Here is a 109,351-nt window from a genome sequence, read left to right on the forward strand (position 1 = left end):
CCTGATGCTAAACTCAGAAAAAACTGAAGTCATCCTGATAGGCCCAGAGCGCCTTCGAATCCAGCTGTCACATGATACAGTTTTTATGGATGGAATTGCTCTGGTACCCAGCAGCACCGTCAGCAACTCGCACATAAAGAAGACTTCAAGGACTGCCTATTTTCATCTACATAACATATCACAAATCAGGAACTTCCTGTCTCAAAGTGATGCAGAAAAATTAGTTCATTCGTTGTCACTTCCAGATTGGACTACTGTAATTCTTTGTTATCAGGCTGCTCTTGTAAATCTCTTAAGCCTCTCTAGTTGATTCAGAATGCTGCAGCACGTGTATTAACAAGAACTAAGAAAAGGGATCATATCACTCCTGTATTAACTTCTCTGCACTGGCTCCCTATTAAATCAAGAATAGATTTTAAGGTACTTCTCCTCACCTACAAAGCACTTGCTGGTGAGGCACCGTTGTATCTTCAAGAGCTTGTAACAGCTTATTGCCCTACAAGGCAGCTGCGCTCCATAGATGCTGGGTTACTTGTTGTTCCTATGGTTTTAAAAAGTAGGCTGGGGGCCAGAGCCTTCAGTTATCAAGCTCCTCTTTTGTGGAACCAGGTTCCACTTTCAGTCCGGGGGGCAGATTCGGTCAGCTCTTTTAAAGTAAAACTTAAAACTTTCCTCTTTGATTGTGCCTATAGTTAGGGCTGGCTCAGGTTAGCCCGGACCAGCCCTTAGTTAAGCTGCTATAGGCTTAGAATGCCGGGGGCATTCTTAGGACACACCGAGCTCCTCTCTCACGCTCTCGTTCTACCATAATTCAAGTTTTATTAATGCACATGACTAATTCAGCTTCTTTCCGGAAGTTTTTTTTTGTGCTTTCTCCCCTATCAGGTCTCCGTAGATCGTGGTTCCTTCGGGACCCTGGTCCTGATTCCTACCGTGGCCATGCTGACGCCTGCTGCTGCCATCATCATCATTATTATTTTAGATATTCATCATATTACTGTACTTGTAAACCAACATTACCCTCTCCTAAAGTCTCTGTGCTCTCCCTCCCCACAGGCTTCTGTGGAAGGTGGTTCTATCTGATGGTGGTTGCTCCTGCAGTGGTCCTGCTGTGCGCCTGGCTTACTACTCACAATTACTTGAATCATTTCTGTCATAGGAATTACATGTATTATACGTTGTTCATTCTGTACACATGGCATCCATTGTACTCTGTCCATCCCGGGAGTGGGATCCCTCCTCTGACGTTCTCCCTAATGTTTCTTCCCTTTTTTCCCTCTTGGAAGGGTTTTTTCATTTTTTGGGGAGTTTTTCCTGTGCCGATGGTGGGTTTCGGGACAGAGGATGTTGTATGTGTACAGACTGTAAAGCCCTCTGAGGCAAATTTGTAATTTGCGATTATGGGCTATACAAAATAAAATTAATTGAATTGAATTGAATTGCCTTTGAGTAAAGAGAAGCCTATTGCAGTTGGATTAACAAAGGGTTTCTCAACTATGAGGCACGACCCTCTAGTGGGTCACAGTGGTTTTGCAGGTGGGGCCTATGGGGAAATTCAGAATTATTTTATTTCAAGAACTTTATGGAGAACTTCCTATTTTATAAAATTACAAATTACAGGGACTGCTGTAGAAAATGTTTATATTGACAACACCATGTTGTATAATAAACAAAACTGCCCCAAAACCCCTTACATCGGCAAAGGAAGAACCAAACCTTAGGGAGAATGTGTATAGAATAAACAACATAAAATTCAATTCAATTCAATTCAAATCAATTAATTTTATTTTATTTTGTATAGCCCAAAATCACATATCAGAAATTTGCCTCGGGGGACTTTACAGTCTGTACACATGTGACATCCTCTGTCACGAAACCCTCACATTGGCAGGGGAATACTCCCCAAAAGATGAAAAACCCTTCCATGGGGAAAAAAGGGGCTCAGGGGGGAAAAAGGGGCTCAGGTCAGCCTGAACCAGAACCTGAACCAGCTGCAGCCTAGAAATTTCTTAGGACACACTGAGCTCCTCTCTTTCCTTTCTCTCTCCTATTAAAAGAATTCACAACCAATTAATGACCATCACTAAATCAGTTTTTTGTGCTTTCTTGCAGCATAGGTTTCCATGGATCGTGGTTCTCTCTGGATCGACCCTGTTTCTTAGCCCTGCTAACAACTGCTGCTGCTGCTATCACTATTAACAGTGGCGGCTGGTCCGTATTATATTCTGAATATTGTTTTATATATACATATTCAGTAATATACTGAATTGTTTGAATAAGATGTCCATATTATGTTAACTGTCATACTCATATGTCATACTGGGATGATTATAAATATTAATCACAATACTATTACTGTCATCATAAACCAACATAACCAACTTACTACTCTCAATATTTGAATCGTTTCTGTTGTAGGAATTAAAAGTATTGTACATCTTCGTCTTCCCTGGAGTTTGTTGTACTTTCTCACCTCGCAGGTCTCCATAGATCGTAGTTCCGACTGGACATTGGTCCTGACTCCTGCCTGGCCCGCGGACACCTACCGCTTCTGACACCAGTGGCTCTATCCACACCCAATGTATTGTACAGATTTAAATAGTTCATTCCGTACAAATTACATCCATTGTAGTCTGTCCATCCCGGGAGAAGGATCCCTCCTCTGACGTTCTCCCTAAGGTTTCTTCCCTTTTTTCCCCATGGAAGGTTTTTTCATTTTTTGAGAAAAGAGAGGAGGTCAGTATTTCCTAAGAAATTCCTAGGCCTGTAGCAGCTTATCTAAGGGCTGGTCCTGGCGGACCTGAGCCCCTTTTTTTCCCATGGAGGAGTTTTCCTGTGCCGATGTGAGGGTTTCGTGACAGAGGATGTCACATGTGTACAGACTGTAAAGTCTCCGGCAAATTGTTAATTTGTGATTTTAGGCTATACAAAATAAAATAAAATGAACTGATTTGAATTGAATTGAATTGAATTTGATGTTTATTCTAAACACATTCTCCCTAAGGTTTCTATTTTGTTGGTTCTTCCTTTGCAGGTGTAAGGGGTTTTGGGGCAGTTTTGTTTATCATGCAACATGGTTGTCAATACAAAACAAATCAAAAATTGTGTTTCATGCATGTTTTAATTATCGTTATAATACGGGTAGATTAAATGCAGCGTTCTGATTGGTCGAGAGTGAGTCACGGGGTGTATAATGTTTAGGTGCTGTTCACATTGACCCGAGCGCTCCGTATCACTGCGCACTCACAGGTCCGCTGCGCGTCGGCGCTAACATCGCCCTAACAACTGTTACATTATTGGACCATAAAGTACAGCCCCTCGTACCTTACTGCTTAATTGAAATATCCCAAAAGACGAGGAGGCTCATTTAAAGCAAGTTTAAAAAAACAAACACGTTTTTATCCATATGCAGTTGTGAGATGTTTTTTAATGGGGGTTTTGATCAAAAGTGGTGTGGAGGGGAGAAAAAAAGAAAGCAGGAGAGCTTCAATGTTGCCACGTTCCAGAAGCCCGGGGGGCGGGGCGAAGATAAGGCTATCCGCGGAGTTGAATCAGCGAGACGCCCCTCCGAGCCAATTGGTCTGACGGTGCGCCTGTCCCGCCTATTATTCTGTGGCGAGTATGTTATTGGTTTAGAGAACTGTCGATTCCAACGTGGTCCAGGCGGCTCTGGGTTTTATGAAGCAGGAGAAGTAAACTTGATTTCTTTTTAGTGCCAAAAGCACAGGCTGCAGTTTCGCTTCCGCTCTTCTCTCAGACGTCCACCGGCGCCGCGGCCCGATATTTGCCATGGCTTCAAAGAAAAACGCCAAAGTGCACGTGAAACCCAGAGGTGCGTCGCTGCTTTTGTTTCTGTGCCGTTCTATCGAGGCTGTCTGTGGTGGGGTGATGCGTTGCAGCCTCTAGCTTACACTGGCAGGCCTTTCCGAGTTAATCTGGTGTAAAGCTGCTCCTTCATCCGGGCTCGGCCCGACGTGCTAGCGTGCTTTAGCATCAGAGATGCCGTTGACGTTAGTGGCTTCGTGCGAGTGGGTTTGCACGGTGTAACCGTGAGCGACTTAAGCGGGGTTACCACTGCTACTTTTAGCCTTTCCTTCTTAGTGTTTTACCACGTCATCATTGTAACGTCGCACATGTTACATCAGTTGCTTTAAAGCGGCGTGCAGTGAGTTCCAGTGGTTATGATGCATTTGGCTCGCTATACGTATCTGTATTCGAAGGACGCTGCAGAAGCGTTGCTGTTTGGCTCATGTGGAAGGCCGGCTCGCGCTCTGCTGAAGCGTGCTCTCGTGAGGGTTTTGTGTCATAACTCGGTCCATAATGGAGGCCTGTCTGGTAGGTACAACGGCTTGTACCAGCAGAGCCAGGTCATGTGTGCACCCCGGGGCGTAGAGCACCCCGCCCCCACACTGGTCGAGTCACTCCTCCAAATGCGCACGTGTCAATGATCAGCCGTGGGTGGAGATAGACGTGGCTGTGGGCGTCTCCATTGGTACCGGGACCCCATACGGGATGGGCTAGAGCTCTGGCTGAGTTGGCATAAGAGTCCACCCGTTGTCCGTCTGTCTCCACGCGTCCTCTTCCTAGACGTACACAACGAGGTCTGGTGAGAAGAGCTTGGTTTAGGCCAACAGGACAAACTGCCGCCATGCCCAAATCTTCCAATGGCTCCCTGGTGTACTGAGAGCGGGTCGGTGAGAAGCAGGCTGTGGAGCCAAATCCAGGCCAGAAGTTATGATCATTTTGAAAAACAAACGTGAACCTGAAAAAGAATGTTTTGTCATGAATATTTGTTGTATATTTATTTTAAAAATAAAAATAAGTGGAGGAAAAGTATTTTGGGATAGTTTTGGATTTTTGCAGTATTGGCAGAAAAAATGCCAACAAACTGCCATATTCACAAGGCTGTATATTGACAGTTAGTTGCCTCATTGAGAGACTGATACATGATTCAGCAGCTTTGAAATGCCGACAGGATGTGAGCGTGCTAGGAAGGCACCTGTCAGTTTGTATTCGTTTGCGATGCCGCATATTCTCAAACAATGTGTGGCTTATCAACTATTGCTTTTGGCACTGCTAGTCAAGCTTGATATATAAACATTAAATTGCATTCCAGGTGTTGTTAACCTTGTTGTTACAGCTTAGCGGCGCCCAGTCTGAACAACCTCAACATGATCTTCTAGTTGAATGAATCATGGATCTGTGACAATACATACGGCAGGGTAGAATTCATCAACGGTGGACTTTTGCTGATAAATTTGCAGTCAACTCCAGTCCAATCTTTGTCCATGTACGTTTCTCTTTTGTCATGCATTGTTTTTGCTTTTTAAACATTTTTTTTTTACATGTATCATTTCAATCCCTCAGCCCTGTGGACTCCTCCAAATGGCTGGGAGGTGCTGAAGTATGCGCAGCTGTAAGGGTGAAAAGCCTTGACTAACATGTCATGCTGTGTTGTGTTCTTTGCATGTGCAGAGCATGTTCTTATCTAAATCATTTAGATCAGGGGTCTCAAACTCGCGGCCCGCGGGCCTATTGCGGCCCTCGGGATGATATTTTGTGGCCCCCGCCTTCATATGAAAGTGTAATGTTAGTGCGGCCCGCGAGTTCTATATTGTAGCAACCTCGCTGTTAGCAGCCACTTACAACCTCCACCCCAGCGCCGACCGTTCCGTTCGCCGGTCGGACCGTCAGTGTCATCCCCCCCGTCGGCCATAATGGTCTGGCCCGCGTTCGGTCGAGGTGGGCTGCATCTGGCCCGTACCTGACTTGAGTTTGAGACCCCTGATTTAGATAGAAAACTCTCCACACCTTTTAGCTCCGTGCGGCATTGTTCTGTCTGCCTTTTGATTGATCCAAACCAATCAGCAACAGGGAGCTTTCTGATGAGCTCTAGGTTGGCTGATATAGTTTTCGTATTTACCCGTATTTAAACCGTGTTGTATGATTTAGATAAGATGATAGAAAAACTGAGATGGACTCCTAGACAAAAATCGCACATAGTCACTGTGGGAAATGAATCATCCATAAATAATGGAATATTTGTGCTCTATTAATGAGGGCTGTCAACGAATATTCTACATTCGGATATATATTCGAATAGTTGTTAAAAACAACAATTCGGATATATATTCGAATAGTTGTTAAAAACAACAATTCGGATGTAAAAAAAAAAAAAAAAACACAACAGCGGCACGACTGTCTGCCTTGCGGGTGGGCGAGCGCCTGGCTGTATATTGCATGAATAAAATAGACTAGAACGGCTACAACAGCTTCATGCACTGGTTTGATTATTTTCCGTTTCATGCCAAGGAAAGGTTCCATGTTTACCACAGCACAGCTCGCTCGGAGCGTTCAATGTCGGTACGGTAAAACTTCAATTAATGTTAATAATATGTGTTTCAACCACTGAATGAAGCCTGCCATATTTGGGTCAAGAATCGTGACCTAAAATTGCTTGCGCAAAACTCTTGCTCAGCACTCAGCATTTGTTTATTGTTGCTATGCGCGCGCGCGCTCGTGTGTGTGCGTGTGTGTGTGTGTGTGAGAGAGATATCTGCGGTCTTGGCCATTAGTTATTTTTTGTGTAGGTAGTATGTTGTTAAATATGTTTAAACTTAAATAAATTACCTATACAAGTAGTTATGTCCCGTCGTATTAATTTGTGTGACGCATTGGGCGTGACAGTCACTAATTTCGGTCTCTAGTCACGCACTCCTGCCACACATCCAATTTCAAGCCGTGGTAGTTACTCTCCCCCCTCCACCCCCGACAAAATGTCACTCCAAGGGTTCTTAAAGTTGAGAGCCCTGTGTTATTGACGTGCCTAATGCACAACCAGAAATTCTAATATATTTGAATGTTTTTTTGACAGCCCTAGTAACTATGGCACCGTGGGGTGCCATGGGATTCTGATCCATGACCATGCACACTTGTTGAGAGCCGAATAGAAGTTTAGTTTAAAGCTGTGCACAGCAGCTCTTGCATAAGACTCTGGGGAAACTGCTCTGACAGGTTGTTCCTTTATTCCCATGAAAACGTATTACTGGAATTTTGGAACTCTAATTAGCATGAGTAATTCATCAATTCATGTCATTTTCACAAACAAATGTCAAAACATTGTATTTGCATTAGGGATGTTTTTTCACACTCTCCAAAAGGACCTGAACAGATATTCACCACTGTTTGCTGTTGTGGCTGCCAGTGTTGCCACCAGAGGAAATACCAGCAGCCTGATCAACATTGCAATAAATCGTTTTCTGATTTAACTTTTTGTCTGATTTTTGAAATCCCAAAACCTTCAGACACAGCTCCTCCCTTTACCACAAGTTCTGTTGCTGCATCTCTGGTCTCTCGATGTGTCACTCTTTTCTGTGTTTTCACGTAGTGACGCAGTTTCTTCTTGTTGTGATAGCGGGCAAGCTATAACCAGCATGCAGTTCGACAGGGTCATTTTATAAATGTCAAATTATTAGTGTTACAAATTGTTTGTGTCACAAACCGCTGTGTCGTGCTGCGCATTGGACAACCCCTCCCCGAACAGTTACATTATTGGACGATTAAGTACTGCCTCAAGTACCTTTTATTGCGTTTATAATACGGTTACCAGCGAAATTATGAATAGCAAGTAGCTACTACAATAGCTGCCTTTCAGCACAAAATAGTATTTGCCACCAAACATTGTATCGCATTTCAGTAGCCTAGAGAAAAATAGTCCACATACGTGCATGTAAACTGCATTGGGTCTCATTCACATCGCTCATGACGTCCACCTTAATGGCCCGGTTGCAAAAGCTTGCGTTGCCCGAAAGCGATCATGTTGATTTCCGGTCTTTTCTCGGCGATCGCCACTGAGCAAAAAGCTGAAATGTCAACTAATTTGTGGCGCAAAATCTAACCTGTGAGTGTGCAGTGATATGGAACGCTCGGGTCAACATGAACAGATACTGTACATTATTGCTCAATAAGCCACACCCAGTGGCTCACTCAACGAATCAGAATGCTGGATTTCATCTACCGTACTATAATACCCTGTTAGTAGTGTTATAACCATGACTCAATCTCTACACGTAAGACAACATGCTCTGACTCGGTGTAAAAATAATTTCTGCTGCTTGCAGAAAAGCCGTTGAACCAGTATACCGGCCAGCCTTAATTTGCATTTCCATTTCCAAATTGGTTAAAGGGGAACATCGTAAACGTCCTGGGCCGTTGTTCTCACCTGCTGCTCAGGCTAGCCCCCTTCCCTTGTGCAACCTTCTTGGGAATGTGGTTGCACCGGGTGCGGCTGTGCGCACATGAGCACCCCGTCAAACGAATACAGGATTAATAGCATTTTTGATGCCTAGATTAGCTATAGCATGAGTGTAGTGGATTTTGTTCCTAAAACCAATCTATATTCTGGATGTATAATCTTTATTTCAAAGCACCACCTATGCTCAGAAAATGTGTATTTGGCTTCTAGTGAGATTTCATTAAGATGCTGTTCTTACACTTGTCCATTCCGGATAGGCTTTTGTCTCTTAACTTGACAATAAATCATATCAGTCGTAAAAGGGAAGCAAATTTGTGCATTATAAAACTGAATGGAAGGGTTAATGACAAACAAATGCAGACGGAACCCTGTTTTAGTTTTTTGTTGATTGTCTCAGCGTTTTTTCTTCTATCATGATGCAATGAATGTGCTGTTAGAATCTACAAGATAAGGGAGGGGATCGGTGCAGTGCTTTACAGCTGGCAGTGGCCCTTTAGCCTCTCCCTCCTCCGCTCTGGGCGTCAGGGCCAACTGGTCTAACAGCACTAGAAATAGCTTTGTTTGACCTCCTAGAGATATATTGGGCTCGGAGAAAAAAGTGACAGAGCAAGGATCGACTGACGGATGAGTTAAGAGAAAGAAAGCCAGTTCGCAGAGAGAAGGGAGGGACCGAGGAGTTAAGATCAGCGATACCATTTTCCCAGGAAGCTGGTGGAAGGATGTGTGATCCAGCAACCGCAGTCGAGTCCGCCCCAACTTTTGTTTCTGCTGTCCCTATGGTGGTAGCTGAAGAAATGCAAGGTGAGAACCGCTTCAAAAGACACTGACGAGACAGCTGAGAAGGACAAAGGGGTGTGGAGGTCATTGGGAGGCCTGGTTGGCTGTTTGGTTACAAAGTTAAGGATTGAGTGAGGGGACTGATAAGACTGGTTGATTTCAATGCATTCCGAGTCTCTAAATGAAGACAATGTCAGTCTTTTTATCCATCTTCAGAATCCCTGCTGGTTCATGGTACCTAAAAGGACATGGTACCTTAACAGTCAGTAATCTGTTACTTAAACTTCGTCAATACATGGTACTCTGGTATTAATAAAGTTTCTAATGATTCTGAGGGAACACTGTGTGCTCATTAGTAAACGTATATTTTGATGCCATGCTATTTTTGATCCTTGCTCTGAGTATGTGTCTGAGTTTGACCTAGCACCGTGTAACAGACTTCAACACCTGTTCATTCTCTCTGCGACCATCTTTTCCCACCATGCATTGTGAGATGACGGCATTCATGGAATTCCCAACACGCCCGCTCCGTTTCTCCAGAAGAAATGTGGGTTTAGTGAGGAGGCCACAGATTCAAATTATTAAAATATAACCTTTTTGGAGTACTTTGTAGTCCATGTCCGATCTGTCCTGCCGGCACATCATTATTATTATTATTATCTTTTATTGCTGGGGGCTTTTTTTTAGCCAAGGATGAATCTTGAGAATTGGGGAGAGAAAAAGCAAAGCAAACGGTAAACCAAGCCCAGTTAATGAGACTTCTCTTTATTTAAACCAATTTTGTCCATCACACTCGCTTAATCAAAACTAGAGACTAGGGCTGCACGACTTACCGGTTTAAGATTTACGGACGGTATGAATATCTCACGTACCGTTCATACCGGTTGAGGTGGCAGAATTTATTTTTACACGTCATCGAGGTGCGCCCAGCAGTCGAAGCTACTCGTCTTAGGCGTGTTGAGATTGAGTCATGGTTCTAACTTTATACGGACAATGAATAACCCACAACAAACACTCCACCACGGCACAACCGTTAGATCAGAAACGATTTATTGCAAAGTCTGTCGAACCTCTGGTGGCAACACTAGCAGCCACGACAAGCTAACACGCTAATGAGCTAACAAGCTAGCTCGCCGGCCAGTAGGAGAGCGAGTTGGCCAGCGACTGGCGGACAGCTGTTCCCGTTCGGGGTCAATGAATTAATGTGTTTACTTGAAATAGCAATACCGTCACATACTGCGATACCGTCAGAATCTTTCTTAATACCGTGATGTTGATTTTTGGCCGTACCGCGCAGCCCTAGTAGGGACCATTCTCTGGTACCTACACTTTCCCAACCTCAACGCTACTTGCTCTGCCATACTGACAATGTCTACATTGGGTGGCTAACCCAGCTAGCATGGTTTGGCTAAATGACAACGGCTCCATAAAATATGTCTGGTGGGACCGTTGAGGCCCTTTTAGGACACAAACATGTGTTATGTAATGTGATGCCAACTGAACTGTTTCCCAGGATGTACCTCTGACGGAATACTGGGGCCTTATAGGCTACTCTTAGATCAAGGTCACAACTACTTTATTCGAAAGGTAGTGTTAAGATCCTCTAGCTGGAGCACTTTTGTGGTTTAAAGTCTGCCATCTTTTAGTCAAGTCAATGAGTCGACAAATGGTCAACAATGATTTATTTGGCCCGCTTTTTATTTATTCAGATTTTATTTAATTTTTCTTCCAAAACTAATGAGCACATATGTGGTAAACACAGCCAAGATGTGGCTTTGGTGTAAAAAAAGATGGTTCCCTACAAAAAGCATGTAAAGTGCGAACTTGTGAGTCTGATGTCATGCACTTTCTTATGTTGCAGATGGTACTAAAACCCAATCGGCAAATAAGAATGGGAAGAAGTCAGACTCTGGGTCCGGCGGCAGCTTCTTCACCTGGTTCATTGTGCTCGCCCTGTTGGGTGTCTGGACCTCTGTAGCCGTGGTCTACTTTGACCTGGTGGACTACCAGGGAGTTCTTGGTGAGTACTCGATTCATCACAAATACATTTTGATTAGAGAGTACCTGAATGTTTTTCCTTTTCGTGGTCTTCTCCACCTCATGTTCCTTGCTATAAATGTGCGGTACTATAAAGGTACTTTAGCATTATACGCTTGTATGTCATCTTTCCACAATCACATGCACCCGTCATCTGTCCCTGGAAAAGGAGCCATGATATTAACAATTGTCAGAGTACGAACATCGCAATAGCATTAATTACATTACCCATCTGACACAAATTTAGTTCAATCTGCCGGCAAATACTTATGAAAATGAAATGCAAATCAGCCTCTACAATGGAACCAGATGAGTCAGTCAAATGAAGTCGAGACAAAAACACCACAAGAACATCACTTCATTTTTAACAGATTGACAATATGTTGCTGGAAATATTTGCGACATATTCATGTCAGTGTGGAACTGCCCTGCATGGGGGGGAAAAATAAAATTTAAACTTGAGAAAACATTTTTTTAATTGCACACTTTTTCAAGGGGGGAGTAATTTCAGCCCCATTTTTATAATGGTAGGGGAAACAGTCCTCGGGCAAGACTCAGGCACGTTCCACTGTGCCAATTAGTGCTGAATCCTAGACAGGCATGAATCGTAGAAATGAAATATCTGATCCAGTGGGAAAATAAGGCAATGTTTTTCCTGGAAACGGAAGAAAATCAGTAGACAAAGAGCAGCACCTCCACTTATTTGTTCTTTTTTGGTATAGTAAACATTTCCATGGTAAAAGTGAACTCCAAAAATATTTTTGGTTGAAAACAAGGACCATATCATATGTTCTTGTGTCTACAAGACTAAATACAGTGAAGACACGACGGCTAAAAGTCCAAATTGCCAAATGAGCTGTTGCGCTTCGTTAAGTGGTTCCATTTGTTCCAATACCATTTTATCATCAACATGTATTTGACTCACTAAATACGATCATGGTTTTCATTTGTCGGTAGCATGTGGTCTGCAACAATATGTAATCTTTAATGATCCGTGCTCTTGGATGCATGCAGTCTTTTGCAGCTGATCATATTTTCTGCCACTAATCTGCACCCTCGATGATTCATGTGAAACCTTCTTCCTTGTATAGTACTCAATTATTTGTAAATTATGAATCTGTTCCCTTATTTTTTAAGTTTGTTCCAACATGTATGTTTTTTTTCTTTGCATGCAGACAAAGCTAAGGGCTTACAAATTAACCTGTCTGAAGCCTTGCAAGGTAAAACAAGTCCTATGGCCTTTTTCTGTCTCACCCTGTATTAATTTCCGTATTGTTCTCAAAATATTTTCCCCTCTCCCGTGCACGATCTTCTCGGAGCCCTAAATCTAAAAAAAATGGCAGTCATATCTCCAAATGTATGTAAAAAGCCATGAAAAAGAAAATATTCACACATTGAAAATAGAAGTGTGTGTGTGTGCTGTAATCTAGTTAATGTTTTCTTGAAGAGGACGTTTTTCTGTCCTTGTCCAACATGACATGTTCCTTGTTACCATGATGAAAGTTTTGTTGGTTGTTCAGCTGGAATATGTGAATAATTTCGTGCCTTGATTTTTTGTGGTGACTCCGCTGCTGTGTGGGTCAGTTATTCTGTAGCTGGCAGATACTAACCCAGACTCTTTCGTATCCTTGATCCTAAACCTCCAACACTTCCTTACAAACATTTTATGGTGTCCGTCCATGTCCCTGAACCAAATGTCTCTTATTTCGTAAAATATTGTTTTTACCCACTTCATCTCACTCTATCCCGAATTCTCTCACATTTAAAGGGATTCACCAAGCATAAAGTTGATTGTGCTCATTAAAAAAGTTGTTAACTAATGCTAACATTTAGACTGATCAGAGACTGAAGATCGCAAAAGGCCAGTCTGCTACAAGCTTGGTGCATGTCTTTAGGTGTCCATCTGTGTTGAATGATGCATGTGAATGTCCACTTCCCAACAGGTGTTGTATTGTAGCTCCTGTGAGAACAAAGTAAGAGGAGTCTCCATGTGTGTTTGTTAACGCTGTAGGAAAACTGCAGTCATACGATACAGATGGCGATGGTGATTTTGATGTCGAGGACGCAAAAGTTCTGCTAGGCAAGTTGATTTGTTTCTAATTTACTAATTTGAGTGTTTACTATCAGTGTCCACCATGAATGAAAACAAAAAGCTTCTATATCTACATGTCTCCATCTTTTTGGGGACATGGTGCATGATCCAGTCACAACTGATCTAAGATTAGATTTTGAACATTTCTGCGGGACACAGAGTTTGCTTTGTCTTTGTCAATTACATTAAATGGCAATTGGGTTTATTTTGCATGACTGATAATTATCACACTGACTGTTACCATAGTGACAATTGTATCAGTAAAAAACGGATGCTTGGATATTGTTACACGACACCAGTGTCCCATGTGGCAAAGGTATAGATTTTACAACATTTCTCCTCCTGTGTAAAGCTCAAAGCCTCCCAGACAGCAGGGACGTCTTTTAAGAACACATAGTTCCAGCTGGCATCAGTGCTGTCTGCTGCATGTTGCAGTTTACTCATTTTAGTATTTAGTACTTTAGTACAATCTTTTTGGTTAACTTTCCAAGTAGACTGATAAGTGTATAGTACTTCTGACATTTTGGACCATAACCATAACAGAAGGAGTCAACATTTGGATCCCTGGCACGAGAAGATGCCCTGGATATGATCTTAAAGAACCAACACTTCGTATTGTGTACACAATAAAACAGTTTCCTGTCTCTGGCTATGAGATGATATTGATTGAGACAACAACTGATTCTCATAAGTTGCAGTTTGTCTTGGTTCACATGGCGGCATCAAAATACTCACTATTCTGCTCGAATGGAAGCATTTAGCATGCTATCATCACACAGCAATCTATGCTTACATGTTGTAGTTCTGAAGAACTCTTACACCCCAGTTGTCGCTCAATGCCATCCGCTCTTTTGCGGATGAAACTCAAGGCAATCTGATCAGTCACCAACATGAGCGCTTCAGACAGGATCAATTCAAACTTCCACCACCTGCCTTACTGAAATGAGCTTGTACGCTGCTCACCATGTGGAGACAGCCTGACCACAGCTGCTATTGATGAAGCCTGAGTCGATCCCCTGCTGCCTAACATGCGCTTAAAACTTCTTACCTTCTCCTCTTGTTTCTTTCCTTTCTCTTTCACCCCCTTCCATTACATCTCCTCTCCCCGTGTGACACCACCTTTTGCCTCTTTCTGCTTTTTCATTAGTTTTTTCTTCCCCACACTGTTTCATATCCCTTTGTTGTGCTCAAAATCTTTACCCACCCGCTACCCCACCACCTCCACCACCCCTCTCGTTTGCGCAGGCCTGACCAGTGGGGGCGATGGTCAGGAGGTTCTGGATTGGTTAGACGAAGTGGAGGAAGGCAGATCTGATTGGTTAAACGGTTTCTTCACTTTCCTCTACGGTCTGATAAACCCCCTGGAGTCCCTGGAAGAGGAGCAGCACAGTGCCTCAGAAGGATTCAGGGAGGCACGAGAGGACGAGGATGAGGATGATGAAGGGTTTAGAAAAAGAGAAGAGAATTATGATGGAAGTCAGGGGCAGAAGATCGTCATAGTCGGCCTCCATAACCAATAGCCTCAGGTTACCTGTTGAAGGCCAATTGTTTCCCTCTGCACTGATTTTCCACCAAAAGACCTGAACACCCTGCAGCCCAAGCACCACTGTTGGGGAAACGGTTCCTACAGTCTTCTCTGGTAACACTCTGTAGGTTATGGATTTATCTGGTGTAATATTGTGTCCAGGGTTTCATACTGGAGTCCCCAAATAATGTCAGCCAAGTTTCAACCTTTTATAAGCAGGAACCTTGAGGTGAAATGCTTTTTTTTATTTTTATTTTTTTATATATATATAAAGCGTTTTCTATGAATTTGATACCTGTGCTGTCATATGGACCTGCTTCTCAGGAGAACTTTTAGAAGTCCTCTTTTAAAGAATCCATCCGCATTCTTTTTTCTTTCACAAACCAGTTGGCATCAGCCAACAACCGGAAATGCAAAGCGCCTTTTCACTCTGGACAGCTGCTCAGTGGTCTCTGCTTCATGCCATACACATTGATCCTCAGCGTTATCTCTGGACTCTGGGATTATGAGCCTAAATACAGTCTCCTTTTTGTCTTGGCCCGCCTTTCTTCCTGCTCTCAGTTGGATTCTGTATTGCGATCAGATAGGCAGGTATTAATGCACCTGGACTCCAATGGGAAATGTTGGACCACATCTGGAGCCACATCTCTTCACGTGTCCCTGCAATGGTTTACAGTCTGCTTACGGGTTTGTCAATTTTTTGACCACAGATAAACAAAAGCCCAATGCAAAGCACTCTGATCAGGTCAATATCCAAGTTGTGTGTCTAGATGCAGATGGCATGAGTATACTACTTGGAAATAAAACTTTAAATGTCATTAAAATGTTAGGAATTAATCATTGTATATATTAAGCAATGGCGATGGATCCCATGTTTCAGGTTCCTATGTAAACTACATATTGTTGTCCCATTTCACCCCTCTGCTCAGCAACGGCATACAGAAATCTTTATATTGCAGCTAAAGGTAGGTCCAGCTAACGCATGTGCGGCTTCACTGGAACATCTGACTGGCACACTAAATGGAACCACGCCATTGTTAATGTTATCCATTTTGAATTTATATGTTTGCCCAGTTCCATTCTTTTGTAAAGCACATTATAATAGCCTGCACCTCCCTGTATTGTGTTTAATACACTGCAGTATAGATGTGTGTTCAGCTCTTCGGTGGGCTGGTTAGAATAATGAAGAGGCATGTTTGATTCGGTTTATCGTGGCTCCAGCTTTAGACTACGGATAGCAACTGCAGGTCTGTGGTTGCGTGCGCGTGACACCGGGTGTGTCTCCGTGACACCATGGAGTTCAAGGCAGACCTGTTGACACCTGGTTCAGAAACGGGCTGTTCATGTTTTAGGGTGGAGTGATTGTCAGTGGAGAGTGACTCGATACAATTCTATTGATATACAAACGGTGGAAAATGACTGACGTGCATTGCTCCATACCTGCTTGCACTCATTTCTTGGGAGAGGCCTCTTTGCCCCACGGGCAATAAATCTGATCACTCTGCCAAAATACTTTGTATTGGCAGCAGTGGCGGCTGTTCCATAGGCAGTGGGGCGTATGAGGGGCCGTTTAGGACTTGACAACTGAGACACTCTTACGTGTACTAATGAACCACTTGTGCGCATCTCACTCATGCGCCTAAGAGCATCTCACTAGTGTGTATGAATGAAAACTCACTCTCATACGGAAGGCATCTCAGTTACATCAGAAGACGGAAGCAAAGAGGGCAGATTTCGAATGGCGTAAAGCACCAATCTTACACCCTTCCTTAATATGCTTTTAAGTCCGGACTTGCCCGTCCTTGTGTGGTTTATATAAATACTACCATATTCAAGTGACTGCGCAGAGAGCAACCTGTTCTCGGCCAGACTTTCTCTGCTTGTATGAGGGTGACCAGACGTCCGGATTTTCAGTGCCCTGACGCGTATTTATCCTCTTTGAGGTTACGTTGGGTCTAAAGAGTTGCGTCCCCCCTCCCCCCTCTCTGGACGTAACTTGTCCGTAGCGTAGACCACACAAAGATCTTACGAATATTCAACAATTCATATTTGAAATCCCTTACAGCCATCAAAGTCCTAATTGTTTTAAATTATCCTTTTGAAGTCGCTTTGAAGCTGATGTCCTGCTGCCGGTTTCAATGACGCTCTCCCCACAAGTCCTTTAATTAAAACACTTAAGTTTTAATGCACAATGATAAGACCGTACAAGAAGCCTGCACATTATGGACAAACTAGGTTCAGAGGTGCATCTCAAAATATCCGTGTGTGTATATACACGTTGTAATATATTACAGTATAAATATATTCATATAAAATCCATGTATGTTAATATATATTTTATATTCGATATTTATAACTATATTATATACTATACTATATACCCCCCCTCCCCACCCCCCTCCAAAAAAAGCCACCAGCCGCCACTGCACGTAACTATCTAGCTAAACATCAGGGTGTAGAAGTCTCTACAGAGACTGTTTGCTGTTTATTTTAAGCCAAATAAAATGAACGCAGAGGTCATGGAACTCCACTGTTTTGTCAGCTGGAATTATACCATTAGGGTGCCTTTGCTGGTCATGGTGTGTTCAAGCATTGGAAACTATTTGAGGCTCCCGAGTGGTCTTCATTGGCATAGTACATGAACATACACATTCGTTGCTGTGAGGAGGGAAAGCACAATGACTTCAGAACAGAAATGACTTCTGATGTTACTAGAAAATTGAATTAAACAAATGAACTTTTCTACATTTCTTTGGTAGGGGCAAGTCCGATTTGCCGAAACCCGTTTCGCCACTACATTCACAAGTGTACCATTTTGCAACTTGGCACAGTAGATGAGTGTTCTGCAGGGGGGGACACGGCCACCAGCGGACAGAGACCGTGCGTCAAACACTGTTTGTGTCCGACCTTCCAAGCCAATGCTCCGCTGTGCTGACAAATCCCATAACCAGCAATCTAGAGCTGTACTTACCTGCCACGAGTGAACCGCCAATCACCGAGCGGTTGGCTACCGTCAATGGACCATTAAGTAACTCTCCCACACCGCACTATATCACTGCAATTACTCATTTGGTGTCAATGTGGCAAAAAACAGGCTTGGGTCAGATTCCCCACAGCTGGTTTTGAGTTTTGTCTCTTTGCTGACCAGTGCCCTTCTGTTCCAGAGCAGCTTACTTAAGCTGGCGGCTGCGATGGGCTTCATGCAGCCCTCCCAGGGCGCTTTACAAATGTGTGCAATGACTAAGGAGTTTCCCACCGTAGTGACTGTGTTTTTGTTTGTATGCAACGTCAGATGAAACTCCTGAAGATGCATCCAGCAGAGGAACTGAGCGAGGTATCGCCATGCTGCCTTTTGCATGAAGCAGTGCTGCGTTACACCGTGGGCTGGACTAATGTGCTGACGTTTAAACTACACACAACTCATTGACATCTTAAATCCAACATTTTCATTTGACTGGATTAATTACTCATTGGATTTGAAGTGATTAAAAGTGGTTTGGCCTAATACGTACTACATTCTGTTGAACATGGCTGGGATTCAGGTATCCTCATTTTGGTCATTTCAAATACCAGTGTGAATGCTGTTGTGCCAGTTTAAACTGAAATTTGAAGGATAAAATAAGTAAATGTGGCATGAAACCATTTCTAATTTAGTCGGGCATGTACACGCCTATGTGGTGAGGTCCATTAACAGAGTGAATCTTCGCACGTTGTTTTTGTCGTATAAAGGAGAATTTGTGGTAAAACGTCAAACCGTGTTGTTGCTCATTCATCCCAGAAAGCTCTCAAACCAAGGAGGTTGCCTGGAAGCTGCGGGAGGCTCTAAAGCAGCAGCTGGCCATCATCCACGAACGTGTGGAGGCCAAGAAGCTCGCCAAGCTGGCCCTGGCTGAGGTCAGGCTGCTGCTGGCCAAAGAGGAGGCGGACAAGGAGCTGGAGCTAGGAAGGAAGGAAATAATGGCTAGAGTGAAGGAAAGCGTGGCCACTAGGCTGCTAGAGGAAGAGGAGAAGATGGAAAAAGAAGAGTGGGATAAGGCTCTGGAAAAACTGAGGATGGAGAAAGCGAAACCACTCAATGTGAAAAGGGAAGAGGAGAGCAAGGAGAAGGAAGGGAAGAAGACTGAGAAAAAGGTAGAGGGGGAAGGAAACAAGGCCCAGGAGGAAGTCGAGGGGAGAGTGAACGAAAGAAAAAAGGGCCGGAAAACTGATAAATGTGACCGAAAAGGCAAGAGGTGTGATGAGGTGTGACTGTTGTAGATGAATCTTTTGTAAGCACGGGAGGCCATTTCAACATCGGAGCGGGGTATCAAATTATTTAAATATATTTGGTACCGACCAGAATGTGTGTGCTGCTCCACGTTTCAAAGGGTTATGCTGAATGCTGCCATCAAATTTCATTTTTGTAGACTTGAGTATCTAGTAGTCTAGTAGTATAACTCAATGGGCAAAATGGAAAATGATTTTTGGCAAATGGAATTTGTAGAATGTCTGTTATTCTTAAAGTTTTTTAGTATTTGCACCAACACTCAGTGCATAGTCCTGGTGTACATGTTGGCAATTAATGCCATGATGAAATAAATAAAATACTGCACACTGGCTTTTAACCCAAACGCATAGAAGTTATTTTAGCTAGATATGTTATTAAATCTAATGCGAAAAGAGAAGTTTTGATGGAAAGGCTTATGTTTTAGTTTTATTCTGTGTCCATAATACTTTTTGCTTTGAGGGTTCACGGATTTCTGGGTCCATGTTGAGGGACAAACCGCTAATTTGCTCACTTTTGGGTTGTTCACTAAGCAATTGAAATCCTGGTAGAGGGGTTGGAGTTCCCTGCTTCTGCTGAGATACGGGGAAGGATGGAAGTAATGGGAAACTATTTTTTACAGGGGTCAAAAAGTGTACTGTTTGATACTTGGTGTTTATCAAGTGTGTTGTCGTCTTCATGAATTCTGACAAAATGAGTTTTTAAAAATTGTCTTGTCAATAAAGTTTCTGGATCCCAGTAAGCTCCTTTCTTCTGTCTTCGGAGCCACCTCAGTGCGTGACCAGAAGATGTACACTTTTAAAAGGAGGCTTTTCAAGGGAGAACTCAAATTAATTTTCTGCACCCAACATAACCATTTGAAAACAAAATGTATTCTACTTTAATCCACGTTGATTATCTGAGGATATTGTGAATATGAGATATCTAATCAGTCTGCAAAATAAACTCCATGCTTTGATCAGGTGTTTAATAGGAAACTATCAGTGATTGCCTTTATTATATGCACCAAGTATGTGTGCAATAATCTATGAACTAGCTATGTAGTAGGTCTTCATGTTTCTTCTTCAACATCTCAGTCATTAAATGTGGGCTGATATTTCTATATGATCGGGGAGCGTACACGTGTACATCTGCTATCCCTATAATGTCCACATGCGTGTCTCTTGCCAGCAACATGTGCATTCATCTCACGTAGGACTCAAAGAGAAGGCTGTGGTTGTCACGACCCGTCGTGAAGAAGCTGCTGCTCCATCTGTGACTCCAGAAGCTGAACCGACACCCGAAGGTACCAAACATGTTAATTTGTAAACTCCCACTTCACCACAGGGAAATGTTGATATGAGGTAATGAGGGCCAACGCAGTGAAAGATTCCCGCACAATGGACTCATCACAGTACATGTTGTAGGTCCATGTCGCTACATCTTATCTGTAATAGTAAATGTTCTCTAATTCAGTGACAAATATGGCTACATTTGTAATAATTGTGAAATCGGCAGGAAGTACTTAAATGTATAATTGTACGTATGATAAAAACTACTGTGCTTAACTTGTTTATAGTTCTACTTTGCTGTTTGCATTTACCCGTCTGTGTGGGAATAAATACTCTGACCACTGCAAATATTCAATATTCAATGAATTAGTTGAGTTTAAATCTAAAGATAAGAATCAAATGCACAAAGCCAAAGCTACCGTGTTCCAGCTGCAATGACTGAATGTATGATATTCCCCTTTTATAGAAGTGCATTAGAGTAGATGTGTTTGGCAGTGGATCATGTACATACAGACAAAGTCGGCCTGCTTAATTGAATAACCGGCGTGCTTTTTGAACTTCACCGAAGTACAACATGGTAACCTGTATCCCCTTGCTGCTCAGCTGTGTTTGAGCCTGAGCCTGAGCCTGTGGAAGATGTGATTGAAGCTGCTGTAGCAGAGGACACTTCTGCACCAGCACCAGGTGCGTGCGTGTGTGTCTTTGTATGTATGTTTGTGTGTGTGTGTTTCAGACACGCCTAACAATCTGCCTCTTCCTCTAGAGCTTGAGATCGATCCTGAGCCGGAGGTAGAATCTGAGGCTGAGGTAGATCCTGAGCCTGTGGAGACCCCTGAGGTTGGTTCAGCTGAAGCTGACTATTCTAAAACTTCAGTAAAACTGTATTTTTTCTGGAAACATTTTCTGCTCAAAGTGTAACTTAATTCACAGGAAGATTAATGAGATAATCTGTGATCACATTATATTGCATCTTTTATAGAGTTTAAAGTACTTTTGTACTTTAAAGTACAAAGCGCGAACCTGTTGATGAAATGCAGTATTGATTTTCAGGTGTTTGAGGAGGATCCGGAGGTGCTGGAGGCGGAGCAGGTTTGTTTTATGAATATCATCCATACGACACTGCTCGAAGAAATTTAAGGAACACTTTGAAAACACATCAGGTCTTAATGTGAAAGAAACGATGGTGGATATCTATACCAATATGGACAGTTAAAGGCCTTTAGGAACAATTGAAATTTTCAGCCTACAGGCTTAACCTTTTCTTGCCCAACATTTTCTGGCCTCTGCTCCAAAAACGGCACACCCATGATAAAAAAGTGTAATATTTATTTTCTGTAGGATAAAGGGAATCCCCTGTGAGTGTTCTGGTGTGTAAGAATCAGTTTATATGTTACTGGTGAAGACATATATCAATATAACTCACAAAAGAACCTTCACATTTTTTTTGACTGAAATAAAATTCCCAACAGCCATCAAAGTCCTATAAAAACATGGAGATACCAGGATAAAAGCACATCTACATGATAGCCCAGTGTGTGGACAATACACATGTACACTTTCACATTAATGGAATGAGCATTACTAATCTAGAGGAGGCTCACTTCCTAGAAATCTCAATTGTTTTCCTTGTCTTGGTTGACCGATTTTCATTGTTCAACCACATATTTTGTGGGCACCCATGCTCTGGGTATGTAATACTGTGTTATCGGTTCACAACTAGAACTGTCTATAGGGGGGCATCTCTAGTTAAATTATATATTTTAATATACTAGTAGTAAGCACGATAGTGTTACGGAGTTTAAAAACATTTCTATTAAAGTTCCTCTAATGCACCTTTTTTTTTAAAAATCACATAATGAAAGCGCAGCATGGTTCACGTACCAGGCTGTACACCAGCACAGTAGTTACACACATAACAAGGCATCTGAAGCCAGTCTGCTGCTTACAATGTCATGTTTTTACAGGCTGTTGAGGAGGTTGAAGAAACAATCGAAGAGCAGCCTGTGGAGACGGAGGCAGCATTCAAGGAGGAGACTGCAACAGGGCCGGCCGTGGAGGAGGTGGAGGCCGTGGAGGAGGAGGAGGCTGCTGTGGAGGCCGTGGAGGAGGAGGAGGCTGCTGTGGAGGAGGTGGAGGCCGTGGAGGAGGAGGAGGAAGCTGTAGAGGAGGAGGAAGCGGCGGAGGAGGAGGAGGAAGCGGCTGTGGAGGAGGAGGAAGTGGCGGAGGAGGAGGCCGTAGAGGAGCAGGAAGTGGCGGAGGAGCAGGAGGCTGTATATGAGGCTGTAGAGGAACTTGCAGCAGAGATGGAGGCTGCAGTCGAGGAGACCTTGGAAGAGGCTGCACATGAGCCTGTGCACGAAGCCACTACAGAAGAGGAAGCTGCTGAGACGATAGAAGAATCTATTGAGGATCCTGCTGAAGAGGAAGAAGCTGCTGCGGAAGAAGAAGCAAGTCATCTAGAGGAGGCAGCTCCAACAGAAGAAGCTGTTGAGGATATAGCCGAAGAAGAGGAGGCCACACCTTTTGAAGAAGCTGAGGAGGAGGAGGAGGCAGCTCCAACAGAAGAAGCTGTGGAGGATGTAGCTGAGGAGGAGGAGGAGGAGGAGGCCACACCTTTTGAAGAAGCTGAGGAGGAGGAGGCAGCTCCAACAGAAGAAGCTGTGGAGGATGTAGCTGAGGAGGAGGAGGAGGAGGCCACACCTTTTGAAGAAGCTGAGGAGGAGGAGGAGGCTGCTCCAACAGAAGAAGCTGTAGAGGAGGCCGCAGACATAGCAGAGGAGGAGGAGGAGCAAACAGTCTCAGGTAAGAATGGAAGAACAAAGGCCAGCTATACCAGATTTATCTGGTGCTATTGCTCTCAACATTTGTCCTAAATGAATAGTCCCAGCATCTTGCTCAGAGCAGTCAATATTCAAGAGGAACTTCACATACGATAAAGTCAGATTAATTGCCTCAACGAATGTAATGTGGGGTTGAGTTCAGTGGACCTCTTAAGCTCACTCCTCATCTTAGCTAGTGGCCACTAGCATGACAAGGAAGTATATCGCATGGACGGGAAGCACAGGAGCTCTAACTCCGCTGTGTGGGTCTTAGTCCTGTTTTTCCCACTACAAGTGCAATACAAAATGAGTAGAGTACTTCAGCCAGCAACTAGGACTGGCTGCAAACTATTACTAAAGAGGGATGTCTTACTTCCTGGATTACTACATTATTTGTTGTATGTCAATGGAGGGGTACTTGAGTTGCTAGGTTTTGTAACCATTTTAGCCAGGCTGTCAGTTTCCTGTATTTGTGCTTACTTTAACCGCTATAAGTGCTACAAATACTCTTCAGGAAAACCACTTACTGTGTTAATATCTGAAAGGGTAAACCCAAAGACATTGTAAACCCTGGTGTGTGCAGGCAGTTTGCTGTGATGACTCAGAAAATGATGATGTCGGTCTCTGGGTACCAGTTTAGTTTAGGACTGATGTGAAAATCTTATCTGACCGTCCCTGTCTACTGCAACCATTCAGTGGTCCACATGGCGCGTAGGCTCCTGCCCGATGCAGAGGTTGTCATCAACCAACTCGTACTGACAACCGAACCATCAGGACACACATGGCCCATTTATCAGGGCTATAGGTGGCCTATTAAGTGAACGCGCTTCCTATGTTCTTTGAGGACACAGATTGGGTTGACTGTTCCAAATGTTTCTTGTTCCACAGCCCCAGAGACCGATGAAGTAGAACACGAAGACGTGGTGGCAGCAGAAGAAGGTGAATACACACTCAGACGTGTAAAGTCTTGTACCAGCGATATGTAATGAGGGCGAAAGCTTTTTGAGATGATGTTATGATCATCATGATGACCATCATCTTCTGGTTATTTCTCTTTGCAGCAGCAGAGTTTGTGGAGACCAATGAACAGAATGAGGATCACCCCACAGGTAAACCTTGTTTTAATTCATCTTATCCTGTCAATGAAGAATCCTAACATTTGGAATTGGTGTTTTTATGTGGACCTTAAAGGTTCTATTTTATCCTGGTTTAGCAATGAGGGCTGTAATAAAAGGTAACTGCATGACCACAACAGCAGTCTCCAAGAAACACTGTCTGTTCTTGTTGAGACCTCACGTACGCACGTGCACACACACACACTAACACACACACACTGCATCTTGACACTGTTGCTCAGTAGTAAACCCCATGGTAACCTCCTTACTCTATGAAGTATGGATGGTACAAGGGCTTTCCACTCCCCATGGACCCAGTCACAGCCGAGCCGCTCATCGGGGTGTGCAACCTATAAAAATGGCAAACGTTATCCTAAAATATGATCCATCCCGCGTGAAGACTAAACATCCTGTATGTGCTTTCCACAGAAACGTAAAGGCTGCCCCTGTTGTCATGGTGACTGAGCAGGGACCCGCAGACCTTGCACCAGCACCATTTGGGCGTGCTTAGAGAGCAATGATGCACCTCTCCACCTCCATGGAAAAATGAATTGAGTGTTGATGACAATACTCTCACCCCCTGTCTCCCCCTTCACATGTTCTGTTTGGTGTCAATGTGAGATAGTGGATGAATTATTTTCTTCTACGGTACTCCTGTTTTACCCTTCTTGTTATCCCTTGGTTCCCATTCGTTGTTTTTTTTTTTCTTCTTTTAAGTAGGACACCCATTCCCATTATGTTCGGGTGATGTAGTTCTTTGTGACTGTGGCCAGAAGGTGAGCATGAACTATGTGCTCTACTTTCAGCTAGTTTACCTTATCTGAAAGAGTTGTAACATTAAACCCGATGTGAACTTCATTTTGAAGTCTTTTGAAGGCTTCCTGGAACCCATTTGTGTTGCTTAGCAAACTCTCGGCCAACGTGCGTGGCTGAGCCAGGAGGTGACTTGGTTGGGTCAGAAGCTTCACAGATGCTGAACTTAGCTGGGTGGCTACACTGCAGTGTGTCTCCCTCCTGCTGAAAAGAAATCGGCTTGATGGATCTGATAATAAAATGTCTGACTTAGCAGAAAATTCATTTTTAGTTTGATTACTACTCAATTGCAGTGCATGTACATCTCCTTCAGCTGTGTTTAGTTGTGGCCACAGTGTTGTAGATTCTATGCAAAGCTGTTGTGATCTCTCACCCAGCCAGTTCCTTTACCACTCCGTATGAGCCGTATGCTTGCATGTGAAACCAGAGTGTGTGTGAGCGTGTGTGTTCCCCATGATGCCCATGTTCTGGTGTGTTCTACTAATGAACCCTCTCAGCGAGCCCTAAATTCATGATGTACTTTTTGAGATTGTTGAACTTTTTCCTTCATGTTTGTTCTCCAGCTACCGTTTACCTCTGTGTGTTTGTGTTCAATTCTGGGCTCTTCAATCTTTCCTATCAAGTCCTCTTTTAAAATAGAGTTGTAACTTTAATTAAGCTCTGAGTTTAAACTGTGATGTAAATTAGGACATCATGAATGGTGCAAAGCTGTCACACTGTGGTATAAAGATTGTTATTTCTTTTGAAATACACCAGCTACACACGGATGTGGCCTAACAGCCGGACTCAGACAGGATAGTAACCCTCAAGCATTTAGACCCGGTGTGATCCAGATTCCACCTCCTTTCCTAAATGGATCAGGTGTCTTCTTGTGAGTTTCCTGTAGCTGACAAAGAGTTAAATGATCTGACATATTTGGTTTTATCATGAGTGAGTTGTTAAAGGGAAGTTGTTGTTGTTGACACATTTCCTTAGTAACATAATCAGAATTAGGCTTTGTGTGTATTTCAATCAGTGATGCTTGGTAGCGGGGCCCCAGGCCCCTGAGGGCCCCTTTATCAGAGACCAGATCATTCCATTCCTAAAATTATGAAAATAAGAACTAAATGAGACTGTTGTGCATCTTATTTTGAAGGGAATGCTCACATTCCTGTTGGGACACTAAACAACCTGTAGATGTTTTAGGATTAATCCCAACACTACTACTAGGAAGAAAGGAGCCCACGTAACACATACCTCTTTTGTATTCTTTTATTTGGTGTCATAGACCCTTTGTGTGGTTCTAGTGCTGACATTTATTAACTACCACGTGGTTTTCACGGTGTGCAGTGAAGGTTTTTGTAGGGTGTCTCATGCATTAGCCGCTCTTTTCTACTTCTGTGCACTTTGTGAGTCAATGTGGACTGTAAAACCTTTTTAACATTAAAGAGAACAGTCTTTCCCAAGAGAGCTTCTAGATTTTTAAAAGTCACATTTTAAAAAAAAAAGTACGTTGAAATCTTTCTCAAAGCCATAAACTGTCTGACAGACCTCTTCAGGAGACTTTTTAATCCTCCAATAAAAGAAGAGCAATAAAATAAAGCCGCAGAGCGACCGGACTGCAGCAGCACGATGAAACCGAGTTGGATCTTTTTCATTTGTGACCGTGACGTGGACACAAAGAGGGACACTTGTTGACGTAGTGTCTGCTGTGCTGTGGAAGAGCTGCAGGGAATAAAGCTCCATAGTTGTGTGAGGAAACCCAGCTGTTGGTTAACCACTGCCTCAGTGTTGTGTGCAGGTCGAATACTGATGGCGTTTAAATTATTGTGAAGTACTGATGCATTGTGGGGAGTTGAAATGTCAGTTTTCTGTAAATTATCTTTTGCTGCAATAAAAGGTTTGGGACAACACGGCAAAGACTCCATCCTTGTTTGATAAGTACATTTTTGTGTTCTTGTTTCAATGCCTCTCTTGAAATAGAAGGTGGATGCTTTTACAGTTACCGTCATGATTCACTTCCCACATGATAGAAAGCTCTGATTCTAAAAACGGAAGATGCTATCAGCGAATTTGCAGTGGAAGAAGTACTTTTTTCACAAGTTGATATTGCAATGTAACAGAAATGGCTCCACCCACTTTCAGTCAGCTGGGAGATGTTGAGATCAAGAGTGTAGGTTTGGTTAAAACTTGCTGTTTTCCCACCACTAGATAACAATTAAAACATATCACCCCCCTCCAAAAAAATAAATAATCAAAAACAGTAATTTCATTTGAATGTAGAAGTGCTATGGGAGAACACTCTTGATTTATATAAAGGAGGGAGTCCAGGTAGCTTGCTATTTCATATAAACATACACAAGGTGAAAAGAAAACATTAATTCAGCTCCATCCATTACGTCTTTTATTCAAGAGAAGAAATAAGACTGCACTTCTGGACTTTTGTATGAGCATGAAGTTTCCGAACTGGGGAGAAGAATAAGATTCTTCTGTCATTCTAAACGTGGTCACAAGGTGTCTCCACCTGCACATGCTTTATTAAAGAATACTCATCCTTCTTTTACAGAATAATTGAAGGTTGAATTGCAAACATCTGGAACATTAGGTTTAGTCTGAAGCCTCCAACAGGAAATTACAATATACAGTAATTAGCTATAGCAAATGCCCCCGTGTTGCTAATACATGTGGACATGCTGCCGACAGAAAAATGGTTTCACTTTACATCTGTGTATGTTTCTTAAAACTGTTTTGAGATGCAGAGCAGATGAGGCCCTCCAGAAGATCCACCTGAAAGACAAGAGGGACGCTGTGGGTTCTTTGTCATGTCCACTGAGGAGAGTGACAGACACATCAGTGTGTCAATGACAGCCCAGGTTTATACTCAATAGTGATTTTTATTGTTCTCTGAAATGAAATGAAAACGTACCCGCAGTGTTACACGAGAGATTACAGCAAACTTGACATTGGATTTGTTTCATTGTTGAAGTGCAAATATTAGTTCAAATCTGTAGAACCTGTGATATTTGCTCTACGCTGTTTATATTGTGAAGTGCTTTGCTTAACTTCAATTCCAGCTTTTTCCAGCCTACTTGTATTGTGAAACTGTTCAGATTTAACTCTAAACTTCCAGTTTCTTTGACCAATGACTACTTCTCTTATTTGCCTGATGTGACGAAGATTTTTGTCTCTTTCACTTGTCAGTCTGGTTAAACCATCAAATACCATCTATTAGTGAGGAAGCATCAGAGAGCATTCAGATGTACACAGTAGTACACTGAGACATCTGACATTGTGGCGGGAGATTACAAACTCTGTTACTTGAGTAAATGAATCATGGATTGTATTAACATTATAAATGTATCAGTTACAATAATGTCTAATCTTCTCCTTTTTAGATAATATGAGCTGAGAGGAAAATATATACTTCCCCTGGAAGGACTACAACAGTAGAGTTAATAAAATACAGCACAGGTCATTTCATTATTAATATATCCGACAGTAGTCTAGATTTCATGTCTATTGGCCAAATCTGCTTTCAAGGGAAATGCTGTTTTAGAAGACAATTATATCTGTAAATCAGTAATGTGAAGAGAAAGAAAACATATTTCACTCATAACTGTAGATGTAAATAACTACAACAGGCCATCTGGTGCTGTGGACACACATCTAATCATAATCCACTGATTACATTTTTGAATTATTCTTTTTTCTATGAATCTTTCGACTCAACACTCTTGTCATTCAGCTTCACCTGGCTGCTCCCTCCCGCGCGGAGGTTCTTCAGCTGGTAGACGGTCACTTGTCCATCGCTGTCTCCTACCAGGACACAGTCTGTCTGTGTGGCAAACAGCAGGGACTTCATCTGCACGCCAGCAGCGGCAGGCTGCACAAGGACCGGGTCTAAGCTGGAGAGGGTATGAAGGACCAGAAGGATTAGCTTGGCACACGTTTCACATCAGAGAAAGAAAATCCCAAACACTCACATGCTTGAACTCAGATCCCAGATCTCCAGCTGTCCCTCGTGAACGGCTCCGAACACTGTGGGCCACTTGGGGGACCAATCGACGGCACACACTGCTGTCTGGGTGGAGCTGAAGCCCATCACGGGATTCTGGTGGTCCTGCTGCCACAGCTGGATGGTCCAGTCGGAGGAGCAGCTCAGAAACACACCAGGACTGAGCGGACTCCATTTGATGCTGTTCACAGGACACTGAGGGGCGACATCTTGATCATTATTGTTTAACCCAGAGGAGATTCCTTCTATATAAGTTAAAGAGATGCTTATATGGAATTATTATTTTTACTGTTGATGTAACCTATTATAAGCACTTTGATATGAATGCAACATCATCCAAATATGTTTTTGATGAAAATCTCAGGATCTCAGTAATTTGTAACAAAACACATTTTTGTGTGCATCACAAATATATTTGAAAATTTGACTTTTTTATCTGGGGATTTTGTTTGCAATGTGTTTCATAATTACTTTTGTAAAATTGTAAATCATAAATAAGTATTTTTATTGAGACCTGACTCCATATTTGTTTACCGATACACCAATGATTTGCCATTGAAGGCCAATTGCATGTTTCCAGATGAGGTAACAATCAATCATGAGCTTTGATAAATAAACTAACTAATGTCTATTCCTTGCCATTGTCCCACCCAAGCTTGTGGAACGCATGTCCGCTGTGAACATGTGAATAAATCTTCAACAACGCGGCTAACTCCTAATTGACACACCTGCAAACGAATAGGAACCAAAAGTAGCAATATCCATTACAAGTACAACATCCTACTGCATTTTAGGGTAAACCGACAAGTATCAGGGATCTTTTGTGTTCTACTTGCTCAACAGAAGGACTGCTGATGTGTATCCTAAAGGACTTACAAAGTGCTTCCTGTAAGTCTCCAGAAACTGCTCATTGTTGGAACAGGAGCACTTGTGAATGAGCCCTTCCCACGTTCCAACCAAGTAGACACTGGAATCCTGGAGAAACAAACAGATCAAAAGATCAAACCTCACTTAAATTGTTTACTGGGGGTCAACAGTAAATTAGCACAAAATATATCTGTGAAGATGTTAATGTTCTACAGAAACAGGTTGAAGCTGTAGAATGCTCCTGTTGCCATCGCCCCTTCTGAGACAAAGGCCAGACCTTAATAACTAACAGAAGCAATACAACTACAAAGTGAAATACCGTATGAATAGTATAATATTTTGCGAAATAGAAGAAGTCCCCTGGTCCAAGTCTAAAGCGACCTATCCACATGGCTCCAGCAGCATTCTAACAGTCCTTCTCATGTCTTCAAAAACTTCTAGGGTGTGTTGTGATTGTGTGATTGGCTATAAATTGGCCTCTGCAACATTCCTTTCTGCTCCAAGGTATTTATGATTCTCTACCCTGGCTACGTCTGACGGTCAGATCGAATCTGTTTTTATATCGTCCAAAATCAAAATATTTGCCTCGCAGGGCTGTCATACATCCTTTGCTCATACACAACAAGGAGAAAAACCCTTAGGGGAGAAAAGGTGGAAGAAATCCATCAGGGGAGGCTTAAGACTCTTCCCCCAGGTTTTAAAGTTACCTTGTGGCAGTATGTACAGTAAATACATTACTTACATTATTATAAATTGTGTTTGATTCATATTTCCATTAACTAGTATCTAATAACACACAAACTACAATTCTAATACTAATCATCATTGCATGTATTATCATTTCTACCACTAGGTGTGCTCTTCTGCTTAAATCCCAAACAAAGCCCACAAACAACATTCTAGTCAATTCATGTTGAGATCAACTCACTGTTGGATGGAAGTCCAAACACAGACCAGGAGTTAGAGCTGACAGGACACTTTCCGTCCTCGTGCCCCCAGCCTTCTTCTTGGTATGCTGGATCTTCTTGAGCTTCATCAGGTCTATGACCATATAGATTACGTTAAATATATGTGGATGATAGACAGACCGATTGCTAGAAAAGTGTTTCTCCCTATGATTGGGTTACTAGAACCGGAGTTCTAGTTACTGGGTCATTGTGAATTTTTCACACTACACAAGGTGAGCTGACTAGACAGTGGTGAAGATGCGATGGTGCACAGCTTGGTACCTGTGCAGTCCAGGCCACTGCTGCAGATAAACCATCTGCTGATCCTGCCGTCTGCAGCCACAGAAAAGAGAGACTCTCCCATCTCGTCTCCGGTCAAGTTCAGCTCCTGCTGGGTCCATCTGAGCTGCCACACTGGATTCAAGTGCCTGTTGGGACATTGACTGCAAACACACACACAGGTAACCTTCAGTGCGCGATGTATGAGCTGAGCCGTCCACACACACACACACACTCCCCTCACCTGCTGCTGAGGACACATGAGACGTTGTGTTGACTGTTCACTTTGTAGACAGCAATGGTGCCATCTCGCATGCCCACAGCCAGCTGACTGGGGTTAATTGATGAGAAGTCCAGGGAAGTCACAGCGCTGTCACACTGGACGTCCCACTCAGGCCACTGCACAGGGGACACATGATAGTCGGCTGTCAATCTTGTGCATATTGCTGTGGGGACGTGGAGGCCTGAAGCTACATAAAACAAAGTCATACCGTAGGATTTGTGAGACACCAGCAGCACACCAGGCCGGCTTTCTGCTCGCTAGAGCCCAACTCGCCATAGCCCACAGCCAGAAAGTCCTAGCAAAGAGAGAGCAGAGCACATACCGACCTAATTTTTTAACATATACCTTTTTAAGTCAAAATTCCATTCACCTCCATGTTGGGGGTACACATCAACACATGTGCATATAACCAAAAGTATCCAAAAGGCTAAATTTATTCCAGAAAAAAACTCTTACATTGACCTTTGTTTTTAATACATGTAAAACAAGTGACATTAAAAGAATATTTTGCTCCCAAAATGATCATTTGTATAATAGTTATTCACACTGCGTTCCCTTGACTTCTTGAACAATACTTTATTTTTCTTTGGTGGCGTTAACCTGCCAGTTTGAGAGTGTTTATGCACAAGGTCTTTGAAAAGTAGTGAGCATGGATAATTGAGAATTGGGTTTTACTCCACCTGTTGTCTGACAGTTTGTTAATATACTGTATGTTTTGGTGCGGGCATCAGTCCACCGTGGTAGAGGGATCTCCTTGTTGGAGGTGTTTCTGTGGGGAGTTTTTCCTGTATGAAGGTTCCCGGGCGGAGGATGTCGTAGGTGGACATGTTGTAAAGCTCTCTGAGGATAACTTGTGATTTTGGGCTGTACAAAATAAATTGAATGGAATTGGTTTGGGTTCATGTCCTGTTTTATTTTGTAGTTTTCTGCCTCTTGTGTCCCTGGGTAACTTCACTTCCTGCCTTGTCCTGTCATCCCCTGTGATTGTTGTGTCATGATTGTTTCCACCCAAGTCCTACCCTCCCCAACGTACCTTCTTGACAGAATGACGCGACCACCTAAGGACTCAGACGTAGAGTTTTAAAAGTCAAAATTTCCGCAAACAAAAAGCCAAGGGGCATAAACAGAGACAGGAACCTGGGACATGGACTTCCGGACGTTCAACAACAATGACGCAACAAGTGACAAGAGACACACACTGCTTAGATACACTAGGGAGGTGCAGGTGATTGGACACAGGTGGAAACAATCAAACAATCACAGGGGATGACAGGACAAGGCAGGAAGTGAAGTTACCCAGGGAGACAAGAGGCAAAAAACTACTAAATAAAACAGGACATGAACCCAAACCGTGACAGGGTCGAAGTGTGATTTCCTTCAACACCTGGTCTCTGCTCCATTTCCTTTATGTGCAGGTTTGTCCTTATAATTGGACAACACAAATCTCTCTAATCTCTCACCCTCAAAATGGTCAGACGTTTTTGCGCCTGGAAGTAGGAAACTCCCTATTCAACTGAACTCTATTCTTTATGATTTTTCTACATGATTGTCTGTAACAAATACTTAATCACGAACAAGCTTAAGATACTTTCGATTTCTCACAAGGATATTATCCCCTCATTTCCACCAGTTATATCGCATGGTTGTTATGTCACAGTGTGGGGCATTTTCTGTTTTATTTCGGAGTCTCCTGCCTCTCGTGTCCGTGGGTTAACTTTTCTTCCCGCCCTTGTGTGTTTTTCCACTGTGGTTGTGATTGTCTGCCGTGTCCCTGATTGTTTCCTGTGTCCAATCGACTGCACCTCTCCAGTGTATTTAAATCATGTGGGTCCCTTTTTGGTTCGTCAGTGAAGGTTGGTGAGTCTGTCGATTAGTGTGCGTTGTCTGCTGTGTTCTGCTAGTGTCTCTTTTCCTTGTGACCCTCACTACGGTGCACACAGGTTTTCTCCTGGCTCTAGGCAACCTGTTTTGATTTTTCTCTTTAAATAAAGTATTCTTTACTAATCTGCAATTAAGTCCTACACAATAACAAAATCTTGTCATCTGCTGTGGAATGGATGAGGCATGATTCCCGCTCCGTTACCGGGTTTATCTTGTTCCATGCCATGCTGCTGACGCTGCGTCCTCTGCTGCGCTCATAGCTGAAAGCCCAGAGACGCTCCACGGCTGGAGATCGGGGGCTCTCTGTATCCTCCTGCCTCTTCTCTACCGTCCCAGGCTTCACCTGACTCTCTGGTTGTGACAACAACAAAAAATATCTAAAAAAATAGATATCTAAAAATAGATAGATAATAAGATAATGGTGACTAATATTGTTGTCATCTTAAAAGTAATGAGAAAACAATTTAAAAAGTGTCTATTTTAGACACTGTTGTTTAATTGTTAATGTTATTTTAAACACCAATCTACACTCATTTGATCATCTTGGAGGCAGAATTCCACCTGGTGGAACATGTAGTGACTCTTCCTGCTGTCCACATGCACTTTGCTCTCATTTTGCAATTCATTTTTAAAATTTTGCCCAAAAACGCAAATTACACAACAGCCAGACAATCTCCCCACATTTAGCAGGACGTTTTCAAACCACAGTCTTTTAGGGACACAGTGGTGGTCCTCTGCAGACGGTGTGCTGCGCAGGGTAACATTAGATGAAAGTAGCTTAGCGGCTAGCTTAGCATAGCAGTGCTTTAAGGGGTCCGTTTGCCACTCACAGACCCTTCCGTTTGACACGTGGAGTAATTCCTCTGCACAGTTCTCGGCTGTATGTCTGTTTGTTTTACATCCAAAGCAAAAAGGTCTTACATCTTGATGTAACTGGCTGCAGCTAGCGGCCGTTTTGTTTACGCGGTCAACTTCCCGGAAGTAAACAAACGTACGTTAACTACGTTAAAATATTTCGTTGCATTAATTCGGCCACATTAATCGCATAGATTAATGCGTTTGTGTTGACAGCGTTAAAATAAATACATAAAATATCATTTTAGAATTCTCATTCTTTGCATAAGAGCAGGAGGCTCTTTTAAGGATCCAAGGGAGCAACATGGGTCTGACAAGTGGGACAGCTAGGATTGGACTGCCAACCATGTGGCTAATGGAAGACCCGCCCTATCTACTGAGCTACAGCCATCCCATTACCATGAACATCACATTAACATAGATTTCTTCATCCAAGTGGTAAGAGCTATTTATTAGTATCCATGAACACTTGGTTTGGGAGGCCTTTGTGTATATTGTGTCTTTAGTTTTTGGGAAATTTACCTTCAATTACGGGCAGCTGTCTGTAAGCAGCCAGCTCGGGTTGGAAAGTGTTTCTCAGGATGCTCCGCTCCATTACTAGCAAGCAGTGTTGGAACGTCTCTGACAGCACGTTCAGCTGCAGGTCTGACTCAGTATTTAAACTGCTCCCAAGCGCTTCCCCGTCATTCAAGGAGCTAGCAGCACTGGCTGAAGAGAAATACGTAAATTAAATACATCAGGGATTGATCTGTGAAGGATGAAAGGAAGAATATAAGATGTGAATAAGATCTAGAGGTCAAAAGGTTACACCTATACCTGTGCTGGCTGTGCTGGCTGTGCTGCCCACTGACGCGCTCCTCTCTGCCCCACTGTTGGGGTCCACTGCAGCGCCAGGATATTCAGCCCCCTCTTGTTCCCGGCTGCTCACCTCCTCGTGCTGCTCGGGGCGGATCAGAGCGTCATAGATGTCCCAGGAGGTAACGGTTGTAGCTGTGGGAGTGGAACCATGTTAAAGACTGTCCGACTGAAAAGACAACCACAGTTGAGAAAGGTAACGTCTTAATCCAAAGTTGCAAAAATTAAATGAGAAATAAACTGACAAATGATTTTTGAATTGTTCAGGCAAAAATCAAATGGTTTTAGCTCCCCAAATGTGGACACTTTCAGATTTGGTTTGCTTTTACAAGATATAAACTGTGTAGCATTACTTTTTTGTATAATAAGTGTTGAATTATAATCAATATCTATTCTATTCCTTGTAATAATCTCTATCGGGGAAGGGTTAACTGTTTAGTTGTTTGATACTATGATAATAAAGATACATATTTACAGTACATCAGGGTTTGGGTCTGTGTCTGTGTCAAAGGGCCGAGGCTCAAAAAGTAAATCCTTATTACACGGCTGTCAGAACACTGATGCTGATTATATGGAATATGCTACCAGCTGGCTATACCTGGATCTGTGAACCCTTTACATAAGTGTTTTTTCATTCAGGTCAACGGGCAGAGCGACCGCATGCTGTGTGTGGAGCAGACTCCTTAGTTATCGTTCTCACAGAATTCAACTTTTAAACGTTGTTGTTGTTGTTGTTGTCGAGGGGATCCTAGCAGTGGACCAGTAGTTCACTGGTTCTAATTTTATATTCCTAACATCCTTTGTTTTCAGCGACAAGTAGCATCTCCAAGGGGGAATAATGACCCTTACCTGAGTCCACCATCACATTGCTGTCACTCTGCACCTGTTTGTTTTTAGCAGCTCCATTCAATGTCTGTACCGCGCGATCCACATACTTATTATTGCCCATTCTGGTTCTGCACAGCTCAGCATACTGATTGTTTTTCTCCCTGTAAAAACAAGATGATGACCAGAGAGAAGTATTAGGTCGTCGTGGCGCAGGGGTAGAGTGGGTGCACTGGGAACCGCAAGGTTGGTAGTTTGAGTCCCGGCTGCCCCATGTCTCAAGTGTCCCTGAGCAAAGACACCTAACCCCTAATTGCTCCCTGGGCAAAAATGTAAAAAGGCCATGGGTTTAAAGTGTAATGTAAGTTGGTTCGGATAAAAGCGTCAGCTAAATGACCTGTAATGTAAAAGTGTATTGTTCAATTGCTGGACAGTAAGAACTCCCTTTGGTTATACATGGATAAACTCATTCTGATATAGATGGATTAGGTTTATTCTGCTTCACTCACATGATAACTTCTGTGTCATCAGCCTCCACTGACATTAATGTGCTCGGTATGTCAAGAAGTGAGATGCTGTCTGCTTCAGAGATGTAGACATCGGTGACCTCTTTCAACATGTCTTTTGCAACATGTTCTTTCACGGTGTTTCTTTTCCCCTGCACATCTAGCAAAAAACAAAATACATAACATAAACCATAGATGTCAATGTGACATTCAATCATAATCAGGATCTGTAGATGTAGTTTGAATTAACGTATGGCAACATTAAGGATGTAGCTGAAATTAAGCAATGCAAATTCCCTTCTGAACCTGGGAAGCTGATGGGCATTTCCCATTTGGAAAATGTATCCTCGATCTCCTCATTCAGGGACTCTATGGTAGACTGGCTGGATATTCTGCTGCTTCCAAACATTGACCTGAAAAACAATGTGTATACGTTGGTACTGTGTGATAACATGCTCAGCACAAAGAATGGCAGTGAAAGACGAAAATGAGTATTTTCCTGCCCAGAATCATCTTTCATCAGTAAATCAACCATCTGAATTTGTCTTGGTGATAATATTGATCCTTGTATAGAATATTTATTCAATTAGGCTGCCCGTGGAAACAATAACATATGTCAAATTTAACCAAGTAGCTGCTTTTTCTCATGTAATCTTATCCACACACTCTGATTTAAGATGTTTGTCCATCAGGTCGGAGATGCGTAAAGGAATGAGTCCTGCACCTGGAGAAAGGCATGGTGAAGCTCCCGGTGGCTGTTGTCTGGTCTGATGCGGATCCGGCTGAGATCTCATCCAGAAACAACCTGCAGCTTTTGGCATGTGGTGCTGCTGGATGTGCCTGGTACAGTGGCTGAGGAGTGACGTCATTGTCTTCCTCGTCAAACACCTGCAAACAGGAGGATGATCAGCCAAAAATATACAACAACAGTAATATGGCATGTTGGCCTTCATGAAACCTGTAGAAAGGACACTACTACTAATAATATGAATATATTGTATATGTACCACACTCTTCATCAACAGATCTCAGCAAAAACATAGTTAAAACAAACTAGTTACCCGTACAACTTGTCTGGGAGTTTGAAGGGCGCTCTTCTCCAGGACTTTGCTACCACCACCCACGCGGAAATGTTTTCTGCTGGGGAAACCAATGATGCTGTTTGTGTCTCTAGTACTTTGATGAGCTCCATGTATCCCTGATACTGAAATGGTTGTTGTTCGAGAAGAGCTAGGAGATAAAATAACAATGAACATTTTAGTTAACATTGCTTCACTTTGTGGGCCTGCAGGGGGAGACCGAGGTGAGTTGGTTTCGAAGCAGCTGTAAATGAAAAGTTAAGGCTATAAACATATAGCCATAGACAAGCGTTAAGGCTATAAAACATGTAAACAGTTGTTTTTTTAAATTAAGAGATTGGTTGTTATATTTATGTTGTGCCGACCAGCCCCATCACAGGGTTGGCAGAATCTAAAAATGAAGAAACCAATAGGAACTGTGTCCAATTGAACCAATTGAACTGAAATGTTACCATGAATAAAAAAGTCAGCTTTAATGACATCCTAAGTTTTAAATACAGTAGTGGAGTGGATTTAAAAAATGCAAACATACATAAACATAAATACATAATGTATCACTTCATATCATATTATAGGATGCCTACAACCTGGAATCAGCAAAGAACGTACTTCATTCTGTTTTACATGCCCCAACATTTTAAAGAGAACTAACATGTTATCAACATAATATATATATATATATATATATATATATATATATATATATATATATATATATATATATATATATCCGCAAGTCAATATGCATTTTTTGCAGCATTATATATGTAACATATATCAAATATTACTTGAATATGATCGATATACCCCACCACCACCCCCTCCCCCGTCCAGATGATCTCCGTATTATATCAATATGAGCGCTGTGCAGCCCTCGCAGAGGCCGACCTTGGAGAGTTCGGTAAAGTTAGCAAGATGTTCACAGATTCAGACTTAAAACACAAACGACACCTCTCTGTAACCGTAGTGATGTTGACAACCAACCAGTAGTTATTGAAAGATCTGCTTCTATACTGCAGAATATTTTTGATTGGGAGGAATAGTCAATACCATAACTGTTGAAAAGTGTAGCAAGGCCAAAGTCATGGCGTACATCCATGGGTGTGTACTTGTTGTTGCTATTGAGGAAATATTAATAATAATGTTCAGTATTTATGGCAAATAATATTCAATACCTCTACTGTTGTGAACAGTAGCATCCCCAAAAGCATGTCAAACGTCCATGCACGTGTTCTTGTTGTTACTACACATTTTACTTTGTTTTAAAATTGCTTCTGACTATTTTTTTACGAATAATATTTAATATTTATGGCAAATAACGTTCAATAACTCCACTGTTATGGACAACAACCAAAATCAAGTCATATGTCTATGATCGTCTACCCATTGTACTACACCTTTTACTTTGTATAGAAATAGCTTTTGACAGTTTTCTATGAATATTATTCAATATTTATGGCAAATAACATTCAATAACTCCACTGCTATGGACCCTAGAACCACCAAAATCATAGCATATGTCAATGGGCTTTTACACATTGTACTAGACCTTGTACTTTGTTTTAAAATTGCTTCTGACTATTTATTATGAATATTATTCAACATTTATTGTGAATAACGTTCAATAACTCTGTTATTGAACACTGTTATTCACCGTAGAACCACCAACATCATAGCATATGTCTATGGGCTTTCACCCATTGTACTACAACTTCTACTTTTTTTTAAATTGCTTCTGACTATCTTTTATGAATAATATTCAACATTTATTGCAAATAACGTTTAATAACCCATGTTGTGAATAGTAGCATCCCCAAAATCATGGCATATGTTCATGGGATTGTACCCATTGTAGTACACCTGTTTTTTTGATTAAATGTGTTTTTGATTAATTATGTAGATTTTTACTTAACTCTTTTTGATTCGTAAGACGTATCGTAAAGACCTGTAAAAAATTCATCAAAATGTTAAATCAAGCATAAATATATGTCCATCCATCCATCCATTTTCAACCGCTTATCCGGGGTCCAGCAGGGGACCCCAAACTTCCCTTTCCCGGGCCACATCTACCAGCTCTGACTGGCGTTCCCAGGCCAGTGCCGAGGCCTCTTCCCAGCTGGCCGTGCCTGGAACACCTCCCTAGGGAGGCGCCCAGGGGGCATCCTCACCAGATGCCCAAACCACCTCAACTGGCTCCTTTCGACGCAAAGGAGCAGCGTCTCTAATCCGAGCTCCTCCCGAATGGCTGAGCTTCTCACCCTATCCCTAAGGGAGCCGCCAGCAGCTCTCCTGTGGAAACCCATTTCGGCCGCTTGTACCCGTGACCTAGTTCTTTCGGTCATGACCATAGGTGAGGGTAGGAACGAAGATTGACCGGTAGATCTTTTCGTCACAACGGTGCGGTAAAGCGAGTGCAATACCGCCCCCGCTGCTCCGATTCTCCGGCCAAACTCACACTCCTTTCCCTCACTCGTGAACCAGACCCCGAGGTACCTTCACTTGGGGTAAGGACACATTCCCTACCTGGAGTAGGCAATCTATCGGTTTCTTGCTGAGAACCATGGCCTCAGATTTAGAGGTGCTAATCCTCATCCCGACCGCTTCACACTCGACTGCAAAACGCTCCAGTGAGAGTTGGAGGTCACAGACAGAAGATGCCATCAGGACCACATCATCTGCAAAAAGCAGCGATGAGATCCGCAGCCCCCCGAACTGTAGACCCTCCTCCCCCCGACTACGCCTCGATATCGTGTCCATGAAAACCACAAACAAGATTGGTGACAAGGCGCAGCCCTGGCGAAGGTCAACCCCCACCGGAAACGCCTTCAACTTACTGCCGAGCACCTGAACACAGCTCTCGCTTTGGGCGTAAGGATTGGATGGCCCCAAGCAAGGACCCCCTCACCCCGTACTCTCACAGCACCTCCCACAGTTTCTCTCGGGGGACCCGGTCATACGCCTTCTCCATGTCCACAAAACACATGTAGACTGGATGAGCATACTCCCAAGCCCCCTCTATGATCCTGGAAAGAGTAAAGAGCTGGTCCGTTGTTCCACGACCAGGACGAAAACCGCATTCTTCCTCTTCAATCCTTGGTTTGACTATCGGCCGAACCCTCCTTTCCAGCACGTTGGAGTAGACTTTACCCGGGAGGCTGAGTAGTGTGATACCCCTGTATTTGGCACACACTCTCTGGTCCCCCTTTTTGAAGAGGGGTACCACCACCCCGGTCTGCCACTCTTTTGGCACTGTCCCAGACTTCCACGCAATGTTGAAGAGGCGTGTCATCCAAGACAACCCCCCAACACCCAAGAATAGTCAGAAGCAATTTTAAAACGAAGTACAAGGTGTAGTACAATGGGTAAAAGCCCATTGATATATGACATGATTTTGGTTGTTCTACAGTCCATACCAGTGGAGTTATTGGACGTTATTTGCCATAAATATTGAAATATATTCATACAAAATATTCAGAAGCAATTTCTATACAAAGTACAAAGTGTAGTACAATGGGTACACGATCATAGACATATGACTTGATTTTGGTTGTTCTACAGTCCATAACAGTGGAGTTATTGAACGTTATTTGCAATAAATGTTGAATAATATTCATAAAAAATAGTCAGAAGCAATTTCTATACAAACCAAATGTGTAGTACAATGGGTACACAATCATACCAATATGCTATGATTTTGGTGGTTCTAGAGTTTATAACAGTGGAACTATTGAACGTTATTTGCCATAAATATTGAATAATATTCATAGAAAATAGTCAAAAGACATTTTCAAACAAAGTAGAAGGTGTAGTCCAATGCGTGAAAGCCCATTGACATATGATACGATTTTGGTGGTTCTAGAGTCCATAACAGTGGGGATGCTACCATTCATAATAGTGAAGTTATTGAATATTTCTGTAATGTTTTTGTCCGCATTGCACTTTGTAGACGGTCCCTGCGCACACGTTTCACGGGCAGCCACTCATTAAGAGCGATGTGATTTGTACAGCTCCTGCACTGGTCCGTATTGGTAAAATTATGGATAATTATGGTTGTAGCTGGTTGTCAACATCACTACGGTTACAGTGAGGTGTCGTTTGTGTTTCAACAACGTTTCGCTGACGAGCTATGGAACCGTGAAGACTGAATCTGCGAATATCTTGCTAACTTTACAGAACTTCCAGGAGCCGGTGTGACAAGTATAAGTGAAAGCAATGACGACCATAATATTCTGAGCTCTGCCACGTCGGTCAAATGAGAGAGAAAAGAAACTTACGGGCGTTCTTCGCCGGGCATTCTAGGAGCTTTGTTGTGCGGCGAAGTTGCCATGGCACCGAGATGCACAGTGTGGTATATTGGATCGAGCACTCGGTGCTCGATTGTGTTTGACTGTCACTACGACGAAGTTCCGTGATGGTTTGTTCATGCCTGACAGTTTTGTGATTTGGTGCCGCCAGTAAAAGTCTCAACTTGTACTGCATCCTCGTCTCCGTGCATTTGTATCGATTTAGATAACCCACGTATAGTATACGACTATAACAGTGATTATACATGTAGCATAAAGCCACAACACACAGCGCCAGTGCCCTCTGCTGGACAGTCCTCTGATAAGGCAAAGCGATAACAAGGAAAGGGAACCCTTTTAGCAACTGGCCCTTCAACTGGTAAACCCAAATGGACTGCAGCAAGTAAAAGGGTAGCTGCAAGTACAGCTGTGGCCCATTTCATCCATGGGCTCTTCGATTAGAGCACAGCCATTAAAATCAATCACAGGGGTAAAATTGATGTCTCTTTGCTCAGCGATCAGCCACACTAAACTATTAAAGTAAGGTGTGGAAATCAGCGGTGTGCTCAAGAAAACAGTCCGTGCAGCTGCATCAATCAAACAAAGTAGGTCAGCAGTGTGTGATGGATTTGAAAATCAGCATCTGGTTTTATTGTTACAATGAGGTGAGACCTGAGGTCACAGACAGGAGAGTGATAATGCTCTCACCCCAATTAACAACCAGCTTTCCACTAAGCATAGCCTATATGGCTGCTGTCAGGATGTACTTGAGATGATTGTCCAGAGCAGTTGTCAAGGTGTCCTTGGGACACCCCTAACTCACCATAAGCACCAGCCAAAAAAAATGAAAATGATGGATTATTCTAAATCCATATATGTGAATTATTTGGCATTCCACAGCCCGGTTACAAACCACTAGTCCTGTTATATTGTTCTGAATACATTGTTTCATTAAGCAAAGCTGTAAGCGACCTTACGATTTTAAGATTGGCACTGTACATTTATGATCTGTACATTTAGAGACTGATAGTAAACACATGACAGTGAAGGGGTATTTTATGTTTTATATCATCACTCTATAGAGCAATTGAATGGTTTTTAGCAATTATTCCTTTCCAAAAGAAAATTGTTTGTTTTAGTAAACCTTCTTTTAGTGGTTGAGCACTAGATTTTGATATAAATATTTGAATAATAATGAATTCATAATTGCATTTTTAAACCATAAAATAATTGTTCGGTGACCGTAGTCAGTTTTGGACAGTATTTTTAACAAGGATAATATAAATTATAATGCAACTGGTCTTCCACTCTAGAAAGTCTAACTCTAACTTTAAAATGCTGCCTTGTAGGGCAATAAGCTCTTTAAGATACGACGGTGCCTCACCAGCAAGTGCCTTGTAGGTGAGGAGGAGTACCTTAAAATCTATTCTTGATTTAACAGGGAGCCAGTGCAGAGAAGTTAATACAGGAGTGATATGATCCCTTTTCTTAGTTCTTGTTAATACACGTGCTGCAGCATTCTGAAGCAACTGGAGAGGCTTAAGAGATTTACAAGAGCAGCCTGATAACAAAGAATTACTGTAGTCCAGTCTGGAAGTGACAAACGCATGAACTAATTTTTCTGCATCGCTTTGAGACAGGAAGTTCCTGATTTTTGATATGTTACGTAGATGAAAATAGACAGTCCTTAAAGTCTTCTTTATATGCGAGTTGAAGGTCATATCCTGGTCGAAGAGAACTCCCAGATTCCTGACGGTGCTGCTGGGTACCAGAGCAATTCCATCCATAAAAACGGTATGACGTGACAGCTGGCTTCGAAGGCGCTCTGGGCCTATCAAGATAACTTCCGTTTTTTCTGAGTTTAGCATCAGGAAGTTGCCGGTCATCCAGGTTTTGATGTCTCCAAGACATTCTTGAAGTCTAACTAGCTGGTCCTGTCACGGTGTGGTGCACTTCCTGTCTTATTTTGTAGTTTTCTGCCACTCGTGTCCCCGGGTAACTTCACTTCCTGCCTGGTCCTGTCATCCCCTGTGATTGTCTAATTGTTTCCACCTGTGTCCAATCACCTGCACCTCCCTTGTATATTTAAGCAGTGTGTGTTGTTTGTCACTTGTGCTTGTCATCATTGTCCTTTGTCACGGATGTCCCTGTCTACTGCCTGCCTGCCTGTTCCTCGTTCCTGCCTGCCTTTTTGTCCCCGGTTCGTGTGTGTGTATTTGCCCGTTGGCCTTTTACTTTGTGGAGTTTTTGACTATTAAAGTTTTTTTCGTTAAAGTCTGCGTTTGAGTCCTGCCTTCCTACCCAACCCTGACAGGTCCATCTCTTGTGGCTTGATCGACAGATACAGTTGAGTATTGTCTGCATAACAATGGAAGTTTATGCGGTGTTTCCTGATAAGATCGCCCAAAGGAAGCATATAGAGGGCAAATAAAATCGGTCCAAGTACAGAACCTTATGGGACTCCGTGACCAACATTGGTGGTATTTGAGGATTCACCGTTTACAAGCACAAACTGGGATCGATCTGATAAGTTGGATTTAAACCAGCTGAGTGCAGTTCCTTTGATTTCAATTAAATGTTCTAGTCTCTGCAGCAGGATACAATGGTCTATGGTATCAGATGCGGCACTGAGGTCCAGCAAGACAAGAAAAGAGATGAGTCCTTGGTCCGATCATTCGTCATTTTCACCAGTGCTGTTTCTGTACTATGATGCGCTCGAAATCCTCACTGGAAATCCTCGAACAAAGCATTGTTTTGTAGAAAGTCACATAATTGATTTGCAACGTATTTCTCAAGGATCTTAGAGAGGAAGATTAGAGATAGGTCTGTAGTTAGACACCTCTGGAGCAAGAGTAGGTTTCTCAAGAAGAGGTTTGATTACAGCTACCTTGAAGGACTGTGGTACATGTCCTGTCAACAAAGACAGATTCATAATATTGAATAAGGATGTGCTAACTAAAGGAAAAACTTCCTTAAGCAGCTTGGTCGGAATCGGATCCAAGAGACAAGTAGAAGATTTAGACTTTGAAAATAAAGATGTCAGTTGATCAAGGTTGATGGAAGAGAAGGCATCGGGGCCCACTGCTGCATCCAAGGTTCCTACATCGGAGGACAGGTCGGCACTGGATGAAGGCAGGAGACCATCAAGATGTTTTGATGATGAAGGGTTTACCCTAGAGTAGAAAGTGTGACAACCCACCACGTTCTCTCCTATCTTTTTTCTGGCACACTAGTCTCTTTCAACCAGTGATGGTTTATGAAGTACTTGAGTTCTGCAGCAGACTATACCACTTCTTACCCTAGTAATGTTGCTCCCATTGACAGTTGTTGTTCATTGTTTGGTTTCAACAAACGCATATTCCTCTGTTTACAATGTGTCTTCAGTGATGCTGCAAGTGTTTGTTTTCCACAAAATAGCAATTAACCCCATCTTCAACTCGCCTCCTCTGTGTTGGTATATGGGATTAGACACCAGATGACTTGGCACTGGTCCTGTCATCAAAGTCTACAACATGAATTTCAAATTGGCCCCAGTGATATTTAGTTTGTGAGCTTCTCCTGAGCGGAATGTAATGTAAGGGATTACAGCACCAAGCAATGAGGAATTCAAGTTGCTTCAAAGTTCTAATCAGTATGTCTTCCTAAAAGTTGATTTTGGTTAATTTTTTTTTAACACTGTATATTGGTAGACCATGGGAAAGAGTTGCAGCTAGACAAACTGAGCAGGCTAATCAAGGTTTGCGATGACATCTGCAAAGACCAGTATGATATGCTGATATGGATCAATCAGCTTGTAGTGAATGGTCGTGCCTTTTTACAATAACTAACACCTTGGATAGAAACTGACACAATAAAGCATAATAAAATATGTGTGTGTAGTGAATGTGACTTTGTAATTCACCCTTGTTCTTAGTGTGGTTCTACACACTGTTGTTTCAGGCAGTTTTTTAGGTAATTTGTTATACACGTAATTACGACTGTTCCGGCATAGCAGCCCCTTTAAATGTTCTGGTGTTGTTAATAAACGAGACACACGCTTGTGTTCTCAACTTGAGGAATTGCCTTTTATGTTCAAATGCAACTTCCACATGTGTATTTAATTAAAAGTCCTCAATAACTTCACTAAGTGCCACAAAATGGTGAGGGCTACATTTAGATACAGATGAGAAGTTGTTTATTTTTTACCATTACAAGAGTTTCACCTTGACAGGGCCAGGCCATGGGTAATTTGTTAGTAAAAGAATAAGTAACTTATTTTCTTTCCATTTATTAATTATCAGATTTTAAAGATGTTTTTTTCTCTCGAAATATTACCAGATTCTTCTCCAATTACATCCGTTTGTGTCTCATGTTCTAAAACGCTTGTCTCGGTCACATGATAGGTCACGTAATAAATTAGCTCATCGTCTAGCTAAAATGTGGAAAAAACATCTTTGAAGAGTTTCTTTTAAAGGGGGCCGAATGATGAGACAGAAAAAAAGACAATATTAAGAGGCAAATATTATGAGTCTCTGAATGATTACATCAGGAAAACTGAACTGCTTCCATGACTAGTCGGCTTTTTGGTTTAACTGTGTAACAATTCAATTCAATGTGGAAGTGATCCAAGTATTCAGAATATAGTGCACTGGAATGTCAGGCTCACTGTGTCATTCACAGGTAAATGCTGGCTACCTGAAAAAGGTCACCATAACTTAACAGCGTGTTTAATGATGTCATTCACCACATTAAAGCGCTCTTTAATATCATCTGTTTTGGGCAGATTTGTCAAAAGGTGGACTCTTGACAAAACGGACTCACAGAAGTACGATAAAAGAGTAAAAAGAGATTGCCAACAAGTGTAAATGGCCTGTACTTGTATAGCGCTTCTCTAGTCTTCTGACCACTCAAAGCGCTTTAACACTACATGACATCCTTCACCCATTCACACCCATTCATACACTGATGACAGGAGAACTAACATTCACACACTGTAGTTGCAGCTACAGGAGCAATGTTGGGTTAAGTGTCTTGCCCAAGGACACAACGACATGCGGGTTAGCCGGGCCTGGGATCGAACCCACAACCCTCTGATTGGAGGAGGACCGTGCTCCCCACTCACCCACAGTGTCTGGGTTATAAGAGCAAAAGCTATAGTTGAGGAGACTGCGAGTGAACAGAAGGACTCATGTTATCGAGGATTTTGAAGGAGACTGAGCCTATAGATATTTTTCCCAATTGTAAACAGGATGTTAGAGTTGTTTTTTCTTAGCAGTTTTTCACTTGATCAGAATGTTGCTTAATTTGCAGATTCTTCCTTTGAAACAGTTTCGGGTAAAAATATTGCAAGAATCTGACACGTGTTTATGGTTTGGAGCGTATTTGGTTATTAATCAAACTTATCTATTCTATTATCAACATAATTATTAATGTCAGTAATATTCTTCACAAATGATGATGCATTCATGGTTAAACACATACAGTACCAGTCCAAGTTCCAAGTTTGGGCACATTCTGTCATTCAATTCAATGGACATCTGCTCAGGCCTGATGCTATCATGGCCCTAGAGGATCAGCCTGTGGAGTATGTGGCAGAGGACGAGGGGGGGTTTGAAGGCAGTAACTGGGGATCCTGGGAGGGACCAGCTGTCTGTAGAGGTGTCTGCCCCGGAAGAGGGGCCAAATGACCAAGATTATCTCTGCGTAAGTAAAACAACTGTAAAATTGTGATATCTAATTACTAAATGTTTTTTGAAGAGCAGGTTTTCCTGTTGAAACATTTTGTGTCAAAACTCCTTTATAAGCTTAACAAGTATTTTGTACGCAGTCTTTTGTTCTTCCGTATTTCTGAAAAACATCTTAGTGACATGGTCGTCAATGCCCTGCCGACCCTAGTTGAGTGACAATGCGGTGGACAGTGGAGAAGTGCGTCCCAAACACTCTGGAGCCCACCAGGAACTGGACTATCAACCATCGTCTTTCTGGTGCCACCCGATCAGGTCCAGCAGGCCATTTTCTTCTGAATTGATAATATATATGAATAATCAGTTAATAATTAATAATGAATTACTTATTTCATCAAGACCTAATCTATTGATATTAAATAAAATAAACACTGTATCACAAATAATAATGTAATTTAATTAACTTTTTTTATTTTTTATTTCTTTAAATAAAATCAAATAGCCTGTCCATCCTCCCCCGACTGACCGGTGATCTCCTCTGATCTGGCTTACCTGCGGGTAATATGAGGCCTCTGTCCCAACACCTCATCCATGACGACAAACCACGGCCATGTTTTAGCAGTGGGTTGCCAATCTCTCCCCCTTCTCACCCTCCCATGAAGACCAATTTTCTCCAAAGTTGTCCTTATCACATTAATGGAGCATTTCCACCGAGCGGTATGGTACGGTACGGGTCGGGTCGGTACGGATCGGGTCTGATAAGCATGATTTGGCAAGCGTTTCCACCGCCAACAGTACCCTTACTTGATAGGCGTAGCTCCACCCTTTAGTACCAAACAACTGTGCCAGGTACCCCAACAGAAGGGTACCCAAAAAGTGATAAGGTACGGTTCGGATTTTTGGTACCATTCTCAACTTTTGGCAGTGGAGAGACCAATAAAAGGGTACCGACCCGTACCGTACCGCTTGGTGGAAACGCGCCATAAGAGAATTATGAAAAGTGAAACATTTACCAATGTTAACATGTATGCAAACTTAGAAGATGGACAAATTTGACACAGCAATGTGTACACAAATTGTATTGTGTTGTTTCAGGTTGTTTATAATTGTTGAATGAGAGTATGAATATCCTATTGAATTGTGAAGTAGCTATTATAATAATATCCATTTTATAAAAATGTAGCATGTAGTTGCAAACATCACAAGGTGATGGCCACTTTTATTTTACTGATAAAAAAAACACTCAATCCAATGGGCCATGGTTTAGTTAAGAGCCTGCATTCTCTCTGACCTGTGGTCTCTTACAGATAAGTAGCAAACTATATAAAAGCTGCATTACTCTTGCAAAGTGCCTTTATTATCGAAAGGAAAATCACATTTTCTCAGATTTCTGCAGATCTAGCCCCTCAAATAAGATTCAGGTATAAAAATGTTAACTTGGAAGATTTCTTAAAGCCATGAACACAGAGGACATCATGTTTGCCTGTGTAGCAAATGCTTTCTCAAACAGCTTGCAAATACTTTGGAGTATGTTTAGGAAAAAGCTGGCACTAGATCAAAGCTGACAGGCAATCTTCAACGCTCTGAGTCCTAAATTACAGCCCTTCTACTGAACGTCAACCTTAATTCCCTTACCCAGTGTAATGAAATGATTCCACATGACACCTCCAATTGGGTATTTTTGAAACACTGCCCACTACAGGATCTCCTTGTTACACAGGCTTTAAAATATATATAAAATGGAAAGGAAATTGGCAGGGCGACATTCAGCAGGAAAATTATTTTTGTTTCAAAAATCCCTGCAGTCTCTGTTCATGTGTTATTAATTCTTATTAAGGGGATTGAAAAAAAGTTCAAAATGAAAGCTCTCCTTCAGATGTCTCAAACTAATATAACATATACTGTCTTCCTATTTAAGAAATGTAAAGGCACTAAAGACCCAAAACAGTAATGCTGATGAAACACAGTAAATCTGGTCGCAAGCCAGCTGTTATGTTTGTGTGGCAACCAATCTGCCATTTCCGTGCTCCCCCTCTCGCCATGCTTCACCAGTTTAAGTGCCTCCTAACCATCCCCCCGAAACCATCTAAATACCCCTCCCTCCTTTTAACACTCCTCTCCCCTCAGCTCCCTCCTTCCTCTCACCCGGTGTCTTTAGTGTTCAACGCCATCAGTCAGACAGTCACAGGCAGTCACCTTATACATTCTGTTGGACTCATATCAAATCACTTTGCAAATGTGTCTCATTCTTTCTGTTTTGGCAAGCTATCCATGCTAAACTGGTGCTTTATACCTCTATATGCCAGCTGAAACACTCTCCATAGTGTATTGATTTGAACATTTGAGGTTTGGTGAAAACCTGGAAGATGTGGATGATAGAGCAAGTGTCACAGGGATGTCTGGGAATGGGAGACAGCAGGACTCAAACGCAGTTGTTTTTTTACTCAGGTAAAACTCAGGTAACGCAGACTATCAAAACGATTCACCGACATTGACAACAAACCTACAAAGAGACAAGGGACACACACAAGAGGTGTAAGAGGTGATTGGGCACAGGAGGAAACAATCAGGGAAACGGCAGATAATCACACTGCCAGGGGAAAACACACCAGGGCAGGGTGTAAAGTTGACTCAGGGACACAAGAGGCAACCCACACTGTGACACGACGAAAACATTGAGTCTGCAAATGTTGGAGTGTTGGAGGAACATGTTGCTCGTCGGAATTTCTGGCAGAAGACCACGGTCCCATTTTTGACATGCAAGTAATGTTTATTTTAGCAAAAAGCCGTTTAGGATTATTAACCTTGAACGCAGTTTATTTGCAATAAAGAAACCAAACCTTGCTTTTGTATGAAGGTACATTTGTGTCTTTATTATGCAAACAACGTTTGGGACTGTTTGTTTTTAGAGCAAAAGATTTTTTTGCAGGCAAAAGAGTTTCATAAGCAAAACTGTTTATATATTTTTACTTACAAACTTTTGTTTTTATGTTTGCATAATAACGTGCAGTTTTGTGAAGATGGCACAAAACACAATAAAATTGCACTTTCAGGGAGACTTGGGCCTAACACATTCAGCCAGCTGAAACAGAAGAACACACCAGAATAGGCTTGTTTAGTAAGCAGGAATTGATGGAGGTGAGTCCAGGAGAAGTCCGTGGAATACCTGCTTCTCCCTTGAGGCACATGAGTGGAAAGTCCAAAACAGGATTTTGAGATATTGACAGATTGACCCCTAGAACCACCCACTCACTGAGACAGAACAGTCCTACTATTCCATGCAAATACACACAGCCAAAACAAACCATTGTAAAACTGCTATATTTTAAGGTGCCACATGTAGGACAAAACACAGTAAAGTTGCATATAGAGTAGCATATAGATTAGCAAAGCTAATCGTTAATATGCACATGTGTATGGCCATGTGTATGTGTGCATGCCAGTGGTGGTGCTTAAGTGTGTGTGTGTGTGTGTGTTAGTGTAGTTGTGTGTCAGGCCATATATCAGGCAGAGCAGGCCGGCAACCTCATATTTCTAAAATACATTTCTCATTGGTCTTTGGTGTTGTCAGCATGCCCGAGCAAATAGGGGTCAAATGTACAAATCAGGAGGCCGTGACAGAGTTTTAAACCAAGGCTTTATTTATTTTCATATTCTAATGGCACCGTTCACCATCACCGATCAGTTATCCTCAGTCTCTACCAGTCCTCTCCCATCCCTTACCCAAACAATTGAGCTCCATATAGTATACACACCTAATTAACCCAGAAACACCATCTACAGATAGGCACATAGATTAGCCACGTATATACATACACACTCATTTACATTTGGTCAGTCCTCATATATTCTGGAGAGAGTCTGGTCAGACAAGGTTGGCTTTCCCCGGATGGTACTGGACTGCAAAGTCATATGGCTGTGGTGACAGGTACCACCCAGCGAGACATGTGTTGGAATCCTTCATCAGCCACTGCAGAGCCCAATGATCCGTCTCATGGGTAAAGTGACGTCCCAGCAAGTAGTACCACATGACAAACTTCATGGACAAGAACTCTTTCTCCGCAGTAGAGTACCTTGTCTCTTGGTCCAAGAGCTTACGACTTAAGGACACAAGGGTATGTCTCCATCCGTCTCCCAAAGTCAAACTGCTCCAAAACCTAGCCATGAGACATCTGTCAGAAGAAACACAGGTTGTGAAAAGTCAGGGCTGTGGAGAACAGACTGACTTGTGTGTCCTCTTAAAGTCTTTGAAGTCCCGGTCACATTCCTCATTTCATCTGACTGTCTTTAGGGCTGAGGCCTTCATGAGGTCCATGAGTATGGCTCCTTCTCATTAAAGTGGGGGATGAATTTGCTGTACCACCCCACAAGCCCCATAAAAGCACAAATAATCTTATTGGTGGTGGGCACAGGATATGAATGCATGGCATTCAACTTTCCTAATTGAGGCTTGACCGCCCCTTGTCCAACCACGTGGCCCAAGTATTCCACCTTCTTATAAGCAAAGGAACACTTTAGTGAGTTGATAGTTCGACCTGCAGTCCTGGCTTGGTGGAAGATCTGTTGGTGAGAAACATGTTCTTCCCACGTCTAGCTAAAGACATAATCCAAGTAGGCCGCTGAAAACAGAAATATTCCTTTAATACAGAGGTCTTCAACCTCGCACATTTTTGGTTGAGAAGACCATTTTTTCCACAAATTGGAATGTCTTCAATCAGAATCAGAATTATCATGTCAAGCTCGAACAGGACCCAAACGCAGACTGGATTGGTGGTGAGAATAAAGAATTGTTCATTCACAAAAGATCCAAAAATAATGAAAAAAACACCAGTAGTCCGAGACGTTCTGTTTTCTGGGGCTTGGTGAGGCAGCAGGGTGGACGACGGTAGTCTCAGGCAAAGTCCTGGCACATAACGATCCGGCAGGGACTGGCTCTCCAGACGGCTCTTAAATACCCCCCTGATGGGGAACTGGAGCCAGGTGCGTAATTGGCAGCAGCTGAGCGTCCTCAAGGTTCACGGCCCGTTGTCATGACTCCTGGAAAAACATCAACAGACTGCCGCGCACACCAACAACTTGATCACGCCGTGGCTGTCGTGACAAGAATTGTATTTATTGTCTTTAAATACATGAATCCAACATATTGTACGAACGGATGAATTGATGGAGAAGACGTTCTCTTTAACCTGTTTTTGTCGAAGACGACCTAGAGAGTCACGTCTTTGTTTGTGGAAGTCGTTGGTTTGTTTATTTATTTATCAGAGACTTTATTGCCTCGTGCATCACCACTGTTGCTTTTCATCGCGGTCAAATTTGTCCCGTATTTTCCTCCACAACTTTGTGCACCCCTCGACCGGCAAACCGACGTTTGCATAGATTTTCCTCCATGAATCAGAGGCCATCCGCACGTCCTTATAGTCCGCCAATGACGGGTTGTAGAAGTGGTCATATTTATGCATTTCTTCCGACAAAAGCTCTTCAATCTGATCCGTTCTCTCGTAAAAAATGCGTCGCTTTCGACGCAAGCCTAGAAAAACGGGTCGACGCAGCAAGCACGCAAGGAGGTGTGAAAAGGCACGCAAGGGACACTGTTGGGATCTCCGATCCGCCCCGAGTCGGTTGATGAGAAGGATCCAGCACGTTGATCAATTAAAGTCAAAAGTTAACATTTATTTAGAAGAGAAAAAGATTACATGAGCAATTCTCCGCAGATATCTGTCTCTAACTATTGCTTGCAAGCAGGAGGTCCAACACACCAGCACGTATTCCAGCGTTCTGTGTAATGGCGTCTCCGAGCAGTAAAAGAGTTTTTATACACTTGAAGACAGTTCATAGTGCCAGTTACGAGAAGCCCCAAATCAAGTTGAGATAAGAACACAGGTGAACCTGAGGGTAACACACAATGCTCCACTGATCGAAGGTCTGTGAGAACAAGTTAACCCCCTTCCCCAAACACAGCTGGTGGTCAACCACTGAGACCTGGATTTTAGCACAAGACAATTGTTTACAGAATGTTTTTACCACTACATGCGTCTCACAACACGCAAGGGGGTCTTGCGTCTGCGTTTCTTTGCGACGCTCTGAAAACGCAGAAGCATAAACTAGGCTTAAGAAGCAGTTTAGCCAATGAGTGACATCATTTCAGAGTCCTAAAATACATTCAGATTTGGGCTCGCCCTACGCCGCGCTCTTTAACAACATAACAAGAGCGACTACGGGCAGTGTCCTTCCAAACATTCTCTCCTCAAAGACAAGTTTGATAAAAGAACTTTGCCGGAGAAACTAGAGGTAAAACAGCTGGACCGAGATCAGTCTGACCTCACAGTCAGACAACGGACCGGCGTGAAAGGGAAGCATATGACGCTTCTGTAGAGATGTTACACCGGCAGGTTTAGCTAGCTAGTTAGCTGGCTACGTGCTAATGCCTAGCTTCCCATGCTCAGTTTTAAAAATGAACGGGGACAGAATCCAGCATGGACAGATATGTGAGTCAGGGACATGAAGCTCACTTGTATACTCTAGAGAACACCGAACACCCACAGATAACGCCACTACCGTAATCTCCATTTTTTACGCGCACCGTGAAATAACGTGCGTTGAATTGGTCCTCAACACACTGATTGGGTGTTTCCCCAACAAACTAACATTAGGTTCATATGGTTATCCCAATACATATGTTCTATTAGGTTTCATATGAATATATTATATTTATCCTTTATTATAATATACATATACAATATAAATATGAATATAATATAATAAATATAATAGTTACAATATGATAGTTATATCATATACTGAATATATATACATACATATATACATATTCATTGATTTACTGAATTGTATGAATAACATGTCCGTGTTATGGAACTGTTGGAATAAATCCATCAGCCGCCACTGACCTATATTAGTCATGTATATTCTTGTATCTCGTAGCAGAAATTCCCTTAATCTACAGAAGCGTCCAGGAACACACCGCCTAAGACACGTAGCTGTGTGATTGGTCGGTGCTCTGTGAGTTTGGAACCCGATTGGTTGACCAGGCCGGTGTCTAACTGAACGTGGCTCCATACTAGCTGGGCACGTTGAGACAGCAGCTTCCTTGACAAGCGCGTTAAGTAGGCGCCGGAAAAGTCCCCGGGCCTTCAACATAAAATAAATGAGCCGCCGTATGATAACGTAGTGCAGGAATACGACTTTAGCTAATCATTTTTCACTTACTGTAACTTCTCTTCTTCGTGTTGAGTGGGATCTCCGTGAGTCTCTTGAGTGTGTTAGAATAGTGTAATACTCAAGAATTGCAAAATATTATTCAATGAGCATTTTACTTTGAAAGTCAAGACCGGAATGTAGAAACTAGTAGGGTAGTGTGAATGAACCTGTCCGTGAGATGTGGGGAGATAATAAACATGTACAGAAAAAAAGTAGTTGACAGCTCATCATTTTAACTTCATCACATCGCTGAACCTCCGCTGCCAGCTCGCGCTCCTCCATAGGTAAGAAATGCTGCCTGCTAGCGGAGCAGCTAGCCCAAAGCCTCCATATGTAACGTTACAGGGGGTATGCTACTACGAAATATAGCAATTCTATGTGGTCTTGCGCAATGGACAACTCATAAATTAGTGCAATAGCTTTTACTTGTTTGTCTTGAGTCACCCCAGATTAAGGCAGGTACCCAATATACTAAACACGACGCGTCGGAACCAAATTAAACCAACGTTGCTTATATGCGGTTCACCTGGAACTCTCGTATGACTAAAGTACACAGCTACTCCTTCATTGTCTCTTTGTACACTTATTTGCTTTGACATCACTTCAAACATATGTTCCGATATGTGAACACAACACATACACCTTCCAGGCCAAGCGGTAGGCGACCAGTGCCGTTATTACGTCCCTACCGGTTTTTGAACCCACTGGTTTGCCGAGGCATGGGTCCTTATGTTTACTTAACAGCAGCAGCTGTTTTCTGCCTCAGTCTCCTGATTCGTCACACATTCACAAACGTATTGCTGAAAATCTTCCAAATGTATCACATAGCCGTTGCATGATTTATTGTATAAGTATGAAGAAATATATTAAAGAAAATATATTTATTGAAACATCGTAACAACCTGGATTCGAACCCTGCCACCAAACTTTTGGTTTGGTTTAATTAGTTCATTAAGCTGCACCAAATCCGTGTGGAGGAAACGTTTTGGACTAGACTGATCTAAAACAACTGGTTACTTTTCTGTGTCAACCAGGCAGCTACAACTCAGTTGTCAGCGCATCTGAATCAGGACTTTCTTAAATTTTGCTACAGAGAGTTCGGACCAAATTATCTCAAATGAATCCGGACTTTGAAATCGCTTTTATTAAAGTCGTCACAATGGGATGTGATGTGCTGCTTCTATGTGGGCGATCGTTGGTCAGTGTGGACGACGGTTAACATCCTAATGTATTCCTAGGTTATCCATATGGCTTCCTGGATTATTCAGATAACTGTGATGGTGCTGTCTGTCTTCACCAGCAGCAGCCAGGGGAAGAGGGACAAGCAGCTCTACTGCTCTGGTAAGTCACCAGTTATAGAGGACAGAAAATGTATTTATCATCTGGTGATTTTGAAGTACGAAAACAGAGGGTTAGCGATACTGAGGTCCGATAAGGCAGAATCCCTTTGGATAGGAGTCCAGACACTGGTGGTGGTGAAGGAAGATCCTGCAGTCCACTGGTGAATGAGGAGCATGACTGCTGCTGACTGAAGTTAGACAACAAAAATGTGATTGGCTTTGGGAAACTGGGTTGGTAACAGGGTTTGTTAATTTGAAGTGAATGTCTTCAATTAGTTTATTGCAGGGAAAGAGATCGAATGAGCGAATATGAACAAAAAGGACTGTGTTTGACCCTCCATTTATTAATAATCATTACAAATTCAAAAACATCCAGCAGATAATTTCAACTTTTATCTAGTATTACATGTATCATACAGTACAACACATTGTCAGAAACTCATTCAGCTCATCACACTAGTGCAAAGTCACGTAGTTACCGGGGATGACCTTCTGAATAACTTAACATCTTACCTTATGCACTGATGTTCACTATGAGCTATATTGTCTTGTTGCCATCGCTGAGGTTGCCCTGTGTTTCCCAGCCTGCAAGGCCATTGTGGATGAACTGAACTACTCAATCAGTCAGGTGGACCCAAAGAAAACCATCAACGTGGGCGGCTTTAGACTCAACCCGGATGGAACCATGAAAGACAAAAAGGTACGATACATTGATGAGTGGGTGAAGATACCACTCTGTGTCCTCACACTCAGTTAAATGTGCAGATTGAAGTAAATGCCAATGCACACTTAGCTAATATCTGTTCATAGCAGGTCAGAGGCACGTCAACAGGATCCCGAAGGAAAGAACATATACAGATGGGAAATATTGGCATACAGAAAATGCACACATACCAAAAGTTGCAGCGGGCGAAATAATGCATCATGCTGTACAGATTCGATTTGACTGATTTTGACTGTGGTGGCGCAGTTGACAGACCTGCTGAGGGGTAAGGCAAAGTATATTTGGTCCGCTGGTTGTCAAAGGACTTTCTGTAATTCTCACAACAGCAACGTTTTAAACCGCAGGTTGATGCCAGTCACATGGGTGCAGGTGGGGTGCTGATGCAGGAGGATCAGTTGGGTCTTGTCAGGCCTGTGTGTTCGGGAGCAGTTAGGGATTAGCTGTCCTGCTCAGGGACACTTCAACACGGGACATGGAGCAGCCGGGGATCGAACGGCCAACCCTGCGGTTCCCGGCACACCGTCTCTACTCCATGCACAACTGTCCATAGTGTTTGTTTTCTAACATCTATTCCTAAACAGTATTCCTTGACCTCTGTGGAAAAGGTCACAGGGTCAAGGAAAGATGGTTAGGAGAATTCATGAGGAGTTAGTAAAAGGCAACTGCGCTGTTTAGGGAATTTACTTCCACTAAGCTACATAGTTATGGTGCGACGGGAGACGTGTGTTAGTGACGTCAGTCTGCAGTGGCAAAACTACCATTTCTCCAAAGATGGACTATCAAAGAAGTAGGGCTGTGTGCGGTAAGACTTCTGTACAGTATGAATGTCTCACGTACCCTTCATACCGGTGTTATGCCATAAAAACTGAGGTTGCTCTTTATTTATTGTTACACGTCATGGAGGTGCGCCCAGCGGTCTGAGCTACTTGTTTTACGTGTTTTGAGATCGAGTCATGGTTCTAACTTTATACCGACGATGAATAACCCAAAACAAACACCCTTTAACCGTGTAAAACACCACGACACAACAGCTTGTGCCACATAAACAATTTGTAACACTAATTGTACATTTATAAAAATCACCCCACCGAGCTGCATGCTGGGTACAACTGACAACAAGAAGTAACGTGAAAGAGCAAACAAGAGGAACAACAAGAGACCAGAGATGCACCAACACAACTTGGTTGGAATTGGGTTTAATTCCAAAAAGCTGTGTCTCTTTAGAGTTTTTTTTTTTTTTTTTTGTCTGTCGAGCCACTGGTATTTCCTCTGGTGGCAACGCTAGCAGCCACGACGAGCTAACACGCTAACTCGCCGGCCAGTTGCGAGCGAGTTGGCCAGCCAGCGGTGAACAGCTGTTCAAGTAGCCAGCGGCCCTTTTCGGGGTCAATGTGAATGTGTTTACTTTGTGTTAATGTGTTATAAAAACAATAGTCACATACTGGGACACCGTGAGAATCTTTCTAAATACATGTGATATGGGTTTTTGGCCACACCGCACAGCCCTACGAAGGAGCATCTTCGATGCCTTCATGTGTTGTTACAGTGGTGAGTCATGCAGACGACATAAACAACCAGGTTCATAGTATTACTTTATTAACAAGGTTGTAACATAAGTTGCGTTATGCTAACGGTTACTTACGTTATCTGCGATCGTTATTTCTCGCGAACGGCCGAATATTTATATTTATGAATTATCTACTTTCCTTTTGTAGAAGAAAGGGACACTGGTTACTATGCTAAATGAGCTAAGTAAGAAATCATTGAGGCTCCTTTCCTTTAGCATTAGATCATTTTAAAAGCTCTTGGCGGCTACCGGTACTTACACTAATTCTGCATCATTTCACTCAGTTAGGAACCTTTCTAAGCAAGTTTGAGAATTTGATTCCAGCCAGACACTCAAGAAATTGAAGCAGAGTTTAATTTGACTGTCATGTTGTATCCACAGGTGAGAAAAGTACACAAGCAGGATGTATATTTGCTTGCATTTGCGATGCCATTTTTTGAAGACTGTGCGTGCTAGTGCCACTTACCTGCCCTTGATGGATAGAAACAGTAGTGTATTGGGCTGTATATGTTTACGTTGTGCGTTCACAATTAATGAAAACAAGCAAGTTAAATCAGCGCAAGAAAGACATTTGGGAGATGAAGCGGACATTCATTTGACCGTCTTGTTGTATTCACAGCATAATAAACTGGAATGCTGAATGGGGACTGACAGCCATTTGTTTGTAATACAAATCATATAACAATTGCAATATCAGTCAAAATAATTGCAATTGGGTACTTTTCATACTTGTTGAGCCCTATTATGAACACACTGACTTGTTGGTTGTACTGTAATCAGCAATGGGAGGTGTCGCTGCAGTACTTTTCTCCTCCGAGTCCATTGTTCTGTGTCTGTGTGTGACGCTGTTTGAGCAGTGAGACGATGGGTCTGAGAGGTAGCGAGATCCTCCTTGTGGCACTGGCATGCAATGGCAAGTCTGTGACGGTTGTCGGTAAGTTATGCAAATATACCCAGAGTTGAATATATTTCAGGAAATGTATAGTTCTTCAAATAGATGATATTGTTTCGTATGATACTTAACAAATTGACCAATTAACGTTCTGACAAGTCCTGTAAAATAAAGTCTGTTTTATCTATAGTCTATTACGAATATGTATTAAGAGAATTAACAGGGAATCTGACACAGTGTTGAATATTTAAAGCCAATGTGCTGTTAAAATCCACGACAAGGTGTGGCAGTGGTGACAAAGTGTGAATGTAAGCCAGACCAATGTGGACCAGTATAAACACTGGGAATTGACTCCTCCTAAGTGTAACTTGCAGAGGGTGAGGTTTATGTGGCAGTATACACAATTTTTTTACTTGGGTTGTGTAAATGACAGCAGGACTCCACTCATTGTATCTATAGGGACAAAAGTATCTGACAGAGCAGCCCCGATGGGGTTTGGGACTATTGTTAATCTCCATAATTGTTACGGCCTGCCTATCGTGCCTAGGGGTCCACAGCCATAACACAAAAATGTTGGAAAAAGGGTAGGCTTGGCAGAGATAGATAAGGCGTGCGCAACGTTTTAACAAAAGTAAATACAATTTATTAACGACTTATTTATCACAAAAGACAACTGAACGGAAGCAAAAGCTTCAGGGTCTCAAGGCCAAAACAATAAACAAAACCACCCCCCTAGCTAGACTACAAAGGTGTTCTGGCCGTGGGAAAAAGAAAAACAATACTGACCTCCCTCTCTATCCACAAAACAGGAAAGAATTGTAACAGAAATGGCAAAGAACCCTTACACGCTTCCCACACAAAATGGTGGTCTGCACGCAGACACTGACAGTCTGCTCGTTGTCAGGACGAGGAGAAGAGAGACCCCAGAACACTGAGTCGGGAAGCCTTTATGTGGCCCATGTCTCTCAGGTGGTGCTGCTCCAGGTAAAATCACCTGAGAGAATTGCCCCCGCCCTCTTCTCAGGAGGGGGCGGAGTCACGTCACGGGATGTAACAAAAATGGATATTGCCTTTATGTCTTTAAGCAGTTGTCTTAATGTGGATTAATTTAGATATTAATGCTAATTACTCTTCTTGTTCCCCTTGTGGGTCCTGCTTGGATTCCATTTAATTTGCCCCAAGTGTGCGCCTGTGCCTGTGTCCTTTAAAAAAAACAATTAGACATGCAGAAGTTATGCACTCTCCGTGTAATATATTGAAATGGACACATGCAGGATATCAAGTTATAAACAACAACTTGATACCTCCTATAGAGCTTTGATTTTGAACCTCAACAGATGCACAAGGATGCATATTTCTGTTTTTGTCATGTTATATCAAAAGTATGTGGATGTGTAAACTGAACATCCGTGTTGCTATGGTTTTTGTCCAGCTTAAAATAACTGATCAGCATTCTGGGGAAATCAGTTGGAGTAGTTGTCATGCCGTACTCACCAGGCCAGAATAGCGTAGTTCTTCCAGAGAGGAGCTCCTCCTCTGCCCTTAGCTGACACTAACCTCCACCTGTTGCATTGTTTGGTCAATCAAATGTTACTGAGCCCCAGAAGAAGCCAAACCTTGATCCCATGCCCTCTCGGCTCCCTCCTTTTCAGAAGCTTTTGACCTAATGTGAATCGGAGAGGGAGGGATGTCACAGCTTAGATGCCATCAGTGAGGAGGATTTGCAGGTTTTAAGTCTCTGCTCTTTGGCCTCCTCCCAGTAGGACTTCCTGGGGGCATGGGGTGGCTCTGTGGCACAAAAGTTTAACCTGCCTCCTGCAACAATGACACATTTAAGGCTTCCAAAGACATTGAACTTAGTTGGAGCAGTGAGCTGATCTCATGGTGTCCGGTGTGAAGTCATGCTTTGACAATGAGAGGATGCAAAATGTCCAGCAGACACAGTCACAGGTCCTTGATATTTTCTATGAGAGAGAGAGAGAGATGGGTAACATGTCACTGACATGCACAAAATATTCCGTTATTTGCTCTTATTCTGAAAAGCACAAACAATGTGCTTAGGAGCATTCTTTGAACATGTCTTAAGTAATATCAATATGCCCCACATGTCTTATGGTAAAGGGATGCATTCAGAATGAGTCCTAGAGACCTGCATCAAGTTCATTCCACGACAGATACTACAACAACTAGATTAAAGTAAAGAATGTTAATGTGTCTTTCATAGTCAGAACAATAGTGTGATAATAGATCGACTGGTCAATCGCCAAGACCGTGCCAGTGGGTCGACTGCGGGAGCTAAGGGGAAACTTTTTAGTGCTAATTAGCATCCTTGCTAACACATTTCATTTTTATTCAAAAGCAACCCTGGCTAACTCTAATCAGTGCAAGTCATCCAAGTAACGTAATAGCCAAGAATGTCTTAAATGGTTGTGATGGTTCCCTTGCTACTGACAGATGGGAGGTTCTTTTTTTTATTTTTATATTGATCTGTTTTGCGTTTACGGTACGCAGCGTTGTTGTACTTATTGAACATAGCGAACACAGCTAGTAAACACATAGCTTGTGTAGCACTGTAGACTGCATGTGTGGTGTAGGTAGACAAATACAGGTGAGTAGTGTTTGGTGCAGAGTTCCAGTAAAAAAACAACAACAGCTGTTGTCGTTCTCTTAAATTCCTGTCTTTGAGCAGATTAAACAGGTTCAATGTGACGTTGGGTGTACTTTTTGAACTTTATGTTTATCTCCTCCTTCCACTATTATTATTTTTCTCTTGACAGAGCCAGGCTGGCACTTTCCCCCTGCTTCAGGTGCTCATGCTAAGCTGCGCTATCTATGTCCTGACTCTAGATGGATGTTGATCTTGTAAATGATCTTGTGAGGGAAAAAAAACAGCCTTTTGAAAAGGATGCCCTATGACTTCTAAGCACTGTGCCTGGCGTCAGCTGCTCTCCATCCATTCACATTCAGACATGACCAGCTCTAGGCTATGACTTCATGCTATGGGATGCATGTCATTTACAGCTAATTACAAAGGGCTTCACTATTTCTCTCTTGCTATTACGCTGTGATATTGTTATCATCAACCATAATCGTGAACTTTCCTATTCATTAATATGTGCAGTAAATGGCAAAATGGTCCAAATTACATTTCAGCTTCTCCTTCTACTCACCGCTTTGATGGCAATATCATTATTAATATTAATATATGGGTCTTTATTGGTCCATAACACAAGGACAATGAAATTGAAAGGGCCCTATCCACAGCGGTGCAATAATGGCTCCCTATCCAATGGGAATTGAATGGACGATAGCATCCCTGAGAAGCCTATTCTCTGGCCCGACGTGTCTTCCCTCCCTCCCCCCCAGCCGCCCCCCCTCCACACCACCACCGCCCCCCAGCCCCATTCTTCAAACAACACTGTGACTGACAGCTCCCTTTCACAAGACTCCGACTGGCAAGGAAGGGGTTTAATTCCAAACCATTTTGTAGCATGGCATGATAAAGACTCAAGCACGGGCTGAGATGGACCGACGTGCTTTTATTGTCGGGCAGGGGGGAGTTGCCTTTTTATGGGTTTTGGAAATTGAGGATTTAGTTTGAGTTTAAATTTCAAACTAAGTTATATCAAATTCCTAAATTTGATAAGGGAAAGCATGATTGAGCTGTAATTACGTCATATCCTTCTTTAGTTTTACCAGTTCTGAGAATAGGAATATTTGCTTGTAAACAAGAGGACACTTTTACCTGTAAATTACACTCGCTTAATAATGTATCAATAACAATTTATCCAAATATATCCTCATGCAAATAGACATTTTCCATTTGAAAACTCATAAATCTTAATAAATCAATTTGACTCATTATTTTGAATGCACAAGCTTCACTTCACTAGAGGAGTCGGCAACTATATATATGAGAGAGATATCTAGGTATATCCTTATAAATGTATTTTGACAAAATACAAATAATAAATGAAAGCAATAATAACAAGTTAGAGAGGAATAACATCATAGCATCTCCATGACAAATAAGCAAACATAAGGCATTGGATAGAAAGTCTCAATGAGCCAGTAAGCAGACCTTATTGTGTCTCATGTTGATCTATCCACTGAATAGAATCCCCAACAGCCCTGATCTGGGCTTAAATGCATGAGTAACTTTTTGTTGTGTTGGTTTCCATTCCTTAAAAAGCGACTCGTTGCTTCTCTCTTTCTCTGTGGACTGAAAAAAAAGATCTATATTAATACAAAACATGTTATACATTTTTTTATAATAAAAAAAAGATTTTATTGATCGACAAATGAATATATGAAAACAATTAACTCCACTAAATATGTTCCAAAAATATGCTAGACACGACATAAACACCAATTTTAGCCACTCAGAGAAGGTGTCAAAGTCCTGACAAGCAGATTTTGATTGACAGGTGAACCTCATCGTCATTGGCCTGCCTGACCTACATCCCTCGGTGCTCGCCCTCCACCCTTTGGCCCTGTGCTGTAACACATTCTGTTGACCAGCCAACTTCCTTCCTCCTCAGCACAACAGTATTGTCAAGCTCAAGGGATCTATTGCTGAATGAACCTAAAGTTAAGGAGGAGGGATCAGACAATCACTTTTAGTCGGAAGGAGCCATTTGTTGAGCGGAGGAAGAGGCAGGAAACCGTAGAAATCAAAACAGATGGCAGAGAGACCCTTTGTCGTGTGTGTGTGTGCTTGTGTGTGTGTGTGTGTGTGTGTGTGTGTGTGTGTGTGTGTGTGTGTGTGTGTGTGTGTGTGTGTGTGTGTGTGTGTGTGTGTGTGTGTGTGTGTGTGCGCGCACACACAAGAGTGATCAGTTGGCTTGGCTCGGAAGGGAACGCAGTTGATTCTGTAAAGAGACAAAGGGTTCAGAGAATAATAAATCTGCACTGTTACAAAATCCAGTTTAAAAACCCTCTCCTCTTCCTCACTGTTCCTTACCCCCACAACGATCCCCCGAGGCCACCCTGCCACCTTTGACCAAAGAAGACTAGGAAGATTTCCTCCTTTTGATCATTAGAGGATGGAAGGGATGATCGGGCCAAGATAAAGCAGCAGAGGCCGTGCAGGCCTGACAAAATAAGCTTTTTATCATGCACTTGGCTTCTGTGGAGGCCTCCTGCTTGTACCATTGTACCCCATCCCCCCCATTTTGTTTTTCTCAGCCTTGGAGGTGTAAAGAGCAACGCCCCCTCCTCCCCCATTGCCCCCGCATCCCCTGGTCGTCACCCCTGTCACCCAATCTCCTTGCGGGCATGGTGGGAGCAGGGTGCTGCACCTGTCTTAGCCCCGTCTAGACACCACTGCCTCACTGTTTTGTCCTGAATGGAAGCGGAAGAAGAGGACGGTGCAGTTTTTAAGCAGAGGTGAGGAGGGTGTGCGTTCAGGTTAAAAGTCAGAGTTGGAGGGTAAGGTTTGTGAGTGAGGATGAAAAAAACCCAGCGGAAACAAGAGGTCACCCTGCTGACCCGCAAAGAGCCCTGTGGTGTAACACAGCCGACACCCGGGCAACGCGGCCTCTGAGGCTTGTTCCTTTCCCACCATGAGCGTACCTATTGCGTTATTTGGTTGCCATGGCTGTGTCATGTGTGCCGTCTGAAATGTGCAAGTATGTATTTAAAAAGAAATAGATTCTCTTTGTTTTATTTCTTTACAATATCTCTGGCTTTGTCTGTTTGTGCTTACCCAACATTCATAGACCTGCTTGTTTGGGTGAATGAGGGGTCATGTTCTCTCTCTCTCTGGGTGGTGTGGCCAGGTACCTCTGGCTCGCTCTGAGACTCACCTCAGCGAGCTCCTGGACGGGGTCTGCGACAGCATGAGCGACTACGCCCTCCATGTGGACCCGGACACACAGCTCAAACAGTTCATGAGGTTTGCTCCCCGGAGCGGCGGGGCCACCGGGGACTTCCCCGACTTCAAGAATTTCCAGTTTGACGGACCAGAGGCCTCCAACGCCCTGAAGTTCGCAGTGAGTGCAAGGGAGCGTAATTAAAGTTTGTCTGTAGTAGAAGGGGCACATGTGGGTTGAAGATGTTGGGCTTCACCATATTGCTACTTTACTGCGTCCTTTATGAATTTTTAGTTAACTGCTTGATACATTTTAATAGTTCTTTACTAAATTGGGTTTCTACATAAACATTAAAGGAATGTTTAAAACCCTCAATAAGTATTGGATATGTGACACTTTGCACTACATGTAAATGTATGTATATAATATTTACAAGTGACACAATTTTTTGGAGTCTTTACTGAGAATAGTTACAGTATCTTACTTGTTTCAGCATTGTCCATAGAGCTGTCCTCACACAACGCACTCATCACTACATTTCACGTTTTTTACGTATATCATCTTTTAATCCGTAATGCAGATTAGGTCAGGTTTGAGCTTGCCTATTGTGTCACTTGGTTCAGGTTCAAATGTTACCGTGTAATCTAAAAAAGGAATGACTAGTTAGTGGTATAGTGCCACATTATGCCATGTAGTGTCATGTGACTGATGCATTGTTGGAGTGTTTCATGAATGGGACTTGAATATGGATTAATAGGCCACAGTGAGAGAGATACATGAACTGATCACATTGTGAAGGGCCTGATTACATCTTTTGAGACATCTCTGATCAAATGAAGTTAATAGAAGAAAGCCATTGTATTTCTCTTGACTTTCTCAATGTGACATCTGTTACAGTGTAATATATGGAAAACATGCCCTGTTTATTTTCAAACATGTTGTGAATGAATCAGATGTATAAATTCCTGTGTGATCAGTGCATTTACACGCTAGCAGTCAGGTTACTGCTTTTGTTAGCAGGTACGAAGAACCAAATTCTTCCGGGCTACCTGCTTGAATGTGAATGGAGTAAACAAGTATCAGGTAGTCAGTGGAAGTGAATCTGAGTTGGGACGGTTGACTCGTCTAAATGGCTGAACAGTTGGGCTGGCGGAGAGGAAACGGTCTGTGGTGTGTATGCATGGTCGAGCCTCGGGCCAAGTCTTCTCTCTGCGCTTGTTTTTCTGTCAGTGCGAAAGCGTCGTGGAGGAGCTGGAGGATGATATCATCTCTCTGTTCAGCCAGGACGTGGAGCATGTGCACCAGGAGCTATGCAACAGAGTGTCAGGTACGAAGCTGCTATTGTGCCCACGTTCTCTACCACATACATCTAAATCAGTCAGAGACACGCAGACCTGGTAGTATTCATAACATTGATACATTGGCTCATATTCCTGTTCCTATTCCTGTGCTTGTGGTTTCTCCAGAGCTGAATGTATCTCCATTTGCTAAGAAATTGGGAGATGGTTTTTAAAATGTTGTGGGAAAATAGTTTTCCCTGGTGGTTTAGGCTTCTACAGCCTTATGTAACAACACAGAGGAAAGAGGGGCCATTTTGTTAGAATGTGACAAGACAGAATGATACTTAGACGAGACGTGTTACACAATAGAATCTATTTATTAATACCATTAACTTCAACACCACTGTTCATCTTTTTGTCTCTTGTCTATGATTTCAGGCTACTGTAAAGAAAGCCGCCGCAGCAACAAGGAGTTGTAGCGCCGTGGGGTTTTATTGGTGGAGGTTGGGACCCGTTTTGTAACAGACAACATAAAAAAGAGCCCTTTATTAAATCATTTTTACACAAATTGTTAATCTTTTTAAATAAATAAAAGAATAAATCTTTTTTGTTTGTGTTGTCATTGGACTCAGACCAGCGTATTGTGTTGTCAGCTGCTGCCTCTTGTTGGTTTGATGCTTTTCTGTTGGCCTATGATCACATCTACAGCCTGGCCCACTGATGACGGGCGCTGTGTTTGTACTATATTTGCATGCTTCTAGTCAGTGGGACTCCAGAGCTTTGAGCTGCAGAAAAAAACGTTCATTGAAGAAGGCACTTGACAGAGCTGTAACAACTAGACAACATCTACATTTTTCCTTTGGTTCCAGTTTCACATCACTGGGACTCTAATGTGGAATAAAGGATAAATCAAGAAATGGAAATATTATTGTTTCAGTTTATTTCACATTGGTTTATTATTATTATGATTGACAATGATGACATTGTTATTGTTTACAATGTGAAATTACACTGGATATCTCAGATGTCCCAGTTTTCAACTAGCTCTCAGAAGAAACAGACATTTCGTCTGCTTCATCTGTCTGAAGCTTGAGATTCTAAAATCAGCCTCAAACCTGCACACACACGTGGACACATTACAAATCTGTCAATAAATATACAAGAATGTCACAGATTTGTTTAGACTTCTGTAAACAGGAAGCTTTTCAAGACCAACTAGATCAGATCTGAAGTTCACAATCGTAATATGGAATATTAATGTTTATTCCTATGTGCTTTTGCTTGGTATTTGTATGTAGATTAGAACACACATTTTAGTCCCTAAAATAACACATTTATATAAACATTTGTAAAATATTCTTTGTTGAAATAAATGAGGTCATTTGTAACTGTTCGCATTGATGGTTCCCTCGGTGCTTCTTAGCATGTGGTGCATGGGTACTTTTCTATGTTGGATAGAGGTGGGACTCTCATGGTCAGCATGCACTAATAGGTGGTCCTGAGTATGCAATAAATACATAAATAACAGCAAAATATCGGTTTACATCAAGTCCAAATGTATGCATTTGCAATATGATCAAAACAGTATTACAGACGTTATTAAGACATTATTTAAATGTGGCTTCTCACCACTTTAGTCGGCTGGCCCAAAGCGGGCCGTGAGCCCTGGCCCCACCTTATCAAAAATACATTTTATAAATAGTCAATATTTGTGTTCTTGAAATATGGAATAAACCCACTAATATTTGTAAAATAATATATCTGCGCAAAATATATGCTTTTCCTGCATGTCCTCTATGCCTCTCTGCACACCTGTCTGCATGCCTCAGCTGGGACTAAGCCCAAAGGAGACGGGTCAAAGAATTTAGTCATTTTAGCGAATTAATGATTAAAGATAAATGAGTGACATTTAACTGCTCATAATAATAACTGCAAAATAATAATGGATGTTTGATAGTTTTTTTTTACATTGAATCATACTGGGATGTTTGCTGAAAGTGATTGACTGGCCCCACCAAAAACATATTCCACCAGCCGTTACTGTACTTAACTGTATATAATGGTAATGAATTGTGGGTAATTGTATGTTTAATTGTAACACTTAGTCATAAGAAGCACAGTGCTGGTAATGTTCTATAGTTGTGTGTGTATATCAAAGCCTGAAGAGTTGATCTCCTCTGTACCACAAAGCTGCAATATAACCCATCAGTGAGCTGCACTGTTGCACTTCATCACCATAAACACACACACGTTGCAGCTTAACTTGAGACAATCGCACACACACACCTTCCTGCTGTCGCAAATGCTCACTAGAGCGCCAAATGGGATTAATCCATTGCTGAAAGTAGTCCCCAATAAATGCACTATTTCCTGCTGCTTGAGTCAGTGACCTGTTGTTTTGGGAAGTGACTGCATCTTTTACCCATTTCATTATTTAGACTAACAATGCGGAAGAACGGCGGAAACCTCGAGTCATGCTGAACCGATCACCACGACCAAACCCTTTGTAAAGGGATTTGAAAAATAATTTGTTTTATGTTTGGTGGATTGCATTCATTGCTCATTTGACCATTAGTCCATATAGTGTTTTTTGCCATTTCTTTCTCTAAAAATGATATCCAATCAAAGTGTGTATGTGACCATGTGAACTTCTTAAGAAAGGAAGCACTGCCTTTAGCATCTTTTTCTCTGAGCGCTCACACTGAAAATCTCTGACCTTTTCAGCTCAATTGCAAGACTTAGCATTAGCATTCAGCAGCATGGTGGAAAATAGTGAAGTGGATCACAGGACCAATAACAGCAGTCAGTGATGGTACCCTCCATCAATGTTTGATTACACAACTGGCTATGTAAGAATGTCCATCTAGACCAGGGGTCTTCAACATTTTTTACGGCAAGGTCCCCCAATCTGATGGCGAGATGGAGCAGGGACCCCTATTCTACGGAGAGTTTGGTCCGCCATCTTTTTTTGTTGAGCTCTGCGCTCTTTAGACGTGAGCATAAATGCGATCTGATTGGCTGGTGCCTGTGCTGTCGTATCAGCATGAAAGGTGCCCAGCTTGAGAGCTCCTGTGGGAAGCTGAATGTGTGCATATATCGTACATATATTGATTACAAATTTATTGAAATGGTACATAATCGATTGTATCGATACTTGGAAACTGCACATTGGATTTAAGTACAAAGACTGTATGGATGTGTGTTTGTTTGTTTGTTTTTTAGCACTTTAGACACGTTAAATGTTACTCGATTCAGTCTGCCTGTCTGTGACGTCATCAGTACACAGCGGCAGCCGCGCGAAACTCTGAACAACAACAAAACACAGCGTGGAGGAGACGACTGCGAGCGAGACATTTACAAACCAACTTATCGATCCAGTGTGTGGAAATATTTTGGCTTTTGTAAACACGGAGGTGTTCTAAATAAGTCGGCCGCTGTTTGTAGAATATGTAGAAGACAAATACAAAACCACGGAAACACGATGAATCTTTCCGGCCATCTACTAAGGCGCCGTGGGATTAAACAACGCCGACAGTCAGGACCTCTAGCAGCGTCACCGCTGCAGCAGCAGCAGCAGGTAACTCCAGCTCTGCAGACACCTCAGGCCTCGCCAGCACAAAACTCAACATCACAGCAACAATTGCGACCCTACAATGTGGTTGAAAATCCGGGGTTCTGTGAATTGATCCAAACATTGTGTAATTATTGTGTAATGTTTACATTGAAAATGGCACTTGATTCAAATAAAAGGTTAATGCATTTGCCATTAATTGTTGTTTGTTTGTTTATAATATCCATAATTAATTTAAACCTTATTTCCTTACAAGAAACAACAGGGATCTCGGAAACTTTGCCTGCACTGTCCAGTAAAGTTACTGAATAGATTTCAAGTCACTGAATCAAATCGAATCGAATCGTTCTAAATTAACCCAGATTGTCCATGAATCGAATCGGCAACCATGAATCATGATTCATCGCGAATCCGCGATGTTAATGTGTATTTAAAGACAATAAATACAATTCTGATTCTGAAGATATTTCAATTTATGGAAAAAAAATAATAATTGCCTTATCAACCAAAAGTTTCGCGACGCCCCTGCAGTTGAAGACCTCTGATCTAAACACAAGTTCAAACAATGATTGGACATTGATGCATTTATGCAAGATGAAAATTTTCCGCCTCACTGGGACAGAGTTGTGCTGTAGAGACAGCTAGGGGACAACAATGGGTAGAATCGGCATAGTTTGAGCTTATTCAGTAAATTAAGGATTTATTTCAAACTAATGTTGGAGCAACAGACACAATGACCAACATCTGTTTGAGGTGTATTTGGTTTGTTTTACAATGAATCTACTTGAATTAAGAAGGTGTTCTATTTCTCACGTAAGATCATCATTTTTCCTTCACTGCAATTTGTTTTGTGTATTTATCTGATATTCCGAACACGTGCGATGCGCGACTGAGAGATAAATCATTCCAGCCACTGACGGCACAGCTCGGTCCATCAGTTACTTTAGGAGATGTGCTTAGTGTCTGAAAAGGATTCTGATGGAGAAAAGATCACTCGAAAATTCCTCGATTGCTGTTTCTGTGAGACTCAATATTTACTGACTTACTTACTTTACTTGAATAAAGAAACCTTGAGACAAAGTCTGATTTTATGTTCTTGTATCCCTCTGCGCAGATAGTATAAACTTTGGTCACTGAGCTGCGGCATTAACTTGTATTTTAACAAGATTAAAAAATATTTGTCCTGGAGATTAGCATAGTTAAGTCTCCCTTTTTTTGGCCTTTTGGGGCGGCTGCAGCAGGCTTTGATCAGTGTTGCGCGGCGAGGCCCAGGCTTGGCCTGGCCATCCAAGGCCTTGGTGTGAAATCGGTCTGATGTCATCCCCCATTCTCCTCCTCCACCAGCTTTTAGCTGCCGTAATAATATTTCCGCCACAAAGCCCCCGTCCCCTCCGTTCCATATTCCAAGTTTGACTAGGAAGCATTTAGAGAACTATGGCTAAATTACTCAGTGGGAGGAAGGGGGACTGGATGGCCCGTCCTTTGTCCGACAGAGACACAGGGGACATCAATACTTTGTGATATGTACTTTTCCATTCTTTGGTCGTCTGCCCTTTGCTCTGCCTGTTGGAAGGGTTAGGTTTATAACAAGGAGAGGGATGAACTTTGAGTAAAAAATGTGTTTTTCCCTAAATACTCTGTTAATAGCGGTATAAACAGGATGGATTTAGCATCAGTGCTGCTTCAACAAGCAGAAAAGAAACTGGGGCTTGGTCTTACTGTGACTAAATTCCAGAATGAAAGCGAGCCTGCAGGTGGATTGTTTTGTGAGCTGTAACCCAGGCAGTGTATGACTGACTGTTGTTGCTCCTTTTATCATTTTCCATGCGATGCTTGGAATTTCCTTCTGGAACGTGGAATCAGTGTGTGAGCTGCACTGAATGTCCACTCTTGCTGATGGAGACGCGGTTGAAAGCCATGTAAAAGCTAGTAAGTGGATCTTGAGTTGGCATTGGTTTTGCCTTCAGAGTTTTAAGAAGTCAGGATATACCTTGACAAATACACACATATAGTTTACAGCAAGAAAAGAGATCAAAAGTAGACTAGATTTGTTATTTGCCTGTAAGCATTTATTCTGAAACTTTGTGAAGCGATAAATAAATAATTTCAACTGTGCACTTAATCTTACCAAAGTAAAGATTTGATTCATTTTAGAGTTGAACCCAAAATAAAGATCACATTTTAGAATCCATCCCAGTCTAGTTGTACAAACAGTACTCATGTACATGCCAAAATACTTCTTAGCTGTTTAAAAAACTGTAACCACTATCTATGACTTGCAGCATTGCTAACTATGGGAACGACATTTTTCTAAGAGGTTGAGTGTGAGATTGTGGACACTTGGAAAGTTATAAAACAGTTTTGGGTCATACAAAAATCTTTATATTAAAGAGAATTTAATTGATGAAACATCAGAGCCGTGATGGAAACATGTCAGTGGGTACTGGGACATGGGATGTCCATTTCTTGGCTGGAGTCTCGTCACCTGCTGCTCTTTGCATGGACACCCAAAGCATTTTGACCTTCATCCAGGTTCTCTGGCCATTAACCCCCCCCCTGCCCTTCCCTCCCACCTTCAGACTGACAGCCCCACGCTGTGCATAGAAACCAGCTCACAGCTTTTCTCCCCCTTTCCTCTCCCAAGTCAAGAGTAGCTCATCACATCAAGTCAGCGGCCATTGGGCGTTACTTCCACATACAAGCTAGCTAAGAAAGGGAATGCAGATGAGGGCTCCAGCAGCCATTCACAGAGCAGGTCAATGCTGCTGCCAGCGGACCAGTCACAAAACCCTCTGGCTAGGTTGATGGCTCTCCTTCTGCACGCCTTATTCTCTTTATTCATTTTTCTTCACTGTTTCTCCACTGTCAGATGTTCAGGGAAACAACGTGTGGGGAGGACACATCTGTGACGCTTTACCAGCTCATGAGAGCCTGTATCAACTCATTCTAGTCATTATTTTGTGCCTTTTGATTTTCAGATCATTCCGTTCACTTTTATATTGTGTTGTTGAGATTAAACAGAAAAAGACGGCCTGCATTATACATGAATATAATCCACGTCATGCAGCGCTGCAGAGATCAAAGTTCAGATAACCCGGAGCACAGACGGGAGACTTTGATCGCTGTACCAAACTCACTGCTTTACATTAATAAAGCACGATGTATCTTTGTGTGATGATGTCATTACATCAGAGAGGTGTTGACCCAAGAGCAAAATGGCAGGAAGAGTCCTCTCTTTAAATTAATGTACGCTTGAAAGAAAAGTCCTCAGTCTCTCTCCGTCATCATGCTAATCAAGAGGAAGATATTTCAATACAACCACCCGCTGAGCCATGTGAATCTTTTGTGTGTGTTTTTCAGGGTCTGTAATAAAATCTTCTCAAAAAACTCATTTTCATTTTTTTCTTTTATTATTGACCATCACACTATTATGATATAAATTATTCACAACATATAGAAGAGAGCCCCAGCAGAGGGGGAAAAACTAACCGTGTTTGTTATCTTCTTTATAAAAATCCTGATGTCAAAATGTCACTGTAGAAAACACAGCTGCTCCTTCTTCATATCACAGTAAGTGTCCCCTTCTTGTATTTAGAAATGTTCAAGGCACAAACTTGTCCCGGATTGGAACTGAATGTGAGAAAAACGAACCTCCTAACACAGCAGAGAAAAAAAACAGAAACATTCAAAGCATCGTAAGACCACGGTCTGGTTTGGTTTGAGTCTACCGACACATGCAGCATTGTACTTATTGCAGGAAAAATAAGTTATGTAAACACTTCTGAGCCCTGTTTCCACATGGCTACAGTTGTACCTTGTATAAATAAAAATATAACAGCTTTTGTTAACAACATCTAAACTCGGCCTGTTTTCCTTGAACACCCGAAGAAGCACATGGCCTCCAGAGGTCGGAGAGGAACCGGAGGAGTCGTGGAGACGATCCATCCCAATGGAGGGTCTCGCTAACTCATCTTCTCCAGCCAGCATTCATAGAATAATACACATCAAACGAATGTGATCTCGATAAACCAAATGGAGCCTTGGGTGGGCTCTTGTGTGTCTGCGGGGACATTGCCAGCTCCTTAGTGAGGACGTATTTTGTAATGAAGAAGACATCTTCTACAAGTTAGAGCTTTAATTCCGGATATAAAACGGGTCGGTACATTCCCAAGACGCTAGAAGGCTAAGTGACATTCAAACCACCAGGCCAGCATTCACGATACGCAGACAGAACACAACAGGAAGGAAAGAAGAGCACCAAGTACAAACACACACACAACACAAAGGCGGCTACAGTTCCCAGAATGCAGCAGAAAAGAATCTTTGGATTTCAGCATATAGTTTTCATGATCAATAAAGTTCCGTAGTGCGCGTGACGGCTGTCCAGTCCGTTTCAGCGTGCCTCGCGTTCGTCACTTCTGCGCTCCTATTGGATGTTAGCTCACTACTCCCGCCTCTCACACCGTCGGACACACCGGCTCCATCTGCGATAACGTCATCTCTACATTGAGAGTTGAGTGTGTCTCCAGGAAACGATGGTCCGCGTCTTCCAGTCAAGTGGGATGGACGCATTCTCCCGCCTCCATCAGTCCGCTTCTTCTGGCCCACATTGGCCCGGGATATATCCTGGGGGTCCACGTCTCTGGTCTGAGTGTCGCACTAGATCGCGATTGTGGAGAATACAACTCCAACGGACTGAGGCGTCCGGCCTCTCGTGGCCTCGTGTAATATAACATAAGACATAACATTAAAGATCATAATAAAATCACGTGATCCTTATTGTATGAGCGCATCATTTGAGTCCCATCAGTGTTCACACGGCTGCTCATATTTGACCTAAAACGATTAGTACATGTTTTTACCAGGAGCAAATCTGTTTGAAAACACACTCCCCTCGTGAGACACAATTGACCCGTGATGTGTGTCGCGTTGTAACAAAAGAGGTCTCATTTTATCTCATTAAAGGGAGGTGTTTCTTCCATGGAAGAGCAACTTCTGGTTGAACATGAACGCAGCAGAATGTTTGTCTCGGACTAAACGTCGCCATGCGCACAGACCCGAGGACGCGCCGCCTGCACGGACGCGCATAAGGACAAAGCCATCGTCACATTAAGGTCCCTGGTTGCGTTTTAAATATAAACGGTGGTACTGGAGTGATATTATTGCATGGTTCCTAAGCCCTTCTATCCCCGTGCCTCCTCTACTCGCTGTCCGACTTGGCGTCCTTGGAGCCGGCGTGGTTGTACAGGCCCTGCGCCATGAGATGCAGCGCCAGAGAGTTTTTATTCCCGGTGGCTTTCTTGATTTTGGCCCGTTTGTTCTGAAACCAGATTTTGATCTGAGACTCGTTAAGGCCGAGGTCCAGGGCGAGGCTCTGCCTGCGCTGCTCGGTCAGGTACCGGTTGTTTTGGAACTCCGTTTTTAACCGGTGGAGCTGCTCCGCGGTGAAGGCCGTCCGGGGCCGCTTGTCCTCTTTACTCGGGGTCGGGGCCTTCTTTGGCTTTCGGGATCTGGGCCCTTGAAGACGGGTGAGAGAAAAACACGTTAGGATTCTTAAAAATCACCCGGTCATTTTGCTTCATATGAGAAGACTATAAAATGTAATCATAATTAGTATTACATTATTTTTTACGGGTATTCAGCAGTCAGGTTAATGGTAATAGGGGTGGGATAACAAATTAATAGTTTTTCATATTGTATGTGGTTTATAATCTTGATATGTTTCATTCATTTTTTTTCATTATTAATTTATGTATTAACCATTGATAGTGTGGGGGACGCGGGGGCGTTGGGTCATGAGGGTTCTCCGGTGCTTCTGCTGCTTTCACATTTTTTTGAGGTTAAGGAATATTTCTACTATGGTTTAACTGAATATAAAAGTAAAGGGATATATATCAGTTTAAATTATAGTTTTAGATAAGTATTTCCCTCTGTTTAAAATGATCAACTTCTCTTCTCTTGATCAAACTAAACTTCTTGAGGTATTCAATACTTATATAATATTTCACTTACTTTCCAACGAGAAAATGAAGGAGGGGGTCGCATCAATCTGAAGCTAAATATTCTGATAAACCTCCGACTATTAACTTTTCGTTCCAGCATCATAAGCACTGAGCTAGAATTATTCATTTGGCTACTTTAGAGCAACAAGCCAGTCGGCTGCAGGCTGGAGGAGGGTGGGTGGGGGTGGGGTTAGGATACCATGGAGGATGGGGAGTTAGGCGCCTCTTTCCCTCCCTGTTACCATAGGAACTCCCTTTTTAAAAGAGTAGTTGGTAGTCCTAAAAAGAGCTTGGTTTCTTTCATAATATCCAGACGGTTATATCTTGATGAATTTAAATGAGAATGAACGGAAAAATTATTAGCAGCTTTGGAACGGAAGTGTAGAAATAGATCATTGGGCCCTCCCATCGTTCAAAGTTAGGGATTATGGCATAAAGGAAATGGCCGCGTTTGGTTTGCCAACAATCCTCACACATTTATAAAACATAATCCGATCATATCATATAAAAGTATGTACTAATTGCTACAAAGTGCTTAGTGTAACAGCAGTTTCTCCGATTTCTTTGAAGGCCCTTTGTTTTCATTTCCATAAACTCGGCCTGGACCTCGATGGAAACTTTTTTAGTTTTCCAGACCAAAATAAAAATGTGGGGACCGTCTCCGCTTCGTTGTGACTTTTCACACATATTCCAACACATTTCCCCGCCTGGCGGATACTTTGTTTGAGGAGGATTATTGAACAGTTGAACGCGTATCAAAATCGCGACAAAGGAAAAGTCCAAGTGCGCCTGTTTTTGTTGCTTTTCAGAACGGAGCGTGTTGACGTGAAGGCTGTGATGGAGCCGCACAGCAGCCAGCTTTACGTCTCCAACACCAACCATACACAACTCATTCGGGTCATCACTTGGACATTTGTCAAAAATCTATTTTGATTTTGTTGGCGAGGAAAATACTTCAAATTCTGTTGGATATTTCACATCGAATGCCGCTTTTTGGGGGGATACAGGGCCCTCACTTTTTAGACCCCGCCATTGTCGAACAAATATGCTAATGGTACATCAACAAAGAAAACTGAGGAACAATGGCGTTAAACTTGGTTTTACTTTACTTCTCCATATGTTTCAATTATGTTCGAATCGTATTTAATTTCCACAACACGCGTTCTATAACAGCGTTTGGTCTTATCCACTTTATCGTATTTTAAAGACAAAATCCAAATCCAATTCCACCCGAAACAACTCCAGTTACTTTCTAATTTGCGTTAAAGTAGTTCGATTTAGTGTCAAATATGGCCATGTCTTTTAGGAATGTTCAATTATTTTTTAAACATTCAAATTATAAACAATGAAATCTATAGTGGTAATTATGGGGCAACAATATGGTCTTATCCACTTTGATATGTATATTTACTAAGATTGGGGGTCGCAGGTTCATACAATAAAATATCACTCTTTATTTTCAGAGAACAAACCTCCCCAGCTTTTAAATTGGAAAATGAAACTGTGAATAAAGACCGGCTGATTTATGTAATTCACCTCTTTTTATTAACGGACTCGATGAATTGAGTGCACTTCCTTTATTTACCCTTATTACTTAGTTAATTAATACATTATTTATCTATCTATTCCTTTTTTCTTTCGATTAACAAAAAGTGTCCCAACAAACTTGTCCCCACCAACCTGCTGACGGACGGTCTGAGTACCGGGTACAATAAACCCAGGCGGGCCATAGCATCGGCTTGGACGCGGGGGCCGGCCCGGCCTCGGGGCTGCCGCCCCCTCGACCCTTCACGAGCCCATCGCCGGCTATCGGCTCAGGCCTCCTGGCCTCAGTTTCCGGATGCTGTTCTTCGGATGCTCCCGTGTCCTCCTCCTCTCCTCCTGCTGCAGCGGGCTGCGGGTCGCGAGTTTTCGAGGACTTTCTCCCCGTTTGCTCATCTCTTCGTATGATGCCTCCTGGGCGGTCTCCATCCCGGACCAACGTCCCATTCTTCCTCTTTCTGCCAAAGTCCGGTCTCAAAATGTTGTCGATGTAAAAGTTGGTGATCCGATGGGACTGCTGGTTGCCAGGCGGTAGGAGGGGTCGGATGGCCCGGTTGGACTCCTCGCCGGAGTCCTCCGCGCGCTCTGGGTGTCGGTGAGCATTTTCTTCCATTATGACGAGAGCCTGCTCACCCTCAGCACCTCTTTCTCTGCACCCTGCTGCTAAGTAGTTATTCCAATGCCGTGTTGTTCCGTGCACCGTCTTACCATTAACAAGGCTGCTATCAAAAACAACCCGATGGTGAGCTACACTAATTCCGTTTGAAGCAGAGTGGCTGATATTTCTTTTCGTGTTGAAACGCGCCTCTTATGATTTTGACAAAGACAAATCATGTTTCAGTTTCTGGTAAATTTCTACTCATCATAGCTGGACCTGGTGTACAATTTTTGTTCTAAAAAATATGAAATATTTAAAACTCTATAGTTCAGCCTCTTACATTTTTTCTGGGACCTTGCACACAATTTTTGCTGCTCCCGGTAGAACTAACTGCCCTGATGGAGACGCCGCTCAAATACTTTCACTACGGATTTTGGTTCTCATTTATGATTGGCTGCGAGACGCTGGGATGACGTCGTACTACGGCTCTCCCAGACACGTGCCTCCGACCAATAGAGGTGGAAAGGTGGTGTCATGTGAGTTTGCCGGAATTCCCTTGAGTTGCAGAATAATCTACGCAGTGATTTATGGTGCGTTCAAGTTTAAGCGGACATTTTCGGCCGGAGCATTTAAAGGCACGGATAGCTTTATGAACATGGACGAGGTTGCACAGCGCTCAGATAGTCACTAATGGCCCACATACTTATTGTGAGAGCTGGTCTTTCAAGATTTATTGCTCGATTTACCTGAATACTTGCAAAACAGTAAACCGGTATAATGAACAAGGTAGTTTGTGCTACAATGCCTTTCGACAGAAATAAAAAATACATAATTCACAACGTGACTAAATTGTAATTGAATTGGGCAGTAAAATGTTGAATTTAGATTTAGTTTGTAAACTTTACTCTTAATACTGCAATGGCCTGCAGGCACCAGCTGCACCATCTGTCCCAGGGAGCCTAAATGCAGCACACTTTAGTCCTATGGATTAGAATAGTAGAGCACAACACAGAGACAGCACCACCAGTGTCCTCACGCCTTTTCTTTTAAAGACTCACTCATTTTGGAAAAGGTTTAGTGCATTGGACACTTGTTTATATATTTACATAACATCATGGATTGATCCATTTGTATCACAGTGACGTCATTGATGCGGCAACTGAAGGCGGTGGTCCCGCCTCTGATCAGGATGAAGAGCCCTGCATGTGCTCCTGGGATCAGGTGGTGGTTTTTGTAGACATGCACTGGTCAATGTCTCTTGCTGCATAAATTAACCGTGAAGTCCTCATTAAATAAATCATTTTGTTCTCATCTTTTTTTTAGACATGGGAGATGGGCTTTGCTCCAACAATGATTTTTTTGTTTGTTGGGTCAAATTTCAATAGTTCAACACCATCAAACTGACAAAAATAGGATCTGTTTGTGTAGGTCGAAAGAGAGACGGAGAGACAGACAGAAAGCTTTTTCAGTAGGAATTAACCAACCAAGTATCATGTCACTAAAATTCAGATATTTTTGTTCTTTTTTTAACTGTCCATGACTATGGTCCATATTAGTTTAATTTAATTATAATATATTTTTTTATTTTATTCCATTTTATCTTATTATATTCAAATAAATTGATTGAATTTGAAATGGAATTAATTAATTTGTTTTTTATTTAATTTAATTAAACATTGTGTGCTTACACATGCCTAAAGTTCTTTCAAATGTCCTAAGTCATACAAAGCACGTTTGTTCACATGCGTGAGAATGCCTCGCTCTCTCGCATGTATTATATGATCATGCTGCTTCAAATATATATATTTTTTGCTTTCATATGCAGAAAAAAATATTAAACTCCAAAGTGCAATAATGAGCTGTTGAACCGGCTCTAACCATGACTTCATAACGGCTGTTTGCTCACAAAAGCAGACCGAATTAGGATGTAGATCACTGATAGTGACCTGATTGTCCATGCAGGCTCATAATCACATTGAATGTTCATAGAAAAGCGGGAGTAAAGCCAAGTGGCCTCTCAAGTGCTGCTGTTCTCGTGAGGATGAGGCCTCTACATCTCAGCTTCGATGAGTGTGTGTTTGTGTGAAGAAAGGAAAAGGGAAGGATGCTCATCTGAATGCCATGCATACTGAGGATCCACCTCTTTACATATGTAGAACCCAATTTCTCAAAAGTTTGACTTTGACGTTTGTTCTCAGGGCGACACACTGTTGCAGAGCCCAATCAGAAGGTGGAGCAGCCTCTCTGTTTGAGCTGAAGGACATGGAGGAAAAGGCTCCACCCGTTGGTATAAGACTCGTTGCAGCTGTACTGTCATTGTTGAACAAGCTCCAAACACTTAATAAAAGTAATAACATGATGGACTGTTTTTATCCTGGCAGCATGAGGCCGCCCTCTCTAACAGGTGTGTGACAGGCTCAACGGATCTCTGAATAGTATCAAAGTAACTCCCCAACCCACTGTTCCTGTGTCAATCCACCCAACGACTAGGGTCGTCGTGGCGCAGGGGTTAGAGAAGTTGTGCTGGGAAGCACAAGGTTGTTGGTTTGATTCCAGGCTGCCCCATGTTCCATGTCGAAGTGTCCCTGAGCAAAACACCAAACCCCTAATTGCTCCCCGGGCAAAAATGTGAAAAGCCATGGGTAATGTAAGTCGCTTTGGATAAAAGCGTCTGCTAAATGACCTGTGATGTGATGTGATCAACTCATATCTACTTCATAAATAATTTTAAAACCCAGTGTACTAAATCTGATGATCCCCTCCCCATTTTATTCCAACATATAGAGCATTGACAATGTCTCCCCTTCATCAAATGTTTGTTTGTTGCACTTTAAAGTCATTTCTTATAATTGACATCTTAGTGATCAAGTGAGACCTCTCGTCATGTACAGTATGGATCCATTAATCAAATAAAACTAATATACATGTAATATAAAGTTAAGAGGAACGTATTGCTCTTTAATGTGACCTGATGTTTCATGTAAGGATTTCATCTTAATATTGACCGGTTATTTAGTTTCCTTGTGTTGTCCTTGTGTTGTAGAACTCATCGCGTCCACATAAATACAGCAATCCATCAGCGGCTTGTTGAGTGGCTGGAATGCTGCTGTGATCTGAAGTGATGTTCACAGTGTTCTCTGCTCCTCACAATCTCTCTAAATAATAAAACCTTCATAACACAAACCTTTTTTGTTATCTCATTAAAACTAAAATATGACTAATGTAACTCCCTTCCAGAAGATGTAAGGAGTGTCATAAAAAGTCAATAACATTCGAAAAAAAGTTGTACCTTTTTTTTAGTATTATAGTGTTCAAGCCCGCAGAGAGAGAGAGAGAGAGGGGGGGAATGGGGGGGGGCAGCACCATTCACATGCTTTTACTGTGAACCTTCAGAGAGCAGCAGCAACATTTCCTCCTCATCATCTCCACACCAGAGTACGGAAAGCGCATGGAGCAAAGTATATGTGGATTATTATTAATATTATTATTCCAAGTGTTATACTATGTGTGAAATAAAAGCCCTCAGAGAGCAGATATGTAGATAATATCCATATAACAGCCTGTGTAGAATGAGACAGGCTTTGTGGCGCTCTGAATGCTGCTGTCTCCTACATTGTGTTGGTGCCCAGATGTGAGATGAGCTGGAAGACAAAGCAGAGGTCAGCCGGGACCATCAGCTTCCTGTCCGCTTTACAAAACCTCCCTGAGGGGGAGGAGGGTCCAGGGGAGCTCTGAGGTTAGGGGACACTTCCTATTGCACTCTGTCTGCTCTGTTTACGCCAGGACGGGGGAATTAGTGCACGGACTCTCACTACGTACACAAGGATAAGAACAACTAAGCAAACAGGACAGGAACCAACAGTAGTTTATAATCCATATGTATATTTCCTTTTCTCATATATTTAAGAGGCCGTCTAACTGCAAGGCAATCTGTCTCAGGTAGCTTTTTGGTTGTATTCCTTTCAGGGTTATTTTTTAGAAGCAGGTCACTACAAGAGAAACATTTTTAAACAAATGCCAGTTAACTGAGACATTTTATACATCAATATGACATAGTTGTTGGCTCCAAATTCAACAGAATCCTTTCGCCAAATGAAACCAAAGACGCCCGTGCTTTGTTAAACTGGTCAGTAGGCCGTCCTGCCTGCTGCAGTTAGAAAGTACGATGGAGGAGCAGCGTGACATGTTGACCCCAGGCACAGGTGGAACAATAAGCCCCCCCCCTCAATGGTTCCGCTCTTTCCTCATTCCGTCTTTCAGGCCTAATGTTTATGCAAAGTTGTGTCTTTATGACATTTCAGCATTGTTTTCATGATACACAAATATATCATTTTATCTGTGAATATTATGTATAATAATAATGTAATATTTGTACTTCAGTTAACATTTCATATTTTATTTACCTATGTAATTTGTCTGTCTTTTGTAACAAAAAAAACAAAATGGAATTAAAATATGTAATTTACAAATCAAAAGTGGAAATAAATATGAGCCTCCAGCACCTTTGTATGATGACTTTAGGCGCATTTCCCTCTTGTCCTATATAAGAGCATAAACTCTTCCTACAACCCAATCCTACCTGGACTCCGTCCTTGCCCTCGTCCTCAGCTCCACACGTCTGTGTCTTTCTGTCCTGGACTCTGACAGCATTTTCAAAAGGATGTGAGCAGCCTCGCTGCTCTCAGTTACTGCTCTAATCCTCCTGATCGCCGTGCCGTGGATTAACCCTGGCTGAAAGCAGCCTGCAGGTCAGACTGACGGGCCTCCCGGGCTCCAGCGGAGCTTGGTGTCCCGGACCCTAGCTCGGTCTTGCATGAGTTCACAGCAGTGCTGGCTGACAAAGGAGGGTTTTGCTCTGTTGCTTTTTTCATTTTAAAGTGCCTCCCTAACCTTCTCCTCTTTAGAAGAAAAGGATGCAGCACCCAGGCCTCCATAGCAGGCGAGTAACAGGGAGCTGTTTGAAGTGGAGGAAACACTGAGGCTCAGCTAATAGATTTCCACATTTGGTACTCTTGTTGGTCCAACACAAAAGTTCAACCAACACGTGAAAGTGTTAGTAATACATGTTGATGAAGGCTGGATCAGAGTTTTAGTACAAATTCAATTTGCCCCTTTCTAAGTCATTTCATTAAAAATGCCTCATTAACAAAAACATTTGTTTAATAGTCTGTGGCTCATTTTAAATGATTATGAATGCTGTAAATATGGATAAAAGAGAATAATTGCAGCAGCAATACAGATATGACCTTGGGCTGATATATCACAACCCTCTCCTTTAACTTTCAATTCTCTTCTCTCCTTCTGTCATCCTCATACCAAAGCTATTATCATGGCAGCTCAATATTGTACTTTAAATGCCCTAATTAAAACTGTGTTGCCTTTGTGTCTTTAATCTGATGATGCTGATTGAATGTGGGTGGCAGTAAGTACCACTGTCTGTAGAACCCTGGGGAGGATTTCTATTAGACAATCTCAGGCTCCCCTCTCTTGGAGGTTATTCTGTTTTCTGTTGGAAAGTATTACAATGTTCTATGGCGCAATGCTTTACGCTTTATGTCTATTGTCGTGTTTGGAATTTGGGTCCAAAAATGAATCTTAATTACTTAGATTTTTATGTTTGGTTCTATTTTCTGGACTTCTGATGAACACAGAGGTGTAAATGCTGCTGCCAGCAAATAAAACAGAACAGAACAGTAGCGTAGTGGGGCAAAGCAGGAGAAGTTGAGACCAAATTTAGGGATAAAAGAGGAGGCAGACAGTAATCATACAACAAAAAGGGTCCTTGTGTTATCCTCTTAATAACGAGGCCAGGGGAAGGGCAAAGAGGTTTCTGCTCTACACCACGGGGGAAACGGTCCTGCAGTCCTGTTTGGAGCAGAGCGGAGGAGAGAGGTGAGTCACGTGTGCTACCTCTTCACTGTTGCCATGGATCTTCTGTGTCTCCTACGTCTGTCTCTGTCTGTCTCCGTCTGTCTCTCCCTCGTGCTGGTCAGCTCAGTGGATATCCTCCTCCCTCTAACTACAGGTGGGACCAATGACACGTGCCTAGTGGCTAATAGTCTCCCTCTATCATCTCCCCCCAACCCTCCTCCCGTGTCTGCTTGGCTCCTCCCCCCGGGTTTGCTTCTTTGCTGTTGGATAAAGAACAAATACTTTTATATTATAGTTTGTCCCGGCTTCAAGTTGCCTCACATTATTGTATTTATTACCTATTTCGATCAGAAATATCGTACTGCATCACACTATGGTTACAACGTGTTTCATCATCTGCCCTTTGGGAGGCGCTACAGAACACTTTACACTAAACAATGACACGAGGACAGTCTCCTCCTGAAGGTGTTAACATCAGTCCCATAGTGTATATCCTATAACACCAACGCATTTACAACCTACAAATGTAAAAGGAGATATTTTAAGTAAAAAAACACACTGTTCTAACCTGAACAGAACAAGCACTGTTGTTAGAAAGATTCTCCTCGACACCAACAGGACATTTAATGTTTGCAAACAGGAGACAGAGTTGACACACATACTACATACATAGTCATGCGCCAAGCCTACTCAAAGGTTTTCATCTTTGGAGCAGGAATATAAGGGGGGGTTGAGGGGGGCTCTGGTAGTCGACCTCGGATGACGATCATCTTTGCCACCACCAGATTATAAACATCAACGCACAAAACATCTGGATTACTAGATGACACAGAACACCATGTGCCTCTAAGTGGAAGAGCACAGATTCTCTGTCGTACTAAGAAGATTGTTTTTCCAGCAGTTGTCAAACTGGAATCCAGCATGCTATACACTATATAGAGATAAATGTAAAGCACAATAACAGTTCAATATGTAACGTTTACAGAAATATTTGCCTCGTAATTAGATATGTTCTGTTCACAAGTTATATTCATTTTTGTACTAAGGGAGCTTACACAGTTTTAGGGAGGTTCATTTCAGAAGAACAATAAAATTAATTCCTAAGTGCAAAGTGATGGTCCAGGTCACGCTGGCCTCCAACCTGTTGGTGCCCCTCTTTAATGTGGTCCACAAAACCGCTTTAGATAAAAAGAGTCAACCTAAATATAAAACACTGTCAAATAAAATCCCAGCCATCTCAAACAGCAACTCAACAAAAGATCTGCCTATCTACTTAAAAAACAGAAAAGTTAAAAGAGGACAACAAATTAGGCCAGCACGGGTGAGAGGTAAAAATAGGTGATACAGCCAATGGTTCAAATTGTTGGGGTGCCGAGGTGCTCTTAGACTGCTAAGAGCTAAATGGCGGAAGGATTTGTAAGACTATTATTGAACAAAAAAAACTAATCTACAAAAAAATGTATCTCAATAAAATGTACAGATCATACAAATAGGACATAATATAAGTGGAATTAAAAGTATACAGATTCAAATATATAAACTTGCTAAATAATTAAAACAAGTTTGCGTCTGGCAATTAAAAATCAGATTGACCCCTTTAAACCTGCTATACCGTCTCATAAGGGACACTCATCATGAACAAATAGAACAATGCCTCACACCCATGCACAGATATAGTCTTACAACATAAACATAACCGTTTAAAAATGCTCCAAACACAACTAGAGGATTGCAAAGAGGGGTTGAACTTGAAAAATCAGACCATCACAGCCTGACTTCTAAAAAAAAAACTCACAACAAATCGTGAGAACTGTACTAAAGCCTCTAGATGATGTTTTGCTTCACTCTATCAAAGTAAAACCTTTCACAAATACTGTCCACACACGGGGCTATGACTATATTTCATGGCTTAGATGTGTGATTTTCTTTAACCATCTTCATTTATTGCTTAACCAGTAACACATACACTGATATTTACATATCAGATCATACCCACATGTGTTCCCCTTTATCCCGACAGCAAAATATATTTAGTTGGACAAAGTAGCAGTAGCAGAGATAAGGCTCTTTTTATTGTGAGTATGCCATTTTTGAGTCCTCGAAAATGGCTAATGGTTAATCAGTGCACTGCATCACGTCAGATCCGTGCCTAAAAAGATATGTCTAACCCTGACCAGCCTCAGCATTAATGTAGCTGTCAAATGACTCTTCCAATGACGGCTCCCACAGCTGTGTCTCAGTTTGATCTGAAATGAGGACCAGGACCAACATGGTGCATAATGACAGGTGTGTCTAATGTAATGTCTCCATTTCATACCAACAAGGTCAAGAGGCCACCATCTCCATCATTTATGTGGCTGTCAGAAAGCTCCTCCAATTACAGCTCGCAATTGGCTGCAGCTTGTCAAGGTTATTTAGCACTGATGCATCTACAATTCACCATGCAGTGTGTGTATGTGCTTAACAATTGGGTTGACACTACTGATGAATGAAGTAATTAACTACCTCAGGAACAAATTGTGGAAGAAATGACATCTTAGAAAATCAGAATTACACATGGTTGAGTAGAAAAACAGAAGCTGTCAGACAGGTCTTGACAGTTATGGGCTGCAGGTGGTAATGATTTTTATTAAAAAAAACAGCGAATGTTGTGCATAAAAACAGTGGCGATGGCTGCCTAAAATGTAGTCACCTTTCTGTGGTTTCTTTTAACATTGTGATGACATGATGATGATTATTCAGGTTGCAGATATTAACCATAGCCTTTTACTTATTAATATGAATTAAAATAATAGAGTTGGCCTTTGATAGTTGACAAGCCCTCCAGATGTATGATTCAAATGCTAAAGGACCGGATGGGCGGTGCAAGCAGACATGAAGAGCTTATAGATGCCAAAACAAAGACCCACACAAAAAACAGCAACAACACAATATATCAAATACAGGTTGTACCTGCTATCTGACTAGTGGGTTAAAGCTATATTTCAGAGAGGCACCCTGATGCAGAGACATGCAGGAGACAGATCCAGTGATTGAGAGACGTTTTCCTATCGGGAGGGAACCGGCATACCTGACGACATTTTATGTTCATGGGGTGAAAACACTACAAGAGACAAAAAGGAGGAACTCAATTGTGACTAAAAAGATTGTTTTGCTCTTTTGAAAAATTATGTTTAGGTGTTTGTAGAGGAATCTGTTGGAACGTGTTTCTTAGCTGCTATAACGCTCAGTCAGAGAGAAAGTTTCTCTCACTTAATGGAGGATCCTTCAAGGGATGAATTTGCTACGTCATTGAATTCCGCAGCAAGGGACAGTTTCAATGTAGAGTATAGTTTGAATTCTTCCAAGTACTTGGTGTTACTCAAGGTCAAGAGCACTCCCTCTGCAGGATGACACCTTGAATTAGGGTCCAGAAGACAGGCAAAACATCTCCCCAGACTTCTGAGAGCACACTTTGGAAAAGTTTGGCAAGTGTGTGACTTTATTTAGAATAATTCAGATAATTCAAGTATGTTGAAGGGCTGTCTCCATTTGCATTCCTCAAAACAGCCAACACTGAAAAATATTTTTATATTACTTATTGCCAATTGTCAAAAAATAATATGAAATCAAGCGGAACCAACGTGCAAAAGCAGTGTGCAAATGCACAACAAATATATAAAGCGATAGTCTGCGCTGAAAATCTGTTTCAGCCGTAACAGCGGCAGCGGAAGCAATTCATGTTTGAAAGCATTACTTAAAAAACAATCTAAAGTTCAATATTTTGGAAATTGATTGTATATTGCTATTCATTCAGGAAAACAAACTCAACAATAAACTGAAGTGGCTCAGTGAAGTGATATGTTCTTATTTTAGAAATCATGCAATCAATTCAAAACAAAAAAGCCATGACCCATTTTGGGCTAGTGGGCTTACAATGTTCTTATATCATCAAAGCTTGACAGAAACATTTTGGGAACAACAGCTTTACACCGTGCATTTCATGTGTCCTGGTATGCAGTCAAGAGAAATATTATGTATCAAAATATTACTCTTTAATTGAATTGGCAGTCTTCAGTACATATTGATTGACTCAATATGCATTATCCCCATGTAAGTATTTACGAAACGACGGACTCAGATGTACAGGCAGCACAAACACACAACAGGGAGAATTGTTGCTTCAGTTAGTTTCCCTTGAAACACTATGCACACATTATTAGAGTCTATTTCGTTTTCTGATCAATTATCAAAGTTGGGTAGACGAGCACCATCTAACAGGGGACCCTCCCAAACACTGACATGCAACAGCGGAGTGGAGCTTTTTGGTTCTGTTTAATACGAAGTACCCTCCTCACTCGCATAGTAATCTGGGTTACACGAATCGCCAAACCTCGATCTCTCATACAACAGGGGGATTGTAGGTCTGTTGGAATAATTTAGTTATTCATTTACGTCCCCCGAAATCTGGTGTATTGTATTTTACATCAAATCATCTTCATATATGATACATACATTGCAATAAAATGCATGTTATGGTTATAAAAGACAAAATAAGTGAATAGATTCCTAATAACATAACACACACACCCCTCAGTATTTGGGAATGTTGTGGTCCAAAGCGCGCTGAGCGATTTGGCGCTAGAGTGTCTCCGGTTTACTGTACGCTCTCAACCAGCTGCCCCGACACAGCCACTTTACTCTTTCAGGTTCGGCCTGGGGGTTGAAGACGTATACTCATGACTTTTATTGACAATCATGTCTGAAGAGGAAAACAAGGTCTCCGAGGAACTTTTTAAAGATGTAAAATTCTACGTGGTCGGGGACATAGACCAAAAGGTAAGGCTCTGGACGTTAGCTTCTTGTAGCTAAATTGGTAGTTGCTAGCACCATTCAAAGTGCTGTAGGAGAAGCTAACTACTTAGCAAACCGGCTAACATGCTAAATAGAATACAGTGTGCTTGATCTTTGGCTAACACTAACGTGGCGTGGTTATCCATTCTCTATGCCTCGCCAACACGCGAGGCTGTGTGCAAACATCCGAGGTTGTTTGCTTTGAAGCTAACGTACCTAGCACTACGGTTACACTTTACAGCCCCTTAGCATTAGCCAGGAGTTTGGTAGTTGCAGATGGTAAGCTGCTAGCTTATTGCCTGCGGTTCAACGTTTGATGTCACGGGGTTCGCTGAGCCGGTAATACAAACGGCGTGTGTTAGCGTGCTTTTCCCTAAACCACAAACAGCTGAATGACCTCAGTACTTGTGCTGCACTGTTTTGATGGGGAGGGAAATAGTGTGAACAGGATTATGCGCGGTGTTATCAACCTGTGACTGTCAACCTCTTGCTGAATTGGGTGCCCCTTACTGCGCAGGCGCTAATGCCGCTTCACTCGTTGGTTCTGGGAACCTGTGGCACGGGGCCACACTTCCTGCCAAATAGTGAACCCCACCTCTTTCTCACTGTGTTTCCAGGCTGGGCTGATTATCATGATTAACCACCCTGATGCTAACGCGATGCCATAACATTAGAGTATTTCTTCTTTTTACATACAATGTCAACTTATTGAACAGTCTGGACTTCTTACGGTAATATTGTTGAAATGTGAATTGTCTAATGACTTCATTTTGAATTATTCATGTGGACTAAAGTTTGTACATTTGCATCATCTCGTGTATGCATTAATGTGAAGTTACATTACAGTGTGAAGCGCACTGGCGTGAGTGTTCCAGCTAGTCTGGACTGAAGTACAATTTGATTGACCCTTCATATGACATTCCAGGTTGTGCAGCTGCTGAAGGCAGGAAAAGGGAAGGAGGTGTCCTACAATGCTTTGGCCACTCACATCATTGCAGAGGACGGGGACAACCCCGAGGTGGGCGAGTCAAGAGAGGTTTTTGACCTGCCTGTTGTTAAAGTAAGGGCCGCACCATTTCTTTTCATTTTGGGCTAAAAGAGGTTCTGCAGCCAGTCTGCTTATTCTAGCATGAAGAACGCAAACAGGGATGACACATTTTCCAACATTACCATTAAGTATCCCTGCATTCAGATGGATGCATGTGTGAGGAGATAATTTAGTTAGTTTCCATGTTCTTGATGTCAAATAATAATATTAAAGCCACAACTGTAACTGAAAGAATTAGAAATCAAGCAATAACTTCTTTGTCTCATGTTTTTCAGCCGTCCTGGGTGATCCTCTCAGTGAGATGTGGAGACCTTTTACCGTATCCTCTCAGCATACGTCAAATGAATGGCATTTAAAAACATTAAAAAAGCAATAACAGTGCATATGTTAGCGGATTATTAATTACTAGAATGCAGAAATAAAAAAATGCCTTTCCTTAGGAAAGAATTGAAATGTCACAATAAGATTGGGATTTGGCTGTTTTTCCATAACCATGAGCTCCACAGAGTAACCGGGTTTTCCCCAGAATCAGGACAAATATTCTTTGGTGTGACCGCTTGTCTTCCCAGGGTAAGTGTGTGTGTGTGTGTGTGTGTGTGTGTGTGTGTGTGTGTGTGTGTGTGTGTGTGAGACTTGGATCAGAATAATCTGTTTTATTATTCTTAAATCAACATATCCTGACATTTGAGAGGTATACATACAGAATTATTCTGCATGGCTTCTACAACAGACGAAACATGCTAATGTGGCATTGTCCTAATGCATTTTGTACTCATGAAAGACAAAAACTAGTCCAGCATCTTAAGCTCATTATTGTGTGTATACTTTTGTGTGTTTCTGTACACAGCTTCCAGATGATCTCAACACTTTGTGGGCTTACATAACATTTTATGGTGGAGATTGTCAGCTTAACCTCAACAAGAAGGTCACCCACTTAGTAGTGAAGGAACCAAAGGGAGTAAGTGCATGTGTGAGCTTTGCCATTTGCCTACTGTGCATGTTGTATAATCTATGTCATCTTCATCATAATGTGCACTTCTAATGAAGCCCCCCGCCCCCCCAGGCCAAGTTTGAGTGTGCCCTGAAACACCTTGGCATTAAGATTGTCACTCTGGACTGGATAACGGATTCTGTCAAAGGTAATGGTATTTTTGCTGTAGCTAATGCATTTGGGCATTATTTTGGATTACTATATGATGTGCTGACTGACAGGATGTGTCTCCTTTACTTGCTGTTTCCCCTACCATTATATAGGGGGGTATACTAGAATACGGGTAGATGAATTCCAGCATTCAGATTGGTTGAGAGTGAGTCACAGTGTGTACTGTATTGAGCCATCCACTGCTGTACACCTGTTTACATTGACCTGAGTATTCCATATCAGTGCATACTCAAAATAAGTTCGATATTGCGCAAAGGTTAGTTGCCATTTCAGTCTTTAGCCAGGCGGCAATCGCCCCCCAAAAAAAGAACAGGAATGCAAAAATATTGCATTTACGGTATTGCAATCTTTCACATTCAGTTTAGGGCACCTTTCAGCCAAAGAGAACAGTTCAGGTGGACGTCAGGAGCAATGTGAATGAATGAGATGGTGCGAGATCTAGCAATGTTTTCAGACGACGCACACATTAATATCGATCTCCTAGCTAATCCTCAACAAACTTCTGGTGCTAGGCTTACAAACGTCATGTTGCTGTTTGTCTGTTGCATAGCAACAGTCACACGTACAGCGACTATTTTCTCTAGATTACCTAAACTAAAACTTTTTTTTGCCGAAAGACTATTTATAATGTCGCTGATAACCGTATTATAAACGCAATAAGGTACTTGGGGCACTACTTTATCGTCAATGATGTTTCTGTTCAAGGGTTTGCCTAACACCCTTGAACTGTAACATTATTGATGATAAAGTAGTGCCTCAAGTACCTTTATTGCTTAAATATATCGGCTCATTGTAGCTCTTAACTGAAACGTACATGTATCATCAGAACTATAAGGAGGTGTTTAATTTTCTTCTAGTTAGAATGTCAACATTTCACATGGCCCTATTTACTGACTGAATCGCCTAAAAGTCCATTTACCAGCTTTTTTGAGTCTGTCCAGTCATCTTGTGTAATTTGGCAAACGCATCATTGACAAAAAGCAGCAGTTGAAGCAGCAGCCCCCAACCGCTATTTGGTACTGGAAAGAGTAACTAGCGTTGTCGTGATATTCACAGGCCACATCTTACGGGCCAAAAGCAGCTGCTGCACCATTGTTGCTTTTAAAAGAGTTGCCATGCTTGAAGATCATCACTTGCTGTAGATGGTAAATGACAGTGATCTCCCATTATCCCCACATGGGACCGTCTAAATTTTATACACGTTTTCTTTTCGTGCCGTTGGTATCATATTCTTTTGTCATATTAACCGCCACACCTTGAAGACCAGTCCATGAAAAACCGTCTTACCTAAAAGTTGGGGACTGCTTTGTTAAAGTATTTTTCACTAGTTACAACCTGTTCAGTACATATGGCAGAAATGATTCCAATACTGAGAGTAGAAAGGAGAACAGTAATAAAAAAAGGTCCCCCCCAGAAGTTTCACATTTTAACGTAGTTTATCTCGGCTCCATTTGGCAGAGGCTGCTGTTAGGCTTACGCTTTGTATTTGTGCACACCAGCATTAATGGTGGTATGCACAAAGTATTTCATCAACGGATCCAAAAACACTTTTACATATTGCCTTTTATCCACCTTTTACAGACAAAAGCAGGAAAGATGAAGTGCTCTATCACCCCAGACTCACGTATGTGGAGCCTGAAGAGGAGGAGGAGGAGGAGAGCGAAGCAGGGTCATATGACCAGCGTTCTCACTCAGATGGCAGCTACAGTCCCCGGCGGGCCCGTCTCTCCAGCGGCGGATCGTCAGGCGAAGAGTCCAGCCCCCGCCGACGGCCAGGACCCAAAAAGCTCAACTCTGTCTCCCCTCATTCTCCCCGCAAGCCTGAGCGCCGCAGCGAGCGCATGTTCGACGACTCCGACGACGACTCCTCCACAGAGAAGGAGGGCACCAACCTCAACTGGACGCCGGCTGAAGTCGTCACGCCGAACCCTCCCATTGCGACCGGCACAGCCAGGCGGCGAGGTGGACCCCCCAGCACCAAAGAACCGGTGTCCTCGGCAGGCAGTGGCCTGATCGACCTGTGTGCCATTGTGCCTCCGGTTCCTGGCAGCGGAGGATCCGTCCCCCCGGAGGCTCGCCCTGCTGCCGCTGCCATCAGTCACACCCCTCAGCAAGGTCGGTAGTCTCATTCGCACTATGCTCCCCGGTTTGAGAAAAGCTTCAGTGGAAATGCCAAGTATCCAAAGCATTAGTGCAACACAAAACGAGCTTTGGCTATTTGCATGCCAGTTTGTTTGTCTGTAGCATCTCAGAGACAGGAAATCATAAATGCTGTCCTGATTTGATATTTATTAGATATTAGAAGAGCAGGACTTAATGCCTTTTCTGGTTTCTTTAAACGGTTTATTTGGTGTGAGATTTGAAATTACACACAAAGAATACAATGTTTATGATGATGGTTGCTCTTTCTGGCAAAAGCGTCCGTTGCGTTAGTTTTCACGATTGCTTGAAGAAAACTACAAAAAAAACCTAATTTCCTTTTTTCAGCCAACATTGTTTCAGTTTTAGTTGCCATGTTTGGAGCTATTCACTATAGTAATGTCTGCCCTTCTCTCCGATACAAAAGGACCCCATGGCAGAGTCCGCAGGGTTCATTTGGCCCCATTATGACCCAGAGAAAGCAGACCTCTGTGGCTCATATCTCCAGATGTTGTTTCCTGTCGGCATTTTATTTTTTTAAATATATCTAACATCTCTGTTGTGTAGCTGAAGTAGTTGTACATGCCAACTGCCACAGCACACCGATCTCTCCCGAACGTGTTTTAACACTGTATCCTTTTAATGAAGGTTTCACTTCTTTCTTATTTAAATAATATCAACAGTTCCAGAGGGCATCCCCGGGTGGAGCCCAGCTGCCAGAACCCTACGCAACATCACCAACAACTCTGACATGCCGCCAGCCAATCGACCGGCCAACGTAGCACATGTAAGAACCAACATTCTCCCCACAAACCCAGAGCACCATGGCCTGTAGGGATAGATATCGTTCCAATTGCTTCCATACGAGTACCGTTATCCATAATGCTCATTGATTCAGTTCCTCATCAACACACTTATTGGGTTTTTTTGAGGAAAAATAGATAATTGATTAAAAAAGGTCAACATTGCTTTAATATTCCTGTGTCAATAAAGTCTTTCTTGAATGGCAACAGCAGAACTAATTAAAGAACTCACTATTGCTAATGTCATAAAGTCTTGGTCACAATAGCTTCAAGTAAATGGACGTCTGGGACGGTGTGTGTGCGTGCATGCATGTACAGACCTGCCCTTCTAATATAATGATAGGGGAGACACTGCTAATATTGTTCCAAGTAGTACTGAAAACCGACCAGGGGTCAACAACACCGACATCATGTATGGCAGAGCCGGCTCCAAGTGTTCACTTCTTTATCCTTGTCCTCTTCTGTTGCAGATCATCCAGAATATGACATCAAATCAGACCAAGCCATTGGAGCAGCAGACCAACCAGAGCCAAGCTGCGACCCCCAACAGTACCAACCCTCTCATGTTCAACCAGTCCAAACTGACCAGCCAGCCACTCACAGCAGAGCAACAGCAACAGTTATTGCAACAGTCCCATCAGGCTGCCCAGCAACAGCATCAACAGTCACCACAGCAACCGCAACATCCCTTGATGCACCTCCAGCAGCAGCAGCAGCAGCAGCAGCAGCATCAGATGATGCAGCTACATCATCAACAACAGTCTCCAGTCGCACAACAAGGATTTGCACCATTGCCCCAACAACAACAACAGTTTCTGCAACAACAGCAGCAAAGGCACCAACAGCAAATGTTTTTGCAGCAGCAACAACAACAACAACAACAGCAACAACAACATGCTTTCCCCCAGCAGCAGCTACGGCCCCAGACGCTTTTGCGACCTGGTTTACAACAGTTGCAGCAGCAACAGGCGCTGCAACAACAGCTCCAGCAATTCCAACAGCAGCAACGCATGCAGATGTTGCAGCAGCAGCAGCAGCAGCAACAGCAGCAGCAGAATCAACAGCAGTTGCACCAACAGCATCTACAACAGCAGCAGCAGCAGCAGCATTTCCTCCAGCAGCAGCACATGCAGCAGATGCAGCAGCAGCACCTGCAGAATCAGCAGCAGCAGGTTCTGCAGCATCAGAACCAGCAGGTCCTGCAGCAGCAGCCAACTACGCTGCAGCCTCAGCTCCAGCAACCTCCTTACGTCTCACAGCTGTTTGGACACGAGCCAGGACAAGAGAGTGAGTACACCTAAAGTTGGGGGTAGATTGCCATGACTTGGTCGATTGAAAAGTAGCTTGTGAGTCTTAAAAGGTGTGGGCACCCCTGGTCTACGACATTCTGCCTTCTGTACTTTTGTTCTTGAGTCTTACCATTATTATTATTATTATTATTATTATCTATATTTTTTATTTGTGTAAGAACAAAACTGATGATATTGTATATACTATTGTAGCTTGCAACAGCCTAAAATCACAATTGTGCTTTTACTTATTGTATGTAATAGCCGACATTTGGTGTGACGCTGCACGGCTTATTTCCATCCTGCAGACATCTCTGCAACGGTTCTTGCATTGTTTGAAAAACCCTTTTCACCACAAGTGAAGAGGAAAAAGATGAATTCTTATTATGTAACGGACACTTTCATAGACCCCTATTTGCCAATAAGAAGTGTGTGCGGGCGCGCTTTGGGGTGTAACTCCGCCTTGCTTCCAAGAATTATAAACGCGGGACGATGAATTAAGATAAATAACATTTCACAAAAGAACAATTTATAGACCTGTTCCATAGGAAAGGGAACCTTAATGGACTTGTGTTATGACCTGGTGCTATATAGAAAATAAAAGTAAACAATTAATCTGACAGTCCTCCTCTTGATTCTCAGTTCCACAGGATGGCTTCCTGCTGGGCTGTGTCTTTGCTATTGCTGACTACCCAGAACAGATGGCGGACAAACAACTCCTGGCCACATGGAAGAGGGTGAGACAGTCCCTCAGTCACACAAAAAAGAACTATGGGGATAAACGGCTTCTGATATCCATGCTTATATAATGATAAAAGGTGTGATATGCCAGTCATTAAGATGTTGATATTCAACATGTGTTTGAAAAATACATATATGGTGCTGAGCAGAAAAGATTGAGAAGATGTTGTGAATAAGATGTTTCCAAACCCCTCTCTCAGGTCATCCAGGCGTGTGGAGGGGCTGTTGACCCCACCCTGACCAGCCGCTGTACACACCTTCTCTGTGAGAGTCAAGTCAGCACCATGTATGTACAGGTAAGAACTTGTGCAATCAGAACATATACAAGAAGTTGCCACTATACATTTTAACACCATTGCAAACTCTCAGGAATCCAAATTAGAGAAAAGAAAAACAGCACTGTGAAAAGAATACTGTGAAAACACAGTATGGAGAATATGTGAGGTACAAAGCCAACGGTCGACGGGGGGGCCGGCGTTTGAGACCCCTGCATTAACGCAACATGTCCTTCTTCCTAAAAATCCACAACCATCTCCACTCTGTTCAGAACTTGACGATCGGAGTCAAGTGTCTCCTGCAAGTCACCATATGATTCCTATGGCACCTGTTGACCGATGAGAGCAGTCAGGCTGCTGTTAGAAGCTTGACAGATAGATGACTGGAGGTGCAGCTGTTTCTGTACAGATAGCAAGAGAAGAAGGGAAAGAGTCAGGCACCATGGAGGAAAAAGGGAGAGGTGAAAAACTAAACCTGCTGACAGGAGAAGGGACTGAACCTCTGAAGGTTGAATTACTAAGTCTAAAAACTTTCTCATTGTTGTTGTTGTGTTGTTTTCTCTACTAGGCACTGCGCGAGGGGAAGCGCTGCGTTACAGCCCACTGGCTCAACACAATACTGAAGAGGAGGAGGATGGTTCCTCCTCATCGGACCTTACATCTACCCTTCGCCTTCCCTCTTGGAGCCAAACCGTGCTCTCAACACGTACGTCTAATGCCCACAGAATTCCACTTCGGTTTACTCATTTGGAAATCTCGCCATTGACCCAGCATTTAACCTCGTCCCAATATGAATAAGAAGGAGATTTCAACAAGTATTATCCGTCTTGTGAATTTCTTGGATTAAATTCAGGGGGATTTTCCTAACCACACAACATGTAATGTCTGAAAAGAAAACAATTCCTGTCAACTCGGGGTAATCTGAATATTTTCTCCTAAAAAGGTCCAGCATATTTAAACTCCCTCTTGTTTTTAGCCAGCGCCTACCTGAGGCTGATGAAGCTAGTAAAACTACACTAGAAAGAGCAGCTGTCCCCAAGCTGGACCCACTCCAGTCCAGTCCAACACTTCAACAACAATTCTGTCCAATGTGTGCAGGATTCTTGGATGCACTTCTCATGAACTGCCGCTTTGTTTACATTGTAAACTAATCTTAAAACTCAATTCAGTGTTTCCCCTACCATTATGAGGTATGACCTCTGCCTTAAAATTGGACAAAATATAAAAAACAGCAAGCTGACTCCCACACAATCTTAAGTATTTTATTTATTCTCACCCGACTCAAAGGGGGGGAAGCAAATCACGTTTGGGAAATATGTCAAGCTTATGTAATTAGGAGAGAATCCGGTCAATTTTCAACCGCGCCCCGGTGTGGACCACTGAGCTACACAACATTCCTCTCAACGTTCTTACAGACACAGCATTATATTATCCTCCTGATCTGTTTTTGACGTGTGCCTGTGGTCTCTGTCGCTCACAGATCATATCAGTGACGGGTTTTGTGGACGCTGACCGGGATGACCTGAAGTTGATGGCCTACCTGGCTGGTGCCAGATACACAGGATATCTGTGTCGCAGCAACACCGTCCTAATCTGTAAAGAGTAAGATTTTGCGGTCATATATTTGTACCTGTAGCAGAAGATGGGCACCTGGGTCTTACTGTTGTGATCAAATCCAGTTCTCAGGGATACTGTACTGACTCGCATGAATCCTGGAGACCATAAAAAAACTGTTGTGTATCAATTGTATGCGTGCCCCCCCAGCCATGTTGGCCTGTGGAGGGCCAGGTACCGTGCTGATGTGACCCTCCGCTGATCTCTCTTCAGACCCAGTGGGCTTAAATATGAGAAGGCCAAGGAGTGGAAGATCCCATGTGTGAATGCCCAGTGGCTGTGTGATGTACTACTGGGGAACTTTGAAGCACTGCGACAGATACAGCACAGCAGATTCTCAAACTACACACACCTTGAACCTCTGGTGCCTAACCCACAGCTGGTCCAGAACCTGCTGGGTATGTACATTTCTACGTGCTGTAATCTCAATGAATGAAAAGGGCTTAAGCTTGGTATTGATTATTATCTGTAACATATATGTACGTTAGTCTCAGTTGGAGTTGTCAAATGGTGTGTCTTTTTGTTTCTCGCTGTAGCTGCTTGGAGATCCCCCATCAAAGTGTCTCCTGAAGCCTTGGCGGTGAGTTTCTGTACCCCTGTTTCAGCTACTTTTGTTTAAGTTGTTTGAGTAGTTGCTGTACCTACATACAAACGGTGATCTTCCTGCCCTGGTTCTGGTGCTCTTTGTAATTGCGTTTTCACCTGCTGCTAAGGGGCGGCTGTAGCGGCCTAATACATAATCTTGGCTAGGGTTGGGCGGCATGGCCAAAAATTCATGTTATGGTATTTTCAGATTTTTCAAAACCAAAAACCTCCAAACAGACACAGCTCCTCTGCTGGGCACAAGTTGTGTTGGTGCATCTCTGATCTCTCGTTGTTCCTTCTTTTATCACTCACTTTATCAAAGTAGAGGTGGCAAAATGCATGCTGAACCGTTAGGGGCAATCCGTACAGATCACAGATCAGCTGTCCTCCGTTATGTGGACTGCGATATAAGACACGAAACCAGAAATGATATATGCTGCACTGCTTGTGTTCGCTCATCTGTTCTGATTGTGTGGTTTTTAGAGTCTGCAGCTGCTCCAGAAGCAGAAGATAACAGACTCCACCAACCAGCCTGCAAGCAAGAAGGCCAGGTCAGTACAGCAGACCTGGGAAAAGAGTTGCATCCACGTCACGTCTCATAATTTTGTGGGTTACGGTAATATTGTGTGTGTGTGTGTGTGTTTGTGTGTGTGCGCACAGACTGGAGGAGATCCAGTCCCCCAATAAGAAACTTCCTCCAGAGTCCACTCCCAGAATCATGTTCACAGGCTTTGAGCCTGCACAAGTACAGCAGTACACAAAGGTAAAGTCCGCTCATCACTCAAGTGTTCCATGATCTGCCCTTTCGTCGGCTTTAGACTTCTCAAAACAATTTAAACCTGTCAAGCCAGCTTCTAATCCCCATCAAGTACGTTAATAACGTAAACGACTTTCTGTCTGTAAACCATATCCGTTTCTTTCTAACATAAGCTTCTCCACGGTCTCCTGCTGCTCCATGTTCTCAGTATTTGACAGTGTCTGTTCTCATCTCTTCCTCCATTTCAGAGGTTACAAGCTTTAGGGGGAGAAATAGCAGACAGCAGTCAGAAAGTCACTCACCTGGTGGCTACTAAGGTGACTCGCACCATTAAGTTCCTCACTACCATGTCTGTGGTCAAACACATCGTCAGCCCAGAGTGGCTGGAGGAGAGCTGGAGGAGCCAGAAATTTGTGGGTATGTGTTGCTTTTCTGTGTGTGAGTGTGTGTCTCCCTTTATCCTAATGAATAGAATATAATATTCCATACAGCAGCGATCTAGCCCAGTGGTCCCCAACCTTTTTTACCTCACGGACCGGTTTCATGTCAGACAATATTTCGCAGACGGGTCGAGAAGGTCCGACGGGGGGTGGGTGCAGTAGTCGCACGCTCTGTGTTCGCTGGCCGTGCACGGTAAAAGGACAAGAAAAACGCCTGGTGCCGCGTGTGGTCAGAGGGACGAGCACACATAATTAGGAGAAAATCTGGTCAATTTTCAAAATAAAACATTTTTCAGAAGAAAAAAAATATATATAAGCTTTCTGTGGTGCGGCCCGGTACCAAACGGCCCACGGACCGGTACCGGTCCGCGGCCCGGTGGTTGGGGACCACTGATCTAGCTGATGTGTGTGTGTGTGTGTGTGTGTGTGTGTGTGTGTGTTGCAGATGAGCAAGGCTTCACTCTGAGGGATGCAGAAGCAGAAGTGTTGTTTAGCTTCAGCTTGGAGGAGTCACTGAAGAGGGCCCACAGTGCACCGCTCTTCAAGGTTAGATGACAAGCTTCACACTCACACAAGTTCCCTCTGAAACCTGATGGATGGAATGATTGTTCTCACTGGTTGAAAGACTAGAAAGACATAACACTAGGGATCGGTATCGTTGTGTTCTTTTCTGATACTGGTGCTAAACTGATACTACGACATATGACATTAAAAGTTTATTTTTATTGCCAAGGCAAATTCCTTCTCAAATTGTACAATATATTAACTGTTTAAACAATACTATAAATCTAAAACACATGGCTTCAAATATTCATCATTTAATTTGAGATGTTTGCTCATTGGGCAGGAACTAAAGGTATAACATATATTGAAAAGCCTTTACGTTAGATTGACGCTCCTTGTTTGTCTCGATTTACTGACGTCATGATTGCAGCAAGTGCAACACAGAAGAACAGAGAACGTATGGTTTCATGGTTTTATTTTTCATATTTAGTTAACACTTTCCCAGGTAAAATAAAGACAAAACAAAATAATTAAGCGATCTCCTGTCATTCAAATGAAATCCCTGTATATGCAACTCAATTACAGCTTAATGACAAACACAGAAGGAGCGCCGCTACACCCTCGGTTTACAACTTTGGGGGGCGGGACCGGCCATCGGGGGGTGAGGGGGCATAGTTATTGCGGACGCACGCTCCGTGTCTCCTGGTAGCAGCGTGTGCCAATATGGCACTAGTTCTCTGTACCCCACCCTACATAAAACGTTGGTGAAATGTCTGATGGAGGTAATTTAGTTCCGGTCTATTTGTTTGTCTTTTTGTGTGATGGATGATGATGTAGGGGAAGTACTTCTTTCTAACCCCGGGGATCTGCCCCAGCCTCAGCACCATGAAGCCCATCCTTGAGAGCGCTGGGGGGAAGCTGCTGGCCAAACAGCCCTCCTACAGAAAGATCATGGAGCATAAACAGAACAAGGTCCAAACACAATGCACCTGCTGTCCAAAGTCTTTTTAATAAGCAACAGAATTAGGTTGGTCCAAACACAGCTACAAGGTTCCAATGGTTGCTGAAATACCAAAGTCCTCACAGCTGGCAGGTGATGTTATTTAGGTGATTTTATTTAAGATGCAATGTGTAATTCAGCATTGGCCCTCTACTGATGAGTCAACACTATTACATTTTACAGTTATGAAATAAAAAGCCAACTAACAGCAGTGAAACAATACATGAATTGAAACCAAGCAGCTGCAACTCTAAGAACCAAATTGCACTGCTACCTTCTAATCTCCTGAGTGTACATCACTGGGGATTTGATCCCGGGGGACAGCAGAGCCTCTGCTGCTCTCGTTCAACTGGTTAGACCCAGTCGCCTGCCTCAATGCTAATTGTGACACACAGACTCATGAAAGTCTGTGATGACACTAGAAATATCATCTTTGTTAGAGGCTAGATGTTTAGGAAAAACTAGGGTTGGAATGTTCCCGTCAAGTTACCGAACACAATGAAGCTACGTTGTAAAGGTGAAGCGTGGAAATCGGCGTGTCGGCACCACTCCACGTCAACAACTCACCTCATTTACATTGGTTCTTTTTCCTTGATTAATCACTGTGGCCACTTTGAAATATTAGTGTTTATACAGATTTTTTTTTTTAAAAACAGCACAACCTAAAATGCATCTGATTATTTTACAAAAGTTAGAATTTAATTTTGATAATTTCTTTTCTAAGTTCTAACTTCATGTTGGACTCCTTGCAGAATCTTCCGGAGATCATCTTAATTTCCTGTGACAATGACCTCCACCTTTGTAGAGAATACTTCTTGAAAAACATTGGTAAGGGACACACACACACACACACATCTCCTCCTGTCGTGAGTTGTGAGTATTATCTACGCTTATGCTGCAAACAAACCAATCAACGGATCATTTGTGATCATTCGCTTCAACCGCAATCGATGCGCCCGGGAGGAGGAGGGGCTTATCTCCATGGGAGCCGTTGTCAACGTGAGCCATTTCTTTATGCCACCAACGAAGAACAACCGCTGCTTTGTACATGTTGGGGGAAGTCCCAGATATTGGAAAGTGAGAGTTTCCCATAAAGAGATGGGAGGGGATCCGTACGGTGCGCCGAATTATGTACTCCGCGGTACGTACAGAAACCGCCATGGAAGCGCGCCTCCCTCCTCAAAGATGACATTGAAACTTTACATTCCAGCAATTGTTAAACTCTTCGCTGCGTAAAAATTATTGGCATCAGGATCATTTCAAACACTCATAGCATTAGCAGTGGGAATATCGCAGGAGGTCCATTCAAGTGTGCGTTTAAATGCTCACAATTGTGGGCGGAGAAAGGTGCTGATTACCCAATTGTAGGTCTTGTAAATACAACGTCAGCGGAAGTATCACAGCAAGCCACGTTTGCAAATGTACGTGCATGAGGCCCTCTGTCTTTTTTCCTGATTCACCAACAAGTTCATTTTGGGGGGGTTTGCGTTGCTGGTGTCTACCAGTATCTACTGTGTGCATGCAGCATTAGAAGACTAATGTCCTATACCGTAAGAATCAGGATCCGGATCCGTATGGCAGAAATAAATCCTATAAAAATCTTTAACTGTGTATATACTTACTCTGGTGTGTATCTTTGCTGTGTATCTTTACTCTACTGTGTATCTTTGCTACACTGTGTATGTGACTATTTGTGTAGCTCTTATCAGCCTTGCAAACATACTCCATAAAAGATTACAGAGCAGCATTTCACTTCTTTGTACAAATATCTGTGTAACGAACTTTTAGAGCATGTGCTGATGTGTCCTTCATTTTGTCTCTGTTGTTCAGATGTCCACAATGCTGAGTTCATCCTGACAGGAGTTCTCACCCAGAAACTCGACTATGACTCATATCCTTTACAGCGGTGGCAGGTCCGGACAGATGGCTTCTTTTAGCCATCATGTTACACAGCTTCCACGACCCACTGTACTTACTTAATGGTCAAACAGTAGAACGGATTGTATACAGTTTTTTTTCTTTGCTCATTAAATGATAATGTTAACCCTAACCCTTTATTTGGATTATTACTATATCCTGTGGTATTTCTAATAGTAAGTTTCCTTGACAGTCACACATATAAATTCACTTGATAATAATGGTGATGATGAAGAAGAGGAGTGGAGGAGAAACCCATCGGGAAGCCACCTGTGTACAGTGCAGCCACACTGACTTTTCTATGTTTTTATTTCAGTGCATAGATCTAGTCATTTTGTAGCTTTTGGTTAGCCTGTTTGAGAATAAATAAATGGATGTTATTTTTCTGATATGAATGTATAAATTATGGAGGATTTTAACTTTTTGGGTTGTTGTTGGAATAGAATGTGTAAAGGCTTGTACACTGCTTTTTGGAATAAAAACTATGTTTGGGAAAAATTCAGGATATTTATTGTCATGTGTACAGTTAAACAGGTTACTCTGTACAATGAAATTGTTATTTTGCTGGGTCCTCCTTCCACAAAGCTAGAGATGTCAAAACAAAACCATAGAAAATAGTTTTTTATATATATATATTAGACGCACTAAAGAGCACAATGTATAAATATGTGCATGCGTTAGGCATGCGCTAAAGTGCACCATTGCACGTGCGTGCGCATAGCAGGGCTGTTGTCAGTGGGGGGGGGGGTCTCGTGATCGAGCTGTTCATAAGCCTGGGTCGATGTCAATGTTCTCTTTGGTCTTGTCTCTGTTCAAGGAGACATTATTTGACACCAGGGCACAAGTTCCTCCACCTCTCTTCTGTATGCTGCCGCAGCTCCACCAGTGATCATTCCAATGGCCCTGATATATATTGGGGAGTTTTTTCTTTGCCGATGTGAGGGTTTCGGGACAGAGGATGTCGTATGTGTACAGACTGTAAAGTCCTCTGAGGCAAATTTGTAATTTGCGATTTTGGGCTATACAAAATAAAATGAATTGAATTGAATTGATATCAGCAAACTTGATGATATTGGTGTTTTCCTGGGAGGCCACACAGTCGTACGTGAAGAGGGTCTACAGCAGGGGACTTAGTACACAGCCCTGGGGGGTCCCTCTGCTCACAGTTCTCGTGCTGGAGGTGCGACGGATTGGGGTCTGCCTGAGTGGAGGTTCAGCACACAGTTGCAGAGGGCTGGTGTCAGACCCAGAGTTTTACTTTAGGACCAAACGTTCTCTTTTTAGCCTTGTGAGTGTGCTCAGCCCGAGAAGTGAGAATCCTCAGGAATTGACCACAAACAGATCAATCAATCAACTCGTAGATTCAAGCTCAAAGGAAAGGGGCAAGTTTAAGAACAAAAGCTGTGTCTCCTACATGTGAGGGTTTGGAAGCGTTCTTGGAGGTATTCCTCACAGATTTAAGCAGATAATTCCTCATAGATTTGATTTAATTACCTGGTAATGAGGGTCTGGGGTAGTTACTGGTGAATTTCTAATTGCTGGCTGTCAGACAGATAGCCTCGGGTCATGTGTGGGTGGGGGTGCAGCGTCGCCTGTGGTGCTGCCCTCAAAACTAGCAGACTGAATTAGACGCAGTCTGAGCCAAGGTCATGTGCTACATATGGGATGTGAAGTGTGAAAGCTAGTCGGCGTGTACTTCCACGCAAGAGTAGTTCTCTTTAGTGTAAACATTTTATGGGGGTCAAACAGAACCAAAACTCTGCAGCCTTCCAGTGAGGTTGACACCGACCAAACAAGTAGTAGCTTTACAACCCTTTCTGTTGACACTTATGAGTGATTAGTTTTTAACATTTTTTTTATTTGATCTACTGATAAGTGATGAAATTGTGGAGAACTAGAACTAAGCCTCCTTCCTCCATGGCACAGTTGGTGTTTCTTTCCAGTCACATCTAGTTGGAGTTATCACTTGAGCTAACAGTATTAGACAGAGCTCGTGGGGGCACTGGCTGGTCAGGCAAAGTGTCCATGAGTTAGTCGTTGTCATAGTTTTTCTCAGTCGCTTTGGTACATTTCTCAGATTAGAATTGAAATTTTCAAAACTATCTTTCTATCTATCGTTTTCTAAATCTGTCCTAAATTGGTAAATTGCTCTCAAGTGAAGCTTGACTTTTTCTAACCAAGGTGCCTCTCATGTACCATCAAATGGCAAGTGTGTGTATATATATATAGAGGGAGCGCAACACAATGTTGCAATGTCTGACAATGGAAGGACAAGGAATCTGACGGGGTCGAGGGAGAAGAAGAAGAGGAAGAGGAGTGAGGCTGCGTGGCGGAGAAGTTGGGAGGCAAAACACAGGAAGAGGCAGAGGAGTCCGAGGACACACGCGTGTTCCTGATGAGCCACACTGTGCACACATTATTGGGCCAAACCATTACAGGGCGCCTTGTCATCTTTTTTACACACGCTACAGGGATTCATCCCTGAACAGGAGAGGGTCAGATTGGAGATGACCTGCCAAAGTACATGATAGTTTGGGACAATGTCAGTTTCCATCGCTCCACCATATAAGGCAATGGTAATTCCTACAGCACTGCATGTACAATTTTCCCTTTGGAGATGGTCCTATGTTCACATTTCCTGAGTTTTTTTTGACACAATACAGACACTGGGTGTAGTCGAACCCAGGACATTCTTGCTGTGAGGCGAAAATGAAGCTAATAATCCCCTCACAGTACAATATTTTTTCAATCTTTTATATGATTTTTATATGAAAAGGTCCAAAGATTCAACACTGTCCAAATGTCCAACAGCGCTCCCTGTGTTTAAATATTATCTAAAGATTAGGGTAGATTTTGGGGATGCAATGTGGACTCATACTAGAAATTTGGAAGTTGGAAATTTGCAAGGTTTGGAAGTGATTTGGAAGTTGTGTATCTTGACATATTAAGCCACACCCCTTAGAAGTTAATTTGTCTGTCTTCTAAACACAAGGTTTTTATGACATTGAACCGATAATGATCCACAGACAATTTTGTGAGGATCTCACTCAGCGTTTAGGTGCAGTGGGGAAAAAGTGTTTTTATTACAAAATTCAAAATGGCAGTAAAACCCCAAAAACGTATAGAATAATAATAATAACAATAGGGCTTTCACCTGACTTTTAGTTGGCTAAATGAATAACAATAATTGAATTATTTACATTGTAGATGCGAGGGCCCTAATAACTGCTTCAAAAACACGTTTCTTTCAGTGAAAGAAAGGAAACCATGAAACAGTTTAAACAATGCTTAAGTTAATGGCCAGCCTGAGATATTCAGACATTACGCATCACAGAGTGTAGAATGTTGCTGTTGGAAGCTGCTGATTCACCCCAGATGTCCTGCTGCTGGTGCACTGTTTATAAGGACATCTTCAGCTGAATGAAGAAATCAACATAAGCAAGAACATCTCACAAGTACAGAGAAAACACACGTACAGACACACACACACACACACATACACTGTTTGTGTGATCCTAATTAATTCCAATTAGAAATGCAAATAAGGAAGCACATCTTTGATTAAGCAGCAGTCAAGCTCCTTGTTGGTTTGTGATGTCCTCCTCTGACGCAGCCCAGTTGTGAGAAGAAATTAAAAAGTATTGGGACACAGAAAATGTTGTAATTACTGTAGAATACTTCATGAAATGTATTTCTAATTAGTCCCCAGTCCCTTGCATCAGACACACTTTTGTCCTGCCCCAGGCTTCTACAGGATTCCACAGGATGCAGAGGAATTACAGACTAATTACACAGAGACGGGCACTGGGATTCATCCGTCCCCGCAATTTACATATGAGCTAATTAGCATATGAGCTAATTAGCATATGATGGAACTAATGACTAGTAATTCAGCCAATTACAAAGATGGGCTATCTCATTAAACTTTTGAAAAGGAGACTCTAAGATAAATTCATTGTTTCAGACAAAGCAGGAACAGAAGTAGACTTTTCACCTTCATGAGGTGAACAAGATACACTGTACAAAACTCTGAGCCAATCCACTGGAGCAGCTGATTTAGTGCCTTGCTCTGGGGCACTGCAGTGGAGGTCATGGCTATCATTGAAAAATGGATGCATGCTGTCCTGCGTTAACATAACATAATGAGGCTGAATTGTAAATTGTGATTTTGGGCAATAGAAAATAAAACAAATTGAATATATGACACCACATAACACAATATATTGCAAATATTTATTTGCCGTACTAGTCAAAAGCTTGGACAGAGAATGAATTCCAGTTTGTAACAGTACAATGTGAAAAATGCCAAGGGGGTAAATACTTATATGTATATATATGTAATACATGTATATATACATACACATGGATATTTTTATATAAGCTTTGGCTATATGTATACTTTTTCATATTTGTACAGTTAAAAATTGGAATTCAAATAGACTTTAATTGACTTTTTCTAATTTTATCAGCACAACATGCATGGTACTTTGAAGGTGCAAAATACCTTTTTTGGTGACACTGTGGAGGGTGTAAAGTGACGAGACAGGAGACGGAGATGCGTGTCAGCGAGTCAACTTTACTCTCCACTTCAACACTCAGAACAACATGTGAGAACTACTGCAGACAGCACGTTAACCTCACATCCAAAACTTTTCCTTAAAGGTACAGTCCCCTAGTGAATGTCTCCCCAGCGTTACTTGTGGGTCACCACAACACAAACAATTATGAGAACACCAACTCATGTCAATACTTGGTATAAACCCCTTTTGCTGAAATTACAGCTGCAAGTCTTTTGGGCTGTGTCTCCACCAGCTTTGCACATCTGGTGTGTAAAGGTTTTGGACATCCCAAAACCTCTACATTGAAAAGAAAAAGAAAAAATGATAGTTATGCTGTAGGGCAGCATTTGACTTTTTTGGGGGGTCTGTTGATGAAACACAAAAGGAGCAATAAGGCGTTGCTCCAGGTGCCACATCCAGCCATGTCAATACTGTGGCACTGCACACCGTTGTTCTTCTGAGTTTGTATCCTTATGGTTGTTCAAATGCACTTATTGTAAGTCGCCTTGGAGAAAAGCGTCAGCGTCATGTGTTATTTTACAAATTTGAGGCGTTGGGTGTGAATGTAGCATTAGAAGGGCTACTATGAAAGTAGCAGAACAACATGGTCCAGACACCGGACGCTTTGTTGAACGCGAGTTCTGTCGATGACGGGCTAATTTCTTTGGCTACTGAAAAGGAAGTAATTAGCCTGCTGAAGGGAACACAAGCTTCGCTCTCAGAGCCAAACCTGAGGCTGCATAAGATTGCATAGCATGGATGTCCTGACAGCGTTTCCAGCAGAGGACCATGTAGTAAAACTCAAGGACATCGACATGGGAGGAGAAACCACACAGTGCAGGCAGCCTCGGTTTATGCTGGGAAGTTGCTACCGAGACAATAATTCAATTCAATTTTATTTTGTATAGCCCGCAAATAACAAATTTGCCTCAGAAGGCTTTACAGTCTGTACACATATGAAATCCTCTGTCCCGAACACAGGAAAAACTCCTCAAAAATGAGGGAAAAGAGGGAAAAAAGAAACCTTAGGGAGAACGTCAGAGGAGGGATCCCACTCCCGGGATGGACAGACTACAATGGATGCCATGTGTACAGAATGAACAATGTAAAATACATTCAATTCCTATAACAGAAATTATTCAAGTAATTGTGAGTAGTAAGCCAGGCGCACAGCAGGACCACTGCAGGGGCAACCACCATAAGATAGAACCACCATCACATAGAATCACCATCACATAGAACCACCATCACATAGAACCACCATCCACAGAAGCCTGTGGGGAGGGAGAGCACAAAGACTTTAGGAGAGGGTAATGTTGGGGGGGCCACGGCAGGTGTCAGGACCAGGGTCTAGAAGGAACTACGATCTAGGGAGACTAGGGGAATAACTTTCCAGGCTTCTCTCGGCAACAAACCCATCACACGACGGGGAGTTCTCTCGGCAATAAACAGCCTCTTTGATCCTCTGGGATTTGTTGCTCCTGTCACCATTCAAGGAAAGTTGAAGAGACATGTCGATGGAAGTAAATGACTGGGACGCTCCCCTCCCACAAGAGAAATGCGAGAAATAAATTTCGGACCATGCAAGGCGCAGTAGAGGAGGAACAGTCCTTAATAAGCGTTGGGCAGTACTCTTCACTTGCTTGAGTACTCATGCTGTCCACATAGAAGTGATTGAGTCTATGGATGCTTCATCGTGCATTAACGCTCTCTGAAGGTTTTTTGCCATTCGTGGGCCCTGCAAACAGATGCATTCTGACTGCGGAACAAACTTTGTTGGTGCCTGTAATGAACTTGGATTCCAGAAAGTAATGGAGGAGTCGAAGGTTCAGACGTACGTCAACAGTCACAGTTGCACATGGAACTTTAACCCTCCGCACTCTTAACACATGGATGGTGCATGGAAGCGCATGATCGGAGTGGCACGCAGAATCTTGGATTCAATGCTTATGCGGGCAGACTCCTTCAACCTTTCTCACAAGGTTC

At 42.5% G+C, this 109,351-nt stretch overlaps 5 protein-coding genes and 1 long non-coding RNA gene across 16 annotated transcripts; 4 read left to right on the forward strand and 2 right to left on the reverse strand.

Moving 5' to 3' along the window:
- Positions 1-3,633: 3,633 nt before the first annotated feature.
- Positions 3,634-26,859, forward strand: asph (aspartate beta-hydroxylase). Of its 9 annotated transcripts, none has more exons than XM_078098889.1 (13): positions 5,141-5,290; positions 5,368-5,416; positions 10,893-11,051; positions 12,244-12,288; positions 13,080-13,144; positions 20,141-20,234; positions 20,824-20,904; positions 20,984-21,057; positions 21,271-21,309; positions 22,185-23,022; positions 23,928-23,978; positions 24,101-24,148; positions 24,584-26,859. In XM_078098889.1, the coding sequence occupies exons 2-13, from the start codon at positions 5,407-5,409 to the stop codon at positions 24,589-24,591; spliced, it is 1,512 nt and encodes a 503-aa protein (XP_077955015.1). In that variant the 5' UTR covers positions 5,141-5,290; positions 5,368-5,406; the 3' UTR covers positions 24,592-26,859. The 9 variants fall into 9 exon arrangements, with proteins under 9 accessions (XP_077955011.1, XP_077955016.1, XP_077955015.1 ...); XM_078098884.1 differs by lacking the exons at positions 5,141-5,290; positions 5,368-5,416 and adding an exon at positions 8,868-9,055 and having other exon boundaries at positions 22,185-22,319; positions 22,350-23,022; XM_078098885.1 differs by lacking the exons at positions 5,141-5,290; positions 5,368-5,416 and adding an exon at positions 3,634-3,832.
- A 474-nt stretch (positions 26,860-27,333) lies between these two features.
- dnai4 (dynein axonemal intermediate chain 4) lies at positions 27,334-41,708 on the reverse strand. 2 transcript variants are annotated; one of them, XM_040170346.2, is made up of 17 exons: positions 41,613-41,708; positions 37,321-37,489; positions 36,984-37,147; positions 36,566-36,672; positions 36,263-36,419; positions 35,778-35,917; positions 34,890-35,063; positions 34,596-34,781; positions 33,421-33,569; positions 31,546-31,632; positions 31,299-31,453; positions 31,058-31,218; positions 30,757-30,869; positions 29,838-29,936; positions 28,930-29,156; positions 28,698-28,851; positions 27,334-27,733 (listed from the first exon to the last, which is right to left on the reverse strand). In XM_040170346.2, the coding sequence occupies exons 1-17, from the start codon at positions 41,663-41,665 to the stop codon at positions 27,665-27,667; spliced, it is 2,364 nt and encodes a 787-aa protein (XP_040026280.2). In that variant the 5' UTR covers positions 41,666-41,708; the 3' UTR covers positions 27,334-27,664. The 2 variants fall into 2 exon arrangements, with proteins under 2 accessions (XP_040026280.2, XP_077955007.1); XM_078098881.1 differs by having other exon boundaries at positions 37,327-37,489; positions 41,613-41,692.
- A 12,910-nt stretch (positions 41,709-54,618) lies between these two features.
- cnpy1 (canopy FGF signaling regulator 1) lies at positions 54,619-66,721 on the forward strand. The gene is made up of 6 exons (XM_040171965.2): positions 54,619-54,783; positions 55,738-55,840; positions 56,424-56,539; positions 64,803-65,015; positions 66,066-66,162; positions 66,554-66,721. The coding sequence occupies exons 2-6, from the start codon at positions 55,747-55,749 to the stop codon at positions 66,592-66,594; spliced, it is 561 nt and encodes a 186-aa protein (XP_040027899.1). The 5' UTR covers positions 54,619-54,783; positions 55,738-55,746; the 3' UTR covers positions 66,595-66,721.
- LOC144405475 (uncharacterized) lies at positions 56,650-58,771 on the forward strand. The gene is made up of 2 exons (XR_013467083.1): positions 56,650-56,828; positions 56,908-58,771. It is a non-coding gene; the product is annotated as an uncharacterized LOC144405475 (long non-coding RNA).
- A 7,082-nt stretch (positions 66,722-73,803) lies between the features above and the next one.
- Positions 73,804-78,297, reverse strand: LOC120816583 (homeobox protein engrailed-2b). The gene is made up of 2 exons (XM_040172299.2): positions 77,369-78,297; positions 73,804-75,203 (listed from the first exon to the last, which is right to left on the reverse strand). Exons 1-2 carry the CDS (start codon positions 77,841-77,843, stop codon positions 74,887-74,889), a joined length of 792 nt encoding a protein of 263 aa, XP_040028233.2. The 5' UTR covers positions 77,844-78,297; the 3' UTR covers positions 73,804-74,886.
- Positions 78,298-88,299: 10,002 nt separating this feature from the next.
- Positions 88,300-103,304, forward strand: paxip1 (PAX interacting (with transcription-activation domain) protein 1). 2 transcript variants are annotated; one of them, XM_078098896.1, is made up of 23 exons: positions 88,300-88,517; positions 89,458-89,592; positions 89,856-89,899; positions 90,087-90,150; positions 90,428-90,538; positions 90,644-90,719; positions 92,324-92,857; positions 93,565-93,668; positions 94,155-94,971; positions 95,616-95,710; positions 95,915-96,010; positions 96,558-96,695; positions 97,470-97,591; positions 97,817-98,001; positions 98,140-98,183; positions 98,672-98,739; positions 98,849-98,951; positions 99,194-99,362; positions 99,831-99,931; positions 100,727-100,861; positions 101,642-101,717; positions 102,720-102,779; positions 103,005-103,304. In XM_078098896.1, the coding sequence occupies exons 1-23, from the start codon at positions 88,437-88,439 to the stop codon at positions 103,019-103,021; spliced, it is 3,375 nt and encodes a 1,124-aa protein (XP_077955022.1). In that variant the 5' UTR covers positions 88,300-88,436; the 3' UTR covers positions 103,022-103,304. The 2 variants fall into 2 exon arrangements, with proteins under 2 accessions (XP_077955022.1, XP_040027547.2); XM_040171613.2 differs by lacking the exon at positions 103,005-103,304 and having other exon boundaries at positions 102,720-102,969.
- The last annotated feature ends 6,047 nt before the right edge of the window (positions 103,305-109,351 follow it).

This window comes from Gasterosteus aculeatus, chromosome 3, assembly GCF_964276395.1.
Source record: "Gasterosteus aculeatus chromosome 3, fGasAcu3.hap1.1, whole genome shotgun sequence".
NCBI classification, from domain to species: domain Eukaryota; kingdom Metazoa; phylum Chordata; class Actinopteri; order Perciformes; family Gasterosteidae; genus Gasterosteus; species Gasterosteus aculeatus.

Bases quoted from the DNA above. Each gene is read 5' to 3' on its own strand.
- dnai4 (XM_040170346.2), bottom strand. From the start codon at position 41,665: ATGGCAACTTCGCCGCACAACAAAGCTCCTAGAATGCCCGGCGAAGAA. The intron at 35,918-36,262 runs GTGAGTGAAGCA...TTGTTTTTACAG, and splicing joins GATGACACAGAAGTTATCAT to GGAGAAAAACAATCAGTATG. The intron at 29,157-29,837 runs GTAAGTCCTTTA...GTCGCCCCTCAG, and splicing joins AGACTTACAGGAAGCACTTT to TGTCCTGTGAACAGCATCAA.
- cnpy1 (XM_040171965.2), top strand. From the start codon at position 55,747: ATGGCTTCCTGGATTATTCAGATAACTGTGATGGTGCTGTCTGTCTTC. The intron at 56,540-64,802 runs GTACGATACATT...TGGTGTGGCCAG, and splicing joins GAACCATGAAAGACAAAAAG to GTACCTCTGGCTCGCTCTGA. The intron at 65,016-66,065 runs GTGAGTGCAAGG...TTTTTCTGTCAG, and splicing joins CCAACGCCCTGAAGTTCGCA to TGCGAAAGCGTCGTGGAGGA.
- LOC120816583 (XM_040172299.2), bottom strand. From the start codon at position 77,843: ATGGAAGAAAATGCTCACCGACACCCAGAGCGCGCGGAGGACTCCGGC. The intron at 75,204-77,368 runs GTTGGTGGGGAC...CCCGTCTTCAAG, and splicing joins CTCAGACCGTCCGTCAGCAG to GGCCCAGATCCCGAAAGCCA.
- asph (XM_078098883.1), top strand. From the start codon at position 8,974: ATGTGTGATCCAGCAACCGCAGTCGAGTCCGCCCCAACTTTTGTTTCT. The intron at 9,056-10,892 runs GTGAGAACCGCT...CTTATGTTGCAG, and splicing joins GGTAGCTGAAGAAATGCAAG to ATGGTACTAAAACCCAATCG. The intron at 20,905-20,983 runs GTGCGTGCGTGT...CTCTTCCTCTAG, and splicing joins CACTTCTGCACCAGCACCAG to AGCTTGAGATCGATCCTGAG.
- paxip1 (XM_040171613.2), top strand. From the start codon at position 88,437: ATGTCTGAAGAGGAAAACAAGGTCTCCGAGGAACTTTTTAAAGATGTA. The intron at 89,593-89,855 runs GTAAGGGCCGCA...CATGTTTTTCAG, and splicing joins TTGACCTGCCTGTTGTTAAA to CCGTCCTGGGTGATCCTCTC. The intron at 94,972-95,615 runs GTGAGTACACCT...CTTGATTCTCAG, and splicing joins ACACGAGCCAGGACAAGAGA to TTCCACAGGATGGCTTCCTG.